This window comes from Convolutriloba macropyga, chromosome 2, assembly GCF_964194025.1.
Source record: "Convolutriloba macropyga chromosome 2, txConMacr16.3, whole genome shotgun sequence".
NCBI classification, from domain to species: Eukaryota; Metazoa; Xenacoelomorpha; order Acoela; family Convolutidae; genus Convolutriloba; species Convolutriloba macropyga.
This window is the reverse complement of record NC_134469.1, coordinates 51451970-51564469: the sequence shown is the minus strand read 5'-3', so window position 1 is coordinate 51564469 and position 112500 is coordinate 51451970. Positions and strand designations below refer to the sequence as shown.

General features: G+C 36.4%; 6 protein-coding genes across 6 annotated transcripts; 2 read left to right on the top strand and 4 right to left on the bottom strand.

Annotated features, from left to right (window-relative positions):
• Window positions 1-42717: 42717 nt before the first annotated feature.
• Window positions 42718-64731, bottom strand: LOC142358749 (ras-related protein Rab-3C-like). Its single transcript, XM_075410309.1, has 6 exons — window positions 64509-64731; window positions 63470-63575; window positions 61372-61490; window positions 47040-47193; window positions 46408-46619; window positions 42718-43105 (listed from the first exon to the last, which is right to left on the bottom strand). The coding sequence occupies exons 1-5, from the start codon at window positions 64622-64624 to the stop codon at window positions 46458-46460; spliced, it is 657 nt and encodes a 218-aa protein (XP_075266424.1). The 5' UTR covers window positions 64625-64731; the 3' UTR covers window positions 42718-43105; window positions 46408-46457.
• An 859-nt stretch (window positions 64732-65590) lies between these two features.
• On the top strand, window positions 65591-66826 carry LOC142358748 (L-xylulose reductase-like). The gene has a single exon (XM_075410308.1). It carries the CDS (start codon window positions 65957-65959, stop codon window positions 66719-66721), a length of 765 nt encoding a protein of 254 aa, XP_075266423.1. The 5' UTR covers window positions 65591-65956; the 3' UTR covers window positions 66722-66826.
• Window positions 66827-74092: 7266 nt separating this feature from the next.
• Window positions 74093-75982, bottom strand: LOC142334927 (uncharacterized). The gene has a single exon (XM_075383256.1). It carries the CDS (start codon window positions 75980-75982, stop codon window positions 74093-74095), a length of 1890 nt encoding a protein of 629 aa, XP_075239371.1.
• A 66-nt stretch (window positions 75983-76048) lies between these two features.
• LOC142334926 (uncharacterized) lies at window positions 76049-77434 on the bottom strand. Its single transcript, XM_075383254.1, has one exon. It carries the CDS (start codon window positions 77432-77434, stop codon window positions 76049-76051), a length of 1386 nt encoding a protein of 461 aa, XP_075239369.1.
• A 24-nt stretch (window positions 77435-77458) lies between these two features.
• LOC142334925 (uncharacterized) lies at window positions 77459-79648 on the bottom strand. The gene has a single exon (XM_075383253.1). The coding sequence runs from the start codon at window positions 79646-79648 to the stop codon at window positions 77459-77461; it is 2190 nt and encodes a 729-aa protein (XP_075239368.1).
• A 5976-nt stretch (window positions 79649-85624) lies between these two features.
• Window positions 85625-106213, top strand: LOC142358747 (chymotrypsin-like protease CTRL-1). The gene is made up of 5 exons (XM_075410307.1): window positions 85625-86200; window positions 90792-90882; window positions 90999-91228; window positions 104661-104806; window positions 105780-106213. The coding sequence occupies exons 1-5, from the start codon at window positions 85912-85914 to the stop codon at window positions 105957-105959; spliced, it is 936 nt and encodes a 311-aa protein (XP_075266422.1). The 5' UTR covers window positions 85625-85911; the 3' UTR covers window positions 105960-106213.
• The last annotated feature ends 6287 nt before the right edge of the window (window positions 106214-112500 follow it).

Here is a 112500-nt window from a genome sequence, read left to right as displayed (position 1 = left end):
ATTATACGACTATTAGTTTTCTCACAGCACTTCTATATTTCACAAATGAAAACCAGAAGACAACAAATGAACTCATATTAAAAAAAAACAATTTCTGTCAGTATTTCATAAGTCAAAATAGAACATAGAAACTATCAGGATGCTCATACACTAATTGAATCACAGATCTCCACAACATAAAAAAACAGAACTCAAACTTTGCCATTCGGATAACAGAGCTTTCGAAAGCATATAAAAAACAACAATGAACATTATAGGCAAGTATAGCAAACATCAATTCAAAGAAACAAACTCTGAGAGACTGGATCTCCAACCAGCCTCAAAAATTTACTTCAACAAAAATGAAGGCAGTCAACAATCAATTAACTCAACCAAAAGAACAATAACAAATCGAATAATTTAAAAGCGATTAGAAATGGTTCTATTAAGCAAAGCAAGAACTTCTAGACGGCCATTTCGGTTCAAATGACAAGTATCAATTGAGTTAAAGTGCTTGTTTTTCAGTTTTGGAGGAACAAATTTCTGCTGCAACTGATCGAACAAAAGTTTATTTGTCTCTTCAACCAAATTACTTTCAACGTCTCTTCGTTTCCAGACACCAACAACAAACACTTCGGTTCCGTACCGAGCAACACAGCGCGCAAAACTTACGAGGTTAAACATAATTTCGAACGGGGACTTTGCCTTTATATCTCTATATTCAGTGAGATCATTACTACCCACTGCAACGACAACATAGTTATATTGTCTTGCTGTCAAGCTCACGTTTGGTCCAAGCTCGTTGCTTCTCATACCGCCAAACGCAAGTACATCGATTTGATGCTGTCGAAGAAGTGGATCAACTTGAGTATCGTTTCTCAGATTTCGAATATTTGAATCGCCAATAAGAAGGATAGAACTAAACACAAAAAAAAACATAAATACAAGAAACAAATTGGGCATACATTAAACAAATTTAGAAATTAAAGAGCAAAGACAAAGACTGAGACAGTCAAAACCGCTAATCATTTGAAGAACTTAAAAAATCTTATGCTGAATCGACTCGTTATAAGAGAAAACTGAATTATAGAAAACGAAGAGCAATGAATGAAATTTATTCAAAGGCCACTTACAGAAGGAAGATGAAGCAATCTGGATTTTGTTGAACCATGTGTCAAATTGGTCCCTAAACAATGCTAGCGCAGTATTGATGAATCCAGAAATCGTTTGACTGAGTGAAATATTAAGTGCATTCAATAAAATGGCCGGAGAAAGAACTACTTGATAAAAAATATTGCTTCTCCAAGCAATATTTCAAAAAAAAACTGGCATCTGATTCTCCAATCAAATGCAAAGCACCTAATTGTGCTCAAACCCCTCTTTAAGCACACTAACTCGTAGGCAACTGTCCAAAGGAAGTACAACTGTTTTGAAGTTTATTTTACTAACATCAATTAAATTAAGAGAACTCAACTCACTTAACTCAAAGCAGTAATTAAAGGAGGCATTAGTTATGTCGGGTAAAATATTTAGTTCTTTCACAGTCAGAAATTTTCCAGTTATAGCAAAAACAGAGTCTGAAAATTTAGCAAAACAATCAACTTTAACAAAGGTCTCATCTTTCCATTGAAACACACATTCACTTAAATTGCCGTTTAATCTAGTATACGAAACAGAACAAAACTTTTTCCCGAGATAATTAACATGCCGAGAAAACACTATTTCAATATTTTTTTCACGGCAAAAAATCTTTGCTTCTTCTGTAAGTTTTGTAAAATTATCGAGGCAAGTGATCTTAGCTGCCTTTTCCTCTTGTAAATATTCTCCGTAAGCAATTTGGTGTCGCAAAAACCTGTCGACCATCTTTTCAGGATTTTTTATTGTCCCCGATAAAGCTGAAAGTAGTTGATGGTTAGCCGATTCGAAACAAAAAGCTGAAAACAACCAAAGAGGACCATTTCGGCGCACCTGTTCGACTAAATGACGCATTGTATGGAAATTATAGGACTGCGCGTCAGCTCCATATAATTCAACAAAATTTTTGAAAAAATTTTTGATTAAAGAATCGGCTTTTTCTAAATTTTGTGTTTCAAAGTTAACATCAGAAAGCAGACGTACAGCAAAACTTAATTTACAGAAGCTTAGATAATGCGATGCAGACACTCCTAAATCAAAAAATACAAGAGGTGCAACATGAAAAAAAAATTTTAAAATCAAATGCCTTCCAAAAATGAAGTTCCCTAATTTTTCGCGTGCGATGCTGGATGTCAAAAGGAACCATGCATGAAAAAACCCGTTTTTCCAAATCTGCAAGCAAACGGCCTTTAGTTAAAGATATCAAAAATTTTGAGAGAACTTTTCCAGTTCCAAAAAAAACTTGATGCATCGGGTCTATGGTACAATCCCATGGCAAGCAAAAAAATTTATTGAGAGGAGTTTTGGACTTTATCCCGTGCGTGACTACTTTTTGCTCTTCAGCCAGCTCTCCGCATCTAACAAAATGTTCATTTTCGCGAGCAAAGAAAGCTTTCGTTACCTTGAAAAGCATCCGTCTGTTTTCATGCAACCCTTTGATGAAACAATGAGAGCAACTTTCATATCCCATATGCTGCTTCATGCACAAAACATAAGCCCTGGCGGGGGCATCGCAAACTATACTTCGAAATCGAAAACGAAGAGGACCTAAATGATTGTTTGACGTTCCTTTTGACAAATTTTCTAATTCGGAAGAAACGCTTCTTAAGACGTAATTAAAATCGGGCTTTGACTCTCCGTGCCACAAACCAAGAAGACAAATATTAGCATAACTAGCTCTCAAAAGCGGAGGCAAATTATATAATTGAACCCAAAGGGGCCACACTGACAATTTATTTGATTTGAAAACGGGGGCACCGTCGGTATTCAAAACGAGTTGGAGTTCGCCGTGACAGAACAAATCAGTTTGCATTTCCCAGCTACAATCATTTGACCACGATTCGTGTATAAAATTCGCATTTCTGCAAGAAATGCGGTTTATCTGAGCAATTAGGTCTACAAATATCATTTTGGATGTGCCTACAGAAGTTATTGTTACGAGGGGTAGATCAGATATAGGAATTTTTGCGAAAACTTGATTCGGTTGAGGAAGAATAGAAGCGATCAATTTTAAAATGCCCTTCTTAGCTATGTCCGAGAGGTGATGCTTGTCATCAATTCGATCAAATCTTTTGTTAAACTCATCTTGTGAAACCTTACAGCCCTCATATAAACCAAAATCTAAGTTGTCAAATAGGGGTGGTTCAATGTGTGTTGGATTTTGTGAATCTGATTCTTCAAAATTAACTAAGTTAACTGGTGAGGAAGCTCGAAAGCTGTTATTGTGCTCAACAATTGGAGAGGAAGTTGAAACTATTGGCTGTGAAAGATCAAAAATTTCGGGAGCAACAGTACTTTCATCATTAAAAGAATTATCTGTAAGTAGCGGGGGCTCATCAGAAAACATAGCTCTTCTAGGCGACGCTGGAACTGAACTAAAAAAACTTCCATAGCTAACATAATCCAAAACATCAGAATTTTGTTCCTCAGGAAAAAAACATTCTAAATCGAGTGGGGAAACTTGGCCTAGACAAACTTTTGCTCGAGCGAACTGTTGTCTCCTCTGACTTTTGAAGAAAAGCATTTTTGTTATCATTTTTGTCAACTTTTCGTTTTTTGGAGGGAACTTCGGGGAAAGGATTACCATGCATACTTTTATAGGGACACAAGCAAAACTGGTTATTGGGACCAAAAAAATGATTTTGATAGGAAATAGTTAACTCTTCTCCTTCCTTTATTTGCCGCAGAGGAACGCAAACCATAATATTTTTAACGTTTACATAGGCAACATTAGGTTTACAAGAGGCATTGATAAAAGAAATGGGACCCAGCATTAGCCACTGCACTCCAACGCGAGAACTTTGTACAATCGAAAAATCATTATAACCTTCTAAAATATCGTCTTCAGGAATACTGACCAAGTAACCAATGACGCCAGGAATGTCTGTGTTGATGTTAATATCATTTCTCGCAAAAAGGCCAATCTGAGAAAAATTTTCTGTGTGCAAGTATCTTGCAGGACTGTAAGTCACCCACCGAAGACTTTTGCCGTATTCACAATCCAGAGAGTTTTCAACATCTTGCACAAATGCAGGACAATCAACTTCAATAGAAATTCTATGAGACACCATTTCATTCGAATCGACCCACTTCTGTGTAAGTTTTCCGTCAACGTAAGCCAGTTGCTGCCACGTCAGTGGTAACTTGCTGATTTGCTGAGCGAGATTGAGGTACTGTTTGTATTTCTTGTGATCAAGAATTGACATTTTAATCTTAAAACGAAGAAAAGTTTAGCAATTTGAAGTTAGAACAACCTTTTGTGAAAAAACAAGAAGAAACTTTTGAGAAAAAAACAAGAAGAAAGGGAGTTGAACTGAATTAATCAGAAGCAATTCACAGACAAAATAAGATCTCAAGCAAGAGAGTTTCGATTATGAAACTTTTCATGTCTACCAAGTGAATTGGCGGCGTCCTTGGCGCGTCTTAGAGCATACGGGCTGTTTCCACACAGAAGTTTTACGGCTTCTTAAAAAAAGATGAATTAAAAAAAAATAATAAATAAATTGACAGCTAAAAAATAAGACCTTTGAAATAAGCCTCGTCCTCAGCTGATGCTAACGTTCTATCAGCAAAATTATGATTGCTTCGCTGACCCAACCAACAAGTGGTCAACCTCTCTTCCTTCGTCAAAATAGACCGAGCTAAAAATCTACCCACTGCAGCGTAGTCATCGCAAGGTCCTTCATAAGACAACAAGTTAACGCCTTTATACATAAGGGTTCTTGTAGGAACCGAGTTCTGTGCTTTCACCTGTCTATCATTCTAAAACACCGCAACAACTTGCAATCATGCTGAAGAAATTTATTATAACACAACCGCAATGTAACAAAAAAATTTACAAGAACTTTCAGACCACGAGATACCTCCATCATTCTGTTCACCGCATCAACTTCAACGACATTACTTCGTCGAAGCGTTGTTTCTAGAGATTCCATACAAGTATTCAACGAATCAACTGCATCAGGAAATGAGAACATTTCAATCTCTGAAGCATTCAAAAACAAATTCATATACTTTTCAAGCAAGCCAATGTCTTTAAAAAAAACGAGAGCAAAACAAAAAGTGCGAAAACAAATGAGTGGTCAACAAATGAATTTCTGCAAGAATATCAAAAGAAAACTAACAAAATGAAACAATTGGACCATTATTAAAGCGAAGCTCAAAATTGAGCACCATGACTAGAACGCTTCTCACGAAGGCGCTGGTTAACGAGCTTGAGAATGCTTTGGTATGTTTTAACGCTGTATTCCTCTCCAAAGAGATACTTTACAGCCGTTTGATACAAATGGGTACGCTCTGCATCCCCGGCTTTTCTTCCACCTTTATCCGACAGAGTTTTCTTAGGATCGATGCACAATTCTCGCCTCTCATCTTCATCCCACAATGCCTTGACAACATTGTACGCCTTTTCAACTAACGAGACACCACCTTGATCGTACAAATTCTTGTCTTTATACATCAGAACCTCTTTCTCAGTTTCAATATTTTCCTTCTCCGAAGTAGCCAACTCTGCATGACGCGATATATACACCGGTGCTTCCGACATGCGATAAATTTCGTCTAGGGCTCTCCTGGAAAATTTCGACAACTCATCAAGCAAACGATCACTCCGGTCCATTCGCGCCTCAAGTCTACATATCACTCTTTCGAATCGTCGTGTCAGCTCCATCTAAGAAAAAAATTATGGTTGCTACCAACCACAACGGACATCAGCAAAAAATTCCCTATTTCTTTTTATTATTTCTATCAAAAATCTTTCCTAAGATTAAGTTATCAATACAGTGCAATGACTGAAAAATAAAAAATACAGTTCCAGAATGTTAATAAATTTTTATAAAAAACGGACTGAACAGTGAGAGGGGAAACAGCTGCTACCAACTGCAAAAATGTTTGACAGTAATGAAGTCTTACTACTTGTTTTAAATATATACCATTTGATTGTACTCTATGGGTACACTGGCTTCGGTTCTGGGAACAACTGGCCTTTGGAGAACTTCAGAAGCCGGCATGTCAGCTTCTTCCTCATCATTTTCATCAGCCCAACTTTCCTCATCAGATTCCTCAACGACCGCAGAAACTTCACGACTTTTATTGCAAGACTGTTGAGTTGAAACACCGCTAATCTCCTGTTCAACCTCCTGACGAGCAGTTTCAAAGTTTTGCGTCAGATCCATGTCCACAATTTTAATACCTTTGAGCATTTGCATATTCATGTAATCACCCAATCGTTTGAGAATCGGTTTAGGCCCATTCGTTATAACAAGGCCGTTGATAAAATGTTTAGGGTTTTTGTCTGACTTGAACGGAACGTCTTCGTACTTCATAGAGAGCTTAATTTTATTCGATAGGTGATTAGGCCAGCCACCATGGTCTGCCTTTACAATGTCAAAACTATTGTCACATTCGAAGTAAACCAGAAACTTGTATCCTGGAGGAAGTTCGACATCCTCCTCTTTTTGAAGATTTCGCACAGACTTTTTTCTCGATGTTATAGGAGTACACTTCTGAGCAGCTACTCCTTTAGATTTTGATTTTGTCTGTGTAGAAGTCATCTAAAAACAAGAAAAAGGTTTCAAAAACAAGTTTCGATCAGAAAAAAAGTCGAAGTAGATCAAATATTAAAATTCTTAAGATAAACATGCAAAACAAGATTTTTGCGAAAAGTAGACAAAAACCCAGATAGATGTAAAATAACAATTTTGTCTTTTCCGTGAGGAATCGAAAACGAGTTCATGTTAGGTTAATGCTAACACAAATGAGAAAAGAAAATGGTTCAAAAAGGAAAAACAGAAAATAGAAAAAAATTTTTTATAACAATTTTCATAAACATTTGAAATCAGAAATCCCAAAATCCAGAATCCTTTAAAGGCTAGCATCAAAGACTTAAAAGGCAAACAATAGGACATTCAGAGAACCAAAAGAAAGAATTGGAAGAGAAAAATTGGAAAAAAAAGACAAAGAAATTGAAAGAAAAAAAAAGACAAGAACAAAAAAAGACATTCTGATTTTGAATTAATTTGACATTTGCGCTGTGTTTCAAGTCACCTACAGGAAATGATTCAAGATATCTAATCGATTTGTAGGGAAAAGAAACACTTTGCGCAGCTAATAGCAAGCAGAAGAGAACTACAACGAAATAAAAACCAAATACATTTTTTCTTATTTTTTATGCCAAACTTTTGACAAAATTGCGGTTTTGACTGTCTCAGCTACCTCAGGCAGTCACTATAAACATAAAGGAGTTGATCTTACCTCATTGTGGAGTCGCTAGAACACAAGAGGAAACTTGAGTTTGAAAATAGAATATCAATAAAACTAAAAAAACAATCGGTCCAATGCTACCATTGAACCACACGCAAAAATATCGTAAGAGCAGAATTAGAATACCAGATCATGAAAGGAACTTACTGGTGCTGTCTTTGAGAAGCTGCGTGGCTATAACAATGTCAATATTTCAAATTCGCAAATTTGCCAAAGAACAAGATTGTTCAAATTGATTATCAAATCTGAAAGCAGTTTCACTATTACGATACTATCAAATAAAGGTTTGTTGACACCAAAAGAACTTTAAAACTCAACTCTGTCAGCCATGTGCACTCACAGAGTTGGAACTGAGTTTGATGGTCATTCCAGAGGAGATTTGACTAAACAATTACAACTTTAAATGCCATTTTCTGATACAGAATGGGCAGAAACGGGAAAAAAATTAAGACGTAGTTTTCGCTGAAAAACTTAAACTTACTGAAAAATCAATCCTCCCTGGTTCAATTAGAAGAGATCACTCAGAACGCAATGAGTTTGTATCAACAAACAGGATTAAATTGATCAGATATACACAGAACAATTAAACTTTTTATGAACGGTACACCATGGCCAAATGTCACTTTGACTATCATGTCAAAAGTAATATAAAAAACTCGGATTGACTACCAGCATGCCAAAATCCAGCTAATAGCAGTACAGACACTTGTATACAGCTACAATGAACTCACTCTTGAACCAACTGTATCATAAATACGACATATAACAAGTAATTTCTATTGAAGAAATGGCTGAAAATTGGTAATATGACCATACATTAAAAGTCTAATCACTCAAAACCCAAAAAACGAAAACCAACGGCTTTCATATGAGCGAAACAACATTCCATGCTGCGTTACTTTTAATTACCAGACCAACAGTTCGCCAATTCTAGTACGAGATATTCAACATCTAGCGTTTGGTACCAAAAGTACCTAATAGCCAACTCTCCTCGCAGAATGACCATCAAAATCAGTTATAGAAATTAGTTATAACATCCAAACTTTGATAAAACGTTCAGGGGAACTCCACAGTACTGTAGCTACATACAGAACAGCTTAAAACATTCTAAAACAGCTATTTTATCACCGATACACGTCAGAACAGGTGTCAAATGGGCCAAAATGGGCCTGATACGTATCGGCTAAGATTTCGACAGTGCAAGCACTAAAAAAAACGTACTATATACCAAATGAAACTAGAATCCAAGCTGAGTTCAATGAGCTATCAATGAGCAAAATGGGTCCACGCAATAAAAAGTTATTAAGGATTTAGCGTTTTGTACCTGGTCCCACTAGTGACATGGTACACAACGTGTATCGGCTAAAATAACCATCTAAAAGTTATAACGAGGCAACATAGTATACACCATTAGACTCCTGGTGTAACCGCGGATGTAAAGAGCTATAAATATTTATAACAACACTGTTTACAACTGTTTACAAGGTCAATTTCCTGGGACAACAGGTCAAATGGGTCAAAAACGGGCATGACGAGTACTGGCTAAGTTTTCGGCTGTACATGCATTAAAAAATACGTACTATATACCAAATTAAACTAGAATCCAAGCTGAGTTCAACGGGCTATCAACGAACAAAATCGGTCCAGTCAGTAAAAAGTTATTAAGGATTTAGCGTTTCGTACCGGGGTAGCCAATATGACTTGGTACCCAACGAGTTTGGGCTAAAATAGACATCTAAAACCTTCAGAAACACAACAAACTATACACCATTACACTCAGGAGATAATACCCGATGTTTTGAGCTATAAATATACATGTGAATACTGAAATGGAAAGGTTTTCCACGTCAATTTCCTAAACGCTTCCGCTTCCATGGCAAAAACGCACTTGGGGGTGTACCGGTCAATTTCTCGAAACTGGTTGGGAAAACACTATAAAGGACTCTACTAGAATTAAAGCAGGGCTCAAGTTGAGTTCAACGGGCTATCAATATTGAAAATCGGTTCACTCTACGCAGAGTTATTCAACATTAAAGGGAAGGTACCAAATCAGGAAAAGAAGCGCGAAGCATCACCAAAATTGACCAAGTTCACTTTGAAGATCACTGAAAACCATGCAGAAAAATGGCCGAGAATTACTCGGGGTATATCTATAAGTAAAACCCAGACATTGTAAACAGCTAAAATGGCTTTTTTCAGGTACCGAAATTTTAGGGTATGCACCAATTTCAGATATGCACCAAAACGAGCTAAATATCAAATTCCGACATTAATAACGGTACCAAAAGAGCAAACGAGCGCAATAACCAACATTGCACAGCACCCCCAGTTCATGGGGAGTCTAACGGAATATGTCCCGACAATTTTCGCTGAAAAACCGCTGAGAAATTGTATCACAAAGCAAGTGAACTCGAATTTTTCTGCTCATTCAAACTACTTATCTACAAAAAAGCAGGAAAGCCTACTCAAACGAGTGATTGGGCTACACAATTGAGAGACAGGTACTAAGCATGCATTTGTGTAGTATAAACGTGCAATATCACGTGCACGTAAAGCAACTGAGCACTTGATAAAACATGCATATGTTCGATATTTTTGTCAATCAAAAATACTATCAATTAACACTAATTTTGTTAGCAAAAACTGAAGGCGAAGAATAACCTTATCAAATCACGATAAAAACAATAGAAACTCCCTACTGAGAGATTAATAGGGTCAATTGATAGCTAAACCATCACTTGAAAACATGATTAATGCATCAGTTTCACTAAAAACGAAAGACAAAAGTTTCTTCAATTTTCTTTTTCTGTTACATTAGAAAAATGTAGTCCAAACACAAGTTGCATACAAAATATACCCAACACTCTAAGGGGAGACTTGTTTGTGACTCAGCAATACCACTCTGACGGTCAGTAACTGACTAAGTGACACATTTTTTTGGAAAATGTTTTGAGCAGGACGTGAAGGAGTAGAGCAAAATCGTAAAAAAATAGTCAAACAAGAACTGAAAATCTGACTGTTCTGTCGTTTTCTGATGAGGTTCTGTTGGCATACAACATTTAAGAGCTAGCGAAGAAGAAGAAGTGCTCTGGAATTGCTATACTCTATTAGATACCTCTAAATTAGCTTTTAAAACAGCTGAAGAAAATTTAAGTTTTTTGACGTTTTAACACATTTTTTCACGCTAAAATTTCTTTTAAAACAATCTTGAGCTTTCCTCGGCTGTAACACAACACGAACAAGCGATTCAATTGATTAAAAAATTGCAAAAACGCTTGAAGTTGTTTTTCACGCTGATTAAACTTGTTAAAAATGACTTATTTGATTGAAAAAAATCAACAAAACCTCTTTTCATTGTTTTCAGAAACAAGAATTGTTGTTCTAATAACAGAGATCTAGCTCAGTTTTTTATTTAGCCTCAAAAAGAGTGCTGCTTTGCTATAGATCACTCTCTAAAGTAATCGAAACGCTAGCAAAAGTGCCCATTTACGAATTTCGCCATGTGTACATTTAATAAGTGCAGACGTTATTTTATCGCTACGCAAAACGTAAGACCAACTTTTCTGTGTCCTCTAGGTGTATGGCCCCACTCAACCTGTCAACTGCAATTAGTTTTTGTTGTATTTGAATCCTATGTATAGTTAAATGTGGCTGGAGTCAGTGAACCGTCTTATATCAAGTGAGAAAAATCGAAAATAACATTATAAACAAAAGGCTGGAAATCTCTGGAGGCCTTACTCTTACATTTTTTGGTGTCTACTTAACTAATCACACTTGGTGTAGGCCATATTTATGTAGAAAACTTTTGTTGAACCAATTTTCATGAAACCGGTCTTCCAAATACGTTATCGCCGGTAAAGTACATATGAAACTTTCTGTTTAGGCCCGAGAGAAAAATTGGTTTAAGGCAAAAAATTTTTTGACTCAATTTTTTAAAGTTTAACTGTTGGTTACCCTCAGTAGGAGTGCTGTTCTGCTATAGAACGCTTTTTAAATGGATCGGAAGGCTTACCAAATTGACATTTTACGATTTTCGCCATGTACACATTAAATCAACGAAAAACGTTATTTTATCGCTATGCAAAAAGTAATATCAGCTTTTCTGCCTCCCATACAAGTGTGTTCCAATTCATCGCACTACTGTTAATTAATTTTCATGGTATTTAAACACTATTTGTAATTCAATGTGACAGGAGTGAGTGGAAAGTCTCATATCAAGAAAAAAAATCGTACAAGACATCATAAACACCAAACTGGAAGTCCCTGGAGGCTCTATTACTACATCTTTTTGTGCCCAATACACTAGTCACACTTGGTGTAGGCAATATAAGTAAAAAAAACAACTATTGAATAATTTTTTGAAACCGGTCTTTCAAATAAGTTATCGCCGGTAAATTACATATGAAACTTTCTGTTTAGGCCCGAGAGAAAAATTGGTTTAAGGCAAAAAATTTTTTGACTCAAATTTTTAGAGTTTAACTGTGGGTTACCCTCAGTAGGAGTGCTGTTCTGCTATAGAACGCTTTTTAAATGGATCGGAAGGCTAAACAAATTGACATTTTACGATTTTCGCCATGTACACTTTAAATCAACAAAAAACGTTATTTTATCGCTATGCAAAAAGTAATATCAGCTTTTCTGCCTCCCATACAAGTGTGGTCCAATTCATCGCACTACTGTTAATTAGTTTTCTTGGTATTTAAACACTATTTGTAATTCAATGTGACAGGAGTGAGTGAAAAGTCTCATATACAGAAAAAAAATCGTACAAAACATCATAAACACCAAACTGGAAGTCCCTGGAGGCTCTATTACTACATCTTTTTGTGCCCAATACACTATTCACACTTGGTGTAGGCAATATAAGTAAAAAAACAACTATTGAATATTTTTTTTTGAAACCGGTCTTTCAAATAAGTTATCGCCGGTAAAGTACATATGAAACTTTCTGTTTAGGCCCGAGAGAAAAATTGGTTTAAGGCAAAAAATTTTTTGACTCAAATTTTTAAAGTTTAACTGTGGGTTACCCTCAGTAGGAGTGCTGTTCTGCTATAGAACGCTTTTTAAATGGATCGGAAGGCTTACCAAATTGACATTTTACGATTTTCGCCATGTACACTTTAAATCAACAAAAAACGTTATTTTATCGCTATGCAAAAAGTAATATCAGCTTTTCTGCCTCCCATACAAGTGTGGTCCAATTCATCGCACTACTGTTAATTAATTTTCATGGTATTTAAACACTATTTGTTATTCAATGTGACAGGAGTGAGTGAAAAGTCTCATATACAGAAAAAAAAATCGTACAAAACATCATAAACACCGAACTGGAAGTCCCTGGAGGCTCTATTACTACATCTTTTTGTGCCCAATACACTAGTCACACTTGGTGTAGGCAATATAAGTAAAAAAAACAACTATTGAATAATTTTTTTTGAAACCGGTCTTTCAAATAAGTTATCGCCGGTAAAGTACATATGAAACTTTCTGTTTAGGCCCGAGAGAAAAATTGGTTTAAGGCAAAAAGTTTTTTGACTCAAATTTTTATAGTTTAACTGTGGGTTACCCTCAGTAGGAGTGCTGTTCTGCTATAGAACGCTTTTTAAAGGGATCGGAAGGCTTACCAAATTGACATTTTACGATTTTCGCCATGTACACCTTAAATCAACAAAAAACGTTATTTTATCGCTATGCAAAAAGTAATATCAGCTTTTCTGCCTCCCATACAAGTGTGGTCCAATTCATCGCACTACTGTTAATTAATTTTCATGGTATTTAAACACTATTTGTAATTCAATGTGACAGGAGTGAGTGAAAAGTCTCATATACAGAAAAAAAAATCGTACAAAACATCATAAACACCAAACTGGAAGTCCCTGGAGGCTCTATTACTACATCTTTTTGTGCCCAATACACTAGTCACACTTGGTGTAGGCAATATAAGTAAAAAAACAACTATTGAATAATTTTTTTTGAAACCGGTCTTTCAAATAAGTTATCGCCGGTAAAGTACATATGAAACTTTCTGTTTAGGCCCGAGAGAAAAATTGGTTTAAGGCAAAAAATTTTTTGACTCATATTTTTATAGTTTAACTGTGGCTTACCCTCAGTAGGAGTGCTGTTCTGCTATAGAACGCTTTTTAAAGGGATCGGAAGGCTTACCAAATTGACATTTTACGATTTTCGCCATGTACACTTTAAATCAACAAAAAACGTTATTTTATCGCTATGCAAAAAGTAATATCAGCTTTTCTGCCTCCCATACAAGTGTGGTCCAATTCATCGCACTACTGTTAATTAATTTTCATGGTATTTAAACACTATTTGTTATTCAATGTGACAGGAGTGAGTGAAAAGTCTCATATACAGAAAAAAAAATCGTACAAAACATCATAAACACCAAACTGGAAGTCCCTGGAGGCTCTATTACTACATCTTTTTGTGCCCAATACACTAGTCACACTTGGTGTAGGCAATATAAGTAAAAAAACAACTATTGAATAATTTTTTTTGAAACCGGTCTTTCAAATAATTTATCGCCGGTAAAGTACATATGAAACTTTCTGTTTAGGCCCGAGAGAAAAATTGGTTTAAGGCAAAAAATTTTTTGACTCAAATTTTTATAGTTTAACTGTGGGTTACCCTCAGTAGGAGTGCTGTTCTGCTATAGAACGCTTTTTAAAGGGATCGGAAGGCTTACCAAATTGACATTTTACGATTTTCGCCATGTACACTTTAAATCAACAAAAAACGTTGTTTTATCGCTATGCAAAAAGTAATATCAGCTTTTCTGCCTCCCACACAAGTGTGGTCCAATTCATCGCACTACTGTTAATTAATTTTCATGGTATTTAAACACTATTTGTAATTCAATGTGACAGGAGTGAGTGAAAAGTCTCATATACAGAAAAAAAAATCGTACAAAACATCATAAACACCAAACTGGAAGTCCCTGGAGGCTCTATTACTACATCTTTTTGTGCCCAATACACTAGTCACACTTGGTGTAGGCAATACAAGTAAAAAAAACAACTATTGAATAATTTTTTTTGAAACCGGTCTTTCAAATAAGTTATCGCCGGTAAAGTACATATGAAACTTTCTGTTTAGGCCAGAGAGAAAAATTGGTTTAAGGCAAAAAATTTTTTGACTCAAATTTTTATAGTTTAACTGTGGGTTACCCTCAGTAGGAGTGCTGTTCTGCTATAGAACGCTTTTTAAAGGGATCGGAAGGCTTACCAAATTGACATTTTACGATTTTCGCCATGTACACTTTAAATCAACAAAAAACGTTATTTTATCGCTATGCAAAAAGTAATATCAGCTTTTCTGCCTCCCATACAAGTGTGGTCCAATTCATCGCACTAATGTTAATTAATTTTCATGGTATTTAAACACTATTTGTAATTCAATGTGACAGGAGTGAGTGAAAAGTCTCATATACAGAAAAAAAAATCGTACAAAACATCATAAACACCAAACTGGAAGTCCCTGGAGGCTCTATTACTACATCTTTTTGTGCCCAATACACTAGTCACACTTGGTGTAGGCAATATAAGTCAAAAAAACAACTATTGAATAATTTTTTTTGAAACCGGTCTTTCAAATACGTTATCGCCGGTAAAGTACATATGAAACTTTCTGTTTAGGCCCGAGAGAAAAATTGGTTTAAGGCAAAAATTTTATTGACTCAAATTTTTAAAGTTCAACTGTGGGTTACCCTCAGTAGGAGTGCTGTTCTGCTATAGAACGCTTTTTGAAGGGATCGGAAGGCTTACCAAATTGACATTTTACGATTTTCGCCATGTACACATTAAATCAACAAAAAACGTTATTTTATCGCTATGCAAAAAGTAATATCAGCTTTTCTGCCTCCCATACAAGTGTGGTCCAATTCATCGCACTACTGTTAATTAATTTTCATGGTACTTAAACACTATTTGTAATTCAATGTGACAGGAGTGAGTGAAAAGTCTCATATCAAGAAAAAAAAATCGTACAAAACATCATAAACACCAAACTGGAAGTCCCTGGAGGCTATATTGCTACATGTTTTCGTGCCCAATACACTAGTCACACTTGGTGTAGGCAATATAAGTCAAAAAAACAACTATTGAATAATTTTTTTTGAAACCGGTCTTTCAAATACGTTATCGCCGGTAAAGTACATATGAAACTTTCTGTTTAGGCCCGAGAGAAAAATTGGTTTAAGGCAAAAAATTTTTTGACTCAAATTTTTAAAGTTTAACTGTGGGTTACCCACAGTAGGAGTGCTTTTCTGCTATAGAACGCTTTTTAAATGGATCGGAAGGCTTACCAAATTGACATTTTACGATTTTCGCCATGTACACTTTAAATCAACAAAAAACGTAGTTTTATCGCTATGCAAAAAGTAATATCAGCTTTTCTGCCTCCCATACAAGTGTGGTCCAATTCATCGCACTACTGTTAATTAATTTTCATGGTATTTAAACACTATTTGTAATTCAATGTGACAGGAGTGAGTGAAAAGTCTCATATACAGAAAAAAAAATCGTACAAAACATCATAAACACCAAACTGGAAGTCCCTGGAGGCTCTATTACTACAACTTTTTGTGCCCAATACACTAATCACACTTGGTGTAGGCAATATAAGTAAAAAAAAGAACTATTGAATAATTTTTTTTGAAACCGGTCTTTCAAATACGTTATCGCCGGTAAAGTACATATGAAACTTTCTGTTTAGGCCCGAGAGAAAAATTGGTTTGAGGCAAAAAATTTTTTGACTCAAATTTTTAAAGTTTAACTGTGGGTTACCCTCAGTAGGAGTGCTGTTCTGCTATAGAACGCTTTTTAAAGGGATCGGAAGGCTTACCAAATTGACATTTTACGATTTTCGCCATGTACACTTTAAATCAACAAAAAACGTTATTTTATCGCTATGCAAAAAGTAATATCAGCTTTTCTGCCTCCCATACAAGTGTGGTCCAATTCATCGCACTACTGTTAATTAATTTTCATGGTATTTAAACACTATTTGTAATTCAATGTGACAGGAGTGAGTGAAAAGTCTCATATACAGAAAAAAAAATCGTACAAAACATCATAAACACCAAACTGGAAGTCCCTGGAGGCTCTATTACTACATGTTTTTGTGCCCAATACACTAGTCACACTTGGTGTAGGCAATATAAGTCAAAAAAACAACTATTCAATATTTTTTTTTGAAACCGGTCTTTGAAATACGTTATCGCCGGTAAAGTACATATGAAACTTTCTGTTTAGGCCCGAGAGAAAAATTGGTTTAAGGCAAAAAATTTTTTGACTCAAAATTTTAAAGTTTAACTGTGGGTTACCCTCAGTAGGAGTGCTGTTCTGCTATAGAACGCTTTTTAAATGGATCGGAAGGCTTACCAAATTGACATTTTACGATTTTCGCCATGTACACTTTAAATAAAAAAAAAACGTTATTTTATCGCTATGCAAAAAGTAATATCAGCTTTTCTGCCTCCCATACAAGTGTGGTCCAATTCATCGCACTACTGTTAATTAATTTTCATGGTATTTAAACACTATTTGTAATTCAATGTGACAGGAGTGAGTGAAAAGTCTCATATACAGAAAAAAAAATCGTACAAAACATCATAAACACCAAACTGGAAGTCCCTGGAGGCTCTATTACTACATCTTTTTGTGCCCAATACACTAGTCACACTTGGTGTAGGCAATATAAGTAAAAAAAACAACTATTGAATAATTTTTTTTGAAACCGGTCTTTGAAATACGTTATCGCCGGTAAAGTACATATGAAACTTTCTGTTTAGGCCCGAGAGAAAAATTGGTTTAAGGCAAAAAATTTTTTGACTCAAAATTTTAAAGTTTAACTGTGGGTTACCCTCAGTAGGAGTGCTGTTCTGCTATAGAACGCTTTTTAAATGGATCGGAAGGCTTACCAAATTGACATTTTACGATTTTCGCCATGTACACTTTAAATAAAAAAAAAACGTTATTTTATCGCTATGCAAAAAGTAATATCAGCTTTTCTGCCTCCCATACAAGTGTGGTCCAATTCATCGCACTACTGTTAATTAATTTTCATGGTATTTAAACACTATTTGTAATTCAATGTGACAGGAGTGAGTGAAAAGTCTCATATACAGAGAAAAAAATCGTACAAAACATCATAAACACCAAACTGGAAGTCCCTGGAGGCTCTATTACTACATCTTTTTGTGCCCAATACACTAGTCACACTTGGTGTAGGCAATATAAGTAAAAAAAACAACTATTGAATAATTTTTTTTGAAACCGGTCTTTCAAATAAGTTATCGCCGGTAAAGTACATATGAAACTTTCTGTTTAGGCCCGAGAGAAAAATTGGTTTAAGGCAAAAAATTTTTTGACTCAAATTTTTAAAATTTAACTGTGGGTTACCCTCAGTATGAGTGCTGTTCTGCTATAGAACGCTTTTTAAAGGGATCGGAAGGCTTACCAAATTGACATTTTACGATTTTCGCCATGTACACATTAAATCAACAAAAAACGTTATTTTATCGCTATGCAAAAAGTAATATCAGCTTTTCTGCCTCCCATAGAACTGTGGTCCAATTCATCGCACTACTGTTAATTAATTTTCATGGTATTTAAACACTATTTGTAATTCAATGTGACAGGAGTGAGTGAAAAGTCTCATATCAGGAAAAAAAATCGTACAAAACATCATAAACACCAAACTGGAAGTCCCTGGAGGCTATATTGCTACATGTTTTCGTGCCCAATACACTAGTCACACTTGGTGTAGGCAATATAAGTCAAAAAAACAACTATTGAATAATTTTTTTTGAAACCGGTCTTTCAAATACGTTATTGCCGGTAAAGTACATATGAAACTTTCTGTTTAGGCCCGAGAGAAAAATTGGTTTAAGGCAAAAAATTTTTTGACTCAAATTTTTAAAGTTTAACTGTGGGTTACCTTCAGTAGGAGTGCTGTTCTGCTATAGAACGCTTTTTAAATGGATCGGAAGGCTTACCAAATTGACATTTTACGATTTTCGCCATGTACACTTTAAATCAACAAAAAACGTTATTTTATCGCTATGCAAAAAGTAATATCAGCTTTTCTGCCTCCCATACAAATGTGGTCCAATTCATCGCACTACTGTTAATTAATTTTCATGGTATTTAAACACTATTTGTAATTCAATGTGACAGGAGTGAGTGAAAAGTCTCATATACAGAAAAAAAAATCGTACAAAACATCATAAACACCAAACTGGAAGTCCCTGGAGGCTCTATTACTACATCTTTTTGTGCCCAATACACTAGTCACACTTGGTGTAGGCAATATAAGTCAAAAAAAAACAACTATTGAATAATTTTTTTTGAAACCGGTCTTTCAAATACGTTATCGCCGGTAAAGTACATATGAAACTTTCTGTTTAGGCCCGAGAAAAATTGGTTTAAGGCAAAAAATTTTTTGACTCAAATTTTTAAAGTTTAACTGTGGGTTACCCTCAGTAGGAGTGCTCTTCTGCTATAGAACGCTTTTCAAATGGATCGGAAGGCTTACCAAATTGACATTTTACGATTTTCGCCATGTACACTTTAAATCAACAAAAAACGTTATTTTATCGCTATGCAAAAAGTAATATCAGCTTTTCTGCCTCCCATACAAGTGTGGTCCAATTCATCGCACTACTGTTAATTAATTTTCATGGTATTTAAACACTATTTGTAATTCAATGTGACAGGAGTGAGTGAAAAGTCTCATATACAGAAAAAAAAATCGTACAAAACATCATAAACACCAAACTGGAAGTCCCTGGAGGCTCTATTACTACATCTTTTTGTGCCCAATACACTAATCACACTTGGTGTAGGCAATATAAGTAAAAAAACAACTATTGAATTATTTTTTTTGAAACCGGTCTTTCAAATAAGTTATCGCCGGTAAAGTACATATGAAACTTTCTGTTTAGGCCCGAGAGAAAAATTGGTTTAAGGCAAAAAATTTTTTGACTCAAATTTTTAAAGTTTAACTGTGGGTTACCCTCAGTAGGAGTGCTGTTCTGCTATAGAACGCTTTTTAAATGGATCGGAAGGCTTACCAAATTGACATTTTACGATTTTCGCCATGTACACTTTAAATCAACAAAAAACGTTATTTTATCGCTATGCAAAAAGTAATATCAGCTTTTCTGCCTCCCATACAAGTGTGGTCCAATTCATCGCACTACTGTTAATTAATTTTCATGGTATTTAAACACTATTTGTAATTCAATGTGGCAGGAGTGAGTGAAAAGTCTCATATACAGAAAAAAAAATCGTACAAAACATCATAAACACCAAACTGGAAGTCCCTGGAGGCTCTATTACTACATCTTTTTGTGCCCAATACACTAGTCACACTTGTTGTAGGCAATATAAGTAAAAAAACAACTATTGAATAATTTTTTTTGAAACCGGTCTTTCAAATATGTTATCGCCGGTAAAGTACATATGAAACTTTCTGTTTAGGCCCGAGAGAAAAATTGGTTTAAGGCAAAAAATTTTTTGACTCAAATTTTTATAGTTTAACTGTGGGTTACCCTCAGTAGGAGTGCTGTTCTGCTATAGAACGCTTTTTAAAGGGATCGGAAGGCTTACCAAATTGACATTTTACGATTTTCGCCATGTACACTTTAAATCAACAAAAAACGTTATTTTATCGCTATGCAAAAAGTAATATCAGCTTTTCTGCCTCCCATACAAGTGTGGTCCAATTCATCGCACTACTGTTAATTAATTTTCATGGTATTTAAACACTATTTGTAATTCAATGTGACAGGAGTGAGTGAAAAGTCTCATATACAGAAAAAAAAATCGTACAAAACATCATAAACACCAAACTGGAAGTCCCTGGAGGCTCTATTACTACATATTTTTGTGCCCAATACACTAGTCACACTTGGTGTAGGCAATATAAGTAAAAAAAACAACTATTGAATAATTTTTTTTGAAACCGGTCTTTCAAATAAGTTATCGCCGGTAAAGTACATATGAAACTTTCTGTTTAGGCCCGAGAGAAAAATTGGTTTAAGGCAAAAAATTTTTTGACTCAAATTTTTAAAGTTTAACTGTGGGTTACCCTCAGTAGGAGTGCTGTTCTGCTATAGAACGCTTTTTAAATGGATCGGAAGGATTACCAAATTGACATTTTACGATTTTCGCCATGTACACTTAAATCAACAAAAAACGTTATTTTATCGCTATGCAAAAAGTAATATCAGCTTTTCTGCCTCCCATACAAGTGTGGTCCAATTCATCGCACTACTGTTAATTAATTTTCATGGTATTTAAACACTATTTGTAATTCAATGTGACAGGATTGAGTGAAAAGTCTCATATACAGAAAAAAAAATCATACAAAACATCATAAACACCAAACTGGAAGTCCCTGGAGGCTCTATTACTACATCTTTTTGTGCCCAATACACTAGTCACACTTGGTGTAGGCAATATAAGTAAAAAAACAACTATTGAATAATTTTTTTTGAAACCGGTCTTTCAAATAAGTTATCGCCGGTAAAGTACATATGAAACTTTCTGTTTAGGCCCGAGAGAAAAATTGGTTTAAGGCAAAAAATTTTTTGACTCAAATTTTTAAAGTTTAGCTGTGGGTTACCCTCAGTATGAGTGCTGTTCTGCTATAGAACGCTTTTTAAAGGGATCGGAAGGCTTACCAAATTGACATTTTACGATTTTCGCCATGTACACATTAAATCAACAAAAAACGTTATTTTATCGCTATGCAAAAAGTAATATCAGCTTTTCTGCCTCCCATACAAGTGTGGTCCAATTCATCGCACTACTGTTAATTAATTTTCATGGTATTTAAACACTATTTGTAATTCAATGTGACAGGAGTGAGTGAAAAGTCTCATTTCAGGGAAAAAAATGGTACAAAACATAATAAACACCAAACTGGAAGTCCCTGGAGGCTCTATTACTACATCTTTTTGTGCCCAATACACTAGTCACACTTGGTGTAGGCAATATAAGTAAAAAAAACAACTATTGAATAATTTTTTTTGAAACCGGTCTTTCAAATAAGTTATCGCCTGTAAAGTACATATGAAACTTTCTGTTTAGGCCCGAGAGAAAAATTGGTTTAAGGCAAAAAATTTTTTGACTCAAATTTTTAAAGTTTAACTGTGGGTTACCCTCAGTAGGAGTGCTGTTCTGCTATAGAACGCTTTTTAAATGGATCGGAAGGCTTACCAAATTGACATTTTACGATTTTCGCCATGTACACTTTAAATCAACAAAAAACGTTATTTTATCGCTATGCAAAAATTAATATCAGCTTTTCTGCCTCCCATACAAGTGTGGTCCAATTCATCGCACTCCTGTTAATTAATTTTCATGGTATTTAAACACTATTTGTAATTCAATGTGACAGGAGTGAGTGAAAAGTCTCATATACAGAAAAAAAAATCGTACAAAACATCATAAACACCAAACTGGAAGTCCCTGGAGGCTCTATTACTACATCTTTTTGTGCCCAATACACTAGTCACACTTGGTGTAGGCAATATAAGTAAAAAAAACAACTATTGAATAATTTTTTTCGAAACCGGTCTTTCAAATAAGTTATCGCCGGTAAAGTACATATGAAACTTTCTGTTTAGGCCCGAGAGAAAAATTGGTTTAAGGCAAAAAATTTTTGTGACTCAAATTTTTAAAGTTTAACTGTGGGTTACCCTCAGTAGGAGTGCTGTTCTGCTATAGAACGCTTTTTAAAGGGATCGGAAGGCTTACCAAATTGACATTTTACGATTTTCGCCATGTACACTTTAAATCAACAAAAAACGTTATTTTATCGCTATGCAAAGAGTAATATCAGCTTTTCTGCCTCCCATACAAGTGTGGTCCAATTCATCGAACTACTGTTAACTAATTTTCATGGTATTTATACACTATTTTTAATTCAATGTGACAGGAGTGAGTGAAAAGTCTCATTTCAGGGAAAAAATGGTACAAAACATCATAAACACCAAACTGGAAGTCCCTGGAGGCTCTATTACTACATCTTTTTGTGCCCAATACACTAGTCACACTTGGTGTAGGCAATATAAGTAAAAAAAACAACTATTGAATAATTTTTTTTGAAACCGGTCTTTCAAATAAGTTATCGCCGGTAAAGTACATATGAAACTTTCTGTTTAGGCCCGAGAGAAAAATTGGTTTAAGGCAAAAAATTTTTGTGACTCAAATTTTTAAAGTTTAACTGTGGGTTACCCTCAGTAGGAGTGCTGTTCTGCTATAGAACGCTTTTTAAAGGGATCGGAAGGCTTACCAAATTGACATTTTACGATTTTCGCCATGTACACTTTAAATCAACAAAAAACGTTATTTTATCGCTATGCAAAAAGTAATATCAGCTTTTCTGCCTCCCATATAGGTGTGGTCCAATTCATTGCACTACTGTTAATTAATTTTCATGGTATTTAAACACTATTTGTAATTCAATGTGACAGGAGTGAGTGAAAAGTCTCATATCAAGAAAAAAAAATCGTACAAAACATCATAAACACCAAACTGGAAGTCCCTGGAGGCTATATTGCTACATGTTTTCGTGCCCAATACACTAGTCACACTTGGTGTAGGCAATATAAGTCAAAAAAACCACTATTGAATGATTTTTTTTGAAACCGGTCTTTCAAATACGTTATCGCCGGTAAAGTACATATGAAACTTTTTGTTTAGGCCCGAGAGAAAAATTGGTTTAAGGCAAAAAAATTTTTGACTCAAATTTTTTAAAGTTATCCTCCTGTGGGTTATCCTCAGTAGGAGTGCTGTTCTGCTATAGAATGCTTTTTAAATGGATCGGAAGGCTTACCAAATTGCCAATTTACGATTTTCGACATGTACACATTTAATCAACCAAAAACCTTATTTTATCGCTATGCAAAACGTATTATCAAATTTGCTGCCTCCCTTACGACGTGTATGGTCTAACTCAGCGCACTGTTTTCGATTTTTTTTTCATGGTATTTGAACACTATTTATGATTAAATGTGCCTGGAATCAGTGAAAAGACTTTTTTCGCCATGTACATATTCAATCAGTAAAAACGTTGTTTTATCGCTACACAAAACGTTAAATCAACGTTTCTGATTGTTTTCAAGTTTAAAACTACTAAATTTTTGTGACGTTTATTTTGCAAGATCTTGCAAGATTCTTGCAAGATAAACGTCCGGATCTTGCATCTTGCAAGATAAACGTTGTTTGCAAGAGTCTTGCAAGATCTTACAAGATAACCGTTGGAGTTCGTCTGGGGTATGTTTTAACTTTTTTTAAATCATTGCATAAATTGAATGTTTCAAAAAATCAGTTTTACTTTTTAAAGCTTTTATTAAATTCAAATGCTGTTATTTCGGTCCTCTGGTTTCAAAGTGACCACTGTCATACCACCAACATCCAACAAATGCCTAACCTAGCTATCATATCCACCTAGTATCCCATATCCCTATATCCCACCTAGTTTCAGCGGCAAAAATGTGGAAAATGTGGTAGTGATTGTGCGTTGAGTTTTTGTAAGATCAAAGCTCAGCAAGTTGAAAAGAAATGATCACCCTCTTTAGCGTTAATCTGACCTAATTTAGCGTTTTCAACCATTGATTTCACATTATTATAGAGTTTCCAGGCATAGGTATTATTTCAATTGGGTGCTTCAAATGTTGGCTTTATAAAAAATACAAGTGAAGATAATAAAGAATTTAAGCTCCTGTAGGTGTTAATTATTACTCATTTGAATTCTTAATTTTAGGCGTTAGCTCTGGGCAGTTTGGCCTTTACTTTACCGTTGATCTTACTTATAATCAATGCTTAAGATTTAGCATTGATCTTAAAGAAATAGTTTCTTATAATGGCGTTCATCTTACATAAAGACAGACCCGAGTACTCAACCAAAAAAAATATAAAATCTTTGATAGAGGCTATTTGAATAGACTTTGAGAATGTTTCCTAACAAACCAACGCATTCACTAAATTCTTTTAATGCTAGACTACTAGTTGATGAGTGCAAAAAAATGTGTATTCTCACTATATTTTCAAACAACATCTTCTGTCACAAGAGGTCACATTATCCATGAATTGCCACCATTTTAAAAAAGTTGCCTTTTTCGAAAGTTAGAGCTCTTGATGCAAAGCTGATTGAAGAAAATTAAATGTGAAAATGGACATTCTTTTTCTCTGAAATTCAGGAAAAATTGCAGCTATACTTTATGAGAGTCGAGACCATCAGTTATTATTATTATTACTAAATATTTTGCTATCATGCTTACAAACAATTAAAGCATTAAAAATGTGAATGAATTTTGAATCAAACTTTAGTTTTTGTTGGTAGTTTTTGTTGAGAGTTTGCGTTCTGGGGATAAAAAATTTAAAATGTGAGTTGAATAAATATCAAATGCAATTTTCGCTTAGCATTCGACTTATTGCTTCGAAAAAAATACTCAGCAATAATCCTAAATAACCCACTTTTCCATTTTTGACTGTGCTTGGCTGAATGTTTCCTTCTTCTTACCAAGTTATGCGTCTTTCAGCTTTGATTTTGATTCCAAAAGTAAGCATTTAAATGACATCGTTATTCTTTTATTTTCATTTTGCATGATTAAAAAGTGCCATTTTTGGTCCAAAATGTACCCATAAAACAAGAGAACAAACACGGGGAAAAGAAATCGAGTTGTTGGCGGAGTCATGGAATCTGTTGGACGGCAGTTGTAATCCATTTTTTCCCATTAGAATTTACCGCTGAATTTCAATAAAAGTCAGCTCCCTTCAATGAATTCAATCTACCAAAATACCCCGTACCGAACCCCCAGATCCCATCAGGCCTGATTCAGAGGTTTTCCAGAGGCCAAGTCTTGGAAGAGAGATGCCAAGACTTGGGTAGCGGAGCCAAGACTTGAGACATCTCTGGGCAGAGAGAGGCCAAGACGGGTTTTTCTGGGAAGCGCAGAACCCAAGTCTTGCGGTTCTCTGAGCAGAGTTAAGGTTGACATCATGAAGATCCGATGTTTTTAATTTAATGAGGGGCAACTCTTCTACAAATTTGGCGCCCAATTACACGTTTTCTGTCAAAAAAATCATTTGCAGGTGAAATTCGTGAACTTCACCCCAAGACTTGGGGCCTCTCTGGGCAGAGTACGTGATATACAGTTCTAAAAAAACCAAGCGTATGGTGGTACAGTGGCAGAAGAATAGACAAAGCTGACAACAAGCGTGCAAAAAGTCAGTTCGATTCTCAGAAACAGAAGACTTACAGTTAAAATGATGCAAGATTAACGCTCAGAACCGTTAGGACTAAAAAGGAACTATGCTTGGAAATGCCACACTTTTAAATATCTACGATTGAAAAAGTTACGTTTAAGAAAAATCTAAACTGAGAAGCAGTGATGATATGCTAGGCTAACGAATAGAAAAACTGAATTTATGTATTATAAGCGACTCATTATTTCGTGAAATCTCTTCTGATTTTCAACTGTTTCACCGCAAAAGTGTGTGCAAAAATTGGGTTGAATTTTTTATCGTTTTTCAATTTATAGTACATAATTTCTGCGAAGTTCCTGGGCTGAACATCACCAACAATGCCAACACAGCCACAACCGCAAACAACATCTTCAACCACCATCCCCATCTTCATCACAATCATACCCACCAACACCACCAAGGCCACCTCAAGAACCACTGCCATCAACACAAACCTATTACCACTACCACCAGCCCCACCACCATGTACTAACACCCCCACCTCCAATACACAACCCCCACCACAAACAGAAACATCATCAACATCACCATCATTACTGCCACTAGCATCATCTCCATCTGCACAACCACTCCAGCCACCGCAAACACCATCACCTCCACCACCACCAATACAACGCTGCCATCACCACTACCACCAACGTCACTATCATCTTCACAACCACCACCATCAATACTACAACCACCCACAGCTCCAGCACAATAGCCACCACAACAAAAACCACCTGCACTACCACCACTGTTACTATCATCAGTACTTCCACCACCAGCCGCATCACAACAACCATCACCACAAAACCCACGAACCTCATCATCACAAACATCACCAACACCATCACCACCATCATATCCATCATCAGCGCCAACAGAAACAGGAACACAACCAGCACCATTAAAAAGATGAAAATACCAACTACAACAACACCTCCTCCACCACCACCACAACCACCAACACCATCAATCAGCTTCACCAGAAGCAGTACCACCACAACCAATTTTTTCCACCAAATCCTCCAACAGCTGCAAGATAACTACCGCCTCCGCATTCTATCATCACAATCACTACAATCAACGTCGTCACCAACACGACCGACACCACAGGAACCCCTCAAGGAGAGAGAGAGAGAGAGAGAGAGAGAGAGAGAGAGAGAGAGAGAGAGACTCAGAGCAAAAGCTGCTGAATTTGTCCACCAATGAGCTAAGCCACACCTATGGTTTTACACCGAGGGTATTTAAACTGAGAGTTGGAGCTTCCACATGAGCGGGCACGCCACCAAAAACAATGCACCACACACAATTTGCTCTTAAAATTTTTTCTAGTTCAAAAAACTAATAATTTAAAATTCAAAACTGTCAACTTCATCTTTACAGGATTAATTTTGGGGCGGGCATATTTTTGGAGTACAGAATTCGTGGTGACCGATCTTCATAAAGTTAGGTAGCGTCATAAAACATTCGTTTCAAAATAATAGCAACAAACCTAAAGTTTAATGGATAGTTTTTACGCTATTTTTTCGAGTGCCAGTGAATCCATTTTCAATCAAATGGATCGAGGGCAGTGGATTCACTACAGCCAAATTTTTATCACAAAAGTTGTTTTTTCTTAATCCTCTATCTTTGTTTATGATGCTTAGGGTTGACAAAGTTTCTTTTCGTCACGTATCAAAATAAATCAATGCTCAATATCATGATTAGCCAATTTTTACATCAGTTTGTCTCACACAAAGTTATTGATTGAGTCAAAATATTCTAGAAGGTGTTACCCCGCTGAAGAATCTTTATTTTGTTGTTAAAAAAATCCTAGCGGCAACCTGTATTCTTGTTTAGCGAACAATAACTTTGAATAAAACGTCCGGTATCAAATTTTTCGTCATAAAATTACAGTGATGCAAGAATGCTTTTTATTTTTTCTTGTAAGAAAACTCAATTGATCGTACCGTGGACCATATTATTTATGATAGCGTGGCGCACAGCGGCAAACGTTCAAGATTAATGCCTATTTGTTCTTTTTACCAACTTCTGTGTTTTCGCAGGTATTTTGTCTCGCGATATTGACGTTAATTTATGCATCTTAGAATTTATGCAGCCATATACCAGCAGTTATTGGATCTCTATAGAAAAATTTCAGTTATTTTGTGTTTTGTATAATTAGGTGGGTTTTGAGGATTGACAGGAACCAGGAAACTTCCCATAGCTAGGCAATAAGTTTTGGAAGTTTTTCTAAGTGGATAGATGTATACTTTTGTTGTAGGGCTTCAAATATGCTATTTCTCGATTAAGTGAGTTAATTAATTTTCATCGAAAGCGTCAAAAACAACATCTTTTTTGTTTTCATACTCGAAATGTCTGTATAAAGGTTTCATTTTCCCTCCAAATATCGATTTAACAGTTTCAGTTTGTGAGGCTCCTCTGTTGTTTTTTTTTAGTCTGGTCATAACTAAACCACGCCACCTCCTGAGTAGTTTATTCTGTATAAATTTTTCCTTGACGCCTTTTATGAATTCAGTTATTGCATGATTCGCACTGCACAAATTTCCTTTTGAAAGTGACGCTTGTCTCTATGGCACAAGATGTTTTCCAGACAGCACTGGAACCGAGAAAGAATATCAATTTGTGTCCACTTTGAGTCAAATAAATTAAGATTCGAGATTTTTTTTGTGTAATTCTGCCAATTAAATTTTTTTTTGTTTTCGAGTTTTCAAAAAAGTGGAAAATTTAGTGTTAATAAAAAAAAGTTAGTCACAAATATGCCTTTCTTTTTGGAAACATAAAAAATAGAAAAACATTGTTAATTCCTTTGAGTATGAACTATAAAATACAAAACATAGTTTAAAGGCAATGTAGTGTTAAGAAGTATAAATAAAACAAACGTCGCATATTGTGAAAGTTTAGAATTGTATTCAATTTACAATGTGTTAAAATATCACCAAATTAATAGAGATGAATTATAATTTTGAGAAAAATTTTAAAAAAATGCTAATTCTACAATTAACATTTTCGAGAAAATAGAAAAGTTTAAAAAATGCTAATCCTCCAATTAATATTTCTCAGAAGAATAAATGACGCCCTATAATTAAATCAAATTAAGATTGAACTTGAAAGATTTGAGATAAGAATTCAATTCAGAAACCTTTGGGTCTTTTAGAAACTCATTCCAGAAATGATTTTTTATTGTAGTTTTTAGGGCCCGCTTTTTAGGGTTATTCCGTCTCAAGGCGAAAGGTAAATCGTTATACCAGTCAAATCCTTTTTTGAAAAACAGTTTTGCTTTATATTTGTTTTTTGGTTTGCTCCAAATGACAGCTTGTTTGTACGGTCATTCAGTTTAGCACTTAGGGTGGCTAGCTTCATTTCATCGAAAGCTGGTAGATCTGCTTTTAGAAGCTTTATAAAATATATAATAAGCCGATACTTTAAGAGGTATTCTACTGGTAAGATTTTGTGTTTGATCTTGAGATCAGTGGTCCTCTCAAATTTGGTTCTATTGAAACATGCCTTTATCCCCCAGTTCAGTTGTTTATTTAGAGTAACTCGAAGTGATTTTTTAAGACCTGAGAGCAGAACAAATGGGTAATGCAGATGACTTAAAACCATAGCGTTCAGTAAAGAAGATCTAGTTTTTTCTGGAAATGTGTTTTTGATGGAGTAAATGAACTTTATGTCAACAACCATTTTTCTTATTACATTTTTTATTTTTTCATCGAAAGAAATATTACAGTCAATATGAACTCCCAAGTATTTCACGAGAACTGTACATCCGTTAACAACTATTTCTTCGATTTTTTCTTTTTAAGGGGTCCACATATAATGGAATCGGTTTTATAAATAGGATATGATATTGAATCAGAAGAATAGGATGTGATAATGAATCAAAAGCTTTTGATAGATCTAAAAAAGCTCCTGTATCGATGTTTTCTTTTTGATTTCAAATCTTTTTTTTTCAGTGCAATATAAACGAGCATCTGTAGTTGACACTTTTTCCTTTATCCAAACTGTGATGTTGCAAGCAATTTATTCTTCTCTAAAAAAACTAATATTTGATTTCGAAGAAGGGTTTCGAAAATTTAAGCTAGAGCTCAAGCAAGCGAAATTGGTCGATAATTTATTGGATCTTCAGGATCATCTTTTTTGAAAAGAGGCGACACCTGGGCACGCTTAAATTCGTCAGGAAAAAGTTGTTCGGTTAAGAATTGGTGTTAGATATTGCGTCAAAAGCGAAAGATTTCCCTTAAGCAGCTCATGTAGATTGCGTAAGTTTAATTTACCAGTATAATTCTGCAGAAAAAAATGTTCTCCCACCATCATGGGCTGAGCACTGTCCGCCTAAACACAAGCGATTAAAAACAAATACTAAAGAAATTGTCAGCACAACTATTTCTGCAGCACGGCATGCTATCATAAATGGGAAGAAAGCTTCTGCACCCGCAGACTTTGTGCATGAACATTTTTAACTGAAATTCATATCCTCTTTTGCACTTCAGCTTTAGAACTATCGTTGCTTAAAAGATTTTCATACTAATCAACTGAATGAATCAGCAATGTCTTAGCAATATTTGACTATTTCACCATTTGACCAAAATTTGTAGGAAGAGCCAGTGGGACGAGACGTTCAACTATATCTAGTAAAGAAGATATAGTTTTTTCTGGAAATGTGTTTTTGATGGAGTAAATGAACTTTATGTCAACAACCATTTTTCTTATTACATTTTTTATTTCTTCATCGAAAGAAATATTACAGTCAATATGAACTCCCAAGTATTTCACGAGAACTGTACATCCGTTAACAACTATTTCGTCGATTTTTTCTTTTTAAGGGGTCCACATATAATGGAATCGGTTTTATAAGTAGGATATGATATTGAATCAGAAGAATAGGATGTGATAATGAATCAAAAGCTTTTGATAGATCTAAAAAAGCTCCTGTATCGATGTTTTCTTTTTGATTTCAAATCTTTTTTTTTCAGTGCAATATAAACGAGCATCTGTAGTTGACACTTTTTTCTTTATCCAAACTGTGATGTTGCAAGCAATTTATTCTTCTCTAAAAAAACTAATATTTGATTTCGAAGAAGGGTTTCGAAAATTTAAGCTAGAGCTCAAGCAAGCGAAATTGGTCGATAATTTATCGGATCTTCAGGATCATCTTTTTTGAAAAGAGGCGACACCTGGGCACGCTTAAATTCGTCAGGAAAAAGTTGTTCGGTTAAGAATTGGTGTTAGATATTGCGTCAAAAGCGAAAGATTTCCCTTAAGCAGCTCATGTAGATTGCGTAAGTTTAATTTACCAGTATAATTCTGCAGAAAAAAATGTTCTCCCACCATCATGGGCTGAGCACTGTCCGCCTAAACACAAGCGATTAAAAACAAATACTAAAGAAATTGTCAGCACAACTATTTCTGCAGCACGGCATGCTATCATAAATGGGAAGAAAGCTTCTGCACCCGCAGACTTTGTGCATGAACATTTTTAACTGAAATTCATATCCTCTTTTGCACTTCAGCTTTAGAACTATCGTTGCTTAAAAGATTTTCATACTAATCAACTGAATGAATCAGCAATGTCTTAGCAATATTTGACTATTTCACCATTTGACCAAAATTTGTAGGAAGAGCCAGTGGGACGAGACGTTCAACTATATGTTCTTCAGTTCACCTCCTAGCAATTCCTTGCATGAATTTAGATTCTGCTTCTCCTCCAAATTAAAATGATTTTTGGTTCACTGGTCAAACACTCTTCAGTTCTTTATTTCCTCGAAATCAATTACTCAATCAAATGCTACCTCAGCGGTGAGTCAGACCTTTAATGTTGAGAAATTCTTGTGTTTGTAACATCGAATCGTTTGACCAAAATAGATGTGATTCCATATGCAACATTCAGTCAGTCTTCAACACCACGTGCGTTTTCAGATTATTTTAAGTGAGGGAAAGCAAATAACATTTTTGCTGTACGTAAATGGGAAATGCCTTTATGACCATTCTATCAGGCTGTTTCAAAAAGCAACAAAAAGAACCTAAAATATTCAAGAAATTGCATAAAAAAATATTCAAGAAACCTAAAATATTCAAGAAATTGCAAGAAATTTGTGTGCTTGTACGTAGAATTGTTTAATCAACAGAGATGAGATTGAATCACAAAATTCATTCTCATATAACACGATGGTTTTCAGACCATTAGCAAATCTTATTTTAGTTGTGGGCAAGCAAATTATTACTTTGCGAATAGTGAAAATGCTGTTTTTGGGCAATGCTTTTATAACCTGTTCAACCACGCTATTTCAAAAATAAAAAAAATAACTTGAATTTCTTACGAGATGAAAAAAATCCGTCAATCAGTCTGATTACCAAAAATCGCAAAAAATTTAACGGGTATTAAAACTGAGAATCAAAACAATTAGGATCCAAATGTTTCAATAAACTGCGTAACTCAAAATTTTTATGCAATTCTATTCACAACATGGGAGGTTCCTTAGAGAACCATAATTAAGATTTAAATAACCTTTTTTTGGCGAACTGATTATAGACAACAACAAAATAAAATATTTTTTATCTAATTCTCCATTTATCTACTTGTGCAATTTTAGCGAAAAAAAACACTGTTAACTGATCGAGAACTATATGCCATTCAATCAATTGACGTGTGTCGCGCGCTTTCTGCAATATTGAAATTGAACCCAAGTCGGCCTTTAGTACCAAAAAAGATTTTTTTTGGACAACTAAGGACACAATCTGCTTAATAGCTTCACAGTTGATTTGTATATTCAAAAAAAGTTTACGATACACATGATGAGTCAGTGTATCATGTGTACGATACACATAATGAGTCAGTGAGAAATCAGATTTAGACCACAACAGTTTAGCAATGTTTTACTCTTACTAACAGAGTCAAATCAACTTATAAAAAATATATGATTTGTGCTAACTGAATCGAGTATTCGGAATCAGTTGACATTGTTTCTCATTTGGAACTCCTACGAAAACTGAAGGAAGTGGGATCTATTCCATGGCAATAAATTTGAACACAAAAATTATCTTACCAATAGGTTTTAACGACCAGGTTATAATGTTGTATACTGTTGATGGTACCAAGTCTAAAAATTCGTCGCTCGAGAAACTGAGCTTTAGCCGTTGATTTTAGTTTTTACAATAACGATCTCTAAGAGTTATTCACATAATTTCGTTCATTTAGGAAAAAACGATTATCAGAATCCAATAGCAAAGTAAATTTATACTTGAAAACTACAAAAGAGTGAAACGGAAAAAAGATTTGAGATTTATATTTTTTGTGCAATTTTTCCAATTAAATTTTTTTTTGTTTTTCAGCTCTATTGTAGATCCAAAACATCAAAAATTGAGTGATTATTAAAATATATACAGTTTGTTTTGGAAACATGACATAAAATTCACGAAGTTTCTTTGGAAGAACTCATGTTTTTTAGTTGTTTTTTTTTGTTATTTGTGGGCAATGCTTCTATAGCTGTTCTATCAGGGTGTTTCGAAAAGTAACAAAAGCACCTTGAGTTTTTTAAGAGATGAAGAGCTGTCAAAAATCCTAAAACAAAAAAGGGAAGTTTTTGAGTTCTCCCTTTATCAACTTCAGCAACAAGAACAAAAAAACAACTTTTCAACGTTTACGATACCGATTTTTAATTATATACCATTCAAAACATTTAAGAGTGTTGCGTGCTTTCTGTATTACTGGAATGGAACCCAAAAAGCCTTTTTACCATATACAGTTGTTGTGGGCAACAAAGGACACAATATAATTTGTTTTCTCATCATAAGCCTGCGACAAAAAATCCTAAGCTATTTTCGCCACTACAGCATCTTCCCAAAATTTTAAAGAAAGAATACAAAAATAAATATCAGATTATAACATAGAGTTATTGGCTCGCTTGTCAAACACTATTCAGTTCTTGATTTCTTCGAATAGAGCACTCAATCAAGTGCTACCTCAGCGGTGAATAAGACCCTTAATGTTGAGAATTTCTTGTGGTTGTACGTCAAATCCTTTTAGCGAAATAGATGTGAATGCAATTACAAAATTTAATCTCAAACACTACGTGCGTTTTTAGACTGTTTTAAGTAAGGGCATGCAAATTATCTTTTGCTTTTTGTGAAAATTGTTTTTAGTGGGAAATTCTATTATAGCCGTTCTATCAAGCTGTTTCAAAAATAACCAGTACAATTTAAAAATTTAACGATGTTGAGAATTATCAAAACTCATTTTACCTACTTGGAATTTTAGAAAAGATACTACTGGAACTGTAAATGTGAATCAAAACAAATAGGATCAAAACTTTTTCAATAACCTACGTAACATAAAAAAATATATAAATTTTATTCACATGAGAGATTTCTTACTAAACCAAATATAAACCAGCTTTAAAGAGCCCCTTCTGATAAAAGGATCATGGACGACAACAAATTAGGAGGCTTGTTAAGTTCTTCATTTATCAGTTTAAACAACAATAACGAAAAACACCGTATCGAAGATTGGGATACCTGATCGTGAACTATATGTTATTTCAAACATTGAAGTGTGTTGCCTGCTTTCTGCAAAACTGGAATTGAACCCAAACAAAAGTTTCGTACCATATACAATTCTTCGTTGGCGACTAAGGACTTAATGTGCTCCATTGCTTTACATTTTATTTGTGTATTTAACAAAGTTTTCGACAAAAGATTCTCCCAAGTCAGCTGAAAATTGCAAAACATGAATATCTTTTCCAAAAACTGATCTGCTAAATGTTCTTAATTAGGGTTCTATATCGGCAATTAGAGAATCTTCCACACTTTTTAAGAAAAAAGTACAAGAATATTCATCAGATTATAACATAGAGTTTTTGGCTCCCTCGCCAAAAACTCTTCAGTTCTTGATTTCTTCAAATTTGAGCACTCAACCGAATTTTACTTCAGCGGTGATTAAGACAATTACTGTTGAGAAATTCTTGTGATTGTACGTCAAACCGTTTTAACAAAACGGATGGGGATGCATCTACAACATTCAATCTCAAATACTATGTGCCTTTTCAGACTGTTTTAAGTGAGGTCAAGCAAGTTTTCTCTGTGTTAATTGAAAAAATTGATATTTTTAGGAAATGCTTTTTAAGCCGATTTATCAGGCTATTTCAAAAAGCAAAAAAACTAAAGTTTTGACAAGATAGAGAATTATCCAAGCTCATTCTAACTACCTGAAATTCTTCAAAAACAAATACGACACATGTAAATGAGAATCACAAAAATCAGGATGAAAAGTTTTTCAATAATCTACGTAACGAAAAATTTATATGGAATTTTTTTCACAAGAGAGATTCCTTACAGAACTAAAATTAAAACAAGAAAATTGTAATTAAAGAACTATCTCGCCAAAAGGTAATAACGATTTTTTGTTAATGATGTATGCTGTTAATGGTACCAATTCTAACAAGTCGTCATCCGGGAAACCAAATGGGCCGTTAATTTGTAGTTTTTACGTTAGCGATCTCAAGAACACACTGATTCATGATACAAATCTAATAGAATATACAAAACAACTTGTTTTGCTTTCTTCGTATAATTTCACTCACTTAACAAAATATGCTGCGAATGAATACCGTGGCAAAGTCAGTTTACGCTTCAGAACTAGAGCAAGAGTGAAGCAGAAGATATCAACGCTAAACCAAACAGTAGGGAAAACCAAAGATTTGAAAACATTAACAGTCTAAAAAAAATTAGTTAATGAAACAACCAAAGCAAGTACGAATGACATAAAAATGCTGATTAACTCCAATTTTTATTTCAAACCTAAAAACTTTACAGCAATTGACTAGACAAAAACTTTAAAAATACCAATGATTGATTTCCAAATTAAAACTTGATTAACGGCAATTATTTTTATTGTTGTTGAGAATTGTTACCTGAGCTGTGGGGAACAGATCCCAGTCTTCACGCCAGAAAAAATACACTCACTCTTATCTGCACTTGGTGAAGGCACAGAAGGTGCGCCAATTGCAGCTGTAACTTTCAAAAAGCTTTCCTGAAAAATTTTTACATTGTCTCAATTATACGTTTTTCAATCCATTTGTGTGCAACATGTTGACGTAATAAAGTAGTTTCTGTAGAATTCTGCATGTTCAGAAAACAGTTTCACCTTTAAATTTTTATGTTGTCCTCTTTTTCAAGTTAAATAAATCAAAGATTGTCGCTTTCATCTCCACGACTTCTAGCAGATTAATGGATTTCTTTTCAAACTACACTTTTTTGACGAGTAGGATATTCTTGAAAGAACGTCGTCAGTGGCATCGTCATAGTAATGAAAGGTCAAGTTTAGACAAAAATCATCCAGAAATTTCTTAATCCTGGTAACAAAGTCAATGAAATGAAATTGACAAAAAATATGATTCATGCGAACTGAATCGAGTAATTAAAAGCATTTGATTGTTTTTCATTTGAAGCTTCTAAAAACTGAAGAGAGCGGGATTTATTCCATCTGCAATAATTTTAATTAAATACTATCTAACCAATCGATATTTACGATTCTGTGTTAATGATGTATACTGTTATTGGTACCAAGTCTAACAAGTCCTTCGGGGAATTCTGCTAGCGCCGTTGATTCTTAATTTTTACGTAATCCATCGCAAAAATTCGTTGATTCATAATACATGTCTAATAAAATGAACAGATAACAGGTTTTGGTTTCTTCGATAATATCGTTCACGTAACAAAATATGCTGCGAATGAATGCTGTGGCAAAGTCAGTTTATGCTTCAGAACTAGAGCAAGAGTGAAGCAGAAGATATCAACGCTAAACCAAACTGTAGGGAAAACCAAAGATTTGAAAAAATTAACAGTCTAAAAAAATTAGTTAATGAAACAACCAAAGCAAGTACGAATGACATAAAAATGCTGATTAACTCCAATTTTTATTTCAAACCTAAAAACTTTACAGCAATTGACTAGACAAAAATTTTAAAAATACCAATGATTGATTTCCAAATTAAAACTTGATTAACGGCAATTATTTTTATTGTTGTTGAGAATTGTTAACTGAGCTGTGGGGAACAGATCCCAGTCTTCACGCCAGAAAAAATACACTCACTCTTATCTGCACTTGGTGAAGGCACAGAAGGTGCGCCAATTGCAGCTGTAACTTTCAAAAAGTTTTCCTGAAAAGTTTTTACATTGTCTCAATTATACGTTTTTCAATCCATTTGTGTGCAACAGTCCACAAGTAAATTGGATCTTTCTGTTTATGCTCTACCAGTACGTTACTCTCCTCCCAATTACAGAACAGGTGTCATTACATGGTTAATCATTTGGTAAACATATTGCGCGTGGGGGTGCAAATATTACGCACCCACTAAGCGGGGGGGGGGGGGGGGGTTCAAACGGAAAAGATCCAAAAATTTTTATTGAAAAAAGCCAAAGCAAGTACGAATGACATAGCAAATGGTGATCAACAAAGCGAAAGACAGTAGAAATAAATAAAAACTGTAAAGATACTAATGATTCAAACGAAATTAATGGTCATTAATGGCCAACTAAAACTTGATTAATGGTCATTGTTGTTATTGTTGAGAATTCACATCTTCACTCTAAAAAAACTCTTCTCTGCACTTGTTGCAGTCACAGAAGATGTGCCGAGTGCAGCTGTTACTTTCAATAAACCTTTCCCGAAAGAATTTCAACATTGTCTCAATTATACGATTTTCAATCCATTCGTGTGCATTATGTCGACGTAATAATGTAATTTGTGCAGAACTCTGCATGTTCAGAATACAATTTCACCTGTCGCTTTTTCTGTTCTCTTCAAGTTAAATAAATCAGAGATGGTCGCTTTGATCTCCACAACTTGGCAGATTAATGGAGGTTTCTTCAGAGTACAGTTTTCTAAGCAGTAGGGTATTCTTGCATGAACATCGTCAGTGGCATCAGGTTTAACTTCAGTTGCGTTGCAGTGCCGGAGTTCTCGCCTATCACCCACATTAACGATTTCTGTGGAAACAGTACCAAGTTCTTGATGTGACTTTTGTCAGCGATACACATGCCATCCCATACAGATGCCTTGTAAGAAACGAGTTGAAGTTCAGATTAAAAATTTTTCTGATCTAAATTTCAAAGATTTTAACATAGGATTTGATTTTGTATTTTACGATTACTTCAACAATCAAAAGTTAGTATTTAAAAGTAACTTGAATCTTCTAAGTGCAAATTAACGTCGAATGTGGACGTCGAATGCACCTAACAGAGAACTGCACAGGCCTAAGTGAAACGGCAATGAAAGGAGTCTTTGCCCTCGGTAAAAATGCCCTACTGCTTTGTAACGCCTGCGTTGAAGATAAACGCCAAGAAAAGATTGAATATGCACTTCAAGAGCACGCGACGGTAAAAGAGCACCAGGAAAACCATATGAAAAACCTTGAGAGCGAAATGACTGACCTCAAGAAAGCTGTCTCTGAGATCAAGTCGTTCCTCACAAGCAAGCCCCAAACAGAAGCAGTCCCCACTGTTGTACCAACCCCAAAACCTGAAGCGCCACCGAAACCTGTTGAAGAGATTAACGGCATACGAATACGTGGAATCCCTGAATCAAACGAAAAAGAAGCTAGACTACGACAGGAACATGATCTTGCCCAGGTTCAGAAGTTACTGGCGCACGTCGAGGTCAATGCGGATATTGGAGATGTGATACGGCTGGGGCGGCACGAGGAGGGCAAAACTAGAACAATACTTTTGAAGATTCCGAATGCCTATCAACGACGAATGATTTTACTTTCTGCGAGAAAACTGAAAACCTTTGGCGAACCTGTGTTTTTGAGTCGACAACTAACAAAAGAAGAAGCTGATCGTGAAAACCAAGCTTTAATGCGAAGACGTGAACTAATCAATGATGGCACCGAACCAAAGAATCTTCGAGTTCGTGACGGAAATTTGTTCATCCGACTAGGCACAAAATGGGTCAAGGAGAAAACACCCGAAGTCCACGGGTCCTTTTGACTAACCAGCTTTCTCAACATTCTTATCTACAATGCCAGAAGTATACTCGAATATGACCGACGAACCTCTTCCTCCAACGCCATAACAGTAGCAAATCATTACCAAATCATTTGCCTTACAGAAACGTGGCTTACTGAAAGTGTCAAAGACAGTGCAACCTTCCTCGCCAACTTTACAATACACCGAAAAGACCGACCAAGTGCAAAGGGGGCTACAAAACACGGTGGTGCACTCATAGCTGTTGCTCGGAACATTCCAAGTTGTGAAATTGTCTCAACCTTCAAAGAATGTGTTGTTATCCGGTTGCTGATGAACAAACCTATCATAATCTGCTGTCTTTACAGTGTGCCGCGCAACAGTCATTACACATGGTCGGTTGCTGACTTCGCACAACTTTTGACCTTTCTGAGGTCCAAGCAATATCAATATGGAGCTGTCTGTTCATACATTGCTGGGGATATAAATCTGACCTGTACCCACTGGCCTTCGATGACCTCGACTTCGTCCGACGAGCAGATAATACTGAACGAGCTCTGCGACCTAAACTTTCAACAACTAATTCGATCTCAAGATGGAAAGTCGTTGGACATTTTCCTATGCAACAAACCCCAGACTGTTTCAAGCATTGTTCATGACCATCATTTTAGAAGCATGTTCAGAAGCGATCATATGCCGTTTCACGCCAAGGTCTTCTTTGCTATCAAGCTATCACACACACAACCGCCAAAACCAAGGCAGAAGCTCGACTTTGGAGCCTTTGCATATAAGAAAGCTAATTGGAACGAGATAAACGAGTTTATTGCTCAGCATCCTTTTCTTCCTTACTGTCTGAGCAACGTAGACTTGATGTTAGATCTTTGGTACCAATGGCTTTATGAAATCCTCCAAGATTTCTTACCTATCATCACAAAACACAGATCTGAACTTGCGCCCTGGGTCAGTCATGGATCGTCTCACCTTATCAAAAAATTGAATACCCTTCAACTAAAGCAGCAACGGAAACCAACGCCCACAACTAAACTCAAAATCGAGCATGTGCAAACGAATCTTGCTCTAGCACTTCAACACGACCAACAAGAGCATGAACTTCGACTCTTCCAAGATGGCAAGTTTACTGACATACAACGCTATCTCAAGTCTGTCACCAAGTCAAGTTCTGTGCCCGCCGAAATCTTCCTGAATCACCGAACAGCTACTACTGACGTTGCTAAAGCCGACCTGTTTAACGACTACTTCCAGTCAGTGTTCACACAGATGCCTTACAGAGTCAAAGCAGACAACAAGAACGTTGTAATTCAGTTGAGCCACGTCTACTTCACCACCGAAGAAATCCAGAGCTCACTGCTGCAACTTGATGTAAATAAAGCCAAAGGACCAGACAGGATAGGGAATGCGCTCTTAAAAAACCTCCACAAGTCATTGCCAAAATCGCTTGGTCTACTCTTCAATTTAATAGCTTGCAAAGCTCATTTCCCAACTAAATGGAAAGTAGCTGAAATTGTACCAATCTATAAAGATGGCGACAAACAGGACGCCTCTAACTACAGACCAATCAGCCTTCTGTCTGCAGTGTCGAAATTGTTAGAAACGCTCATCTTCAACAAACTGATTCCAGTAGTCTACTCAACCTTAAATCCCGCACAGCATGGTTTTCGGCCTAAACGATCGACCACAACAAATCTAATAGAGTACTTGCATGAGATCTTCAGCTGCCTGGACTCCAACCCTTCCTACCTCACGACCTTTTATATCGATTTCCAGAAGGCATTCGACAAAGTCTCTCACGATCTACTTTTAGACAAACTATCGGCGCTTGGCATCGGAGGAAACTGCCTAAGTCTGCTTCGAAGCTATCTGTCAAATCGGAAACAAACAGTGCGAATAAATAGCACAACCTCAAAAGAACTTGATGTCTTTAGCGGCGTCCCCCAAGGTTCCATTCTAGGCCCGCTGTTCTTCCTAGTCTTCTTAAACGATTTGCCGTCCTGTGTTATGTCAAAGGCTTTTGGCTATGCGGATGATTACAAAATTGTAGGGACCAATCCTGTGACGCTCAACATAGATGTCAGAAAACTGTGGAGGTGGTGCGATGATAATCTGATGTCAATGAACCTTACGAAAAGCAAGCTGCTATGTATTAAAGGCTCTGCCCAAATATCTCTGCCCAATTATACCTTCGAAGCCACTCAATCGATTAAAGATTTGGGCCTCTTTGTTACGGACTCTTTAATCTGGACACTACACGCGAAGAAAAGAACCGAAAAAGCCTTGAATGCATTCCTTCTGCTAAAACGAAACCTTTGCAAGGCAAATTTTGCAACCAGGAAAAATGCATATGTTTGCTACGTCGTGCCAATTGTCAGCTATGGCGCGGCCTTGTGGAAACCATCAAAGGGCGATTTAACTTTACTTGAAAGTGTTCAACGAAAAGCAATGGCCTGGATATTCAAAACCAGCAACAGCGTCCTCTCATACAAGGAAAAACTTCAGAAAATCAACATCTTGCCACTGTCTCTATATCAAGAACTTCATGTCGTGTTATTATTTGCAAAAATGTTATCGGGAAAAGTTGATATAGACTGGCAAAGCCATGTCACTCTCACTGAGGTGGGAACCCGGAGAGCCCAAGTCACTAGAAATTTTATCTGTAAGCAAATGCGGTTGCAGAAGAGTGAATCAGATTTTTGGTACCGAGCCTGTCACCTTGCAAATCTGTTCAATGATTATTTCAAATATGATATCCTCCTTGATCGAGAGCACAAGAGCAAACTCCTGGAACTCTACAATCGGTTCTTCATATCCCGCTACAACGAATCAGACCCTTGCACTTGGCGTCTCTTGTGTGGCTGCAATAACTGTAGAGACTTGAAGAAACTCATCTTTACGTAAATATTAATAAATTTTGAACAACTCAATAACCGGGTTTTATGCGAACCCGTGGATTACTTTATCCTAAATCCTTTGTTATTATTATTATTATAATTGAAAAAAGAAAATCAACTTGCGGGATCACCTATTGACAAATTATTTCATACAATATTTTTTCCATGACACACTAATAAACAATCTAAGGAACAATTTACGTAAATCTCAACAAATGTTAAGCATTAAAACTGAAAGAGCGTTTAAATAGATATTTTCTTGACTAATATTCTGAATTCACCGCGATGTGAGCATTCAAGTTGGAAAAAATTTTGTTTTGGTCAATTAGAAATTGACAGAGCCCAGTAATACATGTTTAACGTTTAATTTAATGAATTTTTAACGCCGTTTTACTAAATATGCGTCTTTTCTGTTTCCTGTCTAACTTTTCTTAGAGCCTCCGTAGGCGGAAAGTACAGTTCAGGAAATCTTTTGAGGAAGCGGAGCAATTTTAGTATGCTCGGGCCCCCTGCTCCAACACTACGAACTGCACCTAGTGCGACTGGGCGTCCTACGCGTAGGCTCGCTACAATCAAAGCCCAGCCCTCGACTTGTTCGAGAGGACTACGTCCGACGGTTGTCGGTTTATATGTAAATTTGGCATCATAGCCCCGTGAAATTAGAGCTTCAAATTTAATTATTAAAGGCAGTAAGGGTGCATGGGCTCCTCATTACTCCGGTGGTGGTGTCTGTTTGACTGGCAAAAATAGATGGTCACGAATGAGTCTACTTAGTTCAAATATAATCGTCGCCAATGTTATGTTTTTCCTATTTTATAAAGGTTTTGATACATTTTGCACCGAATGTGGATCCATTCCGTTTGTGCCCCTCTCACTCCCCCAGTATGTTATGCCCCCCCCCCCCCACCCCAGTTACGGAGCTCGTGTCATACGTAGTAATTCATTGTAAAAATATGACGTGCGTCCGGGGGCTGCAAATAATATGCACCCACTAAGCTGGGGAAGGGGGGGTTTCTGTAGTTTCTTTGCCAATAAATACAACTACGATAATAAATGCACCTGGCGAATCATTTGCAAGTGCTCAAACTGCGATAACTGGAAGAAATTAGAATAAACCTTCAGTCAAATTGAAAACTCTCAAATTGAAATTGAGATCCGCAAAAGTTTTTGCTTTCCTATCGGGATAAAAAAGATAGTGAATAAATGGTATTCATACAGACAACAGAGTTCTATAATTGTTGATTTCTTAAACTATATGCATGATTATGTATTACAAGATGTATACAAGAATAGAACAGTGGATACAATTTCAATTTAAACGTCCATTCAGTTTGTTTCGGTGTAATCAAATGACGAGTGACATGCTATTTATAATTAGGAAAACTGTATATTCTAGCTCAATTAAATATGTATGAAAATCAGCAGATTCGTTATCGTAGAAGTTGTCTGTTGGTCCATCGATCAGTTGAGTGGCTAGATGCTGAATAATGATGGAACTTTATTTTAGTACCGTCGTCCGGAATATAGTGCGCTTTTGAGAAACGTGATCGAATTCGGATTTTATGTTACCATTGTTTGCATCTAAAACACAACAAGGAGGCTCAGCAAGTTCCTACCCCGCTCATCCACATTCTTGGCATAAATGTCTACCAAATGAACAGTATTTTTCAAAAAGAACTTTGTATGAACAAAAAGATCGCCTGCAACGCAAATAACTCAGTGGAGTAAAAAAAGGCCGCATTACAGTGATTAGATCAGCCACTGTTAAGAAAGTAAGTCAAGACGAATAACAAAATCAAACAACAAACATTAATTATATCCAAAATTTTATGTCCATTTTAAAAAAAAATTATTAACAAGTCAAAATAGCGTCAGCTATAACTGAAGCTAAACAGAAAAACTTGTACTTTACTAGAAAAGATATGGAACCGCTCTATAATGAGGCTTGGTAACAATTAGACAAAAAAGAAAAAAAACAGCAATGAAAAATTGGCTATTTTAATAAACGATCAATTTCAAAGTAATGAAAACCATTAGATAGCAATTGAAAATATACATGTTTATGATAACATACGCCTGCAAAAAATGCCGCATAGATTGATGAGATCAGCCACTGCTAAGCAAGTTAGTCAACACGTACAACAAAATTAAACAACAAATATTGATAATATCCAAAACTTTATGCCCACTTTTTTTTAAAAAAAACTACATGTCAAAATAGCGTTAGATAAAACTGAAACTAAACAGAAAAACTTGTATTTCACTAAAAAAGGTATGGGACCACTCCATAATGAAGACTGGTAACAATTAGACAAAAAAGAACAAAAAACAACACTGAAAAATTGGCTATTATTTTAGTAAACAATTATTTTCAAAGTAATGAAAACCATTTGATAGCTATTGAAAAATGCAAAATGTTTATGATCACATACGCCTCTATAGGAAGGCATTAAGACCTGTTATTATCCAATTTTGTTTAATAAGATTACAAAAAGAACAACAAATAGAGACAACAAACAAAAAATTCAGAACTTGCGAGAAAACGTTGTCGAAGCCGTAAAGCTAGATTTTGTCTCACAAAAAATGTTCAATTGAGCCTTGCTCGTACGCCAATAATTTGGTATGCAACCTCTCGTCAAAGAGAATATGAAACAAGTAGACAATAAAAAAGAGAAAAAAGCAAAATTAAGTAATACTTTATTTTTCGGAAACAATTATTTTTAAATCCATGAAAACCAATAGCTACAAAGAAATATTTAAATAGGTTCATTTACTAATCCAAATAAAGCAGCTGAGACCTGAATTTATTCAGAATATGTCTTACGTCTAGAAAAAGAACGTCAAACATTGACTAAAATCAAAAATTAGTTTACTTTTTCTGCGAAAAATCCGTGTCGAAGCCAGTAAATTCAAAACGAATACTTTAACATTAGATTTTGTACACTTGCATCTTCCCCTGAGGTGAATGACGCCAAATTTGACTTTTAATTAACAAGACTAGGTAACCAATTGACAAAAATGAACAAAAAAGTCAAAAAACGAAGTTAAAAAAGTCTTTCTTCTGGAAACAAATAATTTAAAAGCATAAAAGTCATCAGCTATCTACACAAATCAGAACTTTGGCTAATTTTTTTCCTCCATAAAAAACCAACGAGACTTGTCATTATCCAGGAAACCTCATAGGATTGAAAAGACAAAGTAAACACTGCAATTAAAGACAAATGTGAAAAATTCAATTAAGTATTTCGAGAAAGGGGTGTCGAAGTCGTTTAAACCCTAACCTATGCCTTTAAAGATTTATATGTTCAATTGTGTCTTATGTTGAACGTCAATAATGTAATATGTCAACTTTTAATAGCATGATATTGTGATAAAACGAGGAAAAAACGTGAAAAATGGGCCAATGCCTAAAATTAGAAAAAAAAAAATCTGAAATCTGTTAGTATCAACGCCAGAAAACCATAATTTAACATGTAAAACCGCAAAAAAAATTAGGTTTAATATGAGAAGAAAGAAGAGTTCTCATTCTTCATTTTCATTCTTTCTTTGCTTACACAAAGTTACAACTTCACCAAATTAAAAGAAAAGTAGTGGCAAAGTTCAATGAGCCATTTTTTGAAAATCTAAGATTTTTTAAAAGTCAAAACGACCATAATCTTTCGAGTAAAGAGACAAAATACAAAAATCGAGCTGTTTAGGGAGACAATTGGACCTATCAACATTGAGCTTTGATTTGAATTGTTCTGTTCTTTACTTAGCATTAAAAATCGAATGTTTTTTTTTAAAAAAAGACCGACTGTTTACAATCTGAATTAGTTTTGGATTGTGACCGTCCAAGATTGGACCAAAACCAGCCATGCTATTGCTGTTTTTCCGTTAAGAACACTCAATTGTTTGGAATGCTTTAGATCTAGGTAATTTGTTAGTTAAAATATCAAAAATAAATGCTTTGTTTTTGATAATCATAGAGTAAAATTAGCAGAAAACGCTCAAACTTCTAATGCTCGATAAAAGTGAAAGTAGGACTAGTTCCCTTTGTAGTTTACTTGTAGTTTACAAAGATTGTGTTAATTGTTTTTGGGTGTGTACTTCCGTCAAATTTAATCATAGTGGACTAAAGAAGATTATTTTGGGCAATTTTTGATGAGAAAGTCTGAATTTTGAAATTTTTCGCCAAAACTTTTGCCGAAAAAATGGATTCAAAATAGTCAACAAAATTTTTGGTCTCTAAAAAACAACAACAATGTTATTGTTAACATTTTTTACATATTTTAGCAAAATTGACGAAAATTTAGGCAAAAATTTCGGAAAATGCACACTTCTCTCAAAAGTTTAAACCTCGATAACTTCCTGTAAAAAACGAAATTCAAAAAAATCTTTTAAATTCCATATTCTACACTGGACGGGCTTTTTAATGGTGCCACTCACAAATCTCGATGAATATATCGATTGGTCAAAATTGTCTGAACAAAAAAAACCCAGTTGTGTATATAGTTCCTCCCCCCTCAAGAGGGGTCGGAACAATTATCGGGTCAAGTTTTTGAGTTTATTGGGTCATAAAGTTTCCTTTGTTACGCTATTTATGTTTGTAGGGTCGTAATCGAGCTCATTTGAGCATAATTTGAAATCCCTGAGTTAATTTCTCCAAGCTAATTTTCCATCCAGACCTCGACCCCCACAACGCTGAAGTAGGCTACAATTAAATTTAGCCCCCGCTTGTTCAAAACCAATTCGTAGTGGGTTTTTGTTTCCATTTTTGCGCCTTATTTGTGAGAGATTATTTCCTTCAATGTAATCAAAATCGCTTTGCATGAGTTATTTTTAAGAATGCTTTGCATTAAGGCTTCTTGAAACGCAGAGAAGTTGTTTGAAATAAGTCTTACTTCTATGTTGATTATCTTTGAGTCGCCTGATTGTTGTTGCAATATGTCAATCAACAGTTGCAATTGTTTTGAGCCTGTTGCATGGGAGTTTCGGTCAGCCGCGTGCCCTGTTTGTTAGCCGTGAGACTCGGATCGTTATCCAGTGATTCGGACATTTTAGCGCATATTATGTCTACCAGACGCTCAAACGTTTCTCGAACATTTATGTTGTCCTGAAACACATCTAATTTGGTTCACATGTCTTTGTACCCATGATTGCGGGTTGTGAATTAGCGAGTGGTTGATGTTGTTAAATCCGGAAATGTTTCTACTATTTGTCTTTTACTACCACGTTATTTCAGAAACTGATGCCTGCTTTTGCACTGACTGCTTTTGCCTGTTGGTGAATTAGTGAGATCAGACTATCAATTACAATTTAAATCATAAAGCTGTATAATAAAAATATTAATTATGGAGGGTCATAATCTGCACGAGGGATCCTTAAATCTCATTCAGGACAAATGGTTGTTATGAAACAGTTATAGCTCAGAATTTACTTCTCATGTCAGAAAGAAAAGGTTTCTAACTTTGGTCTCGATCGATTTTAAGTACAAGAAGGTTAGGAATAGAAACTGGATGGATATTCAGCTTACTTTAGCGCTGGTTTCGAAGAATTCTACGTTGAGGCTCTCTGCCAGTTGGCGTCCTCTGTCTGGAACTACTGCCCTTTCGTCCTCCATATCACATTTGTTGCCCACCAAGATTATCTGCGCATTGTCCCACGAGTAGTTCTTAATCTGTGTAATCCTGCACAAAAAAGTATGTTTGAACGTTTAATTAGGAATTTTTTTGAGAGAGATTTCTAACCCGCGCACTCTACCCCCTAAGGAACCTCCGCTCACACACTCCACCCCTCCCACCAACTACGCTTAAGTTAGCCTCTCTAATCCGCAAGCTAACTATTATTTAGCTATTATTCAGATGCTCTCCTTTCTACTATCCAGTTTATTTGGATTGTATTGGTGCACTCTTTTCTTTAGATTGGTTTCTTTAAATTAAAGTAAAAGAGCGAAAATTGAGAAGGTTTGAAGCGTGATTTTGTTTTTCAAATCACCTCTGAATGGTAATGAGAAATTTGAATATTTGAACAAATTTTCGGTTTTGAAAAGAAAATTTTTTCACGTTTGGAACTTAGGCTTCTGATTTCAGTGTTTCATCTCTTAAGTGCCATTGCTATGATACATATGTGTTCTCGTGGAGTGAATTTGTGATTCCTCATCATCGGGCAGCTAATGCACTATTTGTTATAAATTTTTAGCTAATATTTTTCGTTTTTATTAATAGCCGCACAGCGATAGCTGGGGCTATTATTGGCCTTCTCTTGAATTTTTACAATTCAAAGAATCTGAATTGTATTGGGGCGCTGTCTTTTTTTAAAAGATCTGTTCACATATTTTCACGACTTTTGAAGTCAAATTGGAGTACTGATTTTGGTCACGCCGAAACAGGAAATGGAGCGAAAAAGCGAGTGGTTTTGCGGCATGAAATTTTTTCGCTCTTATTTTAAAGTAGAGTGAGAAAATGGTGTTCGAACAAAAATTCCTAGTTTTTTGTTTGAACCAAATTTCGATTTCTTGCTAGTGGTTTTTTGTTCACATGCGGCATTTTGACATTGATTTTTAATTGCTCTCAAACGAAGTTTGTAGCAATTATATTAGTCCTGTCGGTCTGTAGAGGCCGAGCATTAACTATTTCCCCAAACATTCATCATTCATTTCATTAAAACAATTTTATGTCGACATATTTTGTTTCTAAATTTCATACATTTGTAAACATGTAAAAAGAGCACCAAACGTGCGAACAAGCTGACCGGGTTAAAGTCTTAACAAAACAAGGTCACTAAAACTATTGTATGACAAAATTGCGTTTTACACCTGGTAACAACGAAGTGTTAGTTTGACTTTTCTAAATAATCACATCTGCTGCCACTTATACAGAAGTGAAGCGAAAGAACTAAGACTCGTGAAATTCCGCATACATCTGATTCCACACACTTCAAAGCTTAATAAAAGTAGGTGTGTGTCGGTCGCAGATTGCTGTGAAGAGCAGATAATTATGCCTGAGCTTTGTTGTGATCATAAAAACCGGGTTCAGTTTTTGTGGAAAAACGGGAGTTCTAGATTGAGCAGAGCACCAGATTATTAGTTGAAGTCAGGTTGGCTTTGAAAGAACTAGGAAATATATATTCATAAGGGAATCTAGTTTGCCTAACAATCTCACTTGAGCAGTAAAATACTGTGTCTTGCTAACGGGAAACTTGTAATTTATCTTGTCATCAATTTGGTCTTGAAAGTTTGAGTAACTTGAGAGAAAGGAAACTAAAGAACCTCTGATAGCTGAACGTTAGGGTGTTAAATAATTCCTCTTCTTCGACTGGACGAACGATTTATAATCAGTTCGTTGAAAGTAATAGGCGGTGAAAGATAGATTTTCAGTTCACAGACTTGAGTTTTCCAAACCAAAAACCTAGATGCTACGTCGTCTCTATGGCTTCGGCCCCAGTGACTAACGAAGGACCTCTGTTTTGACCAACAATTAAAGTCCGCTTACGGCAAAAGACGGGTTCTCCTCTGTGAATTGTTTTCTATTCTGAAACCGAATGTACCCCCTTAGATTCGTTTATAAACATAAACAGTGAGCAACCTATAGGGATACAAATTTGGTTTGAATAGCACCAACTTGAATAACAGAGTTGTTAAACAAAACTCAGAAAAATAAAAAATTGTTTGATTATTCAATTGGAACTTACTGAGTAGTTCCAGCAATTGATTTTATTATTCAGCAAAGCTGAGCGATTAGTTATTTGGACTAATAAAGCAACGTTTAATGCAACGGTAATTTACAGATTAGCGGATATAAAGTTACAAAAGCGAACTGCACAACTTAGTATCCAGACAGCTTGTAAACCGCTAATAACGAACTGGGCGGTATAAAAGTTTCCTTATAATTGATAGGAAAGCAGCCGTTACATTTGGTCCGCCGACCCGGACAGTGGAATACGAACCGCTGTCTAACCTTGAACAAAACAAAAGGTCAACGAGACAACTCGAGTTGCACAGTCAAACGACGTTGAGGTGCCAACTTTGTCGAAAACAAAACCACGGGACAGAAAAGCGTCAAACTGCAGCGTCAAAGTAAACAAATTGTGACTCGGTCACGTAGTCACAGCAACCTTGAGAAACAAATCAAGCACTGTGCAAAGCAGATTGAGCTAAAGGAGAAAGAAGGCTACGAATTGATCAAAAATAAGGATCGGCCTAGCAAACTTAAAACAGTATATAACCAAATTTTACAATTCGATATTAGCCTAGAGAAGCTACTTGACAAGAGGGGTGATATCTTTAACAATTTGGAATTATATCGACGACACAAAACCCAACAACGCGAATTCTTCATCAACTTAGAAGCCGATTGGTTGCCATATATCCACGGCCAGACAAGCATGGAGGATCAGCAGAATCAGACCCCTCTCCAAAGCAGGGCTGCAGAGCCAAATGATAAAGTTCCAAGATCTATGGGAGAAACCTCCCAAGTTTCTGTTAAGAATCAACAAAAGGATAACCAGGACAACGAGTCCAGAGCGTCTGCCGATAAAAGGGCCAAGAAAGCAGAGAAGCTTGCAGCTCTAGACAAAGAATTTAACACCAAAATGCGTCTGAGAAAAATTGAATATGAAATGAAGCAGAAGGAGCTGGAGATGGAACTGCACCGTTTGGAAGAAGAAGGTGCGCTTAAACTGCAATATGAAAAAGAAGCCCTTGATGCCAGAGATTCTGGTTCTGATGATGGCGCCGCGCCTAGTATAAGAAGCCGATCTCCTTTCAATTGGAAAAGTCCGAAGAGCAAAGACGTCTTCGGCTGGCTCGACCAATCAGATAAGTTTGCAAACTTTAAAGACCGTAGTTTTGATCATACAAAGAACGGTCACGAAAACTATTGAGTCAGTTTCGATCGAGAAAGCTTACTTAAATCCAGATCCCCAAGCGGCGAGCGTTTCAGACTCAACCGTTTACCCGACCGGTCTGAGTGCAATGTACTAAGCAGTAGTAGTCAGCTACCAAAGTTGAAGTTAAATTCTTTCGACGGCAATCCGCTCGAGTGGCCGGAATGTTCAAACATGTTTGTAGCAACAGTTCATAACCGCGCAATACCCAAGTCAGAGAAAATGAGCCACTTGAAAACATTGCTAACTGGCAAAGCCAGAGCGGCTATAGCAAGTATGGGCTACTCCGGAGATCTATATGGTGAAGCTTGGGCTTTGTTGGAACGGAGGTTTGGCCGACCTTACCTAATTGTTGAGGCACAACTCAACACTCTGCGAAATCAACAACCAATCCGAATGCATGATTCAAAAGCATTAGTCCGTTATTCAACAACCATCAGTAACGTACTCAGTGTTCTGAAGCACTACAAATATGAAGGCGACTTGCGATCTAGTGCAACACTGCAAATCGCGATTGAAAAGTTGCCACCTAATCTGAAGGAGAAATGGTGGTTCTATGTAGATGAAAGCAATGAGGACCGACCAGATCTCTGTCTCCTAGAGAACTGGCTATCAAGAATGGCATTCGTTTATGAAGGCATGTCGCAGCCCACAGGGGAACGTAAGGAGGATCATCGACGAAATGCGAACAAAACCAAGCAGTTCTCTAAATCCTCGAATTTTAGTGCGAGTTCAAACGTAAAGGAAGCGCAGACAACTATTAGCGATCACTCCCCATTAGCCGATGGAACGCACAAAATTTGGAACTGTCCTTTATTTAAGAACATGAACGTGAATGATCGTTATGCAGCTGTGAGGAAGCAACGCTTATGTTACGGATGTCTGGGAAAAGGACATGCAATCAAAGATTGTAAAGTCAACGCTTGTGGTATAAATGGATGTACCAAAAAGCACAACCGATTGCTACACTCAGAAAACCAAATGGACGAGGGCAATCACGCAGTCAACGTAAGCGCAGCAACAATCAGTCAAAGTAACGAAGTTACGAGTTTTCTTCAGATAGTTCCAGTCTCAATTCAAAGTGGCCGCAACAGGTTAAACACATATGCTTTCCTCGATAGTGGATCAACGGTATCATTCGTCGATCGAAGCGTTAATGAGAAGTTGCGAGCCAAGGGCACCGATGTTACGCTCAACATAGCTGGCATACACGGAACGAAAGATTTGAAGACAGAAATTGTGTCCATAAAAATAAAGGGACCGCATTCAAAAGTACATTCGATAGAAGCGTTTGTACACCCGTCAATTTCATTGGGAACCACAAACTACGACTACAACAAATTGAAGCAAAGCTTCAACCACTTGAACGTTCTCCCAAACAAAACGTTCAACTTGATGGACGTCGGCATCATTCTCGGTCAAGATGCTTACGAGCTACAGAGACCATTGGACTACAGGATAGGAACACGAAGTGAACCTTTCGCCGTTCTAACAGAATTAGGATGGGTAGTCAGTGGACCCATGACGGGCAAGAGAAGACAAAATGTTTGTCATTTCGCCTTCACAGAAGATGTGAAAGTGGCTGAAAATATCCAAAGATGGTGGGACATAGAAACTTATGCTTCCAAAATTAACGTCGTCAGTCAGTCAAAGAAGGAACTGCAGGCACAAAAGATGCTAGAGAGTACGACGAAGTTCACAGGCGAGCGGTACGAAGTGGGAATGCTTTGGAGTGAACCAGAGCCCAACCTGCCGAACAACTACAGCTCAGCCTTGGGTCAGCTTCACTCACTGGAGCGAAGGTTCCAAAGGGACCCAAACCTGAAGAGTTTGTACCAACAGTCAATAGATACAGACTTAGAGAAGGGATTCGTAAAGATATTGGACGACTCCGAAATGAAAGGCAGCTTAGGGAAAGAATGGTACTTGCCACATCATCCAGTGCTGAACCCGAACAAGCCTGGCAAAGTAAGACGTGTTTGCAATGCTGCCTCAAAATACAAAGAATTACGCCTAAACGACAAACTACTAGCAGGACCTGATCTGCTACATGGGTTGATTGGAACAATATTCAGATTCCGTGAAGGACCAATAGCCCTAACAGCTGACATTGAATCGATGTTTCTACAAGTGCAAGTTCCTGCACAGGATAGAAGTTGCTTGAGATTCTTATGGCGCTCAAGGACTAATGAACCTGTTCAGATATACGAATATCAGCGTCATGTATTTGGAGCTAAGAGTTCTCCGACTTGTGCAAACTATGCTCTCAAACGAGTGGGACTCGATAACGAAGAAATGTATCCAATTGCAGCAAAAGCAGTACAATACAACTTCTACATGGACGATTTCATCAAATCAGTAGAAACCACTGAAGAGGCAATCGAAGTCTTCAATCAGTTGCGAATTCTTCTTTTGCAGCATGGATTTCAACTTATAAAGTGGATAAGCAACAGCGATGAAGTTTGCAAAGCAATCCCAGTCGACTTGAAATCAATCAGCAACACCAAGCAAGTCGAAGTGGAACCCAATACAGAGGGATCTTCAGTGCTTGGACTACAATGGACTGTTGCTGATGATAGTCTTCAAGTGTGCAGAGGTACGAACAAAGAAGTTGAAGCCCCTATAACCCAGAGGAAGATTCTGTCACTGGTATCTTCAGTATTCGACCCGATCGGATTGTTTGCTCCGTTTAGTGTTCACATGAGACGACTCCTGAAAGGTATCTGGACTAAGAATGGGCAACATTGGGACAACGAAGTGGAGCCCGGCGAAGAAGCAGAATTCCTGCGGTGGAAAGAACAACTTCCAATGGTGGCTGAAACAAGCATCGATAGAAGGTACTTCAACAGAGAAAGGGATAAAATAGAACTTCATGTGTTTGCTGACGCATCTGAAGACACGATGTGTGCAGTGGCCTATCTACGTTCACAAGCAAAAGAATACTCAGCTGATTTGGCATTTGTGATTGGAAAATGCAGAGTGGATCCGATGAGGCATCTTTCAATACCGCGATTGGAATTGCAAGCGGCAGTCATGGCAGTACGGTTGAAGGAACAGATAGTCAAAGAACATGAAATAAAGATACAATGTTGCAGTTTTTGGTCGGACTCAACAGCAGTACTGCAATGGATACACAGCTCCCATCGTAAACAACAAGTGTTTGTGGCCAATCGAGTGGCTGAGATATTGGATACAACTGATGTTTCACAGTGGAAACATGTGAGCGGTATCAACAACCCAGCTGACATTGGCACGAGAGCAATCAACATTGACGAACTCAGGAGGAGTGAGTGGCTCACTGGGCCGGCCTGGTTAAAACGACCAGAAAAAGAATGGCCAGAGCAAGTGAACCTAATCTTTGCCTCAGATGAAGAGAACATACCCTCATCAGTCTTCATGACACAGGCTGATCAACAGAAAGCGGTTATTCAGTGGGAACGATTCAGTAATTTTAACAGACTAGTGAATACAATGGCATACGTACGACGGGCATTCAGCAAATACAAACCAGCAAAACCTTTAGTAAGTGTTGAAGAGAAGGAAAAAGCAAAAGCAATCATCTTCAAGTTACTACAGCGAGAACAGTTTGGTGAAGAGATGAAATCTCTCAAAGTTGAAAAGGAAGTCCCAAAAAGCAGCAAAATTATACAATTTTCACCTTTCCTGGATGGGGAAGGACTTATTCGTGCCAAAGGCAGAATAGGTAAAAGTCATTTGGACTTCAACGCAAAACACCCAATATTGCTACATTGGAAACATCATGCAGTTGAATTGTTCTTGAAAAACGAGCACAAGAACAACCAACACGAAGGCACAGAGCATGTCAGAAACATTGTCCAGCAAAAGATATGGATCCCAGGCATACGAAACCCCTTACGATCAATCAAGAACAAGTGTGTTACCTGCAGAAAGGGCAGAGCACAAACGATAACTCCAGTAATGGCAGATCTACCCGAAGAGCGCTTAGACGCTTCAACAGCCTTTACAAGTGTTGGAATTGACTACTTTGGCCCTTTCACTGTAAAGATTGGGCGAAGAAAAGAAAAGCGATGGTGTTGTCTGTTCACATGTCTAACTGTGAGAGCTGTGCACATAGAAGTGGTACCCAATTTAGACACGGATAGTTGTCTCAATGCAATCATGCGATTTATTGCACGAAGAGGCAAACCGAGTACAATCATCAGCGACAACGGGACAAACTTTGTTGGAGCTGAACGAGAGTTTGCAGAGTACGTTGCTGCATGGAACAAAGAAGGGATCGAAGAACATCTAATTCAGCAAGGAATCAGATGGAATTTCAACCCACCCGCAGCACCCCACTTTGGAGGGGTATGGGAACGGTTGGTCAGAAGTTGCAAGAAAGCAATGTATGTAGTCTTGGGGAACAGATCAGTTACAGAGGACGTTCTTTCAACAACGATGTGTATTGTGGAGCAAACATTGAATACGAGACCGTTGACTCCAGTAAGTTCAGATGTTAATGACTTAGAAGCACTGACCCCCAATCACTTCTTGCTAGGCAACACGAATGTCTGCTTACCATACCTACCCTGCGCAGAAGAATTTGTCGATCATCGAAAGCTCTTTCGACAAACTCAAGCATATGCAAATCTCATTTGGGACAGATTTCGAAAAGAGTATCTGCCAACGTTGAACAACCGGCAAAAGTGGCGATCTACAACGAACGCAAACCTTACAGAAGGCGATCTCGTTTGGTTGATCGAAGACAGTAACAAGCGAGGATATTATAATCTGGGTCGAGTCACGGAGACCATCGAAGGGTCCGACGGAGTGATTCGATCAGCTAAAGTTCGAACGAACGATGGAGTTTACAAAAGACCAGTGGTGAAGCTCGCCCCTGTGTTACCAAACAAGAAAGATGTTTTCGTGATGGAAAACAGGGCCGGCGATGTAGAGGCCGAGCATTAACTATTTCCCCAAACATTCATCATTCATTTCATTAAAACAATTTTATGTCGACATATTTTGTTTCTAAATTTCATACATTTGTAAACATGTAAAAAGAGCACCAAACGTGCGAACAAGCTGACCGAGTTAAAGTCTTAACAAAACAAGGTCACTAAAACTATTGTATGACAAAATTGCGTTTTACACCTGGTAACAACGAAGTGTTAGTTTGACTTTTCTAAATAATCACATCTGCCACTTATACAGAAGTGAAGCGAAAGAACTAAGACTCGTGAAATTCCGCATAGATCTGATTCCACACACTTCAAAGCTTAATAAAAGTAGGTGTGTGTCGGTCGCAGATTGCTGCGAAGAGCAGATAATTATGCCTGAGCTTTGTTGTGATCATAAAAACCGTGTTCAGTTTTTGTGGAAAAACGGGAGTTCTAGATTGAGCAGAGCACCAGATTATTAGTTGAAGTCAGGTTGGCTTTGAAAGAACTAGGAAATATATATTCATAAGGGAATCTAGTTTGCCTAACAATCTCACTTGAGCAGTAAAATACTGTGTCTTGCTAACGGGAAACTTGTAATTTATCTTGTCATCAATTTGGTCTTGAAAGTTTGAGTAACTTGAGAGAAAGGAAATTAAAGAACCTCTGATAGCTGAACGTTAGGGTGTTAAATAATTCCTCTTCTTCGACTGGACGAACGATTTATAATCAGTTCGTTGAAAGTATTAGGCGGTGAAAGATAGATTTTCAGTTCACAGACTTGAGTTTTCCAAACCAAAAACCTAGATGCTACGTCGTCTCTATGGCTTCGGCCCCAGTGACTAACGAAGGACCTCTGTTTTGACCAACAATTAAAGTCCGCTTAGGGCAAAAGACGGGTTCTCCTCTGTGAATTGTTTTCTATTCTGAAACCGAATGTACCCCCTTAGATTCGTTTATAAACATAAACAGTGAGCAACCTATAGGGATACAAATTTGGTTTGAATAGCACCAACTTGAATAACAGAGTTGTTAAACAAAACTCAGAAAAATAAAAAATTGTTTGATTATTCAATTGGAACTTACTGAGTAGTTCCAGCAATTGATTTTATTATTCAGCAAAGCTGAGCGATTAGTTATTTGGACTAATAAAGCAACGTTTAATGCAACGGTAATTTACAGAATAGCGGATATAAAGTTACAAAAGCGAACTGCACAACTTAGTATCCAGACAGCTTGTAAACCGCTAATAACGAACTCGGCGGTATAAAACTTTCCTTGTAATTGATAGGAAAGCAGCCGTTACACGGTCTTTTTCAATGCGATTTTTCGCGTGACCAATTTTTCGTCTGACGCTTTTGACTTTTCGTCCTCAAAAACGGGATAAACAGGTATCGCCCAGCGGGCATTAAGTGCTCTTTGAGCCTTTCAGCTGTTTCAGCTCAAACTTTTTTGGAGACTTATACTTATATTTATGGTGTGAAGTGCGGTTCTTAGAGGTTGAGACCCCCCTGCCCCCCTTTTGATTCCCCCCACCCCCACTAGTGCCTTCACCCCCCACCGCGCTGTTGCCCCCCCCCCAACCCAGTGTTGCCCCCATCAGCCCCCGGTGCACCCCCCCGGTGGGTAGCTACTGACAAAGCCAACCGCTCGCCGGTCGTTTGAGAGCAATTCGCCCGACGTTAGTCAGTTATGTTTATTTTTTCATCTCATTTTTTGTGAAAATAGTTTTTCCAGTTCTCTCATAGTCCATTCTAGGTCTAATTTTTTGTTCAGTCAATGAAATTTCTTTGAATCGTACGTCAGGACTTGTTCTGCCTTGTTTTTTTAATTCGCTTTACCTTTTGATCACGTTTCTTGTTTTACATAAGTCACGTCTTTCAAGTTTGAATATCAATGGGAACTTTAACTTCAAAGACCAAGTGAAATGACAAAAAAAAACCAAAAACATTGACCACTTACAAAGTTTTTAGAAAATTCTTGGCGTTTGGTGAATAAAACATCCGTTTAAATTAAAATCAATAAAGGCTGTCAAATTTACTATACAAAAAAGACCTAACTTCAAAAAGGCCTTTTCTGAAATGTTTGACGACAAATAAAACTGAAATCATTATAAACATTAGCCATGAGCTGTCTGCCAAGAATTGAATATAGTTCAGTCATAGTCCGTTATAGTTTAGTTCAGTTATAAGTCTAGTTGTTGTTTAGTCAAAGAAAATTCTTTGAATTGTACGTCAGGACTTATGTTTTTATTTCGTCCTGCTACTTAAGTCCTGCTATGTTTTTTATTTCGTCGTCAAGATTTTTGTTACGACCATATGACGTCAATCATTTCAATTCTGCTTTTTGTTCATTCGTTCATGCTTTTCAATTGAAGTGTGTGCGTGACGTCAATTTTTGCTCGTAGTGGAGCGAGTTTTTTTTTGTTCATTCGCGTGATTAAATTTTTGGCCACACTTGACTTACCTCACTCTCAAAAATGACTTCCTCACATTGAAATTGACTTTTATTTACTTTAATTCAAAGAGATAAGGTCAAATGATTGTGTGTCACTCTAAATGAAGGTTATTTGAGAGCAGCTAATAGAGGTAGCAAAACTTATACAGATGTTTACTCAAAATATAACACAGTCTTCAATGAAAAGACGAATTCTTTTGGTCTGCCTTTAATGTTTTTTTTTAGACTGCAAGTGTACGAAGCTATTGCGGCTATTTTCTGTTATCCTAACTTGTCTAGTGGTTTTCATAACTTTGACACTTTGTGCTCGAAACTTTCTAATGAATTGTTGAGTCTTGCTAGTATTTATGGTTATTTTTGCTGTTTTATCGCTTAATCTGATTAATGAAAGGTCATTTCGTTTGCTAATGAAGATTTAATTAATCGAAAGAATTAGTTCAGTCCCTAGCAATTGAGTTCTGTGACTTGTTTGTCCGTTTTGCATGTTTGTTTTCTTTGTGGTCCCATCGCTTTTTTAATCGTTTTTCGAAGCGTTTAAAATAGTTTTGTGAATCTTGGCTTTTATTTGTTATCTTCTGGTCCATTATTCAATACTGCTAAAAGGTATTTTCTGACTTCTGAAGTTTTTTGAGATGCTATGGTTAAGGCTTCAGAATGTAGTTCTAAGGTTCTCACTTGGACGCCAGACTTTCAAAGACGTTCTCTTTCGCTTAGTTTTGAGTGTTTCTGTTTTTTTCCCATAAGATGTTGAGTTGGGTACTTACTCTATGAATGCTTAGAGTGATTGTTTTCATGAAGTGTTGTTATTTTCCGTGGTTTTTTGAAAATAATTGTTGAAATGATTTGTTAGACTTCGTTAATTTTTGCGCATATAGGGTCATGGGCTTTGTCGGTCGTGTTAGTTTGATGTTGCTTTAAAAGTGTTAATTGTCAGGCAATTGGTTTTTTCCATTCTTTGGATTGTAATTCAGGACTTGTCCTTCCTTTTTTACAATTCGAAATATTTTGAATTATTTTCTTGTGCTGTCTTTTCAAGATCTGTGCACACTTTTTTGACCTTTTTTTCTTGTCATTGACAAGTCAAAGTGGAGTAGTGTCTTCAGTCATGCTGAAGTATCAAGAGGAGCGGAATTTGAGTATTTAACAGGCGAGACTTTTAAAGTGTTTTTCAAAAATAAAGTCAGAGAATCGTTTTTGAACAGATTTGCATTTTTTGAGAAATTTTTCCTATATACAAATACTTTTTAAAGGCGATACGTGAGTTCTGATAATACATAGTTGCATTTCTTAACAACTGCTGAAAGGCAACTAATTGTTTTCAAGTGTCTTTAGTCACGCTGAAGTATCAAGAGGTGCAAAAATCGAGTATTTAAAAGGCGAGACTTTTTCAAAGTGTTTTTTTTTAATAAAATCAGAGAATCGTTTTAGAACAGATTTGCATTTTTGAGAAATTTTTTCATGTGCGGCAGTTTGGCTTCTTTATACAAATACTTTTAAAAGGCGATACGTATGTTCTGATAATACATGGTTGCATTTCTTAAAACCGCTGAAAGGCAACTAATTGTTTTCAAAGATTTTGACGCAGATTCATTTCATGAAGTAAAAGAAAAGATTTTGTTTGCTTTCGCAGTTATTTTTTGTTGGTTTGTTATTTATTATCAATGATAGGTCTCACTGGCTCTATTGAGTCTTGTTTAAATAAATTTGCTAGTTTTATTTGAAATTAATGTTTTTAACGACATGGACACTAACTGTTTTCGAGTAAATATTAGCAATTTTTTGGGTTTTGGTCTGGGTTCTTTTTTTTGTTCTGTCATTTAGTCTCCTTGTGGATAATTCTGAGAGGCTCTTTCATATGTTATATTTTGATCAGTTTTAAGTCTTTTTCCAAGATTTCTCTACTTTGACACAACTTGCTTTCAAAAAATATTGGTTCTGTTTCGGATTTGCCTCCTTTTTACTAGTTATCGTTGTTGTTCTGGTACTAAAACTCATTAATTATAGTTGTCATTTTTATTTTAATGGGATAATTGGAGTTTATAGTTTTTTAAATACTGGGCTGCTGGTTTTAGCCTTTGACACGACTTGTTTTGGAAAATTATTTAAGATTTTCATTATGACCCTTTTTGTAATTTTTTTTATCGTGCTGTCTAATTAATGATAGGTCTTAGTTCTTCTCCCATAAGCATAATTGGATTTAAATAATGTTTCAGTTTTATGAATAATAATTTGATTGGCTTTTGTAATTTAGGTTGACGTTGTTGGGAATATTAACACTTTTTTCTAGAATAAAATGAGTTTATTTTTTGAAATTTCTTGGAGTTTTGTTTACTTTCGTGGAGTTTTGTTTACTTTCTTGGTGTTTGTTTTGTTTGTTTTTGGATGCTGTTCTTTTTGGGGGGCTGATTTTTTGTCTTCAGTTGCTTCAATTATTTTGATTCAGACTGGTCCTGCTATGTTTTTTTTTAATCCGCATTTCCTACTGATCACGTTTTTCAACATATGTCACAATTTTCACATCTGATTCGTGACTTACCTCACTCACTGACTTTTAAATTGTGTCACTCACTGAAGTGTGGAGAAATTATGCAGTGAATACGGGGTAAATCAGTGCTTTAGGTTACCGAAGTTCATTAGAGGGATTGTTAGCTGACCTAATTAGCGTAATTTAGCTTAGATGAATTAAGTGTAATTTAAGAATATAACTAAAACTGCACAACAATTTCAAACGTTTTTTGAAACAAAAATTCTGTCAATTTTTTTCTGTTTCAATCTCGATGTGCGTCAAGGCGGGATGTTTTCCGGCAATTTTTGTCGCCTAAGTTCGTGTCTATTTTACGACACGCAAGTCTATTTTGCAGCTATTCCGGCAATCTGCCGGTATGTTGTGTTTTTAGTATCGTAGTTAGCCCAATTTTCAATATCGTCACATGGCCCAATAAAGTAAGTCAGAACACAGTTCTGGGAACTTTTCTTAATTTCGATTTTCTTAGCTGACAAACCGGCACGAGGCTCTGAGCTCTAACTGCCGCAGACTTTCCAGAAGTTTTATTAACATGTACTTTGTCGTGTTGATTTTTATGCAATTTGCCTTGCGCTCAATTTTCCATTTGGCTTTCTTGAGCATCTAATTCCTGAGCGAGCAGTTCTCTTAGCCTTGAGACAAATTAAGCAGACGATTCACTGAAATGGCTGTGTAGCCCGCCTTCTGCAACTCGACCCACTATACCGCACTCCATCCTACCTCACAACTATGCTAACCACCCTCTTCTCCCCTGTACATTTTCTGACTTTTTAACCCCTTTCCATCCAAGTAAAGATAGGCCCCTTACGCTGAAGCTAGTGAAGCCAACACTTTGTGAGTGGTTTCAGAGCCATTCATTCGTCGGTTGTCGGTTATGTTAATGAACTTTGGAGTGAAACAACTAGCTCTAGCTAGTAAGACCGGATTTTAGTCCTCAAGACAGATGCAACGCCTGCTCGTCGTTAGAGAGCAATTCGAATGATTTTGTCAGTTTTTTTGTTACATTTGTTTAGAGGTTAAAATCTGGAAAGGATCCCTTGTTGATAAAAGTGAATTCTAAGTTGCTCAAGTACGAAAGATATTTTAAAATTGCGACTGACCAGTCTTGGACGGCGTTGAATGAGTCCTCATTTGTGATGTCATACATGAGGATAAAGCCCATTGCTCCGCGATAGTAAGCTGTGGTAATTGTACGGTACCTCTCCTGCCCAGCTGTGTCCTAAACAATGAAATTGGAATTAAGAATAGTTTGTCATCTTTCGTGCGATGTGGTTGTTCATTCCTTTGTTTGAAAATTATGGTACTTCTGATTATCAAGGGAAAAAAAGACAATGTGTAACGTTTTTAAAGACAATGTAGTTTTTTGCTAAGGTGTTTGGTAAAAGATGTTTTCCCCGTGTATTTTGCTTTTTTAGAATACACTGCATATGATTTTTGATATATTTAAAATATTGAATACCGATAAACTTTTGTACGTCTACTTTTTATAGTTTTCTACCAGATATTTCAACGTGATATTTTATCAAGCAGTTGACAAAAATGTTAATAGTGGACAAAATGAATAATAGTTAAACAACTGATAGAGTTGAACATAAAGCTATGGAACATGCCGTGACATTTGGAATTTGCTCAACTGGCGTTAACAATCTTCGGCTTCCTATATTTTGTTCAGTATAATTTTTGAAAAAATTTTTATATCGTGCCGTTTCCTAATTTCGCACTAGTTATTTGCTGTCTTTTCATTTTCTCTTTAAATAAGAATAATAACAGCATTTTATAAAGCTGCAAATTTCTGAATACCAGCAAGCTTCAATAAATAGATAGGCAGTTTTTTTGTCACACTGTTTTTCAGAGAAAATTGTTTTTGATTATGTCACTCTTGTCTTTCGTGCAATTTTTTGTCTGATCGGCTTTTGGTCTGACCACTTTTCAAGTGACATTTTGAGCCTGATTTATGAATTTTTACGGGGTTGTTAGTTATTGATGCATAGTTTGAATTGATCCAAATTTGCTGGTAGTCGTATCGATCACTGACTTAATACAATGCTTTTTTTTCAAAAAAGGAATGTAAGTTAGTTGACCGAATTTTAACCATTGTTTCAATATATCTATATATTTGTGGTTACTTCAATATATCAGCGTGCAGTTGATGATTTTCTGACGCTAAAAACATCATAGAAAAAAGTTTTTGAATTTTGACATGCTCTTTATTTAACACCATTCTTACATGGTGGTATGTGTTTTTAAACACTACTTAGTTCTGAATAGTGGAAGTTTAATATACAGTTTTTCATCATAATGATTTCGAAACCATTGTTTTATAAATTGAAATGAGCTTTCGACATTTTATTGGCATTTGCTGTCACTTTTGTTACGTTTTGATTTCGCAATTTTATTAAAACGCGTGCTTATCCAATCATGCTGTTCTAATTTTTCGAATGTTACAGAAAGTTAGTTAAAATTTGCTTTTGGTAGAAAAGAAGCGTCCATGCTGTTTTTGGCGATTTAGAGACCAAGATTTGTAGTAGATGTCGAAAGATCATTTCTTGTGTTTTGGATATTTAAATTTGTTTTTACTGCCGTTAATAAAACTGCCCCTCGAAAAATTGTAATTATTGAGTTCAGAATCGTATAACTTTTAAGTATTTTCACTTCGTTATTGAATGGAAAGATTGGAATCATTCATATATTTGCAACAAGTTTTTAAAAACTAGATGCTTTAAACAGACCGTTTTAGAGAGTTAGTTAAATATCAAATTAACAAACTATCTGTTTTTAACAAGTTGGGTAACATATTCATGAGGTTAGATAACTATCGATTCAAAGATGCTTTTCGAGGTTAAATTTTTTTCATTTTAACATTTAAGCTCTAAAGCTTTGGTTGGAATATAAAATTTTTTCGCACAATTTTGGCCAACTCTCCATGCCGATTTTTGTTGTGAATCGTATGTTATCGTACTTGATTGCTAATTGTGTTAATACATGCCAACATGGCATGTCGATGATAGGATTTGTGTCCATGCAATAAGCTCTTGATACCATTTATTTTACTAACTGCGTACTAGTTTTTTACTAAAAATAGTTTCCTGTGCAATTTTAAGCTCTGGTAAGTTTGATATTATTGGCGATTAGAAATGACTGGAGCAGTTTGTATATGTGAATGGGATGTTTCATTTGAATGCAAAGGTACGAACTAACCCATATTTGTAGCTTGACCCTTTTGTCGTTTCTGAAGACAGTCTTCACTTTGAAGTCTATTCCGACAGTTGACACGAAAGCAGAGGTGAAAGAGTCGTCTGCGTATCTAAAAGATATAAGCTCAAATGCATTCCACAGGAAGTAATGAACAGCTACTAAATCAGCTGTCACGGAAATTCCAGAAGTTGTTGTATTATACTGGCTATTTCAATGTTTATTAATTGCTCTCGAACGAAGTTCGTAGCAATTATTGTAAACGTGTTGGTCTTTTTTATGCAAATTTTTTGCTTGACCATTTTTACGCTTTTCTTCTAGGACATTCTTCGACTTCTCAAGTGACTTTTTCACGCTTTCGTTCTTCATTTTTGAGTGATCTCTATTGCTCTTACTTCGACGTAAAGCTTGTTGCTAAAATAAAATCGATTGCCGCATAGCTACAAGAAGGGCCTGATATGCGAGTGGGCGGTGCTTCTGGTGAAGGTGCGGGAGGTCCATTGTTCGAATCCCGCCACAGTTAACTATTTTTGCACCCATAAAGAAAAATTTATCTAGGCTACAGCGCCTGAATTAAATTGCATTGCTTGTCGTTCGAGAGCAATTCTTCCGACATTAGTTGGTTTATATTTATTAGATTATCTTTAGTTTTTCAATTAACATCCATTGTTAGCTTTCCAACACGTGACGTGGACGTAAATATCGGTTCAAAAATTAAGATTGAAAAGATGAAAATATTGGTAAGGAGATAGGCACTATATTGAGGGCATTTTTGCTACAAGATATCGTCGGTTTGCTTGAACTTCTAAAAATAATTTGGAATTTTGAAAAACTAAATTGATTCCGTAATATATGAACCTTAAGCTGAGCGGGTACTTTTTTCTACTGAATTATTTGAACTGCAATTTGACATGCTAATAATTGACGACAGATTGATAACGTCGATTGCCCTTGTTAAAGCCTTAAAGGAATAGAATAGTGAATGGGCGTGTAATATTTTACGTTGATTGGTTATTAGTTCATAGCGCCGATAACGTTGACTGACCTGAATAGGAAACTGGTCTTGCCGACTGACGAGTTGCCAATGATGAGAAGCTTGAACATGTAGTCGAAGTTCTGGTCCCCAGACTTTGCTCCCTGGTCGCTCACCATTGATGACATCTTTCTCTCTTATTGGACTCTGTAAAAAGTTGTCTTGCTGAAGCTCAAATGCTCAACTCTCTTTGTACCAGAGATCCCCGTTTGTCTTCTAGAGCAAAAGATTGGAGATAAGATATAGAAAGAGTAGATGGAAATATAGAAAGGAAATATTGCTTGATATAAAGCAAATGTTTCAAGGCTTTTTTTTCAGACTAATGAATGCATTTATCTTTTGAAAGGCAGTGAAATTTTAATTTCCATATTTTTGTATATTGCGTAGCGATTATTCAGGCGAATAAAGGAATTTTAGAGCTTTGTGTCCTGCGCTGTTGTGTAACTAATTGTCACATACTTGATTAGCGGCGGAAATTGAGTATGAAAAGGTGAATTGTTTTTGTTTGATTACAGCGTTTGCGTAGTTTATCTGCGTCACCACAAATAAGTCACAATTTTTTTAATGAGGTTCTTTCTTGCACCTCTTTTTCGTCACTCGTTTTCTCTTCTGGCTTAGTATTGGTTTGAATAAAAGCCATAATTGATTATTAGTAGAGTAAAAATTAAACGGTACTGGGAAGGGCTTGGGTATACCATTCCCGCTTTGGCCATGCAGATTTAAATTGAATTAAGATGGCTCGGTCTTAAAAACGGGAAGTTAACGACAACAAAAGACATTTTTTGTCTGCTTTTTGCTAAATGCAGGTCAGTTAAATTTGTACTGTTTCTCCTTTGGCTTTTTTTTCAACTATGGGCGCACTGCTGCTTTTCTCCCTTATATTTGTGCAAAACTTGCTCTCGATCAATGGAAGGCATAAAGTGAAAAATTAAACAATGGCAAAAATTCGAAAAAATACATGTTGATTCTGCTATGTTACATGTAAAAGGTACCCTAAAGGCATCTCTATCTCTGTGTGTGTAACTGAAATAGATTCTGTTGTAAGTTAATTGCTTAACATGTTATCCGAGAACATCTGCGTCTCAATCGATTTGAAAATAAGCGATTGAATTTGAAATTCACCACATGAGTCCTCAATTCACTTTGAAATGAACTGAATATAACTTTGTTCCCTTATGAATAATTCATTTACTTTGCCAAAATGTGACTCATCTACATAATATGAAGTGTCCAACTAAATTCGATGAACTATTGCACCGATTCCGCCTTTCTAAACGTGCTGAGGTTGTATTTTATATTTCAGAAGTGTATGACTAGTTTTGAATGGCTTGTGGTGGTTCGCGAGTAATTGTATAGAAAGTCATTCCGAATAATGTTCGCGTGGTTAAGCTAAAATTGATTGAGAATAAAACTTAACCAGTTATTTATCCATTATTTTGAGCCCTTCTAGATGTGCTAAAATGACAGACAGCGTTGACGAGGTAGTTTACCCAGAATTAAGTGGGAAGAGAGTGGTTGTCACGGGAGCGGGCAAAGGTATCGGGGAGGGATTAGTTGGAGCCCTCATTAAGCAAAGCTGCTTTGTAATTGCAATATCCCGCACCCAATCCGATTTAGACAAATTAAGAGAGAAATACGAAGACACACAACTCCAAACTGTCCAATTAGACATCTCAAATTGGCAAGAGGTCGAATCTGCTTTTGAGAGATTGGATCCATTCCATTATTTGATCAACAATGCGGGGGTTTCAATTGTGGGACCCTTTTTGGAGGTATCAGAAAATGATTACGATTCCGTTTTCAATGTGAATGTGAAAGCTCACCTTCATGTTGCGCAGTTATCAGCAAAGAAAATGGTTAGCCACAATATCAAAGGAGTGATAGTCAATATGTCTAGTCAGGCGTCGCAAAAACCATTACAAGACCATACTTTATATTGTTGCAGTAAGGCAGCGGTTGATATGTTGACAAGAATTATGTCTTTAGAACTAGGTCCCAAAGGAATCCGAACAGTCTCTATTAACCCAACTGTTGTCTTAACGCAAATGGGAAAAATGGCATGGTCTGATCCTGTGAAAAGTGAGCCGATGCTTGCCCGAATACCCCTGGGAAAATTCGCGGAGGTTAGCGATGTTATTAAGCCAGTTCTGTTTTGCCTGAGCGAAGGGGCGGCTATGGTGCATGGATGCCACCTACCAGTTGACGGGGGATTTCTCTCACTGTAAACTGAGCTGTCATGAACTTTGAAGCGTGTATTTTTATACCTAGATATTATCTCTTCAACTTGATTTATGAAAATTTAGTATTAAAATTTAATCTATCTTGCCTCATCTTTTTTCGTTCCGTACATTATCTCGGATTATCCATTTGCGCGTTGGTTATCAACTCGGTTTAGTGATCGCTGGTAACTTAGTGGCCTATTTTGGTCCCCAAAGGGGAACACAGGCAAAAATTCGACTGCATTAAATAAAATGTCAGCAGAAAAATTGAGGAAGCGTCAAAAATGACATTGAACCGGATGCACTTAAGCTAGTATAGCAATGTATGTTACTGTAAGTAGCAGCGATTCTGTGTCCCAATAAAAATTGAAATGGAACTAGATATGGAATTTCAAAGCAAAGAAGTCCAAAGTAAGCCGGCGCCCGCCGCTCACTGTTGAAGGAGTCAAAATCGGAAGTTGAGTTTAGAAATCGTACCCAATAAAAGCCAATGTGTTCTTAGGAACAAGGAAACTGTTGAATCAAGTCCAAGAATTGAATACTAACAGCATTTGCACTACCAAGGCGATGACTGTGTATTCTGTCTGCACTAGAAATCTTGTTCGCAACCAAATTTCAATTATTGAAATCGAATTCCAAAGATTTGGAACAACTGTTTAAATTAACAAAAAGTTTTCTCACGATAGAAAATTCAAGCAACCCATCAGTTTCGACGAGGCACAAAGGTAGCATCCAGAATTTCAATTAAATGCAATGATTCATGAAGATCAAGCTAAATGAGGCTTCTGTTGGGTCAAGCTTATATAAACTCTTGCGTAGTCCAAATTTCAGCTGAAAAAGGGATTGCAATCAACTTAAAAAAAAACAATTTCCATGTTACTATATATCGGGAATTTTTTTGGTGGTACTGATATCAAAATCGGTTGCGATTACGCGATGAATGGTGGACAAAACCATGCAATAAAAATTAATACAAATTCGGCGAGAAATGTTCCAATATTTTATCGGTGAAATAACTGACTTAATTCTACTGCGGGAGCGAGACGCCTTGTATGAAAACAGTTTTTTTGCAAGGATCGTATTTTTTTTCCTGAATGATCAAATACAGACACTGTATTAAACAATTTTTTCAAGTATGTAACAAACAAGGAGGATCGGTAATGTGCGTACGCACGTAAGGTTCCGACGCCGCTTATCTTCAATTCTGAGTTAATTGGCTACCAAATGATGAAGAGTTAGAAAACCAACAACATACATATCGTCCGATAAACAATCAATGGAATACCATAATTCCACCCAAGAGGGCCGATGAACGTCGTTGATAACAGGACTACTAGAAAGGACAATAATAAATATCATACAACAAACACTATTTACGACCAAAACTCAATGGCTATAATAAATAAAGTCATAACAAAATCAAACTCGCATCAGATAAATTCTAAACAAAACAATTTAACCTTACTTCATTAAAAAGAATATGAGACCTGTTCTCAATGCGACTGGTTAACAGTTCGACAAAAAGTGCAAAGAGGTGCGAAATTCAAAACCAGGTTTCAGTTATTAATGTCATTAGATTTCATCTGAAATCCCTAAAATGTTCAATTTTATCTCCAGAGGAAGTAATTAAGACATATCATTATCCAATGTTCAATTGTGCAAAATTTCAAAGCCAATGGAACCTACGATTATTGTTATAAATTAAAAAGAAAAAAATCCTATAAAATGTAAAAAAAAAATTGTGAAAAAAAGCTAAAATATTTTATGAAATCTCGTAGTAGCAGCAGTAAGAAATCCCAGAAACAAATGTTTGAAGCTAAAACCGTTATAGAGGTCAAACTTTATTTCACTGGAAACGGGTTGTGACCTGTGTTTACAGAGACTGAGCTACAAATTGACCGAAAAACTTTTTTTTAAAAAATGACGAAGCTCAAAAACCCAAACATGTTTTTGAAAACAAATATTTTCAAAAGTCATAACAGACTTAAAATTTCAACGAACGGCAATGGATTAAGTTGCAATTTCTCAGGAAATCAATTGGGTCTGTTAATAATCTGACTAAGTTACGACCCCACCAAATAACAACAATTATATAAAGAGGCCAAAACATCAAACAATTATAAAAGATCACACTATTCAAGACACTATAGTTATAAAATGACGCCTGCAAGAACTGTAAATTGTCACTTATCTTCATTTTCATTGCAATGAGCCCGTCTTATAAGGACTACGAGGAGAAGACAACAAAAAGAAACCCAAAATTTAACAGTATAGAAATCTCGAAAAGTTTTTGTGAAATTATTGAAATTATTGTTTGCAGCGATAGGTCACAACTTATAACCAAACTCAAAAATTGTATTAATCAACAAACGAAAATGAGACATTTGCAAATAGTGAGATCGAGTTATATGGTTACGTACATGAGAGCAAAAAGTATACAATTAAATTTTTTTTTCTTATTTCAATTTTAAAGTCGTTAAAACAAACAGCTATAATTTGAAATCTTTAAATAGGTTGAGTTATACGTCCCGGGGAAGCAATTGAGAACTATTGTTATCAGGTATATGGCGTACAACGACAAAAAACATTGAAAATCTATTTTAGTTTTGCCTAAGCCCAAAAAGCTGTGATACCCTTTTTTCAAAGCTGTGAAAATTCCCTACTATTCTTTCCTTCAATTGCAATTGTCAATAATATGATCATTTGACAAGTAAACAAAATGAACACAACATATGCAATTATGCTCAAAATTAAAAAACCTGATAACGCATAGTCTAAAAAGAAAGAGACCGCTAGTTGAACATAGAACCATTCCGAACATTAATTTATAATCCGCAGGAAATTCGTTTCTGCTTATTGTGAGACAGCGCCCGAAGTTGAGAGAAGTATGATAAAAAATAATTGCTAAGTTCAAAAATTAACCGATAATTTCCTAAAAGAATTATTTTTATAGTCAAAACAGACAATAGATAACAACTGAAAGAATTTAAGTCGTTTAAGTACACAAAAGATAACAAATTAAAGTCGTTTAAGTACACAAAAGATAACAAATTAAAGCAAAATTCAAGAAGTACATGAAAAAAATTTTCCGAAAATCGTTGGTCAGATCCACAAAAACCATGAGCTTATTCTGAAACCGTAATATAGTCTCGTTGGGCCTCATTTTTTTAGAACAGTATCTGTCATTCATTGAGTAAAAAAAGTTTACATGAAAAACCCTTAAACAGCGGAATTATTTTGAAAAAAAAAGTCGTGCTCCATTAAAGTCCAAAAAAAAATTCTCGTAAGCATCCCTGGCGAGATCAAGATCAACCCAGATGTTACTGCACGTGTAAAAAATACTCATTTTCTCAAATGGTTGCGAAATAGATAAATTTTTCAACAAAATTTTTCAGGTTATCTAAAATAGAATGCATTTTGTATAGTTATTGCGTTTTAATTTGCAAAAAACTTGAGTTTTATAGCAAAATTGAGTTTTATCTGCAGAATAATAATTCCAGAAGACTCTCAAAGCCAGCGGATGTAGAGCTAGCTCGTATATCAGCTTAAAAAGATTTTGACCGCTGTTTTGAGGTATCTACTTCTAGCGAATTTAAAATAAGTGGGCTAAAAAAGCAAATTTGGTCCCGAAAAAATCAAATTGTGGAAAATTTAGCAAAAATTCTAGTCAAAACAGTCAGATGGAAGAATTCAGCAACCCTTCTCTATCTTTAGAGATAAAATCAATAACACTACAGCAAAAAAATGGAACTAATTTTAGTAAAATTGACGAAAATTAGGTCAAAAATACCGAAAATGTGAAGGAAAACAGATGAGTTAGGTCAAATATTCACAAAACTTTGAACCCCGATAACTCCGTATAAAAAGCGGAAATTGAAAAAATCTTATTTATTTATTATTCTACGTGGGACGGGATTTTTAATGTTACCACTCACAACTCTCTACGATGATTATATCGATCGGCCAAAATTGTCTCAACAAAAAACCATTTGAGTATATAGTTCCTCCCCCACTAAAGTGGGTCGGAACAATTATGGTTATTCTAAAGAGAGAGAGAGAGAGAGAGAGAGAGAGAGAGAGAGAGAGAGAGATAGCACCAATAAAGACGTTCACTTTCAATTTGTGCCTCCGAAACAAGATGTGACCTAGCTAGTATTAAGATTGACTGAATTCTAAGTACAAAAATTTGCTCAATTTTGCCAAAATGCATTTGAAATTTTTGTTCAAAGGAATTTGATTTTAATGTAATTTAAGTTTCAGTTTCTTCCATTTCTATTTACATTAATACTTTTTCATTGAAATTACGAGTGGTTTTTATCAAATTAGTTCAGAAATCATCTGATTCGTTTAGTCATCACATTTTAAGTCATTGACACAGGAGTGAAAAAGTTCTTCACTTTAGAGGTAAAAAAAAGTTCGTGAACGGCACTTAATTATTTTTATGTCGTTTATAAGCTTCTGTAAACTTTTCTTTTGATAAACTATTTTGTGAACTTTTGTTTGCTCTTTTAAGGCAAGTAGTATGCAGTTTCAATGACTGAAATATTTTCACACTTTGTTCTATTTTTGTCTTTTTAATGAAAAACTTCTGCTTGACGGTTTTCTTCTAAAAAATTCATTTGATTGCATTCCGCGGGTAAATTTTTCACGCTTGACTTTTTGAATTTATGTGTGATTGGATTTGCTTGCATTCGAATTTAGGTGGGTTGCTGAAGTAAGCCGCTAGTGAGTGATGACCGTACATAGCCCTGTAGGGTAGAGATTAATTTTGCGACTCTCGTCCGAAAAGTTGCGGGTTCGAACCCTTCCCCATTCAGAAATCATTGCACCATAATAATTTCTAACGTACGCTCTTTCTGGATTGTTTGCCTCGACAGGCTTTTGCTAGAATTTTGGCCGACGATAGTCAGCTTATCTTAATAAAACGGCTACATTTAAATTAGAAATATGCCAGCCAAATTGTTCCAAGAGTGCGTACCGTAGATTTCGGGAAAGGAATTCTTTTTGCTAATAATTTTTATTCGGAAACTAAAATATCTGATAATTGTGAATTTAAATATTTGATGATTACTGGGAAAAAATGTTCAGTATTTTGAGTTCCATCATTGAACTTCAACTAAGTTGCGCTTTCCTGGATACGTTTAGTACCGCAATTTGTACTTTGTTGAAATCGGCCTACTAATTCAAATATTTTTTACTATCAAATTAAAAAACGTGATTATTCCATTCTGCTTTTAAGGCGCTTCTCAAAGGTACCTGCGAATACTTAGTATTAAACATTTCTTCATTGTCAAAAAGTGAAGCCAAAAAAGCACAGAACATTGAATTTCACTTTGTGCTCAGTTTGGAACAATTTTTACTTAGGGGAAACCATAACAGTTCCTCCAAAAATGACATTTTCATTTGGAGTCCCAAATGCTACAGCAGTTTTTTTGCGTGCATCTAGCTTTGAAGCAAAAAAAAATTAAATTGCAAAAACTATCATTTGTTCTTGCTCTATTTATTGTGTTTTTTTGTTGCACTTATCTTTGAATTCTGTGCGTAGATGGTCACTTAAATGCGTTAGCAAACCGTTAAAACTGACATGAGTTTTCCTATCACAACTTTCAACTGATACCGGCTGATGACATGCTCAGGAATTGAGCACAATAGGATTCATGATTAGTTTAGTCTTAAACTTGATTGTTTTCTATTGCATCTGGTTCTATAAATCAAAAAAAATTTAGGGTATATTCGATAGTTTAATTTCTCACTCATATACATCTCCGAAGGAGATAATTACAAAATTCAGACTGCTAGCCAAGAAACTTCACGCTTCTCTTGGTTTTTCGTGTGTGATTTGAATTGCTTGACTTAAGAAGTTAAATCTGTTGCTAAAGTGAAACAGACTGTGAGCGGTAATCTACATAGCCCTGCAGAGTGCTGATTAATTTCAGCGACTAACATCTGAGTGGTCGCGGGTTCGAACCACTCTCCATTCAGAAGTTTTTGCTCTATAAAAATGTCTAGTCTTTTCCTCTTCTAAATTATTTGCCTCTGCAATCTTTCGAGAGAAATTTGTCCGACGCTGGTCGTCTTATGTTTTGTTTAAGAGTTAGGACAGCTATATTTTTCACGAGTGCCTGCAATTGATTTTGGGGGAAAGTAATCCTTTGCTAATTTATTAAAGCCATTTTTTTATTCAGAAGAATTGAAATGTCCGATGACTTCAAATTTTAAATTTTGATTACTACTCGGAAAAGAAATTGATAAGTTTGGGTTTCTTTAGTGATTTTCATTAAATCTTCGTTTTCCTGGTTAAATTTGGTTAAAATTTTTGTACTTTGTTAACTTTCTCTTAATCGGTGGAAAATTTTAAAAATCGGCTGACAGTGGAAAAAGGTAACTTTTGATTTCCACGCGCTTCCTGAAGATACACGCGAATACTTACCACAAAACGCTTCTCTATAGTTCAAAAGTAAAAGCACAAAAAGCACAGAACGTTTTGCTGGTTTTGGAACAATATTTAATAAAGGAAAATGTTAACAGTTCCTCTGAAAATGACAAATCTTTTTTTTTGGGGACCAAATGTTACAGCAGGTTTTTGAGCGCATCTAGTTTTGAAGCAAAAAAAAAATAAGTGTTAAAAAATCAATTGTTCAACCCCTATTTATTGCATTTTCTGATTAACTAAGTTGCCCCAAATCTTTGACGTCACTGTGTAATTGGTCACTTAAGTGCGTCAGCGAGCCGTTAAAACTGGCAGTTATGACATGTTTATGCTCTTCGGCCTAAGTCTTGCATACCAAGACAACTTTTCATTAATATTTGTTTTTCTGAAAGTCGCGACTATGGTAGCAAATCAAGCTCTATAAATACATCATAATTCGCGCCATTGGCACACAAGTTATGGTCAAAAACGGGAAATCCCTTACTATAAATAATATTGAAAGTGAACGTCAACCACTTCTGACTTCTTCAATAAAATCAACATATAAAAAGCTTCAACGAAAATAGGTTGGGGGAATGAAAATCATGAAATGAAAGGGTTTTGGAGGACGAAAGTGTAGGTGGGGGGAGGAAAATGAGGGTGTGGGGGGAGATAAAATATAAAGGAACTTGGTTCCTTTACACTCCCGGCAACAACAGCAAGCATTTGATATGAAAATGTAAACACAATAAAGCAAAAAGTTTTCATTCCGACATTGAGTTTTGTGTGTGTGTGTGTGAGTGTGTGTGTGTGTGTGTGTGTTTCGATGAACTTGTTTCAGTGACCCTCCGGCGCACCTGACGATTGTGGGAACACACGGCTTAGGGTTACTGCTGGTCTTTGTACCATTCCTGTAGCCGTCTGGATGTCGAAACTCCTGGCTATCCCGTCTGAACCTCTGCGTGCTTTCACAATCTTCCCAAGAGGCCAGATGCAGCCTCCTTGAGCACCCACACAATGTCACCTTCATCCAGCTCATCATGTGATCTTTGCCACTTCGTTCTCTTGTTGAGCTCAGGAACATATTCCTTCAGCAACCTGCTCCAGTAGTGATCAAGTAGTGTCTGCGTCAACTTGAAGTCCTTAGTGGAGAACCGCTGGTTGCTGTTCACAAGAGGTTTCAAACACATGTGAGGTCGGCGAAGGAGGAAGTGATTCGGAGTAAGTGGTCCCTCATCTGAGATGCTGCAGCCCACATGAGTTAATGGCCGGGAGTTCAAAATTGCCTCGGCCTCTGCCACAACTGTCTGAAAAACTGAGAGTGTTAGTTTCCGACTGCCCAGCACTATTAGTAGACTCCTCTTCGCGGTCTGTATCAGCCTCTCCCAGACTCCTCCGAAGTGTGGTGCCAATGGAGGGTTGAAAGTCCACTGAATGTTCTGTTGAGCCAATTGCAGTCTGATGTACTCATTATCTGGCTTGTAGCTTCTCTGGAACTTTAACTTCATTGCTTGGTTGGCTCCAATGAAGTTTTTGCCATTGTCACTCACAATGAGGTCAGGGTATCCACGTCGCGAGACAAATCTGCGGATTGTCATGAGTAGACAATCAGTTGAGAGGTCATGGCATACTTCTAGGTGGACAGCTCTGGTGACCAGGCATGTGAACAAGCAGACGTAGTGCATCTGGGTGCCCTCTCTCTTGTCCTCAATGTAGAAAGGTCCAAACATGTCCATTCCTGTGTTGATGAAAGGGTACTGCTTGTTTGCATCTGGAAATCTGAATTCAAGAAGATCGGCCATCTTGGGTCTCACATTGTCTGCCCTCCATCGTCTGCAAATGAAACAGTATTTCCCCAGACTTCGCAGCACTTTTCTCAATCCAATCATCAAGAAAGTCTGTTGCAGGTGAGCCTTCACATGTTCCACACCCTGATGGCCACAGTCATGGTGCGCCTTTTCAATCAACAGTCTTGCAATTTTGCTCCTGCTATGGAGAAGAAGCGGATGTTTTGCATTGTAGGTTAGAGGTGCCTTGTTGAGTCTTCCTCCTACCCTCAAGAGTCCGTCTTCATCTAGAAAGGGTGTGAAGGGCATCAGCTTGTCTCCTTTCTCAAGATTGCTTCCCTTCAACAGTGCAGAAATTGTTCCTGAGAACAACTCGTTTTGGGACATTCTGATGAGGTAGTTCCTTGCCCTGTTCTCATCTGATGCAAAAGTGTTAGTGTTGGATGTCTCAGGTGATTCGTTTTGTCTTCTAGTTCGAACTTTTGCCCTGAAGCGTCTTATTGCCTGGAACACCATTCTAGTAGAGTTGAGCAGTCGACTCCATGTTGAAAATTTGTCAACCTCAATGACCGGCGTCTGAAGTTGTGTCGCTTGTGTGGCGCATATGTGGGGATCACTGTCCTCGGCAAAATTCCAAGAGTCTTGAGGTTTGCTCAGAAAGTCCGGTGGTTGGAGCCACAGCTTTGGTATGTCTGATGGGGTGAGGCCTCGTGTTCCATGGTCAGCGGGATTCATCTTTCCAGGGATGTGTCTCCAATTCTCTTGGTTGGAATTCTCGTGAATTTTGGTTAATCTGTTGGCAATGTACATTTTCTGTCTTTGCTTGGATTGGATCCAACCAAGTGTTGCGGTGCTGTCTGTCCAAAAGTGTTTTGAACTTATTGTAGTTGTCATCTCGCTCTCACAGAACCCAGCTAGCTCTGCTCCAAGTGTTGCAGCTTCCAACTCCAGTTTTGGAATGCTCAACTGCTTGATCGGTGCCACTTTTGTTTTACTGATCACATATCGGGATGTGGAAGATCCATCGGCGTTCGTTGTCCTCACATAAACTATGGCAGCAATTGCACTCATTGAGGCATCAGTGAACGTGTGAAGTTGATGGGTTCCATTGGTGTTGGGAATCAAGCATCTGGGAATTTAAATTGGAGTCATGTTGTCGAACTCATCCATCCACTCCTGTAGTTCCTGATGGTAGCATTCTGACACAGGTTGATCCCAGTTTCTTCCCTCTTTAATGATTCTTTGGAGGCTGCATCTAATTCTGATGGCAAAGGGTGATATCAGTCCGATTGGATCGAACAGAGAAGCCGCCATTGAGAGAACCTTTCTTTGGGTCATCTGTTGTCCTGTGTAGAGAAACTTCGGTTTTGCAAACATCAACTTGTCAGTTTTGGGGTCCCACGTCTGACCAAGGATTCTTTGGGCTTTCATTTCCGCCTTGTCTTCTTCCAGTAGGTTTTCTAATGCGGCTGGTCTGTTGCTCAAGAACTTCGTCAGATTGAATCCTCCTGTATGTAAAACAGTTTTGATCTCCTCTGCACTTCTGCGGGCCTCCTCTTCAGAAGGGTAGGTCTGCATGAAATCATCCATGTAGAACTGCTGCATGATTGATGTGTAGGCCTCTGGATGTTCTTGTTTGTGGTCATTTGCACACTTCTGCAGAACAAATATCGCACAAGAAGGTGAGCATGTGGCTCCAAAAATGAGTCGATTGTATTTGAAGATCTTTTCATTGCCATCCTCTGTCCAGAGAAAACGGAGATAGTCTTGGTCTTTTGGTTGGATGCCAATCTGCATGAACATTGCCTCGATGTCCGCTGTGATTGCCACTGAGTACTGTCTGAAGCGGAGAAGAAGGCCATGCAGGTTGCAGAGTAGATCCGGCCCTGTCAGCAATGCATCATTGAGTGAGAGTCCCTTATATTTGGAAGCAGCGTTTGTGACTCTGCGGATTTTGTCTGGTTTCTGTTTGTTGATCACTGGGTGATGGGGAAGGTACCAGACAGAGTGTCTGCAACTGGGGTCTGCAGTTGTGATGTAGTTTTTATCCAAATCTTTTTTGATTGTTTCCTCATAGCGGTCTCTCAAGTTTGTGTCCCTCTCCAACCTCTGCTGCAGAGCTTGCCACTGAACTTTGGCCATGAAGTAGTTGTTAGGTAGTGTGATGTCTTTCTTCCATGGAAGTCCAATCTGGTATCTGTCACCAATGTGTCCTATGGTATCATTGAGGATGGAAACCGCCTCCTTGTCATCTGAAGACTGTCCCTTTGCAGAACACTGATTGAAGTTCACTCCTTCAATTGTCCAGAAGAGCTGGAGAAGATCTTCATCTGGATCGTCTTGCCGTCTCTTGATATGATTGAAAAGTGTTATGTTTGTTCTGTTTGACTGTCCGACCCTCTTCTGTGTGTACCTCTGAGGAATGGGCCCTGTCAGTGTCCAGCCAAGCAGAGCCAAGCGGGATGTGGAAGATCCATCGGCGTTCGTTGTCCTCACATAAACTATGGCAGCAATTGCACTCATTGAGGCATCAGTGAACGTGTGAAGTTAATGGGTTCCATTGGTGTTGGGAATCAAGCATCTGGGAATTTCAATTGGAGTCATGTTGTCGAACTCATCCATCCACTCCTGTAGTTCCTGATGGTAGCATTCTGACACAGGTTGATCCCAGTTTCTTCCCTCTTTAATGATTCTTTGGAGGCTGCATCTAATTCTGATGGCAAAGGGTGATATCAGTCCGATTGGATCGAACAGAGAAGCTGCCATTGAGAGAACCTTTCTTTGGGTCATCTGTTGTCCTGTGTAGAGAAACTTCGGTTTTGCAAACATCAACTTGTCAGTTTTGGGGTCCCACGTCTGACCAAGGATTCTTTGGGCTTTCATTTCCGCCTTGTCTTCTTCCAGTAGGTTTTCTAATGCGGCTGGTCTGTTGCTCAAGAACTTCGTCAGATTGAATCCTCCTGTATGTAAAACAGTTTTGATCTCCTCTGCACTTCTGCGGGCCTCCTCTTCAGAAGGGTAGGTCTGCATGAAATCATCCATGTAGAACTGCTGCATGATTGATGTGTAGGCCTCTGGATGTTCTTGTTTGTGGTCATTTGCACACTTCTGCAGAACAAATATCGCACAAGAAGGTGAGCATGTGGCTTCAAAAATGAGTCGATTGTATTTGAAGATCTTTTCATTGCCATCCTCTGTCCAGAGAAAACGGAGATAGTCTTGGTCTTTTGGTTGGATGCCAATCTGCATGAACATTGCCTCGATGTCCGCTGTGATTGCCACTGAGTACTGTCTGAAGCGGAGAAGAAGGCCATGCAGGTTGCAGAGTAGATCCGGCCCTGTCAGCAATGCATCATTGAGTGAGAGTCCCTTATATTTGGAAGCAGCGTTTGTGACTCTGCGGATTTTGTCTGGTTTCTGTTTGTTGATCACTGGGTGATGGGGAAGGTACCAGACAGAGTGTCTGCAACTGGGGTCTGCAGTTGTGATGTAGTTTTTATCCAAACCTTTTTTGATTGTTTCCTCATAGCGGTCTCTCAAGTTTGTGTCCCTCTCCAACCTCTGCTGCAGAGCTTGCCACTGAACTTTGGCCATGAAGTAGTTGTTAGGTAGTGTGATGTCTTTCTTCCATGGAAGTCCAATCTGGTATCTGTCACCAATGTGTCCTATGGTATCATTGAGGATGGAAACCGCCTCCTTGTCATCTGAAGACTGTCCCTTTGCAGAACACTGATTGAAGTTCACTCCTTCAATTGTCCAGAAGAGCTGGAGAAGATCTTCATCTGGATCGTCTTGCCGTCTCTTGATATGATTGAAAAGTGTTATGTTTGTTCTGTTTGACTGTCCGACCCTCTTCTGTGTGTACCTCTGAGGAATGGGCCCTGTCAGTGTCCAGCCAAGCAGAGTGTTGACTCCGTATGTTGTGCCAGTGGGTCCCGTTGTGAACTGTCTGGGAACTGTTGCTGTGAATGCGTCTGCTCCAATCAGTATTCCGATCCGGTTGTCCCTGATTGTTGGAAATCTTATGCTCTGGAGGTGAGAATGGTCTCTGCAGATCTCATTCAACATTTCAATTTGAACTCTTGGCATGCGAAACTCGTCCATTGCTGTTGCGTACACAGGGATTCTGATCACAGGACAACTGCTGTACAAAGCTCCTATGCCGATCATGACATCTGCTGTTTTGACTGAGTGTTCACCATGAAGTGAAGCTAGTGGTAGGGTTATGTCTTTTGGTTGTTGAACTTGAAGTGCATCAGCAACCTTCTGTGTTATTTGAGTATTGTCACTGCCACTGTCCAGCAATGCGTAGGTTTCAATGCAAAGATCTCTGTTGAAAAGTGTTACTGGTATTGCCTGCAACTGAATCTGCGGTCTGATCCAAGAAGTCTCCTGCTGGTTGCTGCAGGTGTAGTTTTGTTGCGGAGTAGTTGCCTGCTGCTGAGCCACAGTGCGTTGATTGCTACTCTGCTGTCTGTTGTTGTCGTTCTGCGTGTTCATCGGCTGAGGGTGAAAACCATTTTTGTTCCAGTTGCCCCTGTGTGAAGTACTGCTGTTAGATCCACCATGTCTGTTTTGAGTTCCACTCTGTTGGTTGTAGTTTGAACTCGTCTGCTGCCTTTGGTTTTCATTGTTAAAGTTACGTCCATAGTTTGACTGGTTTTGGTTGGTTTGGGGTCTGAAGTTATTTTGTGAGTTTTGGTTCCAGTTCCCATTTGGTTGTGCATATTGTTGCATCTGCCTTGCATCTGTCCTATGGAGTGTTGAGTGATGGAAACCATTGCATCTGTCCACAAGGCACCTTGTTTTTGATTGACAGAGACCCTTTTCATGACCTCTTAGACAGTTAGGACCTCTTAGACAGTGAGATTGAACCTTCTCACACAACACTGTCGGTCATACACTGTTTTTTCCAAGTATTCGGGACATCGACCAAGGTTGTGGTTTTGTGAGCAGAGTTGACATGACACATCTGGTGGCCCCCTTCTAGAAGAACTGTTCACTCTGGTTCTCTGGTTCCGTTGTGGGGAGATGTCCTCACACGCCTCTGCGTAGGAGTCAATCCAATCAGCAAAGTGGGTAAGGTTAGGTTGCAGCAAGGCTTGGCTTCTTGTGTGTTGATTCCATCTGATTATCATGGTAGCGTTCAGTTTGTCTCTGGCCATTCTCAGGACGGCTGAAGACTTGAGGTCAGCTTCAAAGTTGTGAAGCCTGAATGTTTGTACCAGTCTCCTCAAGAAGGATGAAAAGCTCACAAAAGTGTTTGGTTCGTCCAGTCTGGGTTTCGGCCACTTCTCCAATTGATCTAGGTATGCAGCGTCAATATGCTGTGGTTTGCCAAACTTTCTGGTCAGTTCAGCGATAGCTTCATGGTAGTAGTCCCCATTGTATGAGTATCCACTTATGGAATCTCTTGCCTTATGTGTTACAGAGTTTTGGAGGTATGTCATTTTTTGAGCGTCTGAGTGGCCACTGTTGTTGTGAATGGTCGCTTTGAAGAAGCTGAACCACTGGTGCCATTTCAAAGGATCACCTGTGAAATTATCAATTGATATCTTGGGCAAACTCATTGTGTTCTGTATCATCAGTGCCTGGTGTTGCATCCAGTCTGGTGGAGAACTCGGGAAACTCGGAAAGCCATTGTATAGGTTGTTGTTAGAGCCGTTGTAATAGTGTACTTCATGCCCGGTACAACTGTTCAGTGGTTGTTGATTTTGTGGTGTGTACCTATGGTTCATGGTAGGACCAGCTTGGCTATTGATGTGAAAAGAAAGTGGTTGTTGCAAATGCCCAGCTCTATCCTCACTCTCATGTTGGTTCTGTCCTCGAACATGGTTCTCTTCTCTCGATCGAATTGAATTTTGCCAGCCCTCATCTATTCTCAAGGCCCCTGTGAGAAATTCTCTGTTCCTTCCTCTCTCTTCAATGTTAAAAACGGGTTGAGAATTATCAGGGTCTTCTGAGTCGGACGAGTCGGCTTTGTTTGTTTCCTGATTGTTGCGGCTTGCCAACTGATGTTTCATTTGTTTCATTGCTCTATTGCGTAAAGGGTACTGTTTTCTCAGTAGATTAGGGGAAGGCGCTGCTGATGTGTTGAAAGCAGATTCAGTGTCACTTGCATCCGTTCTGTGTGCTTTTGCTCTCTGTTTGCATTTCAGCATGGTTATGTTTCTTTCAGCAGATTCATTAGCAAGTGTTGTCAACTCTTCACTTGTTAGCTGTAGCTTCATGAGTTCACTGCAACTTCTGTCCAACTGCTCTTTTTGAGACCTCAAAAGTTCCAAAGTTTCACGTAGTATGCTTAGACCTTCGTTACTATTGCTTTGTTCTTCGAAGAGGTCTTTTACTGCGTTCCACTCTATCACTTTCAGCTGAAGTTGTTGCTTGAGGCTGTTCTTTGCTGTTGATGATGCTTTGGACTTGTTTGGCATGTTGATTGTGTTACAAGACTTTTCTTATTTTACAAAGTTTATACTGCACTGTTACTGCACTATGTTTCCTTGTAACAGCCCTATTCTAGTTTTTGCTATGTTAAACCTATTATTTAAATGAGGCTGTTGCTTACTGTGCTTAGCTAATGCTTTTGTTTAATGTTGGATTGCTATGTTTATGCTTGTCGCTATCACTAAGTGATGTTTGATACAGATATGATGCTAATCAGAAGTTGCATAGAGTTAAACTTTTCCACTAATCAGTGAAATTCCTACAAACTTAGATAAATTAGGTGTTTGTCTGGTTGCCTATTTGATTCTCGAGCGAGACAGAAGGAACCCTAACCTGTGGTGGTTAACTTTCGACTATTGTGTGTGTCTACTGACACTGGTGGGGGGATAGCTTCACGTTCCTATAAACCTTAAGGTAGCAAGGGCATACCAGGCCTTGCAACTAATCCTAAGTTAATGTGTGTGTTGGTGGTGCTTTAAATTTCACCTAGAGGAGGACCTACTCCTTTCAAAACTAATGCGGAAAGATACTATATTGATCCAACGATAACTAGTCGCCTATTAAAATCCAGCCTTTGAAATGAAGACATTCAAACCCGCAAGCAAGACCAGCCCATCTGTCGTGAATAGGCATCCCACGCAAGCATCCTTTTCAGGAGAACTCTCATCTCAGTCTTCACTTCTAGGGCCAGATTAAAAATCAGTTGGATCATTTGTGATTGTGATGTTTTTGATTAAAAAGTGTGAAGTTATCAAAACCAGAGTTTAAAATGTGCTAAGTGTCAAATGTCTAAGTTCCCCCCTATAAAATCAAAAATTCGCCAGTCTGCGTCGAGCAAGTTTCAAAGGTCCTTTTTTGACCCTAGGATACGCCAGAAATGTTTATGCTCTTCGGCCTAAGTCTTGCATACCAAGACAACTTTTCATTAATATTTGTATTTCTGAAAGTCGCGACTATGGTAGCAAATCAAGCTCTATAAATACATCATAATTCGCGCCATTGGCACACAAGTTATGGTCAAAAACGGGAAATCCCTTACTATAAATAATATTGAAAGTGAACGTCAACCACTTCTGACTTCTTCAATAAAATCAACATATAAAAAGCTTCAACGAAAATAGGTTGGGGGAATGAAAATCATGAAATGAAAGGGTTTTGGAGGACGAAAGTGTAGGTGGGGGGAGGAAAATGAGGGTCTGGGGGGAGATAAAATATAAAGGAACTTGGTTCCTTTACATGACATATGTGGTCACAAACCTGTCGAATGATAACGGCTAATGACATGCTGTGGAATTGAGCACAATGGGATTCTTAAATATTTGAGTCTTATGATTCCTTTTGATTGCATCTAGTCCTAAAAAATCCCTTGAAATATTTCTTAGGGTATATTTGATAATTTAATTTTTGAAGGAGATAATGGCAATATTGAGAATGCTCGCCAAAGTAAGGTCAATCTTGAAACAGGATTTTCGAATTGGAAAATTTGTACTTGAATTAGCAAATACTTTCAAGTAAGCTGAATTGGCGAAATTTCTGTACAGATAAAGTTGAGGCGTTTCAGGAATTAGTTTGTGCTTTGGTTGATTGTGAAATATTCTGATTTTAAGTTGTGCAACAAAGTATAGCGACGCCCAGATTATGATTCCTGTAAACATTGAAATTGTACGTTGAAATTGTACGTAAGAATTTTGCTGCCCATGCCTTGAAATTAGTCTAACTAAAATTCGGGCTAAAAGTTTAAAATACAGCTTTTTTTTGCCAAATGTGGCACCAAATAAGCTTCTTCAGAACACTTTGTTTAAGTTGCTGAAGATAGACACAAAAACTGCCGTTATAAGCTTCCCAAATTTCAAACCGGTCCGTTTTTATTTCCGTTTATTTTGAGAGTGTTCTGGAATTAAAACTTGATCGCTTTTCCCTAATTTAACTTGATAATTTTCCAAAATTCGACCAATTATCATTGTTATATGAATTTTTGTAAAATTATCTAACCTTTGGAAGAATTGCGGTTCATTAGTGGAAGAGCAGCAATTGCAAGGCTAGTTTTCGTTTAACCATGTATTTTCAAAACTCAAAAACCCTTCTGATTGCAATGGGGCACTTTCTTTTCCGCGTTCTTTATATTTAAGGTGAAATTCAGGCTTTTTGTTAGATTCCGTATACCTGTAAATGAGGGCCAATGACCATGTAAATTAGTTTTATTGAAAATGCTAATGGTTTTTGTGGCTTCAACAATTTAATGTTTGAAATTCTGAGTTTTGCCTGTATTCGTTGTTTTTGTAATCTTATGACTAAGTCCCAACAATCACAGGTGAAATTGGCTTCTAAGGAGTTAACTTTTCTAAAAATTATTAGTTGAAAGATATTAGTTGCTATCACTACTAGAATTTTTTAAGAAAAAGACGAAGGATTTTTGAGCTCTGCCACCTTTTTCTTATTTTTGTCAAGTTTTAGCTTAGTCTTAGCAAAAAGAGGTCAAATCATTTTCTTAGTAAAATTTAAGTTAGTGTCCATTGCGACATTATTTAATTTTTTGCTGTATAAATTAATTATTTAATTATTTATTTTTCCGTTTGATGTTTCAGGTTGTTTTTGCTTTATTGTCACGTTATCGCATTAACGTCTGGTCATTTATCGCATTAATGTTGACGAATAAGTCGCAGTTGAACATATCTAATGTTTTCAGTGTATACATTATGGTGTTAACGGCTGCAAATTCGTTTTCTCGAGTGATATATTGTGGAAAATTACAGGTCTCAATTACATCTCTGTGAGATACTAATTAAACTATTTATTGGTTTCAGTTGATAGCTAAGGGCTTTCCTAAGTTCGAAAATAACTGTTTTCAAAAAAAGTGACCGTTTTTTACTTTGTCTTTGTTGTTTTGTCTACCTTATACCTAATCTCTTTAAGGACAGGTCCCATAATTTTCTGGTGGAACATAAATTGATTTTTTTAGTTGTAGTTTTAACTGATGTTATTTTCACTGTGATATCAGGTGTGTTTTAAAAAACAGACATCGAGTTTTGGTCTGAATAAATAATTTTTGCTGTCATTTGATTTTGTTGTTTGTCTTTTCTTGTAGTTTTTTCTAATGGCAGGTTGCATTGGTTTTCTAATACGGCATTGTTCTTTGTTTAGTGTCGCCGGCAGGCCTTGTTCTTTTTCTAGAGAAGCAAAAAAATTGTTAGCGGTTTTTGTGCTATTTTGCATTTTTTGCTATTAATGTTTCTGGTTTTTTGCTGTTTGATTTGTGCTTCACTCAAATATGTGACAGGTCTAATTGGTCTCTTAACGCTGTATTATTTAAATTGTTTATCGGTTTGTGTTTAAAAATATATTTTTATTCATGCATCATTTTCTAAAACCAAAATATGAGTTTCTATCTTCTTAATTTGATGGACAATTAAGTAAAATATTTCGATGACGCCGGCTCTGAACATCATGGGAGAGCGCACTTTACCAAGTGTCGTGTTCACAGCCGTAGATTCTTTTAAATATTTTTATAAGACGGAATAAAACAAATCAAAGGGAACAGCTATTGAGAATAGGAAAATTTTTTGGTTTGAATCCTGTGCCATTGGTTTGACTTTTTCTTCCATTTTGTCTAACAGACTTTTCCTATACTTTTTAATTTACATTTGTGAAACCAGTAGAAGTTGCTTGAGCAAAAATGACAAGTTTTTAGCTGTGACATTTTTTTGACGTTCCATCCTCCTTTAAAATGCAGATACATGCTAGAAAATTGATATCTCATTATTATCCTCAATTTTGATATACACTAATACTTTTTTGTTTCTCTAAGTGTTGCTATCTTGGAAATATAAGTATAGCTATGTTGAGAAAGATTCTAACGGAATTGAAAATTTACAAAAAGTTACTATCGAAAGCGGTCTTTATTTGAGCAATAATATTATCTCAGATTGTGTCTTCAAATTATTGTAAAGTTCTATTGAACAATAAAAAGAAATGGCCATGGATTTAAAAACTTACAGCAAGAAACTTTCAAGATGGCTTCAAATCTGTGCAATAATTTTTCAGGGTTGACTCAATCGTCACGAGAATATTGGGAAGAAGAAACTACTTTGCCTTCAATTTAAATGTATTCTTGTATTATTCTGGCAAGATTTTTAAATTCTGGCAATTCCGCCAAATTAGTTCTTAACCTTTAAAACGGAAGTGAGAACCTGGGACTAAACTACGGATATGAGTTCTTACTATCATTTGAATCGGAAATTAAGCTATAAACCTCCAATCTACCCAATACTTCATTTGCAGACAGTTTTTTTGCGCCCAATTATCATCGAATCGAAAAATTGAGATTCTTAGTTTACGGTGAAATTTAGTGAACTGGTTACCACGAGCCATGGAATGATCAAAAATGTGAAATCAGTGTCCACAAATTGTAGACTTTGACAAGTGTTAAAGAAGTAAGTATCGTACCACAGGTTGCTTGAAACCTTGTTTTATTGTATGGATTTGTTTGGAATTAGGCTCATTGTTCAAACATTTCCTTGGCCTGTCAAATTTGAGAACAAATTCTATAAATATCAGCTATGAAGCTTTCGTTGACCTCTGCTTTGATTATAGCATCGTTAAACTTATGCATATTTTTTATTCCTGTATCGTATAGTCATATTTGGACCGATCGAAAAAATGAAAGTGTTGGGAAATCAAATTTAACTGCAGATATTAATCAGCTGATAATAAACGGTTTCAAGAGTCCATGGCGTCCTTTCTATGTAAAGGTGCGACTGCTTGGATCCGGGGGTCTGTTTTGCGGGGGAGCAATTATAGACAGTTCATGGGTGCTTACTGCTGCTCACTGTGTGAACAGGTATCCTGGTATGTATTTCGAAACAATTTTTCAATAATTGAAAGTGTAAACTGATCTTGGTCATGCTCAACAGAAGGGTGTTTTTACAAAATCAAACTTCAAATTTAAAAATACATCACAATTAAAATCTAACTGTAAACTAAAAAAAATTCAGTATCTTAGCTCAACTGTTATCTTTTCGTAAGTCTGGTCCGCTTCGAGAGACGACAACTGATTTTCAACAACTGAGTTTATTACGATATGTTTTTTTCTATAAGCTTGTATGGTTGTTAAATAAAAGCTTACAAAGGTGTGGTTTATCATCAAAGTTAAGTGTGGCACGCTGAAATATATAGACATGTCTTTTAGAGCTATTGTGATTTGAGCTAAATAACAAGGGAAAGGGTTGGGGTTTAAACTGTTACGAGGCGTTTAATTCAACTAAATCAAAATATTCAAAGTTCCTCAAACACGGCGGATTGCTCAAATACGCTTTAGCACGAATAAGTCCTGCAAATTTCCAGGAAATTTAAATTAACTGCTTTAAAAAATATAAGTATTTCAGCAAAGTAACGAAAAATAGCCTGACCAGGCTTGCCTTCAATGAAGGTAAAAGTTTCAGGAGCAAACAGTTGCCAAAAACAGTTTTAAATGGTCTGAGAATGGTGGCAGTTGTAATGACGCTCTGCTCCTGCAACCACACAGAAACCCGAATCAATATTCACCAAACAACAAAATTAGTTGATATTGACGAAAAACAGCAAAGTCGGAAAGCTTATTAAATGTTTTTTCTCTGTTCAATCCCGTTCAACAGTGACTCTGGTCAACAATATACTTCTTAAAGCAATAATTTTGATCGGGGATTTTCTGAGTAAATAAACCTGTTTACCGAGTCAGATTGAATACGGGCAGTTATTGTGATATTGAAATCAATTAAAACTAGAGTTGAAAATTATAAATTTAGCTTTTTATGACAAAGTATTTAGTTCAACACTGACCTCGAGTTTATGATCGTCACCCGTATACCTATTTATAAGAATTATCTGGTAAATAATTTATTAAGAATAAATGCGTCAGAAACGCTGTGATGTGAACCGTTTAATTAGGAAACAAAAAACAAACGAAATTCTAAAATTTAATCATTCCACATAAACCTCTATAATAACTTAAGCCAACAAGGCACAATTTGTGTTAAGGTGTTATATGGTTGTAACAATCCAATTTGATAAAAAGTACTTTTCCAATATGAAAGAAAATTTAGTAAGACTTGAATTCGCTTTGATGACAAAACATTTGCTTAGTAAAAGAGATCCATTCGGTTCATTTTTTAGCCAGACAGTTAGTTAGGTCTGACATGCGAATTGGAAAGTGAAGATTTAGAGGTATCAAGAGTGAGTTGACAATTTTGGCAGTTTTTTTTCTTTTGACTTGTTTTTATTCAGATAGATTTTTTTTCATAAGTCGATGACAGTCGGATTCACATTAACAGTCAACCACAGTTTTGAAACCGGGATTTTAGCGCAGTTTCTTTCGCAGCATACTAGCAAAACTCATTTTGCTCCTCAATAAAGTGTAATAGGGGAGTAACGTTAATTAGAGCTCGGTAACTTTTGAGAAATGGAAACTGAGGATTTAGAGGTATCACGAGTGAGATGACAATTTTGGCAGTTTTTTTGTTTTGACTTGTTTTTATTCAGATAGATTTTTTTCATAAGTCGAAGACAGTCGGATTCACATTAACAGTCAACCACAGTTTTGAAACCGGGATTTTAGCGCAGTTTTTTTCGCAGCATACTAGCAAAACTCATTTTGCTCCTCAATAAAGTGTAATAGGGGAGTAACGTTAATTAGAGCTCGGTAACTTTTGAGAAATAGAAACTGAGGATTTAGAGGTATCACGAGTGAGATGACAATTTTGGCAGTTTTTTTTGTTTTAGTTCGGTCTTGTTCAGGTAGATTTTTTTCATAAATCGATGACAGTCAGATTCGTCTTAATAGTTAAACGCAGTTTTGAGACAGTGATTTTAGCTCAGTTAATCTTCACAGCATAGTAGCAAAACTCCTTTAGCTCCTCAGTAAGGTTTAATAGTGGAGTAACGTTAATTAGAGCTCGGTAATTTTTGAGAAAAAGCGTTAATTTTGATTTTTATCATGCATAAAAAGTAGCATTGGTTCTTACTATAGTTCTCCTCGCACTTATTCCGAATTCCCCAAACCACGACGGATAACTCAATTACTCTTTAACATAAATATGTCATCCGACGTTCCAGGAACCTTAAAAATTGACTGCTCTAAGAAAATAAAAGTATTCCTGCAAAGTAACATAAAACATCCTGACAGGGTTGACTTCAATGAAGGTAAAAATTTTAGGAGCAAACAGTATCCAAAAACAGTCTTTAATGGTCTGATAATGGAGACACTTGTGACAACGCTCTGCTCCTGCAACCACACAGAACCCAGAATCAATATTCATCAAACAAACAAAATTAGTTGATTTTGACAAAAAAAAGCATAGTCAGAAAGGTTATTAAAAGTTTTTCTATTTTCGGTCCCCTTCTACAGTGACTCTGGTCATCAGTATTTTCTTAAAGCAATAATTTTAATCGGGGATTTTCCGACTAATTAAAACTGTTTACGGAGTCAGATTGAATACGGTCAATCATTGTGTTATTGAAATCAATTAAAATTAGAGTTGAAAATGATCAATTTAACTTTTTTTTTACAAAATGCCTAGTATAACACCGACCTTGGATATAGGATCGTCAATAGTATACCTCTTTATAAGATTTATCTGTTGAATAATTTAATAAGAATTAACGGGTCAGAATCTTTGTGATGAGAATAGTTTATTAAGAAAACTAAAAAGAAACGAATTTCTAAAATTTGATCATTGCACATCAACCTGGATAATAACTTCAACCAACAAGGGAAAACTTGCGTTAGGGTGTAATTTGTAACAATCCAACTTGATAAAAAGTGCTTTTCTGATATGAAATAAAATTTAGTAAAACTTGAAATCGCTTTGATGACTAAACATTTGCTTAGCAGAAAAAGATCCATTCGGTTCAATTTTCAGCCAGACAATTAGTTAGGCCTGACTTGCGAATTGGAAAGTGTGGGTTAAGAGGTATTACGTGTGAGCTGACATTTTTGGAAGTTTTTTTTGTTTCGGCTTAGTCTTATCCAGGTACATTATTTTTCATAAATCGACGATAGTCGGATTTGCCTGAACAATTAAACGCAGTTATTTTATCTCAGTTATTCGTCGCTGCGTTGTGTTATTCGTCGCTGCAAAATTCCTAAATAAAGAGAAATAGTGAACTAACGCCTGTCCATTATTTTTTGAAAAACACAGTCAATCTGGATTTTATTTAGGCAAGAAATGTAGCACTGGTGTTTACTTTTAGTCTCCTCACAAAAAATGTTTTTTTTTGTAGATGACCAAAAATAATGTCAATTTTTTTGTCACCATTGATAGTGCCAACCATTAGATTAGGTTAGGAACACTAGAGGTGAGAAATTGCAATTGTAGGCATCCGCAATAAGACTTTCTATATATCAAATCACCGCGCCCTCTGCGTCAGATAGTGGAACCCTTATAAGAGGGGGCTGCATGCTGGTAAGATACTTGATTGGCTAGAACAAACATACTTAATTCTGAAGGATGAATCAAGTAGTTAAATTTTGGTCTGCACCAAACCTTATCCTGATTCTGAGGTTTTTACCGATTGGAAGTATAGGCCAAAAATTTCTCACTTTCCACCATACCTGTTGATTTGTTAAGAAAGCTTTAAAAAGTTTGGCTCGGTTCCTGATCTCGAAAATTTCAAAGCAATCAAGGAACACGGCACATAGAAATAACAAAAAATAAACAGATTTTATCAAGGGCGTTTGCATAAATTATCTAGAAATGTGAACAAGATGATCCTGTTCTTCTTTGCCGAATAAAGTGTAGCAGGTTTGTGAAGTTACACTTGCTTCCGAAAAATTGAAGTGTGAAACTTAAATCAGAGAATTAGGTTATGGCATTTTGAATTGGAGAAACTTTATCCTAAAACTTCTAGTTATACAATTTAATGCGTGTGAACCACTGTCTGGATTTGATGTCAGCTAAGTTCAGTCTTGCTTAGGGCACCGTTTTGAGAGGTAGAAAACTAGACTTGCTGTCTCTTTCAGTCTTTCATAAGTCTCATTGTTTTTATTGAACGACGTTTTTGGTATCTCTGCTCATTTGGTGTAATTAAAATGAGTTTTTCTCGAAATCGATGTTTATAGGGTTTGTCTAGTTTGTCTAGGGTGATTAAAATTTATGGAGGCTCCTCTGTGACAGAGTAAGGAATCTTATTAGGAAATCTAATTATAGCGCAAATAGTCAAATCTGTTAGACAAAAAATATTAGCTGTGCTAATTTTTAACAGCTATCCGTTGATGGTGAGAGCTATCCGTTGTTAATAATTCCTTTTCAGATGACAAATAAGGCTATCTATGTTCCCGCATCTTGAAAGCAATTCGGCGGACCTCAGTCGGTTGCAATAGCTATTGTGCATAAAAAACAAACAGCAAAAAACAAAAACTAATGATAAAATATAACTGGAAGATAATAAATGTTTTCCCTTTTAGTTGAAGACGTAATTATCGTGGTGAAGGACTTTGAAAATGACAAGGCCGACGCATTTCTACACTCGGTGACCAAAATTGTGATCCATAAAGAGTAAGTGGTAAATTATTGACCGATTAGAAAAAAAATAATTAGAATTCATTTTTTCAAACTTAATTCATTAATTTTCTCTGAAAGAAGTGTCTGAGAAAAATTTTGCATGGTTACAGCTTTCAAATGGGCACCAAGCCCCTCAATGATCTTGCAGTTTTGCAATTGTCCACTTCAATCAGAGGCAGGCACAGAATAATCCCCCTTTGCAAGAACGAGATGTTCGAGGGCACCCGACTGGCCACTTGTGGAATGGGTTCTACCTCCACCACTGCACCAATTAACAGCAGAGCAGACCTGCCAAAGATGCTGGTTGAACTACTACTTACCGAAACCAAATATCAACCAGGTCTTGTTTGAGCCGAGGGGGGAGGGGGGGGGATGTTGCTCATACTTATGGAATACTCTATAGAAAGCTAATAACATTATTGGACTCAATAATATAGAAAACCGGGAAACAGGACTGCTGTCCATCTTTCTCAAGTTTTTAATTTAACCTTTAATATAATATAGCATTATATGGCTTACAGTCGTAATGAAATACTTGAGAGAGTGTAATGGGAACAGTTTAAACTTTGGAGAATTTGATAACAATTGGCAACTAGAAGGGCCATAAGAGCAGATTGTAAAGACATGACAGAAGAGAGATCTTTTTGTAAAATAGAGAAGCTGCCACAAAATTTATCCACCACAAGAACAACTCAATGACACGTAGCATTAAATGAAGCAAAATTACGTCAATGCTATATACCTTTTTTTGATGCCAAGAACAAAGATGTTTGAATCATATCGATAATTTTTTTGCGATTTATATAAAAGTGAACTCATGAGCATAAGAACTATATACAACCATGAATTGCAGAGACTAGAAACTTACACTCAAAGACCATTTGCCTCGTAATTGTCCAGTTCAGCTGCTGCAGTAACTCACGCGGGTTTAGCACCCAGAGCATTGGGCCTCGCGCAACCAATTGAAATGAGACACAAGTATATTACTTTTTAATAATAACTCAAAACAGTGGGCATTGCAGTGGGCACAAGTATATTAGTGGTTTCGGTCTTTCCAATCTTTGTGTGCACAGTGAAGAACGATGAAAGTTAACCTTTTAATTGTAGGTTAAAGAAGCTGAAATAAATATGCATGACAAAGAACAACAAAAACTTATGAAACCAGTACGCTTGTTAATCAGAGCTGGCTCCACAGTTCAATAATCCGTCAATTATATTTTGTTTGGTTCCCTAAAAAAGAGGTACAAAAATATTATAAATAAAGAGGAACAAAGTTTAACAGTAACTCAAAACACACGTATAGCCATAAGAAAAACTGTAACTGAATTTTGTCTTTTCTGTCGTACAGAAATCGTGTTCTCTATTATCTAGTTGACTTGCTAGGCGAATTGCCAAAATTTGTTGTTCCAATTTTCTTGTGTAATCGCGACGCGAATTCACACTTATCTTTATTGGATGGATTAATTCTATTCGCTGACAAGTTTTCAATGGTATTCGCTCTGCTAATACAGGTTTTACTTTTAGTCAACTGATTCACTTAGCGAATGTCAATTTAATGTAGCTCTTTTAGTCTGAGCGTTTTGCGGAGCGCAATTTGGATAGGAGAGATTCAACTGAAAACTGTATCAGATTTAGCATGAATGAATATCAGAGTTTAATTAAAAATTTGATCATCAATTTGATCATGCAACAACTACAACTAAAATGGAAATTGGCGGCAGAACAGTTTGATAGACAACATGAACAGACACTATATCACAACAGTAGGTAAACAAATTTAAAAAAGCATGAACGACAAGATTTGATCTTCAAATTGGAAGTGAATAAATTTAACAATGGTATTGAACTAGAAAATGAACTAAACTAAAATTAAATAAGATTGATGATTTTAACGCCGCAAAATTATACCATGAAATGCTCATCTATACCACATTTCCCCCGCAGTAAAATAAACAAGACGAAATTTTCTTTATAACAAAAGATTAATAGAATATGTACTGGTTAATATAATGAAACAATAGTGTTTTGTGATGAGTTTATGTTCAATCTGAATCGGAATCAGAAGCGTATTCCGCCTCACGAACCGTCATGCTGTTTTCTGGCCCTTCATAATGGAGGGCGATATAATATTGAGTCGGGTGCGGCTAATTAGGTGAACACGATCCCACTTGAAAATTTGATTGTTATGTATCTTAATTACGAGCAACGGTATTTTTGATTGTGGAGATTATGGATTTGTTCTTTATTTGCTGTTCTTTCAGCATCTGGCGTCTGTTCTGTCGTGATGGTGCGCTGTTTGCCGACAGATTTGGGGGAGCAAGCTTGAGTAGATGCCATAGATTCATCTGATTCGGTTATCGATGGCGATGATCTTCTCCGTTTTTGTGATGGTTGAGCAGTCGTTGTAGCTCTCATATCTGACTTGCGTTTGGGCCGAGGTGGTGGTTCGGCGATTACAATTGAAGTTTGTGAAAGCGTCATCGGCAGCGCGAAATCAGTAGTTGTTTCGGATGGTGGTTTTGGCGGCCCGGTACAGCTATCTCTTTCGGTTTGGTGGGAAATCTCACTCGCAGTGCTCTTGACACATTGGAATGAATAGACGAGACAGAACTTGTATCGTCGTTGATGCGTCTGTGCTTTTTCTTGTCGCTTTTGATTTTCCGCATGTCTATTGATTATTTCGTCTGTGGTTTTCCCCCTTTCGAGTTTTTGGTCCGCGCTCCGCGTAATGTTTCAGGTCTGTTTGTCTTTCGGTTTTGGTGCCGAATTTTGCAAGATCCGAATTCCTAATGGTGACTTTTCTTTCGCCTGACTATTTGATTATGGAAGTATGATCATTGGGTTTGATGACAGATGACCCTGGAGCCATTACTTCATACAACCCGTCTAAACTCTTCTGGGATCTTTTTGATTTGGGCTTCTTTTTGGGCAGTTTGAGTGTCAAGGATGCCTCTGTTCTTGGCACTGGCAATCCAACAATTGGGTGTGACATTGTGCGGGGCTCTTTATCTGGATCCTTTTTGCAACCTTTTCTAACATCTCTACTGATTTTGTCCTGCTGTTTTCCAAATTCAACATCACTTCTCGTCTCCTCATCCCATTGCTCGTCTGATATTAGTTCGTCCTAGCGGACTGTCTCCAGGTCTTATTATTTATTTAATATTGGTTTACTAATTAAAGTATTGGGATTAGGTTCAGTTGAAATATTTCTGAAAGGTGTGTTGGCCTTTCGTCCAAAATGCGCCTCAAATGGTTAAAGATTGATTGTCTTTTGACTGCATAAACAGAGTTGACAAATAACTGAATTTATTGACACTTTCAAACTAAAGTTGTTTTTTGCCGAAATTTTAATACAAGCTAAACGACTCTTGAAAGCTTGTATTAGCCTCTCAACTAAGACAATCGCTCTGTGATCGTGTATTGGAGCTCTAATTATTTATATATTATTTTGATTAAAAAAAGCTTTGTTTGCTGACCGATTTGACATTGTGCTCGATCTAATCTTATCGTACGAGGAATCCCATGCAATAATAAATAGTCTTTAAGAAATTTCAACATGTTTTAGGCATTTAATCTGTCAAATACTTCTGCTGTTGGAAATTTAGAGAAACGGTCTATACATGCAAAAAAATAAACTTCTTGATTTTTTTCAATACAGATTCGTCCACCGAAATCTATTTGAATTTCTTCACTGGGTAATTTACATAATTTTAGTGGTGCCCTTATACTAGAAGGTATGATAGAACTTGGCCGTCGTGGAGAGTGGATCCCGATGCATTAACGGCCATAATGCGTGCACCGCCATGCTTGTCGTCCCCCAACTCCATTACAAGCAGCGGTATTTTTGATTGTAGAAATTATGGATTTGTTCTTTTTTTACTGTTCTGTCATCACCTGGCGTCTCTTCTGTCGTGATGGTGCGCTGTTTGCCGACAGATTTGGGGGAGCAAGTTTGAGTAGATGCCATAGATTCATCTGATTCGGTTATCGATGGCGATGATCTTCTCCGTTTTTGTGATGGTTGAGTAGTCGTTGTAGCTCTCATATCTGACTTGCGTTTGGGCCTAGGTCGTGGTTCGGCGATTACAATTGAAGTTTGTGGAAGCGTCATCGGCAGCGCGAAATCAGTAGTTGTTTCGGATGGTGGTTTTGGCGGCCCGGTACAGCTATCTTTTTTAGTTTGGTGGGCAACCTCACTCGCAGTGCTCTTGACACATTGGAATGAATAGACGAGACACAACTTGTATCGTCGTTGATGCGTCTGTGCTTTTTCTTGTCGCCTTAGATTTTCCGCATGTCTATTGATTATTTCCTCTGTGGTTTTCCCTCTTCGAATTTTTGGTCTGCGCTCCGCGTAATGTTTCAGGTCTGTTTGTCTTTCGGTTTTGGTGCCCAATTTTGCAGAATCCGAATTCCTAATGGTGACTTTTCTTTCGCCTGGCTATTTGATTATGGAAGTATGATCATTGGACTTGATGACAGATGACCCTGGTGCCATTACTTCATACAACCCGTCTAAACTCTTCTGGGATCTCTTCGATTTGGGCTTCTTTTTGGGCAGTTTGAGTGTCAAGGATGCCTCTGTTTTTGGCACTGGCAATCCAACAATTGGGTGTGACATTGTGCGGGGCTCTTTATCTGGATCCTTGTTGCAACGTTTTCTAACATCTCTACTGATTTTGTCCTGCTGTTTTCCAAATTCAACATCACTTCTCGTCAATTATTTGTATATTATTTTGATAAAAAAAGCTTTCTTTGCTGACCGATTTGACATTGTGCTCGATCTAATCTTAACGTACGAGGAATCCCATGCAATAATACACAGTCTTTAAGAAATTTCAAAATGTTTTAGGCATTTAATCTGTCAAATACTTCTGCTATTGGAAATTTAGAGAAACGGTCTATACATGCAAGGAAATAAACTTCTTGATTTTTTTCAATATAGATTCGTCCACCGAAATCTATTTGAATTTCTTCACTGGGTACTTTACAAAATTTTAGTGGTGCCCATATACTAGAAGGTATGATAGAACTTGGCCGTCGTGGAGAGTAGATCCCGATGCATGAACGGCCATTATGCGTTCACCGCCATGCTTGTCGTCCCCCAACTCCCTTACGAGCAGCGGTATTTTTGATTGTAGAAATTATGGATTTGTTTTTTATTTACTGTTCTTTCAGCATCTGGCGTCTCTTTTGTCGTGATGGTGCGCTGTTTTCCGACAAATTTGGGGGAGCAAGTTTGAGTAGATGCCATAGATTCATCTGATTCGGTTATCGATGGCGATGATCTTCTCCGTTTTTGTGATGGTTGAGTAGTCGTTGTAGCTCTCATATCTGACTTGCGTTTGGGCCGAGGTGGTGGTTCGGCGATTACAATTGAAGTTTGTGAAAGCGTCATCGGCAGCGCGAAATCAGTAGTTGTTTCGGATGGTGGTTTTGGCGGCCCGGTACAGCTATCTTTTTCAGTTTGGTGGGTAATCTCACTCGCAGTGCTCTTGACACATTGGAATGAATAGACGAGACACAAATTGTATCGTCGTTGATGCGTCTGTGCTTTTTCTTGTCGCCTTCGATTTTCCCCATGTCTATTGATTATTTCGTCTGTGGTTTTCCCCCTTTCGAATTTTTGGTTTGATGACAGATGACCCTGGAGCCATTACTTCATACAACCCGTCTAAACTCTTCTGGGATCTCTTTGATTTGGGCTTCTTTTTGGGCAGTTTGAGTGTCAAGGATGCCTCTGTTTTTGGCACTGGCAATCCAACAATTGGGTGTGACATTGTGCGGGGCTCTTTATCTGGATCCTTGTTGCAACGTCTTCTAACATCTCTACTGATTTTGTCCTGCTGTTTTCCAAATTCAACATCACTTCTCGTCAAATATTTGTATACTATTTTGATTAAAAAAAGCTTTCTTTGCTGACTGATTTGACATTGTGCTCGATCTAATCTTAACGTCCGAGGAATCCCATGCAATAATACATAGTCTTTAAGAAATTTCAAAATGTTTTAGGCATTTAATCTGTCAAATACTTCTGCTGTTGGAAATTTAGAGAAACGGTCTATACATGCAAGGAAATAAACTTCTTGATTTTTTTTCAGTATAGATTTGTACACCGAAATCCATTTGAATTTCTTCATTGGGTACTTTACATAATTTTAGTGGTGCCCATATACTAGAAGGTAAGATAGAACTGAAATTTTTTGCAATCTTGACACATGGATTACACTTGGCCGTCGTGGAGAGTAGATCCCGATGCATGAACGGCCATAATGCGTGCAGCGCCATGCCTGTCGTCCTCCAACTCCCTTGATGGGTGGCGTGAATGACTTTCACATACGCATTCTTGATGGAGTTGGGAATCGGGATTCGATCGTCCACACAAACACAGCCAATCTTCACATGCAAGTCTTTCCAGTAGCTGTGGATGTATGGACTTATTTGGCTGCAGCGATCCTCGTTCCCGGTATTGACACAATCCCTCAACTCTATAAGTATGGCATATTTCGACGTAACACTGGCTATGAGGGTGCTCGAAAATATCCTCGAGAGTGCAAAGTTGAATTCATGTGGGTACAAGTTGTCACTGGATGGCGTTGTTACATTATTGGTGTCTGATCACAGTGTTGAGGGTGTTACAGGCGCGGATGGTGCTGTTCATGGTCTGACTTCATCAGCAAAGCTAACTTTCGACGATGTTGATTGTTTGATTTGGGATAGCTGTTGCTCATCTGATTGTGACATCAATAATAAAGTTTGGAAGGAGTTAGCAATTTGCTTAAAATTCGAGGAAATTTTGTTCAACTGATCTGTAGAGTGATTAAGGGCTAGAAGCCAGTTTGCAATGTGGGTTGTCTCGTTTATGGTAGAAGAATGACAGCAATTTGGTGTTAATTTGCTAACAATGTTGTCATTATTTGAAATTTCCGAATATTCGCGATTTCGCGGTGCAAATTCACTGCATAATTTGTAGCTGGAATTTAAATTATTTGCCCCGATTTTATAAGTGGATTTCGCGCCGCGAAATCAGTATAATTTTCCCTATTCGGCAAAAAGCGTTTCGCGCTGCGTTTAGTAGCGTCTAATTTAGCAACAAAAAAAGTTTGCCGTAAGGTGAGATATTGACAGCTTTTTGCTGTGGATCACTTGAATTATAATCTTCTGAACTCATTTTCTAACCAAGAAGATGATCGATCCAAAAGTCAAAAGGTAATAGTCGATCAACTAATCGTGTAAAACGACTAATATAGGATTTTTTGGCTCTATTCTCTCCCATTATGGACAATAATGCTCTATGATTCGTTACGAAAGTAAAAGGTTTACCGTAGAGATAATATTTAAAATGTTCAATAGACCAGACTACTCCCAATAGCTCGAGTTCATTTATATTATAACTGTCTCCGACGTAACTCAAGAAACACGAGGCGAATTCCACTCTATGCCAGCCATCTGGAGTTTGTTGCTCTTGTGCGCAACCTAAACGTTTTTGAGATGCGTCACATTTAATCCTTGTTTCAATGTCTGGATTAAAATGCTTCTTTTTCTGTTGCTTCTGCAATTTTCTCTTTAATTGTAATAAAATGATGTTCATGCTCATCGGTCCAAACAATTTTATTATTTTTCTTCAATAATGGTTGAAGTGAGTGGCAAAATTGAGACAAATTAGGTATAAATTTACCTAAGTGTTGAACAGATCCCATAAAAGGTCGCAACTTTTTTTAAGTTTGATAGTGATGTCAGTTTTTGAATTGAATCGGTTGTATTTGATAATGGAGTAATTCCTGACGGCGTGATACGTTGACCGGGCCATTCAATTTGATGTTTTGTGAAAGGTCATTTAGCCAAATTGATGCGATGATTTCTTTGATCGAGTTTAATTAAACATTTTCTCACAAGATCTGAATGATCTTCGATTCGGCCTCTACTCACTAATAATATATCGTCCAGAAAGCAAAATGTATTATTCAGACCGGTTATCATACAATCTAGAACTTTCTGAAAATCGGTCGGCATATCAGTCAACTCATAGAAGCCTGTTTTGAAACGATAAGTGCCTGTCATTTCGCCGCTGACTATATTGATATTGCAATGGCGGTCCAGATCAGCGTGAAGATTAAATTTACTGTATGCGTATTGCAAATATAATGTTGCAAAATAAGCCGTCTTTTGCGGTGCGTTTTACAGTGTTTGAGAAATAGTTTGAATTAGTAAGTATATTTTGTGCATTTGGTATTTGTTCTTGTGAATCGCTTTATTTAGAATTTTAAAATCCAAAGCTATTTTGATTGAGTGATCTTTCTTGACAGTAATGACAATAGGGGAGATAAAAAATGGATCAGAACAGTTGGATAATTTTTCAATATGTCCTTTTCTTAGAAATTTTTTAAATTCAATTTTTACGTTCGGTTGAAAATGAATTGGTGCTTTTCTTCCCTTTTGAATAATTACACAATAATTTTTGTGAAATTTAGAGTTGACTGTGTGGTGTTTAGATTTTTTAAATTCTCGACATTAAGTCTGGAAATTTTTTTGCAAGTGATTGTTTTAACACACAAGGTGTTTCAATTGCATTTACTTCAGTTTTTGGACAAGGCTTTTTTAAATTGTTGTTCCAAGCTGATCGAACAAATCTCGTCCTAAGAGGGATCGAAAACCCTCAGCAAATACTGTTATTTTCGAGTTTGGTATTTTCCAATCGTTACAAATTACTGACTTTTTCAAAGGTTCTAACGTTTCCACAATATCATTTGAGAAAGATTTAAGTTTGAGTTGTTTTTTCTCTGACCACTGTGCTTGAAAGCAGTTAAACCTTATTTGCTCGGAAATTGAAATATTTATTATAGTACACCCAAAGCCAGAATCGAGGAGAAAATGACAGTCTTTTTTGCCAATTGTTATTGTCATGTTTTGCAGACCGATTGGAGTGGGATTAATATGTTCTATCATTGCAACACAATTGTCGTCTGACCAATCGTATTCAGAATTATACTGTTCATTGTGGTGTTTGAAATTCACATTTTGTTTTTCTGATTGTTCTCTGGTCTTTGAATTTTTGACATTATTGTTGCGTTTACTTTGTTGAGAATTTTTAGAAATGTTCTGTTTTCTCCGACATAACTCTGCAAAATGATTGAGCAGACCACAATGATCACATTTCTTACCCAATGCAGGGCAAAGCTGGCGACGCATTCGTTTCCAATTTTGTCCACAACCTCTATTTAGGCCGGTTGATTTGCGATTGAATGCATTTCTGTTTGACTGGTTCACTCCAGCTTTCGCGCCACGAAATTGATAGAAATGTTGTATTACACTCGGTTGCTATTGTTATAGTTGGACGAGATTCTTTGCTGATTTTGGTGGCCGATCTCCATGTTGACAGCAATGTTTAGAGCCAATTTGGGTTCCACTGTGCCTCTTAGAAGTTCGCGTTGTATGTCATCATCAAGCATGTTGGTGATGAAAATGTCCCGAATGGTTACCTCCTACCGGTTTTCGAAGTCACTGTTCTCTGCCAGCTCCTTGAGTACAATATAGAATTGCACCACCCTTTCATCCTTCTGTTCTTTTCGTGAGCAAAAGACAGAGCGATTAAAAGTGATATTTCTAGGCTGAATGAAGGTTAATTCAATAATTTCCCAGAGTTTCAGAGTTCAAAGATCGTAAGTTTTGGCGTGTGGAATTTTCTACGTCAAGAGACGACGTCGTTCAGTTCCGATGCTGACCTAGAGAAAGGAGACACACTTCTAGTCACATAGTGTCCGCGGTGACATTTTAGTTCTCATCGAAGTTTCAACTGATTATTACGAATTTGACGACGATCTCGCTCGCACTGTATGTTCGGTTGCGTCCTCAATAGTCATTTCGTACTTTGGTCCGTGTGGCAATCTAACGTGAGTCGGCTTTGTTTGAGGCAAAATATCTAACGTTATGTTTTCTCTTGCGAGAATTGCTAACTTCACCTGAAATCGCCATTTTTCCCATCGTATCGGTGGGTCAGATGTAGCTCGTTCCCAAAAGGGTTCTATTGAGAGTGAAGTCTTGCAAGATTCGCGGACTGACTGCGTCATGTCGTACAGAAATCGTATTCTCTATTATCTAGTTGATTTGCTGGTCGAATTGCGAAAACTATTTGTTCCAATTTTCTTGTGTATTCACGACGCGAAATCACACTTATCTTTATTGGATGAATTAATACTTTTTAAGGGCTGCGCTAGTGTGATCCTGCTGGATCCGTTCGCGGTCCTCTCTGGGTACAAACAAAACTTACTCACTCCAAGATACTTTTAAAAAAATTCGATTTATCGAACTTTGTTGATCTATTTTGATATAAAATTTTATTGTTTATTTTGTTATCCAGAGGAATTTACTCTCTCTCTCTCTCTCTCTCTCTCTCTCTCTTTTCGCTGACAAGTTTTCAATGGTATTCGCTCTGCCAAAACAGCTTTTACTGTTAGTCTAGTGATTCGCTTAGCGAATATCAATTTAATGTAGCTCTTTTAGTCTGAGCGTTTTGCAGAGCGAATTGCGGATAGAAGAGATTCAACTGACAAATGTATTAGATTTAAGAAGAATGTATATCAGAGTTTAACTAAAGGTTTGATCATCAATTTGATCATGCACGAAATGTTCATCTATAACAAATTTTCTATCAGTTTGTGAGCAACAATTACAACTAAAAAGGAAATTGGCGGCAAAACAGTTTGGTAGACAACATGAACAGACAATATATCAGAACATTAAGTAGATAAATTGAAAAAAGTATGAACGACGAGATTTGATCTTCAAATTTGAAGTGAATAAGTTTAACAATGGAATTGGACTAGAAAATGAGCTGAATAAGAAATAAATAAAAATATTGAATTTAGCACCGCAAAGTGATACCACGAAATGTCCATCTATACCAAATTTTCTATCAATTTGTGAGCAAAATGTCACATACTGCAAATGTAAGGCTTAAGAAGCTGAAAATAGATCCAAGATAACAAACTACAAAAAGTAAGCAACGCTGGTCCGTTTTTGTTTCAATTTTTTGGGACAACTAGCCATGAGCATAGCACTTTAACACAAAAATAAGCTTGTAACACTTCGGTTCAATATAGGAGATCCGTTTACTCGTGCCATAATTGATGCACATTCTTTGCATTTTTCATGGTTAATTTTTTCATGGTAAACTTTTTTCTGAGTAATTTTGTTTTGTTTTTTTTTGCAATTGTTTAAAACGACTGAGTTTTTTAAGCAGCTGCGCAGCGATAGCATTGCCAGTTTTGGTCTCATCAATGGTTTTTGCAATAAAAAGGATTCTGATTTAATTTGGGCCTGTTATGTTTGCGTTTTTTGCATTTTATTCATCTCAGTTGAAAAACAGACAATTCCATCTGAAGATTCAACTTTATGTTGCAATATGGTCTTATGAAACAATTGTGTTTTATGAGTAAAGCTGATGGTTTTCATGGCTCCGACAAACTGTTTTCATAAATTTTCTTTTTATCTTAATTTTTGCCAGCATTTGATGTTCTTATTGTAGTCTTATGACCAGGTATAATTAATCAAAATACTAATTGAGTTTGTAACGAGGTATTTAAAAATTCTCTACTCTCTTATGATTTTAGTTGACACACAAGGGTTTTTTGGTAATTTAACTCAACATATATCCAAAATTCATCATTTGCTTTTGTTATAATAAGTTTTTGGTCAAATTAGCTAATTCGGTAACATTTGAGACCTTTTTGTTGTAATGGAGAAGCAGCAAGAACACGATTTCTTCTGATCTAGTTGTGGGACTCTTAGAATTCAAAAGAAAATTGACTTGAACTGAGGCCCTTTGTATATTTTCTTCAAAGACTTTTGCATTTTTGTTTTTTATGTTAGTTGCAGACCAGAATGATTCCAAATCAAAACTCAATTTTCGGAAGTTCAACAGTTCAAACTTACGTAAAAGAAGAAGCCGATGTACAAACTTTTTTTTCGACGCTCAGCATATGGTTTTTTGCTTCAACACTATTTGCTGAAAATTGATCGTGAATTTTTGAGTTTTGTCTGTGTTCAGTGTTAATGTGTAGTCTTTTGGTTTAATCCCAGTAATTAAATACACAATTGGCTTTCTACCAGTAAAAATTTAAACCATTTACCTTTTTAAAAATCAAAGCCTGAGGTTGTTATGCTTTACGCTTTTAATAAAACTTGTATTTAAAAAAATGAGTTTAATTTGATATTTGCGAATTGAAATCATATTTCTGCAATTTTCCATCGTAGTCTCTGTAAAGAAAAAAATTGCATTTCAAGTGAATCTTACTCATGAATTCATTGCTGTTTTTATTTAAATAATGTCCTTTTGTTGAAACTACGGGTTTTCTTAGATATTTTTATGACAGTTTCCACTTTATGAGATTTTTTGTCGTCTTGTCCGATCATCAAATTAATGGCACTTTAATGAAAAGTTTCATTTCACATTAAAATTGCTGAAATAAGGCGCAATTGATTATATTCAAAGTTTTAAGTGAATGGATTTTGATCTTATAGGCTTGGACACCATTTTCTTGCATAATTAAATTGACTTTTCGATTTCTGTGCGTATATGCTCTTTTTGTAATAGTAATACATTCTGAATAATAAAGACAGCTCTACATTCAAAGTATGAGGTTATAAAAGAAACCAATCAAAGGCTTTAGTTGACAAACAATTGCTTTCATATTTTTGAATTTGATTGTTTTCAATAAGTGTAAACGTATTTTCTAATATCGCCCGTTTTAATTTCTGTCTACTGGTTGATTATTCTCAATAAAGACGGGTCCCATATCTTTCTGCAGAAATTCGGGTCATTTGGATTAGCTTTCTTTTTATCTGATGCTATTTTGACTTTTTCTTTCAGTTTTTCCAAAAAATAATTGATAGGCATTGAGTTTGGGTCGTAAATAATGCTTGTTGTTTTTGATTTTTTTTCATGTTTTGTCTCTTACTCTCCTTGATGTCATTTATCATCGGCTCTGTAATGAGTTATTGTTTCATTTGTATATTGGTTAGAACTCAAAGCGATTTTTTGAATGGATACACCAAAACTTGGTTGAGCGGGTTGCGAACATTATGTGCAAGCACATATTACCGATCTTCCTTGTTGGAATTTGAATTCTTTTGAAAAGAAATTTTGTATAACTATTATACAGGATGCAAAAAAATGGCATCTTGTTTATCACTGTATCCCCGACCAAGCTGCTTTATTGAATTGGTGAAGAGGCTTTTCTGTATGGAGATACGTTTCGAACAATTATCTAATTTTGCAGAAAAGTCAATGTCTTCCTCCCCTGCGAAAGACTGGAAATATGGCCAGTAAAAGGGCGCTAGTTTAATAGGTCCAACCATTTCTGTTCATTTACTTATGAATTTAATTTTTTGTCCGTTAACGACTTTTTCGATGCGCGGTGACTAAAAACTTGCAAAATTGGACCAATTTTTTTTTGCGAAGTTGCACTAAAAATCTTTTTTTTTGTCAATAATAATTCTGGTATTATCTCTGATTTTGTAATACTACAATATCACAAAATAACTACAGTTAATTTAGCAATTTTTAGCGTTGAAACCTCGACCCGGCTAGCAACAACTATTCTGGAATATCTCGCAGTTTTCTCATCGAATTCAAAAAGGCTCGAGAGGTTAATAAATAAACATAAATGCTCTTAACCATTGCAAAGCAGAAACGACAGAATCATTTTTGATAATTTTTTCCGACCAAATCTGTAGCTACTTTTTACGGATTGTTAAGTTGCCGCTTTTTACAGAAAACCCGTCGGAATACAACTGGTGCAGAAAGGACAACATTTGCACTAAACCAGTGTCTGTGGGAGGCAACATTTGCGTGAGAGACGATGGTGGACCGCTCTATATTCTCGAATGTGACATCAACGCACCCGAATGTCTCTATGGCGTAATTATATTCAATATATCTCACTGTTGGATCTGCAATATCATAGAGGAACAAGCCAAAAATCGAAATTCATCTTTCCGATATTTGAAAACTAGACAAGTGAAAAGTGCAGTTGTCAAGATTATTTTTTTGAAATATCGCAATCGGGTCGAATTAGTTGATCAAAATAGGATTTAGAGTAAACAGTCCATCTGCTTGTTGATGAGATTGGGAGCTGGACTTGATATCATGTAAATATTTTGATAGTTATATTATGGACAACATATCCTTAACAAACATTAATAAATGATGAAGTTAGAGAAACTTTGGGACGTTATATGTATTCAAGTACAAAGCATATATTGATATATTGCGTTCATGCAAGATTTTTGCACTCCTCAAGTTTTGAATCAAATTGTATGAGTATTGCAAGATAAAAATCCACTCATCACTTATATAGGGACATACATGTGAGAGATCCAATGGAAAATTCGAACACTTTTTCTCTTTTTCCGGAAAAAAACTAAATCATAAGCGTTGGGTGATACCCAATTGGGCCATTAATTTCCCTGAACAATAGCATTTTCGTTTTTTAATAAATTTTAACGCCCGGCGCTAATAACTTTCCGATTAAAAACCGGGAAAACGCATGAAAACAAACATTATGAGACGTCTGTTTCAACAGACGAACGGCTGAATTTGGTTTTGGCTGAGATCGTTACTCGAGGAAAAGACGTTATTGATAGACTTGTGGCAATTTTGACTTAAAATTGGCGAAAATTTGAAGAGCATGCAGCTTTAGCATCTAGACTACATTAAACGTATCGTAAATACGAACTCTCTCATCAAAACTCACTCATCAGAAGTTCGATTGATGTTCTCAGAGATTTGATTACAAAATCGTCGAATTGTTCAACTTTTGCAAATTAAAACAATTGACATTCGACGAATTTGTGTTCCAAACGCTTCTAAAATTCATTTGTAAATGTTTCAGATTGCAAGCTACTCTACCTCAGATGCTAAAAATCAAGAACAACGCAGCAGGTGTACAACTGGAAGCTACTTTGTGAGTGTGCCCCGATTCCGAAAGTGGATCACAGCAGTCATCGGGTCCGATCTCACTCCCATAAGTTCACCGAATAGGATTCTTGAAGTTCCCCGACCACTCAATTAATCATCACAGCCATTAAAAAAACAAACTCATCAGCTTCCAAGAATATGGCCATCAGATTTTCAGAGCAATGGACTCGGGGTTTAGCTAGAAATTGATTTACACGGGGCGCCCGAACCTTCAAAAATATCTAATTGTTTTGTTTTATAATGAATTGTATTTAAAAAATATTGAGATGTTGGATCCATGTTGTTTTTGAACCCATAGTATTATTTATTTCTATTTAAAACATTAGTAATTCAAAATATTCCCAATTAGCAATTTACTCACAGAAACAACCGTCAACAGACAGACAAAATAGAAAGCAGGCAATCATACGCATATAAAAAAATCCAACTAATCAGATGCATAATATTCAGCAAACACAATCCATACGTTGTCCATAGGATTGCATTCAATGGAATTGATGCTAATATGATTATAAAAGTGCTTTTGTCAAAAATTATAATACGGCTATTGTCAGAATCGAAAAATGAGCAAATTCCGAAGCGAATTCGAGTTGTTGATTCCCTCCGAGAGAATAATAAAACCGTGTGGTGTTATTTTGAATCAACTTCTGGTGCGATTACAACAGCTGCACAACTGACTTCAGCCACTGTGTAGCTGATTAGATTGATTTTTGCGACACTCCTTTTCCGAAACCACACATCATTTAACAAAAGAAAAGAGGTCGAGAAGCTGGTTTAATACCTAAGCAGATTTTGGGAACTGTTTCAGATTTTGTTGTAGTTATCTTGTGCTAACAAGATATTTCAACGATAAATTATGCAATTGTTATCACAGCAAGATTTGATCAAAATTATGAATTTTGAATCTATTTTCGGTTTTGATAATTATTTACTTCACTTAAATAGCATAAAACGCTAACTGATAGACAATAATTGACAATAGACAATAATTAGTCCCATTATTTTGTCTTGGACTGCTTCATTTTCTTTATTGATACTATTGGGTACTACTTTCTCTACGATTACTTTTTACAGGAACATTTTCTCCGTGAAAATTTGTCTGCGCCAGTGTTGTCCGAACAAACAATTGCTAGAAATCTAAAATGCTATTCTAACTCTAGAAAATCACTAGGAAAATCTAAAGCTATGAACTGTTTTTTTAAGCTGCAATTACGATCTGTGATAATAAAAGATGTCATGATTTTTTGAAATTAATGAGCTAAATTTATACTCCGAGAAGACAGCAGGGCATGGTAAGTAGGATCCTTAGTTTCTTAATTTGCATTTTGATAGCTTTCATAATCTCTACATAAGCTTTTTTTTTAGGAAAAACAAATTTTCAACCCATGAATCATCTTCAGAAAAGATCAAAAATTCATTCATTTCTCAGCAGAAGAGATTATTAAGTGATAAATATTTTAGATTTTAAAACAGATGCCATAATTGCACTTATTATTAAAAGCTGCTTTTTTTATTTCAAGCTGCTCATCATTGGCATCTCGTGAGTCAGCTAGATCAGTTTCCTATTCAGGTCAGTTGACGTGATCGACGGTATGCATTAAACTTAAACGGCAATATACCGGAATTTGTTTAATTCTGACTACTTATGAGTTCAAAAATCTGGAAGCCCTTAAGAGTTTTATTGGCCCCTGAGACATAAAAAACATGAAAAATAAAGATAATTTTTGAAAAACCTGATAAAATTTGCAAAATTTATTGAAAAGTCGCAAAAGTTTGTGATATTATTACCTTTCCATTGCCACTTCGAACTTTGTTGTAACCTATGACCAAATTTTGGAGGAATTTTAGTGCCCCTGAACATCGATAAACACGAAGATTGACAAAAATTTTCAAAAACTTATAAAAAGTATAAAATTTTCGATAAATCCAAAGGATTTTTTGTATTAGTATCTTCGGAACCATTTCCTTCTCTGTAGAAACATTCAGTGACTCATTTTCAGGTCCTATGAAAATTTCATTTGCCAGAAAATTTCATTTGTTCATCGACAGAACATAGTATCTTGTTGCGCGATTAAGTTTGCATTACCAGGACATATAGCTAACAAAATTTTGATGAAAACAAACTACATCTCGCAAAAGGCCTTTGTAAAAAATAACATACATCAATTTAAAACTAATGAGGCAAAAAACCAAAAAACGGAATATGTTTCAACATTTTGGGCTCACCAACTTCTGAAAACATTTTTTTCACCTTAAGATTAGGTTTTTCGAACAGCTTCAGCACTCTGAGCACTTGAAAGACTAATAGCGTCAACGCAGCTATGGGCTTCTAATAAAATATAATACCACTGAGCGTTACCTGCTTTCCACTTTTCTAAAAATCATGAGAAAATATGTGAAAATATTTAATATTAAACAAACCATGAACAGTTTTGAATTACATTTTAAAGAAAACTGCTTAAAAACAGCTCCGATAATAAACAAATCACATATCCAGACTCCAAAGAAAGTGAACAAAAACTGAAAAAAGCAGTTTAAGATAATCAACGTTATTAAATCGAATAATGTCAAACGTGAAAATCATTTACACAGTGGGAGTTTGGACAGCGAGTGCAAACTTTGCAGAAAACCACTGCGACACAAATTAAAAGGACCAGAAAATTGGTGAAAAATTTGTCTAAGGGATGTCATTAAAAATATGTGATCTCAGTGTGCTTTGAAAACCAAAAAACTAAAACCGCTAAGTGGATTCAATTATCCCTAGTTATTGAGTAAATAAGATTTTTCATTAATGAGGAAGCCACAGAACAACATAACATACCAAAAAATGAAAAGTCCAAAAATCAACAACACTTTTAAAACAAGAAAAGTCCATGTCGTAAAAACTGTCAGCTATGGACAGAAATGCTTAAAAAGGATTCAATGATGACTCATTATTTATCCTAGAGACCAGTCATCGGAGAAAATTTTTTGAAATAAGACTTATCAAAGTAAAAAAGACATTCAGCGTTGAATCGAAAACTTTACATTCGCTCAAGAGTCGTAAAGAAAAGAGCTGTGATAAACCTTTGATGAGACTAAGTTGAAGAACATCAAAAAATGACAAAGCGTTAAAACCAATACAAGCAAAAATGAAAACATATATATTTTATATATATATATATATATATATATATATATATACTTCAATTGAGATCTTTAAATGCTATCGGTAATGAGAGCAGAAAATAAAACATTTCAAGGAACTAGAAAAACAAAGCTGGAATCCGAAAAATCATATTTCTTGAAGACATATAGCGTCTAAGCAAAAATAGAAAAATCAGCAAAAATAGATTTCAAATTGCCGCACGTGAAAAAAGTTGCTCTCAAGAATCAAAGTTCTATTCAAACACCCTTTTCGCATTTCATTTTTAAACGAGTTTCGCCATAAAACTATAAAACTACTCGGTTTTCGCTCCTCTTAAAATTCCAGCGTGATTATAATCACTACTCCAATTTGACTTCTCACTGCTAAGAGAAGGTCGAAAAAAGTGAGAATATTTATTGAGAAAGGACAACACACCAATATAATTCAAATTCTGTGTCCAAAACATAACAGAACAATAAAAGAATCGGGATTGAATTAAGAAATCAATTTTGAAAAAAAAAATTTGATTCGAAAGCTGTAAATTTTTGGAAACTATATTAATTGTTTATACGTGGGTGAGAGAATGAGAGACAGAGGGAGGGCGAGAGGGAGAGAGAGAGAGAGAGAGAGAGAGAGAGAGAGAGAGAGAGAGAGAGAGAATCAGATGTTTGCTCTAACACCCGCCTTAGTTTTTTTTAATATTAGCGAAATGTTTAGTTCGATCAAAAACGTTTCTATAATTACTTTAATCTGCTTAAATTTACAAATTATAACGGTAATATTTCATAGTATATTTGAACGGAATCGATATATTTGAGAGACTTCGTTCTTTTTTGTTAGGTGATGTATAAAGCAATAATTTTGCAACACTTTGAGTGGCTTTGATTTTTTTTTCGTTTTTTTAGCACATTCGTATAGATTTTTAGACAAACTGTCATTTTCCTTGAAGATTGACATAGATTGTCAAGAATAAAATCACGGAAAATTCCGAAGAAAATGATTGTTAGACGATAATTTCAGGAGAAAAATTACAATCTTCTAAATGATAATGCATAGGTGCTGCCAATTTTTTTTATTATTCTTCTCACTGAAGTTGAGCATTCTTTAAAACTTCAAATTAACGCGAAAGAGGAATTTCCTCATGGGATATAGTTTTCAGTAAGTGAGAAAACGAAAACTGAGAATTTAATATCAAAAGTGATTTTTTCTATTTATGAAAAGCTTTCCGTGTTAATGGAATTGATACAAGGGGTCAATGTTTTGTTAAAGCATGTGTGCACTGGAGACGCCGCCAGGATGTCTTTTTTGCTAGTGTGGATTTCATTCACATTGAATTGTATGGAAATTTTCTCAGACAAAGAAGCATCTGATTTTCACGCATACATTCAGAGGAGACGTAGAAATTGTGTAATTGCTTGCTGGTTTGGAGAATTTTGCACTAGTAGTATAAAGTGCTCGCAATTCTGCATGGAGCAAGTTGATATTAAATGATCTGAACAATAAAATGAAATGATCAGATTACTAGTGGTATTTAATTTAAGAGAAACAGCCAAAATTTTTTATAACTAATCTTCATTGCGTTCATCCCTTGATCGAAATTGTGAATGTTATTCTCAAGAGTATTGCGAGATATTACTTGATAACGCATCTTCTTGCAAGCATCCAAACTGGCTTCAATGCATTTGAATGTGTTATGATACTGGAAGAATGATGTTTCTCAACAATCTTGTCAGTAAAGCAAAGATTGAAAAATTTTAATTACAGATTAAAGATTAAATTCATGGGGTTCAATTTTACATTTTTTCCGAAAAATAAATCAAATTTTAATCAAAGGTTGCAAACATTTCTTTCTTTTTCTTAAAGTTGGTTTATGTCAGTGGAGTTGACATTAGAACAATTTAAAATTCGTCTGAAATATAAAAATCGGACTTTATTTGCATAAGCAATCCTCCCATTTGCCAAAAAGCTTTGAGAATTCAGTTGTTCAATATTTGAACAGTGATGTGTACCTCTGTTTTTAAGAAAGACACTTTATCAATGTTTCAGCGGCGATTTTTCAATTATTGATAACAGAGATTCGTTTCTACAACCTGTGAGACAGCATTTTTCAACTGAATCAGTTGACTCAAATGTTTGCTTTATAAATTGAGTTTTTACCCAAGATTTTCCATGTCTCGTTTATGTTTCGTGTGTTTGATAATTGTTTTCCAAGCACTTTTACCTGCCCTCTGCCCTAAATTGTTTTGTGAATTTTCACATAAGCATATTTAATGTCAAAAAGTATCGTTTTTTCAGTAGGGATGACACCTCGCGAAGTCAGCAAGCACGGAAATCAAAATACGACCGTAGAAATGAAAGGTTGTCATTTGGCATTTTTTCCAGCCTTTTAGAAGATGGCTCTGGCTACATGTCTCTTCTGTGATCTGTTCAGAGTTATTACCGAACAGAGAATAATTTTCAAAGCTAGGCAAAAGGAAATACGAATTCTACCAATTGTATAAAGAACTTTAACTCTCGAGTCGAGGTTTGGTCAAAAAATAATGTACTTACTGTGAACTTAAGATAAGCGTTGAAATTAGGGGTGAATATTAGTAAGATTTCCAATTTTAACCAATTTTTTTTCACCGCATTCTGCTGGTAGCGCTGAAAAAATTTTTTCACCGCATTCTGCTGGTAGCGCTGAAATTTTTTTTCACCGCATTCTGCTGGTAGCGGTGAAAAACATCACCGCTTAAAAGTTTTTTTTCATCGCATTGAACGCAAATTTTACAATTTTACTCAAATTCACCGCAAATCTTTCATCTTTCAGCAATTTTTAGCGTTGACACCTCAACCCGGGCTAAATTGACATCATATTACATTGCGAGAAGTTTTTGATTTCTATTGTAACAAAACTACGTTAGATCTTAGCAGATCTTAAGAAGAATTTATTCCTTTGAGAATATATCGTAGCATTTTGCAGAGTGCAACGAAAATTATCTATTTCATATTACCTATGCAAGGCTACGACCAGCAATTGTAACATCTTTCGAAGGTTTCTAAAATATTTTTGATCCTGAAGAATTTATTCCTTTGAGAATATATCGTAGCATTTTGCAGAGTGCAACGAAAATTATCTATTTCATATTACCTATGCAAGGCTTCGACCAGCAATTGTAACATCTTTCGAAGGTTTCTAAAATATTTTTGATCCTGAAGAATTAAAACTTCTTAATTTGCTATAAACTTCAGGAACTGAGATGAAAAATTATATACGAGGCTTCAGAAATAAAAACATTAAAATCATTCAAAAACTTGTCGTTTAGCATTGAAATAGCTTAACACAACGCATGCAAATTTATGAAGGGTTAAATTTTGAGTTGTAACGCGGAAGGTACATACAAACATTTGATTAATTCAGTGCAGAAATTATAGCCATTTCTTGCTTTTGGGTAATAAAAATTTTAATCGTAGAATTACACTAGGTTTACACTAGTGTTTTAATACCTTTTATGCATTATAACAATAG

What these genes read in the sequence shown, in the direction of transcription:
- LOC142358749 (XM_075410309.1), bottom strand. Translation starts at nt 64,624, where the DNA reads ATGTCATCAATGGTGAGCGACCAGGGAGCAAAGTCTGGGGACCAGAAC. An exon ending in AAGACCAGTTTCCTATTCAG is followed by an intron (nt 63,576 to 64,508) that starts GTCAGTCAACGT and finishes TATATCTTTTAG; the next exon opens with ATACGCAGACGACTCTTTCA. An exon ending in GGGTCAAGCTACAAATATGG is followed by an intron (nt 61,491 to 63,469) that starts GTTAGTTCGTAC and finishes TTCATTGTTTAG; the next exon opens with GACACAGCTGGGCAGGAGAG.
- LOC142358748 (XM_075410308.1), top strand. Translation starts at nt 65,957, where the DNA reads ATGACAGACAGCGTTGACGAGGTAGTTTACCCAGAATTAAGTGGGAAG.
- LOC142358747 (XM_075410307.1), top strand. Translation starts at nt 85,912, where the DNA reads ATGAAGCTTTCGTTGACCTCTGCTTTGATTATAGCATCGTTAAACTTA. An exon ending in AAAATTGTGATCCATAAAGA is followed by an intron (nt 90,883 to 90,998) that starts GTAAGTGGTAAA and finishes GCATGGTTACAG; the next exon opens with CTTTCAAATGGGCACCAAGC. An exon ending in CGAAACCAAATATCAACCAG is followed by an intron (nt 91,229 to 104,660) that starts GTCTTGTTTGAG and finishes CGCTTTTTACAG; the next exon opens with AAAACCCGTCGGAATACAAC.
- LOC142334927 (XM_075383256.1), bottom strand. Translation starts at nt 75,982, where the DNA reads ATGAGTGCAATTGCTGCCATAGTTTATGTGAGGACAACGAACGCCGAT.
- LOC142334926 (XM_075383254.1), bottom strand. Translation starts at nt 77,434, where the DNA reads ATGAGTGCAATTGCTGCCATAGTTTATGTGAGGACAACGAACGCCGAT.
- LOC142334925 (XM_075383253.1), bottom strand. Translation starts at nt 79,648, where the DNA reads ATGCAACAATATGCACAACCAAATGGGAACTGGAACCAAAACTCACAA.